Source organism: Tenrec ecaudatus, chromosome 1, assembly GCF_050624435.1.
Source record: "Tenrec ecaudatus isolate mTenEca1 chromosome 1, mTenEca1.hap1, whole genome shotgun sequence".
Taxonomy (NCBI): domain Eukaryota; kingdom Metazoa; phylum Chordata; class Mammalia; order Afrosoricida; family Tenrecidae; genus Tenrec; species Tenrec ecaudatus.
Window position 1 is genome coordinate 2,256,476 of NC_134530.1, and position 140,252 is coordinate 2,396,727.

The 140,252-nt window shown below is 44.8% G+C and overlaps 4 protein-coding genes and 2 pseudogenes across 9 annotated transcripts; 2 read left to right on the forward strand and 4 right to left on the reverse strand.

Moving 5' to 3' along the window:
• Positions 1-12,428: 12,428 nt before the first annotated feature.
• LOC142443028 (uncharacterized) lies at positions 12,429-25,281 on the reverse strand. Its single transcript, XM_075544637.1, has 5 exons — positions 25,108-25,281; positions 23,507-23,751; positions 16,384-16,507; positions 15,995-16,145; positions 12,429-15,607 (listed from the first exon to the last, which is right to left on the reverse strand). The coding sequence occupies exons 2-5, from the start codon at positions 23,507-23,509 to the stop codon at positions 13,759-13,761; spliced, it is 2,127 nt and encodes a 708-aa protein (XP_075400752.1). The 5' UTR covers positions 23,510-23,751; positions 25,108-25,281; the 3' UTR covers positions 12,429-13,758.
• A 14,182-nt stretch (positions 25,282-39,463) lies between these two features.
• Positions 39,464-66,126, reverse strand: LOC142443055 (uncharacterized). The gene is given in 6 exon segments (XM_075544677.1): positions 39,464-39,616; positions 39,618-41,448; positions 52,937-53,060; positions 54,027-54,153; positions 60,773-60,970; positions 65,976-66,126. Coding segments are annotated over 5 exon segments (2,238 nt in total). The 5' UTR covers positions 60,776-60,970; positions 65,976-66,126.
• Positions 66,127-68,979: 2,853 nt separating this feature from the next.
• LOC142438265 (U6 spliceosomal RNA) lies at positions 68,980-69,072 on the forward strand (annotated as a pseudogene).
• Positions 69,073-82,217: 13,145 nt separating this feature from the next.
• On the reverse strand, positions 82,218-100,741 carry LOC142443078 (uncharacterized). Of its 6 annotated transcripts, XM_075544682.1 has the most exons (8): positions 100,540-100,741; positions 95,933-96,066; positions 95,790-95,849; positions 95,273-95,679; positions 94,943-95,166; positions 85,944-86,070; positions 84,667-84,790; positions 82,218-84,204 (listed from the first exon to the last, which is right to left on the reverse strand). In XM_075544682.1, exons 4-8 carry the CDS (start codon positions 95,283-95,285, stop codon positions 82,773-82,775), a joined length of 1,920 nt encoding a protein of 639 aa, XP_075400797.1. In that variant the 5' UTR covers positions 95,286-95,679; positions 95,790-95,849; positions 95,933-96,066; positions 100,540-100,741; the 3' UTR covers positions 82,218-82,772. The 6 variants fall into 6 exon arrangements, with proteins under 6 accessions (XP_075400797.1, XP_075400800.1, XP_075400802.1 ...); XM_075544685.1 differs by lacking the exon at positions 95,790-95,849; XM_075544687.1 differs by lacking the exon at positions 100,540-100,741 and adding an exon at positions 99,918-100,507 and having other exon boundaries at positions 95,790-96,066.
• Positions 100,742-105,982: 5,241 nt separating this feature from the next.
• Positions 105,983-134,648, reverse strand: LOC142443066 (uncharacterized). Its single transcript, XM_075544679.1, is given in 5 exon segments — positions 105,983-115,316; positions 115,318-117,178; positions 117,649-117,796; positions 119,012-119,138; positions 134,473-134,648. Coding segments are annotated over 4 exon segments (2,505 nt in total). The 5' UTR covers positions 119,133-119,138; positions 134,473-134,648; the 3' UTR covers positions 105,983-114,941.
• On the forward strand, positions 111,770-112,297 carry LOC142443122 (large ribosomal subunit protein uL23-like; annotated as a pseudogene).
• Positions 134,649-140,252: the final 5,604 nt, after the last annotated feature.

Consider the following 140,252-nt stretch of genomic DNA (forward strand, 5'->3'; position numbering starts at 1 on the left):
CAGGTTTAAGAAACACTCAAGGTACACTTCTTTGAGTAGGACAGCCTGTTCTCAGCCTTGCCCAGAGGAACATCTCTCTCTGGCCCTGAGCCCCTTGGCCTGACAGCTGTTCTGCTTGGGCAAGTATTAAAAGCTCTGTCTCTGCCATTGAGTGCCCAGAGGGATCCCACTTTACCAGTAAACCTTGTTACAACGTGCTTTGATCTAACTCATTGTTAGAATTAATCCCACCAAGTGCACAGAGACAGCCTACTTTGTCAATGACTCCCCTGCACAGAGGCACCTGCTCATTCTGCTGTCACCTGCTGGAAATTTACTAGGACCCTTGTTCTGTCACTGCTCTTCGTCTGCTGCTGCTTCCCACCACCTCCCGGATCCAGGAGGTTTCCCAGCCCTGGGATCCTGGGTCCAGGAGACACATCGACCGTCAAGCTTTATGGTTATGAAGCCCACGTCAGCTGTGGGATTGGCTTTCTTGTAAGCCTAGTGGGATGGCAAAACTCCCTTTTGGAGTTCCAAATTCCCTTTTGGAGTTATTTGCTTGGTCTCATCCCCACAAGTTTGCCACGCGTATCACTTTGGTTAACAAAAGCACCTCCCGTCTGTACTTCCACCTGGCCATTCATTGCTGTTAGGGCCTGCCAAGTTGGTTCGGACCCATAGCGACCATCTGCACGACAGAACAAAACACTACCTGACCCCACACCATCTCTTTGAGGGCCTTTCTCTTTCACCATCCCTCCACTTTACCAAGTATCCACATCAAGTGCGGCAGGGAAGGCATGTGACCATGCGACGGGACCAGGGCGTTTGGTTTGGAACTAATTTGGTTGCTGTGCCCAGAGGACGTGGTATGGTTGCCCAGCTTTTCGTGATCCCTACATTCGATTATACCACCCCCTAGAGGACTGATTCGGAGTCCCTCTGCTCCAGAGAACTACAGGATGCCCCGGGCTTCACTGGCTCTGAAAGAAACTCGGGTTTACTTCACCACCCATCAAAGAACTCTCTTCCTCTTAGGACCCAAGGGTGTAACAATGTGTCCACGTTTTGAGAATGAAGATGGCAACAAATGTACAAATGTGCTTGACACATGGAGATGTATGTATGGATTATGATAAGAGTCATAGCAGCCCCCAATAAAATTATTTGAAAAAGAAAAGTCATAGGAGGAAGAAGCATGGGAGTGGCCTTGCTCTGAATGGAGACTCTGGAGGAGGGAGGCCTAAGGTTGTCAAACCTGCAGTCTCCAGTTGCTTTCCCAGCGCATTCCCGGAAAGGTCAAGGGAGGACTGTGCCAGGCCTGTCCTTCCTTCCCCATGTGCGCTGCAGAGGGACGGATGGAACAGAACATGGAAGAGACTCAGAGAGGTGAAAAGACCACGAGATGGGGAAGAATGGATAATGGGCACACATCCTGACTTAGGGGACAACAGGCCTTTCCCAGGTACCCATAGGCTCCTTACCTGTCTGAGACCAGCCTGAGGTCTGACCAGAGTCCCTGGCACTAGGGCTGGGAAATGAGCTAGACCAAGACCTGCAGGATTTTAAGTTCTCAGCAAAGTCAAGAGCTGAGAAGAGACAAAGTGAGAGACTGAACTCATCAAGACACTGTTGAGGCCCTGAAGCCCAAGCAAAACCCCACTGCCCCATCCCTCAATGTTCAAGAGCATGAGAAGGAGAACAAGAATTTGTTAAAGCTTCATGGCGGAGGACAAAGCCCATAAACGCAGACACTCCAGCACTGGTAGGTGCATCAGTGCTCACTGGGCTCCTTGGAGTCCCCTCTGGATCTTTGAGGTGGCATGTTCTGATGACCATCCCTGGCTTTAAGGAACAAACTGGTAAGAGGATTATGTCTTCAAGCATCGCTCGTCCTGTTGATCACGAGGGTTGGAGGATGGGGGACCAGGTTTGTCTAATTCTGTACGTGCTTATTCTGGCCCATCCAGAGAAGGTGCAACAAAACACACCGGGCACAGAGGGAGGGGGGGCCTGGCCTTTGCTGCCTTACTGGTCATCAGGTCCTGTTGCCCCACCTGTGCTCATAGGCCCATATGTCAGGCAGGGGTGTCATGGAATGACAGACAAGAATGGTTCCTGTGTCCACCAAAGGGTTGGAAAAGCAGGATGGACAACCTTGGCCTGTAGCAAATTAGTATCATGAAATATCATCAAATTAGCACAGCCCTAGAGTTAGAAAACCAAATCGTAAGAACATGCTCCGGCATATCTTAAACTGAAATAACTCAAGAAAAAAAACCAAGCCTGGAGTTGCAACAATGAAAAATTCTATGGGCAGAATGTGTTCAATGATGCAGGAAGCATCAGAAGAAGATGGAAAGAGGACATAGAGTTGCTATACCCAAAACACGCAGTTGGCATTCTACCATTTCAGGAAGTAGCATATATGAACAAGAACCAATGGTACCAAAGAAGTTCAAGCTGCAGTGAATGAATTAGCCAAAAAAAAAAAAAAAAAGCCCCAAGAATGTATGGAATACCAACTGAAATGTTTTAACAAGAAATTTGGAAGACAGCTACATGGCCCACCAATACTGGGAGAGATCCCTATTTATCCCCATTCCAAAGAAAGGTGACCCAAGAGAAGGCTTAAATTATAGGACAATGTCAATAATCTCACAGGTAAGTAAAATTTTGCAGATCATCCAACAGTGGTTCAGCAGAACATTGACAGGGAGCTGCCAGAGGTTCAGACCGAATTCAGAAGAGGATGGGGAACGAGCTATCATTGATAATGTCAGGTGGATCTTGGTTCAAAGCAGAGGATACCAGGAAGTGGTTTCCTCATGTTTCATCAACTCTGCCAAGGCTGTGCATCATAACAAACTGAAGAGCCTTCAGAAGAACGAGAATTGCAGAACACTTCATTCGGCTCATGTGGAGCTTATCCTGGACCGAGCAGAGACAGTTGTGAGAACAAGGGAGTACTGCCTGGTTTAAAATCAGGAAAGGTATGGGACAGTTCTCTCACACTACTCATTCAATCTGTATGCTGCGTAATTCACGGAGAACCTGGCTTATATGAAGAAGAGTGTGGCCTCAGGATGGGAGGAAGGCTTCTTAGCAACTTGGCAACATGCAGATGACACAACCTTGCTTGCTGAAAGTGAAGAGGACTTGACATACTTGCTGATGAAGATCAAGGATGGTAGCCTTCAGTGTGGATTACGACTCAAGGTAAAAAAAAAACCAAAAACAAGATCTTCACAGCTGGACCAGTAGGTGACATCATGATAAATGGAGAAAAGGTGGACATTGTTAAGGATATCGTCTTGCTTGGATCCATAATCGGTGTTCATTGAAGCAGCTCTCAAGAGATGCATTATTGGATAAATCTGCTGTATAAGACCTCTTTAAAGTGTTGAAAGTAGGGATGTTACTTTGAGAACTAAGGTGCACCTGATCCAACCCATATTACTTTCAGTGCATATTATTTTCATGTGCATGTGAAAGTTGGACATTGAATGAGGAAGACTGAAGCAGAACCGATGCACGTGAATGGTGGTGCTGGAGAAGAATAGTGAAAGTACCATGGAATGGACTGCCAAAAGAGCAAACATGGTCTTGGAAGAAGTCTGGCCAGAATGCACCTTGGAGGCAGGGATGGGGAGACTTTGCCTTATGTATTTCGAACATGTTGTCAGAACAGACCAGTCCCAGGAGAAAGACATCGTGCTTGGTAAAGCCGAGGCCCAGTGAAAACAGTAAGGGCCTTGACAAGATGGGTGCACGCAGTGACTGCACCCATGAGCTCAAGGAGAAGTACAATTGTGAGGGTGACGCGCGACCGGGCAGTGCTTTGTTCTGTTGGGCATCGGATGCCTGTGCCAGTATCCTGTGGAGCCACCGTAGAGGAGGGCCCCTCTCCGGTAGGCACAGTAGAGACATATCAGTGCTGCTTCTCATCCTGGCTTGTCGACATCCTGTCAGCAGATACCCTCTACTAAGCCTTCGGTACTACAGAAAACATTAATCCAATTACCCTCTCCCCCTGGTTTAATGGGGTAGTGAGTGACCGGCGTGTTCTTAGGAGCCAGTGAGACAGGGGCATTCCAGTCTCCTCTACGAGACCATAAGGAAGCTGCACTTTTCTTTCTCCGGCTCTTGGCTTCTCTTGGTAAGTCAGGAGAGGATATAGCCATGGATCCTTGTCAAGGTTATTAGGCAGCCACAGCAGCAGCACACCCAGATGATCAGGGCAACCTCTGTCTTTTAGCTTCTTAAAGACCCACACCTCCCAGGTCCCTAAACGTTAGATGCCAAATCTGCCCTGTTTCTCTCTATATATCCCTATGCCCTGTCTGGCTTACGAAGCTCAGAGTGTAGACCAAGAACACTCAGGTGGTGGGTTGATTTGGAAAAGCAGTAAGCTGAGGGGGTGAAAATGAACTTGTCTCCCCAAAGCCCATCTATCAGCAAGAACTAGCTAGCCAAGGCAATAGAGAAAAGGGGGAGCAGTGTGAAGAAGAGGCGAGAATGACCCCACTGTGGTCACCACCATGCCTAGGAGACAGGCTGATGGGGATGTAAGGGAGAAAAGGCCAGGGTGCAGGATGACCTCTGTCGAGATCGGCAAGGTTCTCTGCTAAATCTGCTCCTCCAGAACCAGAGCTCGTGCCTCAACGGGCCCCTACAAGGGAGGGGAGAAGGTGCCCAAAGGGAAACCGGAGAAAGCTCATGCTGCAACGATGGAAACAGCCCTGCCGAGAGTGGAGGCGCCAACACAGAGCAGGCCCACCAGGCTGGAGTGCTGGGGAGGCCAAGGGAAGGGTGTGCATTTTTGATAGCTGTGTACTTCTGGTGACGGTACAGTTTGAAATACTAATTTTTAAATCAAGTTTTATAAAAAGCAGAACTTTGTTTTACTTTTTTTGTTTTTACGCTGTGTTGTTAGCACACAGAACACTTCCTTGTTTTTTGTTGGGAGGGGCAAATGCCATGAAAAGGCCATCTCCGAGCTGGATCGATGTGGGAGATGACACTTTGCCCCTGCTAGTTGTGAGAGACTCCCTCTGGGTCCCCCAAGGAAGGATCCCCTGACTTCAACACACATCAGCCCCACCTGGACACAAACACCTCGTGAAAGGGAAACAGTACGGTGTGTTTCTACACCCTCCAGACCCTCCTCTTCCTCTCTGCCCTCAGCACAGATTTGCCTCCCATAACCTCAGAGACCTGTTGGGACCTGATCTCAAAAAGCTGGTTCCTAGTCTATCAGGAGATCTGGGCTTTCCAGGGACACCATCCTGTCTCGAGTACACGCAAAGGACCAAGTCCAGAAACATTTCACGGTGCCGAATACACACATTTATACAGCAAAGAGGTAACCAATCTTGCCACTACTCTAACTTAAGTCAAAGCGCACACATCAGGCAGTATAACCTAGGTGGGGCTTACCTGACAGGTGGAGAGCTCAGCGTGGCATAGTGTCCTCTTTGCGTTGAAAAAGTTCTGAAGTGCGTCTGCCACCGGTAGGGTTCACATTCAGGTAAACAACTCTGCTTGCGTCATCATGATGTAGCTAGCCTCTTCTGGTGGTTTTGGTAAATTTTCCCAGTGGGCACCTCCGCGGAGCTTGTTAACTTGTACGAACAACGTGATGAAGCATCGATCTTTGCTTACTTTCAATATGGAGTTTCTTTTGCTCAAACCACATCCTAACGGCGTCTCCAAAGAGCAGCCAGCGGTCCCTAGGTTCAGACTGTGGTCTTCAGATGGGTCATTCAGTCGTGTTCATTTCATTTTCCCAAAGTCGGGGTCGGCTCGTGAGACGTTATCCAAACTCCATGCTACATGTGAAGCATCAATCCTCACACTAAACCTTGGCTGTTCAGAGCATCAGTTGAAGACTTCAGTGAGGTTTATAGTGGCTTTCTGATGTGCGCTGTCCACTGAAGAAGAGCACTTGAAAGTTGGGTGTACACATGTCCTGCCTGAATCCATGATTGTTTATAAAAAGCATTTTAAATAAAGGTGGATACAATTTGGCTTAGGGGAAAAAGAGAGAAAGAAAGAGGTGGGTCCTTTCTAAGATCAGGCACATCCTCGATGGCTGTGGAAAGAGACATGGACAGCTAGGACCAGTTACATCACATGCAAAGCTTGGGCATTTAAGATAGGGACCAGTTGCCTTACTTGACACTCAAGCACATTCACAATCGCCCACCAACCCACACAGCCACCCCATCCGAGTTGATGTGGGAGGAGCCGTCCTGTGAGGAAGGTTTTAAAAGATCAAGAGCTTCAAGACTGTGTGTGTCTCTGGACTTTCTGGAGATGACCCCTTCTTGTCTGTAACAACGCACTACCAAAACCTTGCTTTTGCTCATAAAAGCTTACTTTGGGGGGACCGGGAGGGAGGGGGATAAATGAGGAGCTGATGCCAGGGGATTAAGTGGAGAACAAATTTTTGAGAATGATGAGGGCAATGAATGTACAAATGTGCTTTACACAATGGATGGATGTATGGATTGTGATCAGAGTTGTATGAGCCACCAATAAAATGATTTTTTAAAAAGCTTACTTTAATTTACTATCATCTGCCATCTGAATTCTTTCTGCACCAAGAGGCAAGAATAAGCATCCCAGAACCTGATACTTTTATGATCCTGTCCTTTTTTGGGGAGATGAGGAGCTCTTGGTGGTTGGGGATGAACCTTCATTCCAGGCCACATTCCTTCCATGTGTGCGGCTCAGAAACCATGGAGGCGAGGAACAGACAACAGGACTAACTACAGACGGGGTGGGGTGGGGGGAGTGGGTTAGTACAGCTGGGAGCAGAGAGGAGAAATTCTATTACTGTTTTGACTCCTGTTCTTGTGGGACACAACACTCTTCAAAGACAGAACAGTGGCATTCTGGGGAAAAAATTCTCCTGCAGATTGTTTGCACAAGTGTACATCAGTCTACAATTGATGGTTGCCTATGGGTGGGCCAACAGTACATTGATGTCCAGGCCACTCCTGGTCAGTACTGTTGTCATGGGACCCAAGGTCATCACGGGAAGCCGTGATTGAATTCCACCCTGCACTTTAGATTAATGCTTTGTCCTCTGTTCAATCCTCTAGGATTCAGCCTGGGAGGAGTTTGGGGGAGTGCTAAAACCTCTGAACTATGGTTTTACGTTCTCCCCTAAGCAAGCCCCCAAACTGAACTCACTGACATCCAGCCAGTTTCAACTCATAGCAACTCTACAGGGGGGAGCAGGAGTGCCCCGCCCCCTGCCGTCCTTACAAAAGTAGGGAGCCTATTTGCTCTCCCGTGGAGGATCCAGTGGTTTAGAAACGCTGGCCACGAGTAACCCGCAATGCCAGCAGGGGTCCTTTCCTCTCTAGGAAGAAAGACAATGTGCCCCCTTGAGCCCTTTCACACACCGAAAGAAGGGACAAGCTGGCAACTCTTGCTTTGAGAGACGTCAGTGCTGCGCTTTGGCCGAGTCCTGTAGTAATGAAAACGACGTGTCCAGGTGCTGTCTGAGAGATGTCGGGTGTGAACAGCTGTCAAAGTCTTTGAATGCACTGGGGCTTCTTAAAGACAGCCACCTTTCACTCTGAGGTGTTCATTGGCCCCTGGGAGGGGTTCCTTGGGTGGTAGCACAAGGCACCTGGGGGCAGGGCTGCAGGCCAGTGGCAGAGGTGACTCGGGGAGACACAGAGGGCGTCAAGGAGACTAGTTTGGAGCTGATTGTCCAGGGTCTAGGGCAGCGGTTCTCAACCTGTGGGTCACGACCCCTTTTGGAGTCCAACGACCCTTTCACAGGGGTCGCCTGATTAATAACAGGAGCAAAATTACAGTGATGAACTAGCAATGAAAATAATGTCATGGGGGTGGGGTGTGTCACCACAACACGAGTAAGGGATTGCGGCATGAGGAAGGTTGAGAACCACTGGTCTAGGAGAAAGCCAAGTGACCAAGCACACCTGTTTCCCATTCTAGAGACTGGGCCCAGGTGCTTCTATTACCTTCTGGTTTTTGTTCTTCTGTTTTAGTATGAAAGCTACCTGGGTGGGCACACCACACCCACCCCTCAGGGCCTGCACCCTGCAGCAGCTCAATGCTGCGCAGACCCCAAGAGAGCACCCAGACGCTCTGCTGTCCCACCAGGTCAGACTCAGCGACTCCTCTGTTGTAAGTGGCTCACTTCTGTTCTTTTTTTTTTAAACTCATTTTATTGGGAGCTCTTACAGACGCCATCACATTTCCTAGTTCAAGCACATCAAGCAGTGTCGTACAATCGCTACCAGTTTCAAAGCTCTTTCTTCTTGCTCTCCGTGATATCAGCTCCCCTTGATCCCCTCCCTCCCCCACCCCACCCCCCAGGAACCCGTATTTATCTATCATTTATCTTTGCAGCATCTTCCACCATCCACGGTTTCCTTTCACAGACAATCCTGCTGTCCACTCCCCTCGAGTGGGGTTAGACAGCCATCCATGCCATCAGCTCCCCCCGCCCCCCATCTCTTCCCGGACCCTCAGGGCTGTGTTTCTGATGTTTGGAGTTGGAAAAGGAATGTGAAGGGGCAGTTTGATCACCTGGCTGCCATCCACTGGCTAGAGGAGGTCCTTGGAAACGGCCTCAGCTGCAGCGGGGTATCCACAGCCAAGAGAAGCCAAGAGCACACATTGCTCTGCTCCCTGGCCTGCTCGGGATCTCCAGCCTGCTCACAGGTCTCCGGCATGGTCCGCACCTTTTGCTTTTTAGTTTGTTCCCTGGGGCCTTTGCTGGGGCCAGGCTCCACGTACTGCTTTGTTGTAGTTCTTGTGGCTCCGTTCTCTACCAGAGAAGACTTGCATTGTTCAGGTAGGGAACTCGGTCAACAGGCATGGCTGGGAATGCTGGAGGAAGCCAGGTGTCTTGCTCCCCCCTCTAGACATGTAACAGCCCTCAAGACGAGGGCGTTTTTCTCCTACCCACCCGGCAGGGTTTGTCCAGGCAAAGGTTTCTCTTGAAGGATGAGACCTGCCAGAGACCAGCTTGATGAAACTCTCGCTCATTTGAATGGCATCTTGGGGTGTCTAATTCAGAAGTGTCTCTGCTGGTCTCTGGTCTTCAGCAGGGTCCGAGTCCTCAATCCCTTCTCCTGTGCCAGGATAGGTACTTGGGTCAAGCCCTTGATTTTACCAGGGACTTGGGACCAGGCACGAGGTCTCCTGAAGGCTGGAGCAGTTCACTGTGGCATCCACCTGAACACCAAGCCCTAGACTCCTGTAAAGTTCCCACTGAGCAGTGTGGTCTTGGAGACCGCGTGGGCAGAACTACGGGGTGCTGCTCGGGAACTGGTTCATTCCTGTCTCTGCAAGTTTCCAGTGACCAGCTATTTCCTCAGGGGCACGTATTGTATATTTGGGTACAATGGGATGCCTGCTAAGACTGGGAATTCCTAGGCCAGAATTTCCTCTTGGAGTCTTGATTCCCAAGCACTTCCTTTGTGGATCTGTTCTGTGGAGTGCTACTGTTTGGTGTATGGGCTTCCTTATCTGTGATAGCTCACTGACATCCAGTCAATACTGACCCATAGTGACCCCGTGTTCAATCGATTGTGTCAGAACTGTGACCTGAGTAACGGCGTTGTCTGCCACCCCAATATTCCTAAAATGATCTGCCCCCAGCAGATCCCATCGTGGCGGTGACTTCATTACACTAGGTCATGTCATAAAGGATTCCTACATCTACCAACTCCCTCAGAATCCTGACCCAGCCCAGTTCACACAAAACCTCAACTCTCACATGCACGCCTTGCGTGAGCCTCGTTGTCCTAATCAAAGCCGGATCCAAAACTTGTGAAGTACTCTTCGTTTGAGATCATCTTAGTCCCGGGCTCGCTGTGATTTTGATAGGCTCAAGCACTCCCTCTGCAACTACAGGTTGGCGAGTGATTGGCAAAGAGCTGTCCTTGAAGAGAGTTACATAATAAAAGAGCAGGTGGCCAGCACAGGAAAGTCAAATCCTGTGCCTTGTCTCCAATTTTGGGACGTTCAAGATGCCACAGATGCAGGTACTGTCACAGAATTGGAACTGGCAGAAAGGCGATCAAGGGCTTAGCAGGGATGGGTGACAACCATGAGTGGGACTAGGTGACTGGTGAAGAGTAGATCACCGTAAGCGTACGTGCTCGGTATTCCTAGATGTCCACAGAATGGTCAGACTGGTTTTCCTGTTAAAACTGCTTTCTCAACCGATTACAAGGATCTACATATAACCTCCTCCCTGGGAGATGGACAGAAAAAAGTGGGTGAAGGGAGACATCAGAAAGTGTAAGACATGAAAAAATAATAATTTATAAATTATCAAGGGTTCATGAGGGAGAAGGGGAGAAAATGAGGAGCTGATATCAAGGGCTCAAGTAGAAAGAAAACGTTTTGAGAATGATGATGGCAACAAATGTACAAATGTGCTTGACACAATGGATGGATGCATGGATTGTGATGAGTTGAACAAGCCCTCAATAAAATGATTTAAGAGAAAAAAAAATGCTTTCTCAATCAGCACCCATGCAAAGGGCAGTCCAAAGATCGCATGACACACTGTGCTGGTCCGTTGCATGAGACCTCTTTAAAGTGTTAACAAACACATCACGTTGATGATAAAGATGTCCTAGATCCCAGGCGCATTATTTTCAATCACCACCTATGCATACAAAAGCCAGACAGTAAGAGCAGATATACATAGACCCGTTTGAATTACGGCGTTCCGAAGAAGACTCAATGTACCACAGACTGGCAGAAGAATGCACAAATCTATCTGGGAAACTGTATAGCCAGGTTGTTCTTTAGAGGCAGGAATGGTGAGGCTTTCTAGCCTGTGCTTTGAAACATGTTCTCAGGGGGACCAGTTCCCAGAGAGCGATGTCATCCTTGGTACAGTTGAGGGTCACAGGAAAAGAAAGAACACCCTTAATGATTAAATGATGGGGGGGGTCAGCAAGGGGCCAGAATAACACTGATTGTGAGGACGGTACAAAACAGACCCTTGCTGCTTTCTATTGTAGACTCATAGTGAGGTGGAGCAGACGCCCTGACGCCTAGAGTCAAGTCTTCCCAGATGGGAGTAATTAATTTGCTGATAAAACCTGTCTCTGGACATTTAACAAATGCATTCATTTATCCCAAGCAAAAGGCCTGTCCCCGGTAACTCCAAGACTGCATTCATCTACACCAATTCCAAATAGGACAGGTAGCTTTTCGAGGTGCCCCAGTGGTGCAGTGGAAGTGCTTGCTCTTTGAACCCACCAGCTGGTCCACGGGAGAAACTGTGGCTGCTTTCTGGGATACCAGGGGGGCAGTTTCACAGTAACTCATGATAGTATTAAACAGCAGATGGAAAGCACCTGTCCCATTTTCCATCCCACCTCTGTACAGGAGGGACAAAGCTGCTGCACCCACCTAGCCGATGAGTGGCACCTGTTGGGCAGGTTGAGCCCTGCCCTTTGATCCGCTCTTGCCCTAGAGGTAGCTGATCTCTAAAGGGTCTAAGAGTAGGTGGAGTGGCAGCACCAGGTTCAGGTCAAAGGTAAAGCAGATCCTGGTGTCAATAGGAGTTAGATGCACAGGCAGCAGAGGGACACCTTGACCTGTGCATGTCTCTTGGCGGTTCCCCCAGGTTGCACAGTACATCTTCAGGTCGGGAGGCTGGAGAGACCTGTGGCAACTGGCACTCTGGCCAGCTGGGCAATGAGTAAGCAGGGTTATGAAACTTACTGCCCCATTGTGTGCTATGGTGGGTACTCCGTGCACAACAGATGGAAGCTAGGTGATCTTGTACCAACCTCAAAATTGTTGTATCAGAATTCGAGGAAGTCATCCTATTGAGGCACTTCCTCTTTTTGGCTTAAAACTATTTGGAGATGGTACTCCTGACCTCTGCATCGGAGAAATCAGCCCCGGGTTATTGATCTGGAATCTCCTCGTGATGTTTCAGGATGTCAGAAACCTTTAGGCTTTACGGCAAGAACATAAACAAGTAGAAGATGAGCCACCACGCTGATCAATTGAAATACGGGGGACGAGTTCTTGGACCAATTCTCTCTCCTCCAACCACAGAATGACGAGGCAGGCCTGTGTGTGGAAACACGGGACCTGAGGTGATGCTTGGCTCTGAGTGGGCTGCTGCAAGGGCATATATGGGTCCATGTAGACATCCACACGGACACTGCAGAGGCCTGGTAAAGCAGAAACCATAACTGGACAAACGGTACCAGAGACAACAGGGCACGACTGAACAGTTAGTACTCTCTTCAGTACTTCACGCAGGTATTATTGTCAAGAAAATATTTTACAACGATGGCTAAGAGAAATGGCCTGAACATTGTGACGGGCTACCTACAGATGTCTGAGTTTTTATGACTTTCTTTGAAATAAAAATTTTGTTAGATTAATATCCTATAGGAGCAAAAAAAAAAAAAAAAAAAAAGCAATCCCAACAAACCCCTCAAAGCTCATGGGATTGACTGAGAGAAAACCTATCGGCCACAGAATTCCCCCTGCAGACTTCCGAGATAAAGGTGCTGTGAGCAAGGCAACAGCACCTGCCGCTTTCGCTTTTACATGAGCTGGGCTGCTAACCGCAGGGTCAACAGTTGGAAGCCGCCCGGTGGGAGGACAGGGCTTTTTACTCCCATCAAGTGACACACTCAGAATCTCACAAGGGCCGTTCTGCCCTGTCCTTCAGGTTGCTGTGTCGGCGTGGCCTCAATGGCAATGAGGAGGCAAACTGGTGGGAAGTTTGATCCTATGTTCAAATTATTGAATATAAAAAAATATCTGAAATGTGAAGCCTCACCTAACTCGCAACAAAATGTTAAAAAATTATTCATGGAAACATGGGAAAAAATACCACCAAAAACCACGCTTCACCATAACCTTAGTCTTGAGGGATATTTTTAATCAAACATAAGAAATCAAGATCGGGAGTGCCAGATTATGTCAGTCCAAAGCCACAACTGAAAGGTAGTTTGCTTTCAGTCACAGTGTTTGAGGTCTCTGAGAGGTACTGAGCAGAAAACGAGGTTTCCCTCGTCTTTTAAAATCATGGGATCAACTTCTAGTGCAACAACTGACACATTTTATAAGAATTCCCACACTGAGACGTTTCTAGGTTGCTTACACAAGATTTCAAATGTCACTGGTCACTTATCAAAAAGAGGTAGTAATTCATGAAGACTATCTCAGATGAAAGAATCCTCACCACCTTGGATAATACTGGGTGAAAGCAAACACTTACCCTTAATGCTACTTCTACTTGATTTCTATTGCATGTACTTTCGAGTTTTCAAAAAGATACAGGATGCCTGAAAGGTTTCTAACATCAGTATGTTTGGGTTTTTTTTTAAACCTAGTTAATTATTTCATATAGTTTCTTTTTTATGTATAAGAGCTTTATATTAAGTAGTAATTATATATCAGCCATATAGGGAGAACGAAGTTTCCTATTCCACACAGATACAAAGCCTCCCCCTCACCCCCATGGAGACTCTGTCTCGTGAGAAATGAGGTGGCAATAAAGACATTACCATCCTCCTTGCCTTCTTTTCTCTGTGGGACACATCATGTCTTTGAAGGAGCCAAGGGCGCCTCACATCCTTTTGCACAGAAGACTTCTCTGTACTGTGAACTGCTTTGTGTCAAGCCAGGGGTCCACTCCAACAGTATTTCCCACCTTCCTGACATTTACAAAGCTTGTCTACCATGTGCGTGACTCTAGATGTTCTGAGGTTTGAGGACCGACCGAGGGCTCTCTTACATTTCTTCCATCCGGGAGGCCTCACTCCATGGTGAATTTTTCTGTTCCATCAGTGTCGAAAGATCATTCAAGGCTCGTTCCACGTCGCACATTCCTAAAGCCTCTTCCCCTGTGTGTTTTTTCTTATGTTGCAGGAGTGCTGAAGGCCAGCTAAAAGTTTTCCCACACTCCTTACACTCGTAAGGCCTCTCCCCACTGTGTGTTTTGATGTGTTGGGCCAGGGTTGATGTATATTTAAAAGCTTTCCCACATTCCTTACATTCGTAAGGCCTCTCTCCACTGTGTTTTCGCTCATGCTGCGACAGTGCCGACAACCCACTAAAGGCTTTCCCACACTCTTTACACTCGTAAGGCCTCTCCCCACTGTGTTTCCTCTTATGTTGTGACAGTGCTGACGGCCAGCTAAAGGCTTTCCCACACTCTTTACATATGTAAGGCCGCTCTACACTGTGTGTTTTGATGTGCTGGGCCAGGGTCGCCGTGTACTTAAAGGCTTTCCCACACTCTTTGCACTCATAGAGCTTCTCCCCGCTGTGTGTTTTGATGTGTTGGGCCAGGGTCGACGTATATTTAAAGCCTTTCCCACATTCCTTGCACTCATAGGGCCTCTCTCGACTGTGCTTTATGGTGTGCTGAGCCAGTTTGGAAGAGTATTTAAAGCCTTTCCCACAGTCCTTACACTCGTAAGGCCTCTCCCCGCTGTGTTTTATCTCGTGTTGCGACAGGGCTGAAGGGCAACTGAAGGACCTCCCACACTCCTTGCACTCGTAAGGCCTCTCCCCGCTGTGGGTTTTGATGTGCTGGGCCAGGGTCGACGTATATTTAAAGACTTTCCCACAGTCTTTGCACTCGTAAGACCGCTCTCCGCTGTGTTTGCGCTCATGCAGGGATAAGACTGAAGGCCAACTGAAGGCTTTCCCACACTCTTTACACTCGTAAGGCCTCTCCCCGCTGTGTTTCCTAATATGCTGAGTCAGCTTTGAAGGATACTTAAAGCCTTTCCCACAGTCCTTGCACTGATAAGGCATCTCTCCCCGGTGCTTTATCTCGTGTTGTGATAATGCCGACAAGAGACTAAAGGCCATTCCACACTCTTTACATGTGTAAGGCCTCTCTCTCCGGTGTATTTTGATGTGTTGAGTCAGGGTCGAACTATACTTAAAGGCATTTCCACATTCTTTACACTCGTAAGGCCTCTCCCCACTGTGTTTTATATTATGCTGAGCCAGTTTGGAAGGATATTTAAAGCATTTCGCACATTCCTTACATACGTAAGGCTTCTCTTCGTTGTGTTTTATCTCATGTTGCCATAATGCTGACAAGAGACTAAAGGTTTTCCCACATTCATTACATGCATAAGGCCTCTCTCTACTGTGAAGTTTTCTGTGTTTGCTGAGTGTTGATGAACAATTAAAGGCTTTTTCACATTGCAGACATTCATAAAGCCTCCCTAGACTGTGGCTTCTCACGTGCTTTGAGTAGGGTGATGAAAAACTACAGGGCATCCCACAATCTTGATGGTTACGTTTCTCTCCATTAAGTAATTTTGAATGCGGTGTTAGATAAGAGGGACAAATACAAGTGCCCACACAATCCAGGCAAGCTTTGTGCCCAGTGTGTGATCTGGTGTGATAAATGAATGTATTATTACCACCCTCCTGAAACCCGGTGTGAGATCCGGCGTGACGAATGCATGCACTGTCACCGCCCTCCTGGAAGCCTACAGGAAGCGCTCCACCTGGATCTTGCGTGGCCACAGCAGGACTTCCACCCTGGGAGAGCAAGGCTGCACTCAGATCACCTTCGCTGGGCTTCCTTCCGTGCTGCTCTTCAAACATGTAGTTTCTGTTGAAAATAGAGCGTGATGTTAGAGTGAGGTGTTTTTTAACCATTTCACATGGAAAATGCACTTTGTCCGACGACTTTCTCCTGCTGCATGGGCTCATGATCTCAGAGGCTGCTAGCCTAATTACTGCAGTTTTGGCAAGGATAGGGGCTTTTTGCTAATACATGAAACTGAAGCATTACTCAAATACACAATATCTGATGAGCATTTATGAAAATAGTGGATTGCGAAAAGGTGAACATATACATGTAGAGCAAGTTTTACCCACACATGAGCATGCCTCTGACTCTCTCTCTCTCTCTCTCTCTCTCTCTCTCTCTCTCTCTCTCTCTCTCACACACACACACACACACACACACACACACACACACACACGAGTATGGTACCTCAAAGGCTTTCCCTGGCGGTAGTGGTGATCCTCCCTGCCATAGAATTCACACAGTTCTCCTGATTTGAACAGCCACGGTTCCTTCTCCACGACTTCCACTTTTATGCACTCACCGGAAGAGCTCGGTGCATTGCTGTCTTGCTGGGAGACTGTCGGCAGGTTCGAGTGGTGTTTCATGATGTGAACAAACAAGAAAGGAGCATGACAAGCAGTGAGGCCCGCGCGCACGGCAAGGCCGAGGCGTTTAGCATTCCGGGAGTCTGGTAAACACCAGTGTAAGGAACAGTACTATGAATTAATCCCAGGGTGATGGGCGTGGAATTAACTGAGCAAGTGTCGGACAATATATGCACATAGAGAAGACTCAGGAGAATAATGCCATCCTACCTGAGTCCAGGTTCCTGAAGGTTTCCGCCATCACGTCTCTGTAAAGTTTCCTCTGAGAAACATCCAGCAAAGCCCACTCTTCTCGAGTAAAGTCCAGAGCCACATCCTCAAAGACCACCGAGTCCTAAACATCACACACATTCTCAGTAAACAAGGTAGCGCATACCTCAGTGCGCAAAAGGATGGGTGAGGGGGACAGAAGAGAAAGAGATGATCTGCAGGAAGATTACATAAAGATCTGTGTTCTCTCTAGCTTGGACCTCAGACTTGTGATTGCTGTTTGCATAGAATGCTGGCTAACACTCTCGCACTGTGCAGATTTAACAACATTCCTAACGTGTCAGATTTATGTCTCCATTCTTGCCTTATTTCTCTGTAAGCAAAAATATTCCTAGCAGGGGTCCAGCTTACACGTGGTGGTTTTTCTGAAAAACCCTATCTCTGCTATCATTGCATCATTTCAGCTAAGTCATCTCCACATATTTTCTTTACTCTTGATAGGTTGCCTTAAAAAAAAAGGAAAAAGTATATTTTTGTGACAAGGTATAACACAAGAAAGCTCGATCTTAGAGCTAATATGAAAATGAGAAGAAAACTCAATTGAAACTCTTGCCAATCTAGGACTTTACAATAAGTTTATGTGAAGGTTGTCATACATAAACAACAGGTTTTAGATGGATTAAGAACTTTAAGGATAATCAGGAAATTTTCAAGAGAAGCCAAGAGAAGAATCAAGCACCACCAACCTCGAGAAATAAAGAGACTCTGGCTGAAGTCCAGCAGTGGTAGAAGACCCCAGCGTTACCACTACTGTGGGTAATGCAGCTAATTACTTAACCTGGCCTTTCGAGTCGTGCTGTAGGTGTTGGTACCATGGACATGGTTCTGACTCACAGTGATCTATGTCCCACAGCAGGAAACACTGTGTCCAGCGCTGTGTCTTCTTCACAACTGCTCCGTTTGAGCGGTCAAGTCACTGAACCAACCCTTCTCCGTAAGGGGCTTCCTCTATTTTTCACCAACGTTTTACTCTCTAAGCACGATGTCAATGCTCTGTCCTGAACAACACTCTACTTTCAGCGAGGTTCTGAGATGAACTCCGAGCCCATGCACTGATGACGGGGCTCACTGTGCCAACTGTTAGGTGCCACGGAGTCAGCTCCGCCTACTCCCGGGAGGAACCAGTGCCTGGTCCTGCGCCACCCTCACAACCGTCCCATGGTTAAGTCCATTGCCGCCATCGCAGTGTCAACCCATCTCCTAGTGGGCCTTCCTCTCTTTCACTGCCCTCTACTTTACCAACCACGATGTCCTTCCTCCAGGGTCTGGTGTCTCCTGACAACATGTCCGAAGTTTGTAAAACGAAGTCTCATCACCTTTCCTTCCAAGGAGTACTTTACTGGTGCATGTGCTCAAGACGGATTTGCTTAGTCAGGACACGTTACAAAGTTCTATTAGGGCTGCTACTAAATGCCCAAAGGGACCGCCACTCCAACGTAAGCTTCGATTCAAAGGCACTCAACTCCACTTCCTTTGATCAGTGAATCCAGTCCCTGACTTAAGTACCCACAGGCATCTCACTACTAGAGCCAGCAAGCCCCTCGCAAGCACTCAGCTGTGCTTGCTCTGTGGGTTGGTTCGTCCCCGGCTCTGCATCATGCCCTGGCTCCTCCTCTGCCACTCCTCGGATGCCAAAGCCGCCTCTGGATCCACGAGGCTCACTGCACAGGGATGGCAGGGTTGAGTTTGCACTTGACTTCTCTACTTGCTGGTAGGGAGACTGTTTGGCCCCTCACTCACTCTCAAGAGGCTAATTTTATCATGCACAAGATGGCAACCAAAGAGTTTCTCTAACAAGGACTCGTAATTGGACTCTATCACTCTCTCCCGCCACCTTCTCTTAGCTAGACCATCAGGTAAAGGTGTTTGGAGTTAGTTACCTAAACTCCAGCTAGAAGAGTAACATTCAAAACTGGCTGCCCTGGAAAGCCAGGCAACCCCTATTCCAGGATCAGGTCTCTCCTGACAACCTGTCCCAAGTAAGCGAGACAAAGCCAAGGCATCCTTGCTTCCATAGTAACACAAACACAGATGGAACAGGTTTTCTACTTATTGGGGATCACCCACTGAAACACCTATGACTAGGAGTGTATCTTTGTCAGATAAATAAAAACTTTGTGAACACAAGTGGACCACTGCCAGACACGGGGACCGAGATGAGCCCTTCATGCTGGAGGAGGAGTGGAGTCCGACTCCGGGTCGAGTCGACCACAGTGGCGTGGATGAAGCAGAGCGTTCAGCTTCCTGTGCTGACGGAGCGTGACTCAAAAGGGGAACAGCAGCTGCAAGTGTTTATTAATAACTGAAACATGAAGTGCACAGATATGGATTTAGGAAAACTCAGTCATCAACATGAAATGGAGCACGTAAATACTGATCTCCCAGGCACTAGTGAACTGAAATGGACTGGCACTGGCTACTTTGAACCAGGAAATATTATAGTGGGGGTTAAGAGGAGCTGACAGCCAGGAGTTCAAGGAAGAGAATGTTTTGAGACTGATTGTGCTAACACTGTACGATACTGCTTGATGTGACTGAACTACGGAATGGTATCTGTATTACCTCCCAATAAAGCGGTTTTGAAGAGAAAGTCTTCAAGTTGAAATTGACCAAACAGCAGTCAAGATGCATGGGTAATTACTGGCAGCTGCAAGGAGAAAGTTGGAAACAAAGAAACCAAAACCCAAAACCCTCTACACTCACTGCCATCGAGTGGATGCCGACTGACTGTGCGCCCTGTGGGTTTCTAAGGCTATAACTGTTTACAGGAGCAGAAAGCCCGGTTTTTCTCCCAAGAAGCTGCTGGTGGTTTTGAACTGCCGACCACGTGGATTGAAGCCCACCGCGTAACCACTATACCACGAGGGGTCCTCACAAGAGGAGGAAGCAGTAATCGCTAACCATGTGAAGCTGGAGAGCGAATGGTAACATCTTGCAAGACCAAGGCTTCTTCACAGCACCTCTCTTTCTCCTACGAACTTAGCACTTCCCAGAGGGAGTACAGAGAAATGAAGCTGACTGTTATCTACAGAAAGAAACAACTGAACAGCTCCGAATCATCAGTCAAAACAAGGCCGGGGTGCAGGTGCTTAGCCGACAATGACTGGCTCAGATGCAAGTTCAGATCGAAACGGAAGCAAATGAAAACCAGTGCACCACAGCCACAGCACGAACTCTCGTATCCGCCACCGGACACCTCGAAAACACTCGACGCATCGAGCGCTCACGGCGGAAGAGCCGATCAGCTGTGACGTGACAGTAACAGCATCTTACGTCAAGAAGCAAAAGGCACCCAAGCGGGCAGGGAAGACGGAACGATCCATGTGGGTGTCAGGAGAGGCTTTGATCCTGACCACTGAGTCGCTAAAGCAAATGGAGAACAGCATGAAGCAAAACAGCTGAAGAGAAACGTTCCCAGGGCAGGTGAGCAGGATGAACTGCTATAACGGTGTGCAAAGACCTGGAGTCGGGACACAAAACATGAAGCACACACGCAGGGATAGATCCGGCTGGAGGAGATATCAAGGAACATTCTAGTCTCGAGGTGCAATACTGAAAGGTTCCCTGAGGAAAATATTGAATGATACAGGAAGCAATACAGAATCACGGTGCCAGCAAGAACAACCTGACATTCAGCCCATTCAAGGGGTCGTATGTAACCAGGAATTGATGTGACCACTGGAGGAATTCGAGGAAAACACGGCCCTGGGAATTGACAGAATGCTTCAACAAGCTGACAAAGCCCCCACTCACTTGTGAAAAGAAGCGTGGACAAGAGTACAACCGCCTGGAAGAGAGCCCGTATGTATGCCTGTTCCAGAGAAAGGTGTCACACACCACGAGGAAATTATCAACGGTACCGTCAACATCACCCTCCGGTAAAGTTCTGTTAGAGAAAATGCAACAAGAGTTGTAGCATTATAGCAGTTGGGAGCGAGGAGAGACTGAAGCGGAATTCAGAAGAGGGTGTGGAACAAGGGCGCTCGCGGCTGACCGCTGACGAATCTTGGCTGAAAGGAGAGTATCAGAAAGATGTTTAGAACAAAGACTAATAAAGGCAATTAGCATTCAGACTTACTGCACCACACATAACGCCAATGATTTCTAAAAACAGGAATTCTATCGAGTCCACTATGTAACCCAGATGCATTTATATTTCCCAGTGATTAGAAAGCATCACCAAAACCAAGGCGTCGAGCATGACGGGATACCAATACGTGTTTCAGCAAGCTGCTGAGGCACTGCAAGCACTTCCTCACCTAAGCCGGAAATTTTGGAAGACAACACTTGGCCAAATGACTGTTTGTACCCGTTCCAGAGAAAGGTGACCTAACAGACGCTCAAATGACAACACACCATCTTTGCTATTTTGCTGAAGATCATCCAACATGGTTGCAGCAATACGCTGACAGGGAGCTGGGAGAGGTTCAAGCTGAATGCAGAAGAGGACATGGAACAAGAGACATCACTGCTTGTGTGAGATGGAGCTTGGCTCAAGGCAGAGAATTCCAGAAACATGTTTACTTGTGTTTTATTGGCTATGCAAAGGCAGTTGGCAGCGTGGATTCTAACAAAACTATGGACGGGCTTGGGAAGAGCGGGAATCACAGGCCACTTGACGGTGCTCATGCGGAACTTGTAAACTGATCAGACTGGCTAAACTACTACTTCATATACGTTAATGGAGTAGTCCACATAGGAGGAAAAATGGATAAAAAATTATTGGCAAAAGGTGTAGAAATGATGAAACATACCCTAGTTCTTAAATGCTTCCTCCTCCCACTATCATGATCCCCATTCTACCTTACAAATCTGGCTAGACCAGAGGATGTACACTGGTACAGATAGGAACTGGAAACACACGGAATCCAGGGTAGATGGTCCCTTCGGGATCAGTGGTGAGAGCGGCGATGCCAGAATGGTGGAGGGAGGGTGGGGTGGAAAGTGGGAACTGATTACAAAGATCTACATATAACCTTCTCCCTGGGAGATGGACAACAGAAAAGTAGGTGAAGGGAGACGTCGGATAGCGTAAGATATGACAAGATAATAATAATTTGTAAATGATCAAGGGTTCATGAAGGAGGGAGAAAAATGAGCTGATACCAAGGGCTCAAGTAGAAAGCAAATGTTTTGAGAATGATGAGGGCAACAAATGTACAAATGTGCTTGACACAATGATGTATGTATGGATTGTGATAAGAGTTATATACGAGCCTTCAATAAAATGATTTTAAAAAAAGGATATGGGTTTGAATAATAATAGGAATAAGTTTCTGTATTAGATTCCTTTTTAGTGAACTGAAGGACATTCCTACTGGAAAAACACATTGATTTTACTTTTGAACAAACTAGAAATCAATTTTGACACTGAATGTTCCTTAGCACATCCCATTCCAAAGTTAAAACTGTTTGAGAACTAGTCACGTCAGACCTAAGCATCAGAGAATGAAAATGAAATCCGGAGCTCCCTCACTAAACAGAGCAGCTGGGACACCATTCCCTATGTTCCCTGCTCACAGTCAGGAGAATGTTTCCACCGTGTCCAGAAGATTTAACACGTATCTCCTCTGGTACAGTGTGCTACATGCAGTAGGAGTGTCCAAGATCCTTCTCAATATGAATAAGCTTCAACAGAACCTTTTTAAAGCTTACGTTGCTTTATTTAACGCAGTCTCCATGGGCTTTTTTTTAACAGACACTTTTATGTCAACTAAAATAGGCATTCTTCCGTGACTGTGAGACTATATCCATTAAGTTAAAATTGTCTAAGCAAGAACATAACTGATCCAAAGTTGTGCTGACAAAGGAAACTGATGTAAATCCACTCCCCTCATATACTCATCTTCTCTGACGAGAAAACCGAAACTTACCACATCGAATAGATTCCTACTCAGAAACCCTATTGGATTGTGTCCGTTTGCACCTCTGGCTTTTCCGAGACTGTCACTCCCTAAGGGAGCACACAGCCTCCCTTTCTCCCAGTGAAGCAGATGATGGATCCAAACTGCTGACCTCACAGTTAGCAGGCAATGCATAATAGACTACGCCACCACAGGGCTCTTTGATTTTCTAGCCCAGCAATGACAGAGCACTTCGATGTTACATTCTAATCGGATACTATGAGGAAACCGTTTACAATTCAAACGCCACCTCTCGGCCCAGAGAGGCTGAGAATAAACAATCTGTTTCTTGTGAACCTTCAAGTGTCTGGCACAACTATCCACCAAGGGCCAACAAGGGAAGCTTTCCCAGAGCTCCCTCATGACCCAGTGGAGCTCACTCTCCTGCGGTATTCCTTCAGGGAGGACATGATCGGGACAAGCCCCAAACAGACAAGACAACCAGCTTCCTCCCCTAATAATGATCGCTCCCTCTCTGTACTGCATTACACCACGTGACGGGCAGCTCTGTAACTTTAGAACGGCACGGGGAAAACACCCGAGCCCAGGGACAGCTAAGAGCACTGCTTACAGTGAAGGGACAGGATGGATCTGGAGGACCTGTCGGGTCTGCTCAGGTTCTAGGGAGGAGAGCCTGTGATTCCACAGTCCTAATGCCCAGGGTGGGATGTGAAGGCCCATACTACCACCTCTGGGAGCCAAATAAGAAAGGGAACCCCAGGTCTGCAAGGTTTGAGAACACATACAGAATCAACAGATTCCCAATGTTATTTGGCAAATTGCCCCTTTTCTGGGTGGGGCGGGAGGGATGACTCAGCGGCCCCTAGGGATTAAAAATTTTTGTACTACGGCCCCTAATCCAGGATAAAGTATCGGTATCTGCTTTTGTGAGTACCGTTGCATCGTTCAAGCGCCATATTAAAATAAATAAATAAAACCAAAGCAAACCAGCAACAGGCAATACCGCCCACTTTGGGACACACTGGTGAGGGCCCAGTGCTAGTGGACCGTGCCTCTAGATGCCTCTCCAGACGCAGTCCCTTGGCCTCCACTCTCACGCTTTCCCCGTAGAAGAAACAGCCCAGAGCTGTGCCCCTTCCTGATCATACATAACCTCACCCGCTACCACCAAGAACTACCCATTTCTCCTTGGTACTCACCATTTCCAAGGGGGTTTCTCAACCGCTAACTGGATATCCTCTGCAAACCCTAGAAGCCAATTAAGTAGGAACGACAGCAGTGGAACCAAGGGCACTAGGCAGTCTGATGGCCGATGAACTGTGGTCCACACAGCCAGTCACAGCCTTTGAAATCCTTACTTCTGATTGTATGGACGGACAAGGTTGTTGTAATCAGTTCCCAGCTGCCTACACTGGACTGGTTCTATCTGTGGCGTGCCTGGGACCTGAAATGGGAGAAGGATGGGGTGAAGAGGGTGTTGACCAGTAAAAACTATTTTTCACAAACGGCAGTGTTTGCCCAAGAACAAACTGAATAAGGCAGAAAGGGCTAGGAAGGAAGTAATTGAAATTGTAAACACTGTTATTGAGACATGTACTATTATGTTGGGAGGATTATAACCAATGACAGGTAACAATATACATATGAATTATTGAACAGATACTGATTTTGCTCTGTAAACCTTCATCAAACACAAAAGTTTTTTTTTCAATGCTGGAATAGGGGTATTTAATTTTTTTTTAAAGTGCATTGAGTGAACAGAGTGGCAGGTTCTTGGCCTCCAGCTCTGTCCCTGGGAAGAGGACTCTCTAGTAAGCAGTGGCCCCTTGCTTGCACAAACTGGTTCAGTCACCCCCAGAGATCCTGCCTCGGGGTGTGTGACCTCCACAAACCCCCCTCCTGCATCTTGCCATTGCTCAGCCCTGTCTCACTGACCACAGACCAACTAGGGCCGGCCACACGGATTCCCTCAGGAGGAGGATGACATTTCTGCCTGTGGGGTCCACTCAACCCCAAGAGGAAGAGAGATTCACAGGTGCAGAGATAGAAACCGTGAGCTGGCGGCAATCTGGGAGATTGTTTTATTTGATTCAGAGCCTCACAGGGGCAGCAGGGTGTGGAGACAGAAAAGTTTTCTCTGAGAGGGGGTTGCTCCTGCAACGTCTTTTATACAGCTAGTGAGGTGGGCAGCTGGGGGCTACAAAGACACCCCTACTCCCACCCACATACTGGGCTTTCCTGTAGCTCATCTGGGGGCATTCACGCCGAGTCTGGCTGGGCAGTGGGGTCCTGGCCACGCACTGAGGGGTGGGGGGGAGGGCATCTTTCAAGTGGGCCCAAGGACACACAAGAGGTGGCTGCTTAGCCGCAGTGGCGTGTGTGTGTGTGTGTGTGTGTGTGTGTTCTTCAGCTCGTGTCCCTACCCTGCCTTACAACCAAAGAAAGGCGTAAAGTGCGCCCCTCCACTAAATTGTTTCCTCATGAAAATTAGGACGCACAGAATTTTCAATGTACATCCCACTTCCAAGTCCTGCTCGTTTACTTCGTGCCTTGACGGCTGTCCCCATTGCAGCTGAGAGGGAAGATCCCCCACCCCCACCCCGACCCCAGCCCCGCCCGTGCGTCCCGCCCGGGAGAAGCCCGGGAGGGCAGGGCCGCCCTGCGAGAGGGGCTGGGGCCTAAGGGACCGGCCCCGGGCGCCCACGAAGCCCAGACCCTCCATTCCGCGCCCGCTCCCAGGGGCGTGGACGCCGCTCGTCTGCAAACCGCACGCGCGCTTCGCAGGTCGCAGCGAGCTTACCTGCAAACGCCCCGAGACACGGGTGCGGCGCCGCCGGGGGCAGGGCCGGGGCTCACCGCGCGGCCACAGGGACACCTGCGACTCGGGGGCGGCTCCGCAGGACGCAGAGGCCGGGCCCGGGCAGAAGCGCCGCAGCAGCACCCTCCAACCTCGGCCGGACTCTCGAGCGCCGCGGCTCTCCCGGAAGTGGATCGGGCCGGACCCGCGCAAAGAAAGCACCGCCAGGGCCGCGCACTTCCGCTCCCGGAGACGTGCGCAGTGTCAAGTGTTGGTGCAGCGCGCCCTCTAGTGGCGACGGGCATGAAGTGCCTTCCACTGCTGCTTCAGATGGTTGCTCGTCCTGCAGCGTTGTGGCTACGCGTTGTGCTGCTAACCACTAGACCAGCTGTTCAAACCCAGCAGCCGCTAGGTGGGAGACAGATGTGGCTTTCTACCACCCCCGTAAAGTTACAGTATCAGAAATTCACAGCGGCAGTTCTGCTCTGCCCTATAGGGTCTCTGTGAGTCAGCAAATACTCGATGGCAATTAGTTACCCATTGGGGGGCTGACCACAAGGTCAGCAATTCAAAACCAACAGCTGCTCCATGGGAGAAAGATGAGACTTTCTACTCCCATGGAGGATTACAGCCTTGGGAACCAACATGGACATTTCCACCCCATCCTACAGGGTGGCTATGAGCCGGAATCAACTGGGTGCCGGAATCAACTGGGTGGGAGGGGCTGAGCTTTTATGAAAAAAGAGGCTGTGTTTGTATATGCATACCCCACATGTCTAAAGCATCATCTTTCTGAGTCAGTTTACATTAAAAAAGAAAAACGCTGGATGAAGTTGTCAGGGGGAAACTACTTTGGTTGATTGCAAGGTGTAAGCCAGTACCGCCCAACCCCCACCTCCCAGCGAAGGGAGGTGATTTGCATTTTTGCGTGTGTACATCAGTTGAGGAATTTGAGCGGACTGTAAATATATAACAGACTTCTGGAAAATGTGTTGCCGTGTGCACAGGATGATCTTGGGGGCTATCATGAAGATGCTTAAATGTAAAACCGCACTAACGACAGAACACGGTTCTCCTGGGCATTTACCTACAGAGGCTGCCCCATGAGAATTTCATGGGAAAACTTGCCTCATCCATCACACAGCTCTGAGCGTTCCCATGCAGTCGTCCCTTTGCTCCCCAAACTCAACATTTAAAGGGGACACAATTCGAGTCCCTGTTGCTGTCAGGTGCCTTCAAGTTCCAGTGGGACAGAGTGTCCAACAGGTGACCACCCACTGTCGGCAGACCAATCGGGAGGACACACGCGACCCTACTGGCCAGTCACTGCTGGACAAGACTGGCACCAGAAATATTCTCCAATAAATTTAAAGAATAATAACCCTGGACTTCCCCTTGACCCCTAACCCTCTAAAAGCCTGGAGAACAAAGAACTCGGGGCTGATTTCCTTTGGACGCTGGGTCCCTGCTGCGTTGGGCAGTGGAGGGAGGGAAGCCCTAGTTCGAGCTAGAAAAATAAACTCTTTTTGCCGTTTTTGCATCTCAACTGGTCGTGATTATTCCGTGCGCCCAAGGTGAGCTCGCATTCCATTCCCTAACCCAACAAAGGAAAATTCACACTGCTGAATATCCCATCACAATCATGTGGTCGTTCCTTTTAGCCTTCTTTGTAAAACAGCATTTTCTTCAAGGTTCTGAGTTACTGTATGTGTAGTGCTGTACCAAACTTTTTATGATTTTTTAAATCTTTGTCCACACGTGTGAGCTCTGCATTACTTATAGTGTCTGTGAAAATATTGGTGTGAGGAATAGGTTTTACATGAAAGGATAGCTCATATCAAGGGTTTGCATCAATCCAAAGATAAGAGTTTGTTGCAATATATTTTCAGTCAAGCATAGCTTCAGATCATGCATTTTGATACAAGGTCTTGCTTTTGATAATTCTATGATTTAAGGAGAGCCAATTGCTCCAGGAACTAGGCCCACATTTGTTCACTGGGCCAGAACTAGTGACTTGTCTACCTACATACTTGCTGTAAAGCCTCAGGGATCCTGACTTGCTGTAACTTCACAAGGGGGAGAGAGCATCAAAATCAAGAGCCCAAAGCTGATTTCCCTGATGCAAATGTCAGGAATAACGTCTCTCTCCAATTTTTTTCCCAACCAATCTGACACCAACTGGACAGCAATTTTTATTCCCTGTGGAAGGCACGAATTATAGCCATATCAGCAAAGACCATACTTGGTTACAATTAGGGAACTAATAGGTTACAATTCATGTTTAAAACACTCAGGATACAGTGCTTTGAGCCCCTCGGGAGGTCTCTCTGAACCTTGTTCTGATCTCTATGCTGTTTAAAGGAATGTTACAAACCTTTTATTTTGACAAGTACCAAGAGGGAGGGAGGGACCCTGCTTAAACTTTAAGCTTTGGCCAGGTACACCCAGCTCTATTGCTGCAGATCAGTAAACAGCATCAAGAGGTACACAGCGACACCCTGCTTCACCAGTAAACATTGTGACCAGAGGGGATCATCGCTTGTGTTCCTTTCTGTTATAGTTTATTGTGCCAGCCTGGCCGATAAACACAAGTAGGATTAACTGAAGGGCAGAGGGATAAATGGCTCGGTGAGCCTCACCTTGGTTGTTCTGTGCCTCAGTTTAAAGGGGTACACTACCTGTGGGATGCCTAGCCTGTGGACTGTGTCGCTGTAGGTTGAGGTCCCTTTAAGCCCACACGATTGGAATGTTCATCTCTGGAGCTGGGGACTGACAGTTGATGACAGTTGGGGACCTGCCTTGCTGTTTGCTGCCTGGATATATATAGCCCAGCTCTCTCTATAGAAGGGGACTAGCAACTGGCAGCTCTCAAGCCTTAAAGGACTACCAGTGTCTCACTGCTTTATAATTTAACTGTTAATTTCTTGTATTATCTATCTGTATATTATTTAATGGTTTATTTCTTGAATTATATATATATCTTTATAAATATATTTATATATAATTACTAGCAATCTGGTTTGTCTCTCTAGAGAACCCTGTCCAATACACTTTCTTAGGCTACATGTGATATTTATTGTGAGATGCCATCGAGTCAGAGCCGACCCAGAGCAACCCGCTGCACAACAGAACATTGCACGGTCCAGCACCATCCTCACTATTGTTGCTATGCCCCAGCCCATTGTGGCAGCTTCTGTGTCATTATATCTTAGGCAGCATTTATTAGTTATTGTGTCATTTTCATTGATTGTTTTATTGGAGGAAGGCTTATTACTCTGACATGAAAATTTTTATTTTATAATTTATGACTTACTAGTCAATATTTGGCAATACTTGTTATTAATAGTCTCAGTAAAAATTGTTGTTCGTTGCCATTGGGTTGGCTCTGACCCAGAGACCCTATGCACAACAGAAGAAAACACTTCACAATCCTTGCTTCTGCTTTTTGACATAATGATTGTTATGACATATTTTTGACATAATGATTGATAGAAATGATTATTGGGAAGTATGAAAATAGAGAGCTTGCAAGCCTACTTGTCTTCAGCCCTAAAATTGGAGATTTAAATGGGGTTAGGACACACCTGGAAAGAAGATTCTGAAAAGATAAGCCCCACCCAGTGTGTTGAGTTCTCAGAACATTTGATGGTGAAGAGACTTGCCAACAGGGCTATTGACAGACTGAAGTAAAAAAAGATACTCTTTGTATTTTTAAATTTTGAACTAGTGGTTTGCTCCAGAAGCTGAAAAAAATTGGAAGGTACTCTTCAGTCTAGGGCTGAATATTAAAGGGAGCCTGTGAGCAGGCTGAAATGCTTGCTAGGTGACCACCTGGATTCACTTGTTGAGTGGAATCGAGAGAAACGCAGCAATAAAGAGATGGGTTGAGTCTGGCCACTGACACACATGGACCTGGTTCACAGGGCGTAGAGGAGATGAGAGCAGGTTCTGAAGTTCACGACCTAGTACAAGGGGGCCAGGATTGTTGAGAATTTTTGACAGTGCCCATGGTCTAAAGGCATGGCAAACAATGGGCACCCTGGTGAGGCTGAGTGAGGCAGCCTACATTGAGTTGACCAAAATCGCACCAGATGAAGAGAAGATTGTTGAGCCTGTGAACTGGTGCATATTGTTGCTGAGTTGATGGATGGCCTGTCCTGCTATGACTTTGCTTACGGATGCACACTTCACCAGGTCCCAACTGGAAAGATTCTTCACATTAAAGAATATGATTATTTTTTCAGAGGACTGTGTTGATTTAAGTGGGCAGTATAGAAACTAGATACCCAAAATGGGAGAAATAAAGTCATGAAGTGGCCGGCTTACAAACTTTCATAAGTGGGGGAATATGTTCATAGGATTATGGTGTAGATGTTCACAAAAGTGTAGAATTGTTTTATTCACTTATAGAATGCTCTGTTTAAAGGACGGTGGCATTTTAAAATAGTATGCATTTTAGTTTTATCCTGTTAGGTACAGATAAGATTTCATTATTTGTTTAAAATTATCTATGGCTAAAGAGCTGTGTAAAAGTGTCAAGTTGACAAGGGTTTGTCTGTGGCAGTTACATAATCAATCAACTTGACAGAAGAGGTGGAGTCTAGCCTGTCAATCAGGTCATAGCAAATTATGCCCCTTTGTGGGCATGGCTTTCTCCTGAGGATTCTAGGAATTTCTATTTTTCTCCTGGATGTGGGACACACACACTCTCTCTGCTTTGTCTTCCTGCTGACAAGCCACATGGAGCTGTACTGATGCAGCCAGAGCCCTGGAGCTGGAGGAGCCACGTGGAGACCTATGCCAGCCTTGAGATGTTTCCACCACCACTGGATCCACGGGACTTTCCACCCACTGGCTTGTGATTTCCTGCATTCAGCATCATTGCATGGCTGTGATTCTAAAGAGGAAGTTATAGATTGGTATAGACATATGGGCTAATATTGTACTTATAGACTTGCTCTGGACTAGGCTGAGATGTTTTCTTAATATACAATTGCTCTTGGATATAAAGTTCTCTCTTACACACATACATATGTCTCTAGACTTGTTTCCCTGGTCAAACCGGACTAACATAAAGACATAGTCAATGCTCATGGAAGTAACAATCGAGAGATTCAAAGACGCGTTGCATTAGGCAAATCTGCTCAAGAACTCTTTTAAAGTATTGAAAAGCAAGGTTGTTACATTGAGGACTAAGGTGTGCCTTACTCAAGTCATGGTATATTGAATTGTCCCTTATACAAGTGCGAGTTGAACACTGAATACGACAGAGTGCAGAAGAATCGGTGCATTTGAATTGTGGTGCTGGGAAAGACTACTGAAAGTGCATGGACTGTCTTGAAAGAGTATGACCAGAGTGCTCCTTAAAGTCGTGGATGACAAAAAAAAAAAAAAAAGTAAGTCGTGGATGACAAGGCATAGTTCAGGAGCCCTGGTGGCGCAGTGGTTACACATTGGACTACTAACTACAAGGTCAGCAGTTTGAAACCACCAGCTGCTCCACAGGAGAAAGACAGGAATTACCACTCCCATAAGGAGTTACAGTCTTGGAAACCCACAGGACTACTTCTACCCTGTTCAATAGGGTTGATATTAGTTGGTACTGACTCGATGGCAGTAATTTTGTTTTCCAAACAAGCTCATCAAACTACAGGGTAAAACCAAAGAAAATATGTTTGAAAATATGTTGAGAAAATTTCAAAATGCAGATAAAAGAGGAAAACAGAATGCAGCATAAGGAATACCCCAAAATTGTGGGATAGTAATAACGGTGGGTCACCCTCGCATTGAGGACCCCAAAAAGGAAAGTAGCAGACATAAACACAAGAAATATATGAGGTAATAAGAATGTGAAATTTGGAACATTACTGAGTCATAGTAAACTTAAGTTTGTAGAAGTTCATGGAATCCCATATATGCTACATCTAGTGGTATCATAGTCAAAGAGCACAAAAAATGATGAGGAAATAGTGAAAGTTAAGAGGGAGTGGACTACCAAGCCCCGAGGATGATATTCCTACTCAGAGAAGCCAATACCCAGACAAGACCACATGGCTGGCCCCACTATTAGACACAATGGCCCTCACTGACCCATAACGCTATGGGGGACAACACTGGAGACACATGGGAATTGTGCCATCACACCAGGGTAAAACACGAAGGGCACGCAACAGAGCAGCAAAGGCAGCAAAGTAATGAAATGCCAAAATAGACCTTGGGGCCAGGACATGGCACACCATCAGACTCAACCAGAAAACACTCCTAAAGGTCAACAAACTATAGGCTTTTCTTTTTTGTTGTTGTTGTTTTGCTTTGCTTTGACTTGTTTTTGTACTTATTATTGTGGGACCTTGTGACAATATGACTCGACAGACAACTAAAAAGGCAATTAAACTGCATGGAACCTGGATGACTGTTGGAATAGGCAAATAAGGTTTACTGAACCCCTAAAAGTTAGATTGCTCCTTAGAGACACGGATGGGGAAACTTCATCTCATGCGTGGAGACATGTCAGGCGAGACCAATCCCTGGAGAAGGAGATCATGCTTTGTAAACTAGAAGCTTTCCACATAACCCGGCAGTGCTTTGTTCTAGATGTGCATAGGGTCACTATAGGTCAGAACAGTCAATAGGAGGAGATATGGGCACTTTGCCATCCTGTTGGATCTAAGAACCCCAGAAATGAAGATTGAACCTCACCACCATTAAGAAGGAAGAGCCAGACCTAGAGCACATCTTTAGACTCGGGTTTCCTAGAACCAGGAGAACAAGACAACGTTGACACTGCAGACAATGCAAAGGAAGGCAGTTACAGTGGGCATGCCAACTCCCCAAAGAACCAAGTATCTTCGGGCAGGAGTCCTGCTAGTAGCTTAGGGGGTCTCTGAGAATAAACCTGCAGGCTAAAGAGCTCTGAAACATGTTGGAGAATGGTGAAAGTCAGGCTAAAGGCCACGCATGCTTGTAGGCATGACTGAGGAGCTTTCTTTATTGAAGAACTGTATTCTAAGATGTTCCCCATAATAAAGTATAAACTATTGCTGTTATTAGCTGCCGCCAGCTCATAGTGACCCCATGCACAACAGAAATACTGCCAGTTCTGTGACATCCTCACAAATGTCCCCAGGCCTGAGCCCACTGCCGCAGACACTGTATCTCATTGAAGGCCTTCCTTTTTAGCTGCCCCTCCGCTTTACCAAGCACGATGTCCTTGTCAAGGGACTGCTCTCTCCTGACATGTCCAAAGCATTAGAAAGCATTTATTTTAGACGAAGTCTTGCCATCCTTGTTTCTAAGGAACATTCTGGCTCTACTTCTTCCAAAAGAGACGTTTGTCCTTTGAGCAGTCCATGGCACTTTTCAATTTTCTTCAGTCAGCACAATTCAAATGCGCGGATTCTTCTTCGGGCTTCCTTATTCAATGTCCCACTTTCACGTTTATCAGGTAATTGAAAATATACCACATATTGGTATTTGTAAAGATATACTTTATTCCTCCAAGTAACATTCCTACAATCCAATACTTTAAGTTTTGTGCAGATTTACCTAATACAACATTGTCTTTTGATCTCTTGACTACTGCTTCCATAAGCATTGATTGCAAATACAAGGCAAAATCCTTGACAACTTCAATCATTTCTCCATTTACCATGCTATTACCTATTGGTCTAGTTGTGAGGGTTTTGTTCTTCTTTACAATGAGGTGCAATCCATATTGAAGGTTGTGAGCCTTGATCTTCATAAGCAAGGTTTGTGTCTCCTCACTTTCAACAAACAAGGTTGTGTCCTCTGCATTTCTCTGCTTATTTATAAGCTTTCCTCCAATCCTGCTGATGCATTCTTTTTTATAATCAAATTTATCTGATGCTCTGCTCTGCTTGCAGATTGAACAAATATGGTGAAAAGATATAACCCTAATGCACACCTTTTCTGATTTAAAACCTTGCAGTATTTCCATGTTCTGTTCACACAGCTGCTTCATGATCCATGCATAATTTCCGCATGAGCACAATGAAGTGTTCTTGAATTTCCAATCTTCTCAAGGTTATCCAGTTTATGATCCATGTAGTCAAATGTCTTAGCATGATCAGTAAAATACAAGGAAACATCTTCTAGTATTTTCTACCTTGAGCCAAAATCCGTCTGACATCAACAGCAATATCCTTTGTTTCACGTCTTCTTATGAATGTGACCTATCTTCTGGAAGCTCCCTGTCAATGTACTGCTACAACCACTGTTGATGATCTTCAGTACAATTTTACTTGCACGTGAGATCAATGATATTGTTCCACAGCTTGAGCATTCTGTCATTTCACCTTTCTTTGGAAAGGGCACAGATATGGATCTCTTCCAGTTAGGTGGTCAAGTAGCTGTCCTCTAAATTTCTTGGCATAGACAGTGCTTCCAGGGTTTCATCAGCCTCTTGAAACATTTCAATTGGTATTCCAACAATGTTTGTGATTTCCCTAATAAACCCTCCTAACTATCAGCACAGACTGTGAGCATTACACCAATTTCTCACATCAAGCAGAGAAGTGCAGTGCGGTGCGGGGAATGTACTTTGAATTAAAAAAACGTAGAAGGTATGCTTGACACATTTCTTATGAGCAAAATTTTAGCCTAATGATCATCATTCTATGTCTTACCCTTGTGTAGAGGAGGTACTATACTGCAGCACTATTTTAAAAAATATTAGGGGCTCATACAACTTTTATCATAATCCATACATACATCAATTGTGTAAAGCGCAACATTTGCTCTCCACTTAAGCCCCTGGCACCAGCTCATTTTCCCCTCCCTCCCCACATCCCTCATTAACCCTTAATAATTTGTAAATTATTTTGTCATATCTTATATTGTCTGATGTCTTCCTTCACCCACTTTTCTGTTGTCCGTCCCCCAGGGAGGTTATATGTAGATGCTTGTAAGTTGGTTCCCCTTTCCACCCAACCCTCCTGGTATCACCTCTCACCACTGGGCCTGAAGGGATCATCTGCCCTGGATTCCCTATTTCCAGTTCCTATCTGTACCAGTGTATACCTTCTGGTCTAGCCAGATTTGTAAGGTAGAATTGGGATCATGATAGTGGGGGGGGGGGGAGGTAGCATTTAGGAACTAGAGGAAAACTGTATGTTTTATCATTGCTACACTGCACCCTGACTGGCTCATCTCCTCCCGGCGACCCTTCTGTAAGGGGATTTACAGTTGCCTATAGATGGGCTTTGGGTCTCCACTCTGCACTCCCCCATTCACAATTATGATTTTTTGTTCTGATGATGCCTGATCCCTTTGACACCTCATCATCACACAGGCTGGTGGGCTTCTTCCATGTGGGCTTTGTTGCTTCTCAGCTAGATGGCCGTTTGTTTACCTTAAAGCCTTTAAGACCCCAGATGCTATTTTGATAGCCGGGTACCATCAGCTTTCTTCACCACATTTACTTATGCACCTACTTTGTCTTCAGTGATTGTGTCAGGAAGCTGAGCATCATAGAATGCTAGTTTAATAGAACCAAGTATTCTTGTATTGAGGGAGTACTTGAGTGGAGGGCCAATGTCCATCTGTGTAGCACTATTTTTACAGGAAACATTCTCCTTGATTGCTGGTGGAGGTGATAAATAATATAGTGGTGGTGGAGAGGTTTGACCAGCAGTTCCTCAAAAACAAAAATTCATACCACAATATGACCCAGCAATTCCAATCATAGGCAAATACCCCTATGTAATAAAAGCAGAAAACCACAAACAGAAATCTGTACACCAATATTCATCAGAGCCCTGTTCTTTCATTTTAAGTTTTATTGACATAAAATCCACATACTATACAGCTCAGTGGCATGAATATATTACAATATTTTGAAATCACCACAATCCATATTAGAACATTTCTTTCATCTTGGTACTCATTACTTCTCATTCACTCCCAATACCTGCTGCCATAACCCTAAGAAACTATTACTCTTGCCACTATCTTTATAGATTTGCCTATCATGTATTTCATAAAATTAAAAGCATACAAAAAACCACCCCACCAATATCGAAATAAAACACCGACAGACCCTAATCCAAAGGAAAGCAGACAATAAACTAGAATTAAAAATGGAACAGAAAGGAAAACACACGGTTAGATTTTAACATAATTCTATCTACATTAACTCACTTTCCAATGCACTGTCTGATGATCAGGCTATTTACAACCTTGGCAGTGGACCAAGGGAAGTCAATGAAAGCTTAATTCCTGTGAGGATTCTGCAATCAGATTTTGGTTATTTGCATCTTTCTGCAAGCCAGTTGCTCAGAATTTAAGCTCTAACACAATTTCATCCTCTGATCTTGGATATTGTTACTTACAACTCTTTGAACACACATCGTGAGCATTCATATACTACTAGAGGCATTTTAAAGCAGACTTAAGTCCACCAATTGGAATTCATTAATACATATATTACTGAACTCATTATTATATATAAGCTACTTCTTTTGTTATTTAATTTTCTGGGCTAAAGTAATGGAAGTGAATTTTTATACATCTAACTATTCTAATGAGGACAATTCTACATTCAAAAGTTGGTCTCATTTTTTGTCTTATTATGGCTTTTACTGTATTCGTATGCGATATCCATGGTGTCATCTCATAATCTGACTGGTCTATAATTTTTAATATTTTAAAGTGTCCAATGTATTCTTGAGGTGGTCTCTTAACGTAGGTGGGATATACTCAAGGACTTGCTTTAATTTACTTCATCCCCAATATGAGCACTTAACCTGTTCTACAGAGGCCTTGTGTGTTGTATTTGGCGATATTGAGTTGGCTTTTTGTACAGAGGTAGCTGATTTGAATTCCTGCGTATTCCATTGGGCAGGGTTCACATAAATATAGTCATTTGTGTTGTTCAGTATTGTTTCCAAGTAAGTAGTCATGAGTGCTGAAAATCGCATCATGTGACCTGGAACACCATCTTGATCACCAACCTATATTTCCAAACTACCAATTCTTTGTTTCCAACTTTTACAATCCAATGGCCACTAATTATCAATGTATCTTGTCAATATGCATGATCAATCTCAGACTACAAAAGTTGGTAAAAAGATTAATTTCCTCATCTTTGGAATAGAGGTTGAGCAAGTTTGAATATGTCTATTAATTGAACTTGTAGGCATGTGGATACTAGACTATAAATAATAGTGTTTTCTTTCTTCTACCTAAAGATACACCGTGCAATGTACCTTTTTGATGACAGATGTGATGTCATTCCTCTTCAGTCACAGCACAGATCATATATTGTCTGATTTGAATTGCCAGTGCCTGGTTATTTCCGTACATTAAAGCCTTAAACATAGATCTGAATGTGTTCCATTTAATTTAGGATAAATTATAATCTTCATTGGTTTGTATTTCATACATTCCGAATTCTGATAACAAAGATTAAACTCTATGAATTTGGTCAGGTGCATTGCACGAGAAACCCATGAGGACAAGGCAGTTATTGTTACTCTTTGCATCCCTTAACCATTGTCCTTCCAAGGTACATCGGTAGGCTCCCTGTTAGGAACCTGCTCTCTGCCATGTCACTTGTCAGTTTTTTGTACCGTGGTGGCTTGCATATTGCTATGTTTTTGGAAGTTATATCACTGATGTTTCAAATACAGACAGGGTAACCAAATGTGAACAGAAATCAGCAAAGATGAGTAGTGTCACATTCCTGATGAAAAAGGACATTTCAAGAGGTATCTTGAAGTACAAGGCTGTCTGTAAAAGGGTAATACCCATACACAGAAAGTGTTATCTAATGAACATAAATATTATTCAACTTTAGGCAGCAACCACTAAAACTAGTGATAAGGACATTGTGTATTATTGACTATTCAATGGCATACAACTGGGGGAGCTGGACTATATGAAGAAGAACACGGTACCACTGTTGGAAGCAGGATTCCTAACAGCCTGAAATACGCAGACAGTAAGCATTGCTTGTTTGCTTAAAGCAAGGATTTGAAACAATTGCTAATGAAAATTATGCCTGCAGTATTAAAGACAAATAGTAACCCGATGGAAAGTAAACAACCATCACAACTGGGAAAATAAACAAATGGGTAGGAGTGAGCTTGTGAGGGATTTCATTTTTAACATACATGGATACATCAATCAAGAAATCAAATCACTGCATTGGGCAAAGCTACTGCACAAGACTTCTTTCAAGTGTCAAAGAGCAACGATGTCCTTTGAGGACTCTGAGTGCCGGAAACAAGCCATCGAGCTTCCAGTCATCTCAGATGAATGTGCACATAGATAAACATGTATTTGAAAACTGCAAAACGTTTGTGTTGACTCTAACAGCCTGAGAATTAAGTACCTAAAAGCTATTTTATAGAAATAGTCTGCGGAAAGAAAGTCCTTGGAGGTCACTGCAATGTAGTGCAAAATTCAAATTATGATTTGATACTGACTTGGTGACGTGAGAATAAAACAAACTCAAGGTACTGGAAATTTAAAGATTTAAATAGTTGTCTTCACATTTTTTAATTCTAAAAATGGGTGCACTCCTTACATTCCTTAAAATTAAAAAACAAAACCAGGTTTTAAAAGCCTAATCGGGATCATAAGGCTATTACTTCCCATTACCATTACCTACTACGATGTCTTCCAATCTAATCTTGCTTGATGAAAAGAATGAGCGCGAGCATGACTGGTGGAGAATGAATGGCTCAGGAGCAGCCTTTCACGCTGATCTCTCGGGGGCATTAGTGTTCCCATGAACTTTTCATAATGCATCCATTTCACCATTCACCAACCTCATATTCAATATCAATTTGATGTTTGCTGTTTCAGTTTCAGAATTTGTCATATAGTTATTTTAAAGATGGGATTTTACTTTTAATAGTGCCTCTAACTATATCATCATATTGAGGAAGGTAATCACACGTTAGAATGACTTCATTTTGCTACAATAAAATTTGGAACTCAAACATCTTTGTTCAATACAATATTTTCCATATATTTGTGTAGAAGACTCCCATATTTTAGTTCAACATTAGTGGATTTGTTTTAGTCTTTGGAAGGAGCTAAGTGGCACAAACCAAGCAGTGTTTTCAAGTGTATGGTTACCTTTTGGCAGTTTTTTTACTCTCCGTGGCTGTGTTGAGTAAGAAAGAATTTAAAAAGCAGCTTTGTCTAATCTTAACAAGCATGCCCTGGATGACAGAAGGTAAAGACTTTCCCACATTTTTACGTTCATAAAATAAAGCCTTCCTGCAATATGAGTCTTTATATCAAGAGAGGGGAGAAGGACAATTAACGGTTTTGAGATATACAGCTCTAATTCATTCATAGATTCTCCATTGTGAATTCCTGTTACATGAGTGACAAAGGACCACTGAATGTTGTCACATATTTCTTACACTCACAGGGACCCTCTCCACTGTGAGATCCCACCTAAGTGCTCAAGGGTCAGGAACATTTGAAGTCTTTGCACCTTACTGACATTTATAAAGACTCTTTCATGGGATTACGACTTTTATGTCGAGGGAGAGTTCAGGCTTCACAAAAGGTCTTCCCACCCTCCTACATTAATGGGGCCTCTCTCCTCTGTGAGTTCTTATATGAGTGTTCAGGTTTGAGGAGCAACTAAAGGCCTTCCCACATTCCTTACATTCATAGGGCCTCTCTCCACTGTGAGTTTTTATGTGAGTGCTGAGATTTGAGGAAGAAGTAAAGGCTTTCCCACATTCCTGGCATTCATAGGGCCTCTCTCCACTGTGAGTCCTTATATGCTTGGTAAGGGTTGAAGGATCACTAAAGGCTTTCCCACATTCCTTACACTCATAGGGCCTCTCTCCACTGTGAGTCCTTATATGTTTAGTGAGTGTGGAGGAATCACTAAATGCTTTCCCACACTCCTGGCATTTATACGGTCTCTCTCCACTGTGATTTCTTCTTATGTGTACAGTGAGATTTGAGGCTTGACTAAACGCTTTCCCACATTCTTTACATTGATAAGGCCGTTCTCCACTGTGAGTTCTTATGTGAGTGGTGAGATATGTGGAACACTTAAAGGCTTTTCCACACTGCTTACATTCATAAAGCCTCTTTGCCATATGAGTTCTTCTTATATGTCTAGAGAGATTTAAGGTTGCACTAAAGATCTTTCCACAATGCTTACATTCAAAAGACCTCTCTCCACCATGAGTTCTTATATGAGTGGTGAGGTGTGTGGAACATTTAAAGGTTTGCCCACACTGCTTGCATTCATAAAGCCTGTCTTCTATGTGTGTATTTCTTATATGTTTAGTGAGATTTGATGCTTCACTAAAGGCTTTTCCACATTCTTTACATTCGTAAGGCTTTTCACCACTGTGAGTTTTTATATGTGTGCGGAGGTTTGAGGAATAAGCAAAGGCTCTCCCACATTCCTTACATTCATAAGGCCTTTCTCCACTGTGACTTCGTATATGTTTAGCTAGGGTTGAGGAATCACTAAATGCTCTCTCGCATTCCTTACATTCATATGGCTTCTCTCCACTGTGAGTTCTTATATGTTTAGTGAGGGTGGAAGAATCACTAAATGCTTTCCCACATTCCTTACATGCATACGGCCTCTCTCCACTGTGATGCCTTCTTACATGTGAGGTCAGATTTGAGGCTTGAGCAAAGGCTTTCCCACATTCTTTACATTCATAGGGCCTCTCTCCACTATGGGTTCTAATATGAGTGATGAGGTAAGTAGAACACTTAAAAGCCTTCCCACATTCCTTACATTCATAGGGCCTTTCACCACTGTGAGTTTTTGAATGGGTGCTCAGATTTGAGGAATATTTAAATGCTTTCCCACATTGCTTACATTCATACAGTTTCTGTTTACTGTGACTTCTTATATGTCTAGTGAGAAATGAGGCTTCAGTAAAGACCTTCCCACATTCCTTACATTCATAGGGCCTCTCTCCACTGTGGGTTTTTATGTGAATACTGAGGCGTGAAGAACAATTAAAGGCTTTCCCACATTGCTTACATTCGTAAGGCCTGTCTTCTACGTCAGTGCTTGTTTGTCTAGTGAATTTTGAGGTTTCACTAGCGGCCTTTCCACATTCCTTACACTTACAAAGTTTTTCTCCACTGTGAGTTTTCATATGAGTAGTGAGTGTTGAGGAACAAGTAAAAGCTTTCCCACATTCTTTACATTCATAAGGCCTCTCTAGACTGTGAGTTCTAATATGCCTGGTGAGGGCTGAGGAATCACTAAATGCTTTCCCACATTCTTGACATTCATAGGGCCTCTCTCCACTGTGAGTTCTTATATGTCTAGTGAGGGTGGAGGAGTCACTAAATGATTTCCCACATTCCTTACATTCATAGGGCCTCTCTCCACTGTGAGTTCTTATATGTCTTGAGAGAGTAGAGGAATCACTAAAGGCTTTCCCACATTCCTGGCATGTATAGGGCCTTTCGCCACTGTGAATTCTTCTTATATGTGTAGTGAGATAGGAGCTTCGACTGAAGGACTTCCCACATTCTTTACATTCAAAGGGCCTCTCACCACTGTGAGTTCTTATATGAGTGGTGAGGGTTGAGGAGCATTTAAAGGTTTTCCCACATTCCTTACATTCACAGAAACTTTTTCCAATGTGAGTTCTTATGTCTTTAATAGAGAAATCACTAGCATTATGACTACTTTCATTACATTCATAGGGCATTTCTCTATGTCTACTGAGGGTAGGGGAACAAACAGTGGCTTTCCTATACTCCTTACATTTATAAGGGATGTCAGCACTGTTCCCTGTTTTCTGTACACGGAAGGCTGAGGAATAGCTTACAGGATTCTCAAATAACTTAAAGTCAGTATCTACATATCTTCTATCAACATTTTTATGTGAACCGAGGGTCAATGACCTATATGTGTTACTACATTCTTCATTTGTATGACCATTCAAATGTGCTTCAAATAATGAGAAGCAGAAACATTTGCCACATCTAGGACATTCATAGAGTTTCTTGCTATTGTGTGATATCACAGGAGTCTTAAAAATAGAGGTATCATTGAAGTCTTTCCCATAGGTCTGACACTTATCGAGTATATTCTCATTAAGTGTTCTCAGAGGACTGGTTGGGTGGGAGAGGCAACTGAAGGTTTCCCCACATTCTTTATATTGATAAGCATTGCATCCACTGTCAGATGTGCTACCTTTCTTATGTGATGGGTGATCCACGGAGGTTTTTCCACATTGAAAATATTCAAAAGGATCCACTCTTGAAGGATTTCTTTTAAGAAAAGTAACATTTGGAGTCTGCTTGGTGATTTCTCCACACTGATTGCCTTCATTACTTTCACAGAAGTTCTCTAATGTATTACTTCTGTTAAAAACAGATTGACAAGCTTTTAGAAATTAACATATTTTGCCATTACCCCAAACAATTAAGTACAAAAGTATCTTATGTTAAATCATGTAGTAGAAAGACTATTACTACTGTAACTGTTTCTAAAGCATGCAACTTTCTCACCATTAACACCAAGTTAACAATGTTTTACACATTTAATATTGGACTAACATTTAAGAAAATACTGAACAGAAAATTGATTGTGGTGGTTATTATACTCAATATGGCTATATGATTGAATTGTACATATGAATAAATACATATTAATGTGAATAAAACTCTTAAAAATATGCTGCACCTCTCTATACGTTTCTATTAAGTATTTCAAATCAGTTCTAGTCAATAGACACCCTATTATGCACAATATAAGGAACTGTCTAGTCCTGCACTATCCTCACAATTGTTCCTGTGTGTGAATTCATTGCTGCAGACACTGTCCATTCATAAAGCTGTGCGTCTTCCACTTTACTGATAATGAGATTGTCTAGAGACTGGTCTCTGTTGACAATATTTCTAAAGTCTGTTAGATGAAGTCTTTCCATCCTTGCCTCCAAGGAGCACTCTGATCGTACTTCTCCCAAGGCACATTGGTAGGTCCATTCAGCAGTCCACGGTATTTTTAAATATTCTTCTCCAGCGCCACAATTCAAATGCAGTTTCTTTATTCAAGCTCCACCTTTCACATCCATATGAGGTGATGGAAATACTATGGCGTGGGTTAGGTTCACTTTAGTCCTCAGAGTAACATCCTTGCTTAAATCTAAGGGGATTTAAATGTAAGGGGAAAGAGGTTCTGTCCCTTTGGGGAAGTGGAGTCCAACCTAAGACTGCTTTTCAGAGGTTGCAGAGAAAAGGATTCACGTAGGGTTGCCCCATGCTAAATTGTACTCACAATCCCAAACTGAATTTGTATTTCCAACCAAGACTAAACCTGGCCCATTATGCCAGATTCTCTGGCCAGGAAGATGTAGCCTGCCACAAAGTAACCAAGCTAAGTGTCTGTGGAACATTACTTTAAAAGCCCTGTTTATGAGGAATGCTTTCATTTTCTTGAGTATCGGCACTGCTAGGACTTGGCAAGTTGTCAGAAAATTCGGAGTGCTTTCCAACTACTGCTCTTTTTCTCGTTCATTTCCTGATCTTGCATTCTACTCACCAATAATTATCAGTGCATCTTATTACATGCTCTATCAACTTCCAACTAAAGTTGCTGGCAGAGTTCTTCAATTTCTTCATCACTAGATTTTGAGGCTGCTGCACAAATTTGCATAATTGTATTGATTAGATTAGCATGAAGGCAAATAGATATAATCCCATCACGACAGCATTGTACCTAATGATTCCTTTTGTAATGTCCTTTTAGACAATGAAGGCTATGCCAGTCCTCTTGAAAGTACCGTATATACTCGAGTATAAGCTGACCTGAATATCTGCTGAGGCACCTAATTTTACCACAAAAACTGCATTAAAAATGTGCTGGAAAAATTTGGCTTATACTTGAGTACATATGGTACCATGTTTTCCCAGCATAGCAAATTATATAATTTTCTGATTCAAATTGGCTAATACCACTGCATAACAGCTCAACAATGACTAGGATATTGATCTTTATGATTACCATTTCATTTCTGACCACTTCTAATTTTCCTAGATTCGTATTTTGCACATTCCAAGTTCCAATCCTTAGCTCATATTGTAGTCATTCCACCTTACTCTTAGTGCCGCATCAGCAAATGAAGATCTTGAAGTCCACTCCCACAAGGTTTCCCCAACTCACATCACTATGGTTGATTCCACTCTGAGAAAGCACCTCCTCCTGAGTCTCACGTTCTAAGTACCCTACTTGGGGGCCCATCCTCCAGCACTACTTCCTACATGCTCTCCTTCTATTCTTCAGGCCTTCAAAATGTGACAATTTTTTTGAAGCTATACAGTAGGTTTTCAGCGACTCTTTGCTCTAACAGGAGGAAACAAGTCCTTCTTTGTTGTCTGTTCTTAGTCTGGATGGGTTCACTTTGGGCGAGCCTGCTGGCATTAGAAATGCCAGTATGCAACCACACACTGGCGAAATATGGGTGAGTGTATTTAAACTCCCTATCTTTCCACGACCTTTCAGTGTCCTCTTCAAAATCATAGTGCTAAGTCAGACACCTCAGCAGCTTGGGCACAGGGGCACTTAGTGGGGGATGCCTTCCTGATCTGCCACTCCACTTATCTTGGGTCTGATGGACTCACTGAGGATGCTTTCTGAATTTGTTAAACGTTTCGGGAGGTCAAATTTCACTCACCCGGCTGCCTTGTATGCAGTCTAAACCACCCCAAAGTTCACCTTTGGATTGCCTAATAGCAAACCTAGAACTGCTGGGTCTTAAGTCAATTACTGAACAAGAAAGTGATACTTTTATGCAACAACATCTGACTACAGAACAGAGTGGACAATAACTCAAATGGCCAAAAGGTGGCATTTTCCATGCAAAAATCCTCCAAGACCTACATTTCTGCCAGCTTAACAGGTTTTTAGAAATGTCCTACTTACAGACTTTCTCTTTCATTCCCAACCATATCTACATCAAGATTTCCCTACCTTTCAATCCCTGCAAATTCCAGAAAAAAATTCCGTTCCTAGACAAGGAATCCACCTTTAACCATTCTGATCACACTCCACTGCCTGCAGCCCTGCCTATCCTCACTGACCTCCATCGCACCAGCCTTCTACCCCCCCTTACAACCCCTTCCTGCCTCATCTGAAACTCCTCCAGCTCCTCCCACCACCTCCCTGTGGACAGTACTCTGCTGACTTCTTTAATTTTCTAGTCTCCTCCCACTTTTCCCTCTCACCAACTCCCCTCCCACTGACACCATCTTCTGAGCAATCTGACACTGCTCCTCTACTGCCTTTGTCTCTGCCCCTTGCCCGTTCATGTTCAACCATTTCCAAACGAAAGGCTGCTTTATTTACCCTCTAATTCCACTTTCAGATCCTGTTCTCATTTGTCCTCTCTGAGAGGTCTCGGAACCTGAAGGATTATTTAAAATACATATCCCTCTCTCTTTTTCTGACTTACCTGATCACAATAAAAGCCTGGTCCAGACACTATCTCTCCCTCAGTCATATGCTCTTACCTGGCAGGATGTATAATTCTCACAAGCACTTAACCCCCTGAAGACAGGGAGAGTCTGGATAGCAGCACTAAGAGAGGCGATGAAATTCATGCCCTAAACCGGGATCAGCCAAAGCTGTTCGCTCCCCGACTAGAGTCTAACTGGAACTATCAGCTGGGCCTCGGGGGCTGCACTCTCCAGGATGACGTGATCACTCATCTCCTGGAGGGTTTACAGAAAAACAGCCAATACGCAGTCAATACGGACAAAATTAGAGAAATCTTTCAGGACCCAAAGAAAATCCTGCCCAATTTTTCCATGCCTTTTAGATGCTTTACTTAAATCTACCAGAGTTGAACCTTCGACACCAGCTGGGACTACTTTACTTCATTCACACTTCATTTCAGTCAGTTCCTGACATAAAGAGAAATTGGAGCATGGCCCTCTGACTCCACAGCGAGACCTTCTCAACACAGCATTCAAAGTTTTTTGTTTTTTTAATTAAAAGATCATTTTATTGGGGGCTTCTTAACAATCCATACATCAAGTGTATGAAGCATATTTGTATACATGTCACCATCATTATTTTTTAAACATTTATTTCTATAGAGCCCTTGGTATCAGCTCCCCCACCTGCCCCCTTGGGACCCCTTAATAACTTTTTGTTACATTCCTGTCTTACACTGACTGCTATCCCTCCTCCCCCCACCCCCGTTTCTGTGGTTCGTTTCCCTGGTGGGGTTTGTGTGTGGATGTGTGTTGATCATCACAATCAGTTTCCCTTTCCTCCCCACCTCTCCCCATCTTCCCCCTACCCTTCCTGGTATCGCTACTACCATTTCTGTTCCTGGACTCCTTGTGTTGTGAGCTCTTCTCTCTATCTGTACACGTGTGCATGCTCTAGCCTAGCCCACAATGTAGGACTGGGACCATAATAGTGGGGGGGGGGGGTGAGGAGCCTCAAGGAACCAGAAGAATATTGTGTGCTTCATCAGTGCAATGAGGTGCCTTGGTTGACTAATCCCTTCCTTGTGATCCCTTCTGTGAAGGGATGTCCCATTGTCTACAGATGGATTTTGGGTCTCTGCTCCGACCCCCCTTGTTCTCAACCATAGGGTTTATTTGTGTTATGGGTCTTCTGATGCCTGTTGGCAGCTCATGATCGCACAGGCTAGTGTGCTTCTTCCATGTGGGTTTGTTTCTCTGCTAGATGGCCACTTGTTTCACTTCAAGCCTTGAAGACCCCAGATGCTCTATCTTTTTAATAGCTGGGCACCATCAGCTTTATTCACATTTGTTTACGCACCCATTTTAACTTCAGCAATTGTTCTGGGAGGATGAGCATCACAGAATGCCGGTTTGTTAGAACAAAGTGTTCCTGCATGAGCAGAAGCCCAAAGTCCATCCACTACTTCAGGGTATTGCCATATAAATATCTGTACATAGGGCAATACCTCTATTTTTATGAGTTAATGTATTTACATCTGTAAACACCTAGCTTCTATCTCTATCCATAGTTCTGCTTCCTAGGTCTTTCCTCTGTTTCCTTTTACCTTCCTCCAGCCCCACCATCATGCTCACCCTTTTTCTGCCTCTTACTAACTCCTCTCAGCTACATTGCCAATGCTCCAACACCTCCAGGATCTCATCCTCTTTATTGTTGATTTTAACTCCTTAGTTGTTCCCCAGTCTATGGTGTTGTTTACTCAATGCCCCTTTCCCGCCTCTTACTCCCAAGTCCCTCTGAAACCATCAGTCCTGTTGCTTTCTCGAGCTTGCTTCCCATGCATGTCTTATATAAGAAGGCAAACCAGCAATGACAGAGAACAAACAAAAAGAAAACAAAAGACTGGATAAAAAAGAGGAAAAAATAAGGCAATAGTAACTAGTAATGTTAAAACATTTTCAGTAATAGGAACAGGCAACACCAGACAAATGGCAGAGAGTTGGAGCTAAAGATCAAATGCTGGCTAACGCGCTTCAGGTTAACAGTGTGGATCCACGTCTACATATACTGGGCCACAGGTGGGCAAACCACCCAGCGCCGGCCGCAGATGACCCCCAGGCAGGACACTGGGCACAAGAATGCCCTAATCCTCATCCTCCACCCAAGCCTTGCCCACATTGCAGGCAAGGAGGACACTGGGGAACTGACTGCCCTCTTCTACAAAGAGCGGAAAGGACAGTCTCTCCCATCCCCCTCTAGAGCAACGCGCTCACTACGCTTCGTTGTCAGGGCTGCTAGGATTGGCGATGGAGGAATGAGGTGCCCAGGGCCGACGTCCCTAAGGAGACCACCACCTCCAGCCCAGAGTAATGATCATCATCTCAGATAAGCCTACTTCTTACCTTGTAGACATGGGCGCCGCTTATCCAACACTACCTGAACATTCAGGACAGACTTCTTTTAGGAGCTTACTGTTTTAGGAGTCTCAGGCATAGTTTCACAACCCCTCATTACGCAACTGATGTTTTGTCGGTTTGTACAATTCTCACATCCCAAAATGCCCCATTCCCTTACTGGGCAGAGATATTCTTTCTAAATCCAAAATAGTGATCATCTGCATTTGCCAGGGGCCTCCCAGGCTTCAAACTTACTGCTTCTCTTGCAAGCCGTGCCAGACACTGTCTCCTTCCCCCCAGAATACACCCAGTGTCCCAACACCCCCACCAATCTTCTCCTTCACCACCTCCTCTGGTGAACCCTTGCACTTGGATGCCACCCAACCTTCTCTTGTTAGACATCACCAGCCCATTTGTGTCAGTTTAAAAGACCCCTCGAAATTTCCTAATGTTCCCCCAAGGTCCTGTAGCTCTCTGACACTTAAAGGGCCGTAAACCAATAATCTCCTAACTCCTCAAGGCAGGCCAGGTAAGGCCCACTCACTCTCCCTACAACACACCCATTTTACTGGTTATTAACCCAATGGCTTGTTCAAGATCTAAGAGCCATCAACTCTGCTGTCTTGCTAATGCAAACTGTTGTTCCCAAGTCTTATACTGCGCCCCACTATGCCACCCAACACAGCTCACTATACTCAGTATTCTTTACCACCCCTCTCGAGGAAATATCCAAAGACCTTCGCCCCTTCACCTGGATGGATCCTGACACACTCCATTCTCAACAACTATGCTGGGAGGGCCTCCCCCAAGGATTCCTCAATAGCAGTCATTTGTTTAGTCAAGCCCAGTGACCAACCTCCTTTCCTCCAGCTCTCCCCTCCACTGTGTGGATGACCTCTTGCTATGTGGCCTCCCCATTCCAGATTCACATCACACCAACGTTCTCCAAAACTTCCTAGCAGATATAGGGTACCTACCGAGTGTCCCCCACCAAGACCCAGCTTTCTCTCCCCTGTGTCATCTATCTGGGAGTCCAACTCACAAAACACTCCAAAGAGATTACAGTGGGCAAGAAGTAGCTTCTTATTCAACTTCCAACTCCTTCTTCAAAAGATGAAATACGCTCCATTCTAGGCCTTGCAGGCTATCTCAGGCTATGGGTTCCTAATCCATTAGCGAAACCTCTGTAGGAAATGGTAAAGGGGATCTCACTGAACCTCCAGACCCAGCAATATCTATTGAAAAGCCATACAGAACTCTTCAATCTGCCCTGCTTTCAGCTCCTGCACTACCTCTCCCTAATCTAACCTCCCTTTCACTCCATATGCAAATGAAACTCGTCATGGCCGAAAAGTAGGACCTCCTTCGCTCCAGTAGCCTATTTAACTAAACAGGTAGATCCAACCATCAGGGGTGGTACCCATCCATGCCTACGGGTCCTGATAGCAGCTGCTCTCTTTGCCCACGAAAGTACAAAAATTACCTTTGGCCCAAACACTTGCACTAAATCCTCCCATCATCTGAAAGACCCACCATGCTATGTCAGCCCTTCCACCTTCTTGTCTACAGCCATTTCATTTCACTTTTATTGAAAACTCAAATTTTACATTCCAGCCCTGCTCACCACTAAATCCAGCTACACTACTTCCCATTTCTTCATCACTCCAGCACGCCTGTACTGAAGCCCTTGCTCTCTGGTACTCTACCACCTCACATCTCTGTCTCACCCCTACCCAACCCAGGTCACAGGTGGCAGTTCACAGGGCGTACCCCAGGCTGGCTGTGCCCCAGTCAGCCCCTCGGGGACCGTCGAGGCACCCCCTCTCCCCAGGAACACTGCCTCTCACGAGGCAGAGCCCCAATCTTAGCCCGGCAAAAAGGCAAGCATTTCTAGATTCTACGTATTCTTCTCATAGTTCACTTTCTCATGCCGCTATCGGTGGAAGAGAGGGTACATGGCAACCAAAGGAGGCCAATTCCTGATGGCAACCTGGCACGGCAGCTTCCCAGGCTGCTCTCCTCCCACAGCAGGCACTTATCCTTCACCGCCAGGGACATCCCCATTCCACCGAGCCCACAGCAGTGGGAACAACAGGGCAGACACGGAAGCCAATGAAGCTGCCCTACACACCCCATCGGCTCTACAACCAACAGCCATCCCCCTGTCCACCCAACTACAGCCTTACAGCAAAAAACGAGAGCTTCTTTCTAAAGCAGCTCAATTCAGAGACGGAGAGATCATGATAGAAGGCCGATGTATCTTACCAGACAGACAGGGACTGTCCATTTTAACTAATGTACATAATACTCTGTATGTGTGGCACCGTCCTCTTTTGCAACTAATAAAATCTACGCTTGCTCACCCTCACCTATCCAAAATGCGCCAACAGATCACACGAAGATGTACTCAGGGAGTGATTCATCACCGCTCATGTACCACCCGCCCCCAGACAAGGGGGCATGTTCTTGGACAAGACTGCCAAATCTATTTCACCCCCGCCCCCCCATGAAAAGGTCAAATACCCGCTCACAATGGTTGACACTTTGTCAGCATGGTAGCACTTCCTTCTACCTCAGAAGGGGCAAAACAAGTCACCCAGGTGCTCCTAGATAAAATCATTCCTTGTTGTGGCCAACCAGCATCCTGACAATCAGACTGTGGTCCAGCCTTCAGCTCACAGCTCAGCTCACAGCTCAGGCCTCAACACACAATGGAATCAACACAAACATTGGCGCCCTCACTCATCAAATCTCACTCACCTTAAGTCTCACCCAGACAGTCTCTGAACTTCACGGCCCCTGGACTCAGCTCTTCCCTCTTGCCCTAATGCGTATGAGCCACCCCTTACAAACCTCTCCTCCTCAGCCCAGTTGGCAGACCCTTCCTTGTGGGAAACTTCTCTTCATCACTTCCGTTAGGAGACTGTGCACCCTGTTAAGGCATCTTCTGGGCACAAGCAAACAACCACCTCAATCTTACCCTGTTGGAGAGATACAGTTTTCAGTTCCTCTGGGAAAAGTATTAAAATCAAGACAACCAGGTCCCCTAGCACCTAACTGGGAAGGGCCACACACAGTCCTTCTACCTTCCCCACAGCAGGAAAGCTGTCAGGGAAACCCTCCTGGTTTCACCTTTCAATGATCAAAGCTTTCCTCCCAAATCTCTTCCTCCTCCTCCTCCTCCAATCCATCTAATAAGGAGATTAACCAACCCACCGATTGCTACTCCTCTCAGGGAAGGACCAACGAAGGTTAATTTATCTTGCAGAGTCTCTCAGCTTCCTGAAGAGGCGGATGCTCACAGCTCACTGCCTGGCTCTATCCCCCTGACAACACCCCTGAAGCCATCTTCCAGTGGATTGGAGACCCCTGGTTCCATCTCCGCCACCCGCAGAGACCCTGCTGTGTCAGCTTGTCCAAGGGCTCATTGTCCTAGGAGTCTCGGGAGATCCTCTTAGTGTAGTATGTCTCCTCGAGGGGCCTGCTCAGGGGGTTCCTTTCCAGCATCTGTTTAGGAGCCGTTTCTCCAAAAGACTGGAGCTAAAGTAAAATATGTCTACTTTTACATGCATACTGGGCTATTATTCTACTCTGCAGTGTTCTCGCATGCTTACGTTAGTAAGTGGACAACAGAGGCCCTTCTGCCCCTGTAACTGCTCTCTCTCTCTCTCTCTCGCTCTCTCTCTCTCTCTCACACACACACACACACACACACACACACACACACACACCACCTCCACAGACCTGGGACCAGGTGTCCCTTAAATATTATTATATCTTCTCTGAGGAACGGGTAAAACCTGCACGGTTATATGGATGCCTGGAAGAAAATACCGAATTTTGTACAGGCAAAATAACCGAATTTTGGGTGGGGACGAAACCAACTGGATGTCCTGCAACGTTTGGTCAATATATCTGTTGGTTCTGCAAGCCTCCCATGCCAATAACCCAAACTGGCATCAAAAGGATCAAAGAGCAAAATGAAATCCCGACTCCACACAGACCAATAGATCTAGCCAGACTCAGAAAAATAGCACAACAAGCTGACTCCCAGACTCTCCTTAACACCACCCACCAACTTCTTAGCCAAACAATGCTCACCACTCTGCGTTGGTTAGGTCTTCTTCTCCAACAAAGAAAATATTTCGCATCCCCAAATCCATCTTCATGGGTAACACCTAACATAATCAAGGCAAGCAAGGCATCCCCTATCATAGGACCTGAAGTCTTCCTCATTCCTATTCAGGACACTGTCTGCCTCCTGGCCCCGGAAGGGTTATAATCCATCGACAATGTCTCTACCAACTCCTGTAGTGAAATACTAAGACTCATTGTGCCTCACCTGGAATGTTTTCCTTATGTGATAATATTTATCTACACATGTTTACAGGCTGGATGGGCAGGATTATGCATCCCAAAGTTTCACATTTCAGACATAACTGTTTGGGCCGGGCCGGACTGGGCAGCCCCAACTCCTCTCCAGCTCCTAAGGAATACGTCACCTCAAAGCCCCCATTCGCAGCCTCTGGGAGGATGGATGGCCTATTGAACTATGCAACTCCTGCCCCAGCACTTCAAAGAGCTTACCTCCTTGGGTTTGTGTAGCCCCTTCCCCAGCACCCCAGCAAGCAATGTATCTTCCCAGGCCGGTTTGTAGAGCCCCTTTCCCAGCACTCCAGAGGTTTCAAACAACGGGATGACTTCCCACGGGTCGCGTCCTGACTCAAGGCCCTGCAGCTGCAAGCAATCAAAATTCTCCCTTCTTTCTGTCAATGATCCGAGGGCCTCGCCGACAAGCTTTGACTTTCCTGACCTAAGTCGTTGGGTCGTGGACATCCCCCAGGGGTTTCTCGTCACCTCAATAAAGCCTCTCTTTACTTTTCTCTCTCGGCTGAGCTCTATCTTTGAGCAGGCATTATTAGGCAAAAGATCCAACAACTAAAGGAGCACGTCCAACCCTGTCTAAAGGAGGTAGGAGAAGGGCTCTTGGAAGCCCAGCCCATGGACCCTGCTACTCCTGGGCTTTCTCAGTGCAATATGTGCACTCCTGTTTCAGACCTGGACTGTGTTGCTGTTTTCAGAACCTTCTCAGGAATGTGTGCATGCTTGACCAATCAAGCCTACCCAGAGCTGGGTATGGCTGCGTTCCACCCACCAAGGCGCTCACCAGGCCATGCTGAGACAGGACAAGGTAGGTTTCCATGAGCCCTGTCCGGCAGGAAGCAATTACAGAAGATGAGACTTTGGCCCTAGGCCCTGTTATCAAAGCAAGCATAAAGGGTCCCACCAGCTGTAAAGCAGCACACAGCCTTGCAAGCATCGCTTTCCTGGAATCCTCAACTCCTTCTTGCCCTCAGCAAAGGAACTTCCTGTGCCTGTCATTAACGTTTACCCCCACCATTCAAGCTTCGCAGTCAATAGCACACCACCGGAGGGGATGTGAGCACTTGGCTTTCTTTGTCTCCGCTCTTGCTCTGCTCTTGTGCTGCGGGCGATTCCTCTCTTCTTCCCTATTTCACCTACTCTCTCCTTCAACTTCCCGCCTTGCTGCTGCTCCCTTATCGGTTTTTCTGCTCCTTCCCCATCTGTCTTTTTTTCCATTTTCCCTCCCCTCTGGAAAATCTGCAAGACTCTCCTTTCTCAATCATTGATACTCCAGTTCCACTCCAGTCTCTAAAGTTCTTTCAAATGTTTTGTACTGTCACAATACACAACTCTGTTACATGTTGAAACAATGTTACATACGGTTACAACAAATAGCAGTTTGGAACATATGCAAGGATATGTTACAACAAAACCTAAACTTGCCAGACTTAAGCATATCTTCACACTCATTGCTACCTGGAGGGTACTGTTGTAACAGCTGTTTCAACCCATCTCATTGCAGGTCTTCATTTTTACTGACATGCTTCTGAACCTATCCGTGGATATAAGTGTATGCACACGTACGTGTACAAAGACAATGGTCTAACGCATCAGGACTTTTTCTGAACAGCTTACTCTTGTATGAGCAACACACCTCGAAGGTCTCCTTTGGATTTCATGAGGATCTTCTCTGCCATGTGACTCACAGGCTCCTATCACGGAAGGCCAAGTGTCACTCTTCATCAACTGCAGTGCTACCTGTTCAGTGAATGACTTCTCTGCAGGAGGAAGGTTTCCAGGAACAAATGCAATCATCCCGATTGAGGTTCACAATATGAAACAAGGAGACATTAGGCAAAAAAATTAAAACATTTAGCAACATTTTTCTCTTTCAGCTGTTTTATAATGTTTAAAAGTAAGTTTACTAGAAAATAAAACCACAAAGATGGATAGTGACAGTGAAAATGAAATGAAATTGGGAAAGTAAAGTAGAAAGAATTCAAACTGTATTGAAACTGGTATTGCAAGATAGTAGAATTTTCCCCACAATCTTTTGGAAGTCTACTTATACACACTTAAGATTAAAAGTGGGGGGAAGTCTCCATAATCACAGGTGTGAAGATTGCTAGTCAGAAAAGCTCAGGTGCCTGGAGATGTTTTAGATGAGTCATGCAAACAGAGTTCCCGCGTGCACCGTCACCCTGCACAGCACTGGTGCTTTTCTGGTTCTTCCCACCTGACCAGGGATGGGTCTTACCTCCACTGTCCTGGCTCTGCTGGGAGAACTCACGAGTACTTTGTCATGGAAACATGCACACATGCACGGTAATGCGGGAACACAGCACAGTAATAAGCATTTCCCTAACAACGAGCCAATGATGTACTGTCTAGTATCTCTGAAAACAGATAGGTGGGAGGCCTTTTGCAGAAAAGTAACCCTGTAAATGTTGTAATAAACACCATCACACACTTTACAATTTCCCAAACCACTGATCTGCTAGTGCCCAAATGGTCATGGAAGCCAATGTTTACAGTTACGCTATTTAAAGAATGTAAGGACTTTTACTTACAAGAGAAATGGAACCATGTTTTAAAAATGTCGAGAGCTTTACGTTCCCGGGCGAGCCAGAGTACGGGAGCTCCGCAGGCCGAGAGGCCGGGCATGTTTCACTTAATCATACATTCCTAATGCACAGCACAAGTAAAATATTTTCATTAACTTAAAAAAAAGATGCTACTCTTACCCACTGTTTCCAGGTTTCTGAAGGTTTCCATCATCACATCTCTGTAGAGTTTTCTCTGAGCGAGATCCAGCAAAGCCCACTCCTCCTGACTAAAGACCACCGCCACATCCTCAATGTCCATTGAGCCCTAAAACATCACAAACATTTTGGCAAGTAAAGTACGAAGTACTCCAGTGTACACAGCACAAAGGGTGTAGTTGACAGTCCTGGACACTAGCGATTCATGGGTTTGTCACAAAACCCTGCTGTACAGAGGCGTACTTTTAGGTCATACCCATCAGCCTTCGCCCGTCATCAACTATGTTCTCCTACTCAGGCATTTCATCTTGTCTCACAGGATTACATCAATCTAAAATCATGCCGATGGGAAGTGACCACGACCACACGTGGTCTTAGCCACGCTCATGATGGTCTAGAACTGTCAGAGGGAGTAGCCAACTAGAGAATCGGCTCATTCAAGCCGTCACTTCCTCGTGAATGAAAAATGACACTTATTCCGTGAGATCCACCGGACACTCAACAAAGCACAACAGGTTCACAACTAGCAGACACAGCAGAGCAGAAGTTAGTCTTGCTCCTCACAAGAACGAGAGAACAGGGGTCTGTACAAACCCATCGGCAATGCTCATCTGGTCAAAGATGTCTTAACAACTCTGGAAAACTGGGGTTGGTGATAAGAGAAACAGAAACACGTGAGAACACTGGTAATTACGTACGTGCCTGTTAGATTGCCGGTGAAGTCTAGGCGACAAGAGCGACAGAGGCCGCCCTCAAACCCTCCTCCACCGGCAGCTCTGGGGAGCCACACACCATGGCCTGCTGAGACCTGTCCCATGCAATGCTGTCGCCTGTCACAGTGACCTGTCCACAGGCCCAGCGCCCCAGCTTCCGCATGAGCAGAGAAACAACGGGTGTACAGACACAGCTCTTTCAAAGCGGAGAAAGGCCTCTTGCCAAGGAGCAGGTGAAGTAAGCCGTGTCATCTCTGAATCCTAATCTGAGACGTCACAGAAAACTTTTGCTCATGCCAAGATCCTAAAATCTTCAATTCTGTAACTATAATTTCGTCAAAGTGTTCCAAAAAGTTTGTGAACATACCAGAAAATTTAGCCTGGTCCTGCTTCTTGGGCATCTCTAATAAGCAGTTATTATGTCAAACCACTCATCTGAATAAAGTAACAAATAAGCTAATCACATGCATAATGTTGACCACATGGATTATTGATAAGCCAGAATCAGAATGCACATCACCATGCCCTTAAAGCATAGATTCCTGACAACAAAGTTTCTGTCCGTATGGAAACTGTATGATTAGTCTCCAATAACACTAGGAATGGTAAGAGCTTTTCAGGATACTGGGGAGAGAAGACAAAGGAACCTTGTAATTAAATTCATAAAATCTGGAGCCACTTCTCCTGGAGACAAAACCATACATCTCGAGGGAAAATTTCTTCCATTCAGTTTGTTCACTGTGCCTCCATCTACTTATTATTTTTTTCCATATATTATTAAAATCCATGTAGGTAATCCTGACCGTTGGCCTGCTCCAAGCTGGAACAGCAGCTACCGCAGTGCAAGAAACCACAAGTTCCTGATGAATATGGCCTGGAAGCACTCTGTGGATTAACTGTACATGTAAACACATTCTCAGGAGTAATGCTGATTTCAAACAGACGTGCAATTTCCAATGGCCCATCATAGGAACAGCAGTCTCTACGGCACTGAGACCAGAGGACTAGATGGAGCCCGTGGACTATCAACTGCTAGAAAAGGGATCCCATCAGAATAGAGTGCGTGAAAAATGTACAACAAAATTAAAAGTTCCCAAGTCCTCCTTCGAGTACTGAAAAGTACAGACGTAACCTGGAAGACTAAGGTGCGCCTGGTCCAAGCCACGGTATTTGTAATTGCTTCACTTGCAGGTGGAAGTTGGGTACTTAATAAAGAAGACCAAAGAATCAATGCCTTTGAATTGTGGCGGTGCTGGAGAAGAATGGTAAAAGTACCATCGGACTGCCAAAAGGTCACACAGATCTGAAGTGGAAGAGGCCAGGACGGCAAGATCTTGGCTTCCATTCTTTGGACATACTGTCAGCAGGGCCCAGGTCCTGGTCACTCGCGTTTGGTGAGAGGGGCAGCGAAAGGCCCTCAGAGAGATGGGCTGACAGAGACGCTGGAACAAGGAGCGCAAGCCTAGGAACAACTGTGAGGGGGAGGCAGGGCCAGCCAGTGCTTCACTCTGTTGTGCAGAGGGTCACTATGGGTCAGAGCAGACCACATGGCAGCTAACAACACACACACGTCAAGTAGGATGTTCTTTAGCAGATGGAGCACAGCAAATGGCTAATGAGCACATAAAACAAGCACATTTACATTTAGTAACTTAGAACATCGATCAAAATAATCATTTTAGAAAACATTAGCTAGTGAAACAGATTGTTTAAAAGCAGATCATGCCTTCATCATTAAAACTCGGGAAGCAGAACGTAATGATTTTGCAAACACTCATACATTTCACGTGCTCAATGACTTCAACAAGTCCTAACGTAGAGGCACAGGACTCAGAAGGCTCCACTGACCTTCCGTGGAGGTCAAGTAAAGGGAAAGTACACTGCTCTTGCCCAGAAAATAAAAGATTACTAAAAAACAAAGCAACAAAAAACCAACTCCATGAACATGGAGTAAATCCTGAGCCAGAGCCACCCCCTGCAGGGTGTCTAAGCCAGTGGACCGCTGCAAGGACGGTCCCTCTCGGCTTCTCTCCTGGAACAGCAGCTAGGTTTGAACCACCGACCTTAAAAGATCATTCAAGCAGAAGCCTAAACACACACATTTGGGAAGCTTGTAAAATAAAAGCAACCTAAGTACTACAGAGAGAGTAAAATGAAACTAAAGACCACAGTAACAAAGCAAATACAAATGAAGACTTCCGATTTCTGATAGAGAGGGAACTTCTCCTACCCATCTTTACAGGAAAAAAATCAGAACATAATAAACTCGGACCTGTGACATCACAGGGTACACTGATGGCACAATTGGAGGAACACGCAGGCATTAATAATCATAGGAGATCGTGTAGATAAGCTTCAGCGTTAAATACCCAGGGGAGGACGGTGCTCCAGAGAGCACAGACCTTGGACATGAACTCGCCTTTTGGCTCGGTTCTAAGCCAAGCGACAGCAGGCCTACAGTGGGACAGAGAAAGTAAAGTGGTGGGCTTTCCAGCACATTAGCGTTTCCAAAATGGCGACACAAAGGAAAAGGATGGAAACATGAAGCAGAGCGGTGGACAATTACTAAAGGCAGGTCATCCACGCACTGAGAATACTGCAAATGAAACACAGTGTAGCCAAGCACGGGAACTAGTTGAGAGTGATATTTAAAAATTTTAAATTCCTTTTTATTATGTTTCCTTCTTATTTGTGGAGAGTACACACGAGTACTATACGTAGCGCACAGCCCATCACAGCAGAACCATGAGAGCACACCACTGATCCCCGCCCCGCCCCGCCTCCTGGTCCTGTTACCTTCTCTCCCTCCCTCCCCTTCTTCCTCCCTTCTGCCCCCAACCCAGTCAGTCTTCTCTCTTAAATGAAGACCACTTTAATTTTGTTCCTTTTATAATAATGGTATGAAATATTTATCTTTAAGAGATTTAATTAATTTTGCTGAACATAATGACTTCTAACTTCAGTATGCTGTCTCCCTTCATCCACATTTTCGGCTGTTCATCACCCTGGGGGAGGGGGGTTGTTATAAGGTCAATCATTGCGATCGGTTCCCCCCTTTGGATTTTTCCTATAGATAATGACCATGTACATTTCACTATGATTGTTGGTCACCTAGATGCTATCTTCAATAAATTGTCAATTTATGTCCTATGCCCATTTCTGATTGCGTTGTTTGTGTTTTCAGTAAGATACAGATTTTTGAAACTAGCCTTAATAGGATATGCGATTTCAAATAAGAAGTTCCCAATCTGTGGGTTACCTTGCTGTTCTTTGGATGAGGTCTTTTGATGTACACAAATGTCCTATTTCTTAGAAGGTCTCCGCTCTCTATTTTGTCCTCTGTGGTACGGGCCGTTCCCATTATGCTTGGTAGGGCGGCTATGCCTTGTATTAGGGTCTTTACGTTGGTCTTTATTTTGTACTTATGATCTTTATGGTTCTGGAGTTTAAATTTCAGCCTTGAATCCATCTTGAGTTCACTGAGTTCGTTTATCCCACAGAAATAAGAGACAGAACTCCAACAGACAATGCTCTCCCCTGTCCACCGAGCACAGGTCACAACAGCAAGGAGCTGGAAGGGGCCCAAGTGCCCACCAGTGGAGGGTGGGTAACGAAAGTCCCTCCTAGGCTGAACCAGATGGGCTCAGTGTGGAAACCCCACCGAGTGAACGGGGCTTCACCTCCAACTGAGCCGGGAGAGACTTCAGGCACTGGCAGCAGCCCTTGGACTTCCTGCTGGAACACCCTCAAGAGCCAGACGACTTTCATCCCAAGGTCACAGAGCTAGTAGCCCTCGGCTTTCACTGGCCTACCACACAGTTACTGCTCTAATGTTCTGCCTCTGCCAATGAGCATTCTTCAAAGTTTGGCCCTAATACCAGCCTCTACTGTCTGTAGAAATAGTGTCCAGTCTCCTAAGCACTTAATTTGTGCAAGTCAACAATTCATGTATTGTAACCTGAAAAGCTGAATAATTTCCTTTCCTCAACAATGTTTTAAATTCTGCTCCTTTGCCTACGTTAATGCCATTATGAACAGAATCACCTTATGCCCCAAGGGGATGATTCACAGCGCTCTACAACATAAAATGGCAATGATGTTTCTAAAGTGAACCAGAGACATATAGAAACCATAACATACAACTGGATTTGGGGGACTCACGCTTAATTCCAGCCCTAATCTAGCAACAATGAATTCGTATGGTGTGGCCCTTCATAAGAACTGCCCTCATGAAGAGATGGGTGAAGACACGATCCTGAAGCAAAGCGTGAGAGAAGCGGATGACGCCATGCTAGCAGAAAGACCAGCGTCTGGAGTCTCAGAGGGCTGTCTTAACGTAAGGCAGCCATTGGAACGCAGTGTCCATTAAGAAGCACATCTGGCTGTGTGGTTCAAGGACTGTAAATTCTAAAATCCCAATCTGAAGGAGGGAAGAAGTTTACATTCTGCCATTCTGCCATGCCCCTAGGTGGGGGGCAAATGGGGACAAGAAAGAACATGCTCTGAAGCTGACTGTGGTGATGACCACAAAGCAGCTGGATGATTAGATTGCGTAACGTGTGCGTTACACTTAAAGGAGCGCTCGTGAGATGACAGCTAGACATCGGGCTGTTACTTGCAAGGTCAGCAGTTTGAAACCAATTTAAAAAAACAGAAGGGAGGAGATGAGCCAGTCAGGGTGCTGTACAGCACTGATGAAACACACAGCTTCCCTCTAGCTCTTTAATGCTTCCTCCCCACCCACACCCCACTATCATGATCCCAATTCAACCTTACAAATCCGGCTAGACCAGAGGATGGACACTGGGACAGATAAGAGCTGGAAACACAGGGAATCCAGGACAGATAAACCCCTCAGGACCAATCATGAGATTAGAGATACCAGGAGGGTAAAGGAAAGGTGGGGGCAAAAGGGAGAACCGATCACAATGATCTATAACTCCCTCCCTGGGGGACAGACAACAGAAAAGTGGGTGAAGGGAGACATCGAACAGTGTAAAACATGAAAAAGTAATAATAATAATTTATAAATGATCAAGGGTCTATGAGGGAGGGAGGGAGGGGAAAAAATGAAGAGCTAATACAAAGGCTCAAGTAGAAACAAAATGTTTTGAGAATGATGGCAACAAATATACAAATGTGCTTGACACAATGGATGCATGAATGGATTGTGATACGTTGTACGAGTCCCCAATAAAATGAATTTTTAAAAATAGTAGGAAAAAGTAGTTTGAACTAGCTTGAAGTTGTCTGAAGTCTTCTGAAGTAACTTGAAACTATTAAGAGAAGGGAGAGAGAGTAGATCAACGAGCATGTTGTGGAGAAACTCTCCAATCAAGGCGGGGACTCACGTACCACTGGCCTGATGTGGCACAGGGCCTGGGACTACACAGAGTGACGGGAGGGACTGACTACGCTGATGGAAGCAGCGCTGGTAGCAGTGAGTTCAGGTGTTGAGCAGCTAACGGCTGATTCATCAGTTCGCCCACACCATCTACAGAAGGCAGATGGGGCCGTCTTCTCTGAGGAGACACTTACATTCTCAGAAGTTCCCGTGCAGGGCCCCTTGGAGCCCTCCTCCTCTGTGCCTGACAATGCGAGTCACAGGGTTTTCAGTGGCTACTCTGGCCAAAGCGGACAGCCCATTCCTTCTTCATATTTAGGCTGAAGCTGAAGAAAATTAAAACAAGTCCACGAGAGCCAAAATACGCTGGAGTATTACCCCATCTGAATTTCTAGACCATCTCAAGAACAGATTTGTTGCACTGAACACGAAGGACAGAGGCCTGACGAGCTGTGAAAGGACATCAAGACCATCCATCACTCACCAAGAGAGCGTAAGTCATTTAAAAGGCCGGAAAGAAAAGAACAAGGTGGATGTCAGAGACTCAAACTGCTCTTCATCAAGACGTAGCAAAGGCAAATGAAAGAAACGATGGCACCGACAGCTGGACAGGCAAGGCCAAGGGCAGCGGGAGAAGACAAAGTCAGACGTTACAATGAAACGGAACTCACCATCTTCCCTGCTCCACCTCCCGGAAGTCTGGGGAACCGGCCTGCAAGCCCGGCAGCCGCGCAGCACAGGGACGGCAGCAGACGGACAGGCCTTGTCCACACACGAGTCAGAGCAGCGGGAAGCCTTGCCTGTGCCTGACGGTGTGCAGGGTGGTCGGGTCCAGGACCCCCGCTGAGCTCCCTGCACCCACCGGAGACCTGGAATGGAGAGGGGTGGGGAAGAGACGGTGCCGAGTAAGGAGAGAGAGAGGGGTGTCTAGCTTGCTCCACCCTGAGCATGTTGGCGGCGCCAGGTTCCGGAGCACAGCACACACCTGCGATCTTCACGCAGCTCCGCGTCTTCTTTATGGCAACGTGATGGAGGCCCTGACTGATCCCGCGGCAGGAGAAGCAGCCAGGCCTGGGGCAGCGTGAACGTGAACCTCCTTCCCATCTGTCCTGCAGAGTGGCTGGTGGTTTCGAACTCCAACTATAGCAGTCGGCAGCCCAATGCACAACCACTACAGAGCCCTGGTTGCTCACTTCATTTACAACTCTGTGATATGTGATTGGTAGTTTTCCTGTCGGGTTAGACATTAGCATTCCTTTCTTACCCTTGTGTATTTTTGCATTGTTCTCAAAGCATGGCACCACCAGCCAATCAGCACGTAAGTCAGGGAATCGTATGCTCTCTCTGAGAATCTACCAACCTCCTCAGCTGCCATCTCTCTCCACCCTTCACTCATCCAAGCTGACTCCGACTCATCCATGGCTCAATATAAATGTTCTCTTTCCAACATGGTCTTTACTCAAGGGTCTTACCTGCAAACATTAACTCTCAATTTTTAATTCACATCCTAATTTCTACATTTAATATTTCCAACATAAACTATGATTTCCCCATTATGTAGAACCTCTAGTTTACACCAGAATTGCTGAATCACTATCGTGGATTTCACATTGATGTGCAAGTCTGAGATGCATCCACTGGTCTATGCCTGTCACTCGGAACTGAGCAGCCACCAACATATCTGTGAACCATCTCCAGCGACATGATATCCCGCACTACCTTGCTGGCCCGCAATGAATCTCCCGGTTTAGGCCTCTGTACAGTGCTCCTTCACTTCACTTGATCATAACAAGCTCCTGACTCAAGTCAGTCTATCAAGGTCATCATTTCCAAAATCCATTTGTGGCACAAGGATGGGTAAGGCCTGTCGGTGGCTTTCTGCTGGCCTCCAACGAGCCATCAGCACCGTTCTATATGACCCGCTGTTGTTGCCTCCTCCAGCCTGGCTCCCGGAAACACCCCCTCCCAACACCCAACACAAACACGTTTTCCTTTCTCTGCTTCAAGTATCTCTTTCATCAAGGAATTAATGGTACTGGATTCTCTGCTGCCACAGAGAATCCCATCTTTCCCAACTGAGAGGGTCTTCCGCTGCCACCCATTCCACATGCTATCGACCCTGCACAGCCATGCATTCTGCTAAATAAAACCAGCCTTCGGAATCTCCAGTAGTCTTCCCTTTCAAGCAATGGCTCAAAATGCCATTCAGGAAACAGGGTAACTTTCTTGTGGGGTTGGAGGTTGGGAATCTATTGAGAAGTGGCTGCCACAGTGGCAGGTAGACTAGATTCTCGGGTGTCCCTAACCGAGTGGGACCTCAGTGCTTCGTGAAAATCAACAGCAGCACTCCATGTAAACGTGCTGCACTCACATCATGGAGTCTAAGTCAGCCTAACGTGGGCCAGCCTCTTTCAGAACCCTGCAAGATGTTTAAATGCAGAAAGAAATGGAAGCTACTGAGGGAGACAGGAAGGGCGCTCAGGTGGGGCCATAGGAAGTGAGACCTAAACAGTAAAAAGACTTACAAATGCCAAGGGCTAAAAAGCTTTTCCCGCATTAGAAAACACCTGTGCAAAGGCTGCAAGGGAAATCCCATCTCTGAAAATGTTCTTTATGAATTTTTGAACAGCATATCTAACATAGGACGTTATAAATTTAAGTCAAGAAGCTAAATATAAACTGGACCCATAGATCTTGAAAGCCAAAGTAAAATACGCGGGCTTTCTTTTACGTGTGATTTGGTAGCCTACTCTATTCACACTGAGGCACTACGCCTCCTCCTGCTGAGTGGAGATTACACCTAGCTGAGGTGAGGGACACAGAGCAAGTTCAGAGGCTGCTTCCAGAAGGTCCCCTCTCAGAGCAGCTTGCCTTAGTGCTCCTGGCCCAGTGAATGGATGCTGAAGCCACCCACTGCTGGCAGAGCCACATGAAAACGGAATTAACCGCTTAGGGGAGAATCTCAAAAGCTCTGTGTTGGGCATGTTGGGCACAGAGTCACAGTCTACAGTGGGAAGAGTTTCAGGCGGAGTCCAGTTGGAAGTCAAGAGCCCGCATCTCATCCTGTAGGCTGTTAATAGCCACCTGCCCAGGAAGAATCACCCGAGATCTCTGAAACAGACTCCAATCCCACTTTTGAAAGGAAGAGCACACCTGGCATGGATTAGGCAGTTCAAAATGCCATCTGCTATCATGGTTGTAACCTGTTTAACTGCAGGTGGCCTACGGCCCATCATCGCTTCCCTTACTGTCGTTAAGCCTAGCTTAGTGTAGCTTTTCCCTGCCCCATTTCAGCCCTTATGGAATTCTTGTTGTTAGGCAGAAGCAATGGAATGTACAGTTCATGTGAGACTCCTCCCTTACTTACCTCGCTTGATTGGTAGTGGCCAAAAAGCTAACTCTTGCTACCTGATTAGTCAATAGACATCGTGTGTCTGTCCTAACCACTGTTATCATTGGTCCAATATACATGATCTGCCAGCTATACACAAGGCATTTCCCCAGGGGTGTCTGTCCCTTATCCAGCTGCAGCCATGGTCTTTCCTGCTGGCCAACAGAGCAATGCTTATATTTTGTGGAGGATGTGTCTGCAGCACCCCCAAGTCAAGTCCTCTCAGGGACCAACTGGCCACTTCAAAAGACCGTACCAACACGTCCATTTGTTGGTTCCAATTACCTTCTGATGCAGAAAGGTGGTTCTTCTGATGGACATCAACATCACCTACTCTAGCGGTTCTCAACCTGTGGGTCAGACCCCTTTGGGGGTCGAACAACCCTTTCACAGGGGTCGCCTGATTTTAACAGTAACAAAATAACAGTTATGAAGTGGCAACGAAAATCATTTTATGGTTGGGGGGGTCACCACACATGAGGAACTGTATGAAAGGATCGTGTCATTAAGAAGGTTGAGAACCACTGTCCTACGCTGATGTGCCCCTGTAGTTCCCAAAGTGCTTTTCCCAGGTCCTTGCCCCACCCAGCTGTTCCCGTAACAGCCCAGTTCCTCCGTGACCACTTGCCTGACCATGTAGCCAGGCCATTGGCTACGGATCAGGAAAAATCCAATTCTTCCACGACAGCCAGGAAAAAACCAGCAGGAAGTTCTGCCCATTGAGGTGTCCTGTTCTTACCTTCTTCACATACGCTCTTTCTGTCCACTGGTCTCACTGCAGCATCTTGTTCCTGCTACCTGATTAGTCAGTAGACAGCCTGGGACTGTCCTAACCTTACTCTGCTGTATGTTTGCTCAGGGTCAAGTGCATTCCTTGATTAGCCTGCAACACAAGTTAATCTAAACTCTCTGTATGTGTTTCCTCTGGGTACGAATTCTAAAGGAAAGCATACGTAATCTCTTTGTATTCAGACAACTGCCTCCATGACAACCACCATTGCTACAGTCGGCCCATTCCTAGCACCTCTCCCCCCCCCCACGCGGAGTTAAGTGAAAGGGAGAACACTGGTTAGTGATAACATCGTGTTGTCTCAGAGGCAATTCTTAGGTTGTGAACTAGAAAACTCAGCACTTTTGAATAAAGGTTTAAATTTTGACAACAAAATATAATAAGAGTTGCTTGGCTAATTTTTGGTCACAAACAAATGAATTAAGAAAAGCTTCTATTAGATGGTTGGCTATGAATAATGACAATAACTGATCTCAGAAACTAGTTACAAAGGCTCTCGGTCACAGTTTATTAGCTTTCTGGCAGGACAGCGGTTCTCAACCTGTGGGTCAAGAACCCTTTGGGGTCAAATGACCCTTTCACAGGGATCACCAATTCATAACTATAGCAAAATTACCGTTATGAAGTAGCAACAAAAATAATTTTATAGCTGGGGGGTCGCCACAACGAGGAACTGTACTACCGGGTCACGGTATTACGAAGGTTGAGAACCGCTGGGGAGGACCAGAAGCCATTACTGATGGACGTTTACCAGTTAGGGATCTCACGAGCGTGTGAAGATTCCCCCAAGTCAACTTGCAAAACTTCTCTAAGTGGTCTGGGGAAGTTTAGAGAAAGCTACCTTTGATACGCTTTTTATATCTTTCTCATGAAGAAGAAATCGTTCTTTCTGTGGCCCACATCCTTCCTTACAAAAGAGCTGCGTTAAAATTTCCTTCTCATCCCTACTCCTTTGCGAGGGGCCTCTGAGCAAGTCAGATAACCTAGACAACAGGAGACGCCTCTATTTAGTGTCAGGGGGCAGTTGGAAAAAGCAGCCGCTTAATCCAATCAATTCAACTCAATCATGCAGACGTGGTCACAAAAGGCATTAGGAATTTTTCCTTTACAACGTGTACTTTCTAGAAGGCCCCAAACAGTCCCTACCTCACGGTGCTGTTCTGTGACTAAAATGCACTGTGGAATATAAAACGTTCGCAAAGGGCCAAGCCCTTTCTTAAATAGCTTCAAAAACTCTAAGTAAACACAGGCTGGGGGGGAGCTTGGGCCTGTTTGGGTGTTCCTGGGGGGGGGGGGAGGTGATTGCTGCCTGTGGGTAAGAGATGCGTGTACCTGTGGGTGGGTTTGTGCGTTTGTGGGAACGCTGTGGGGAGAAGGGGGCAGAGAGAGAGAGACTGTGTGTGTGTGTGCGTGGAGAGAGAGAGAGAGAGAGAGAGAGAGAGAGAGAGAGAGAGAGAGAGAGAGAGAGAGAGAGAGAGAGAGAGATAGAACAGAAGGTCCGCTTGGGGAAGCGAGGTGGGGGGTGGGGGTGGCGGTGGCCAGTGAGGGGGTCGGTCCGTTTGTGAGTTTTCCGAGGAGGCGGGTCGGCCCGAAACTGGACAGCAAGAAAGGAGACAAAGCGGCGGGGGCGGCGGCGCGCGGGCCGGGCGTCCAGGCGGCCGGGAGCCTGCCCGTCTCACGCGCCGGGTCGTACCTGAGAACGAGCGCAGGGACGTGGAACCCCCAGGCCGCGGGGCCGATGGACGCGGGGAGGGCGGGCGGGGCTCGCAGGCGCCCGGGCAGCTGGCTGGGCCGGCCGGGAACAAAGGACGACGGTCTCGGACCGAGAGCAGGGCTGCCAAACCGAGGACGGACCCGAAAGAAGGAGGCACACTTCCGCTTCCGGTCTGTGGGACGGGCGGTGCTTCAGGAAGAGGGTTCCGTGCGCGAAACCAACGAGTCCTGGTTCCGGTCCGTCGCCTCAAAAGTTTCCCCCTGACAGTCGGGACATTGCCCCAGCTCTCCGAATGTCCTTTCTAAACAGCAGCACACGTTTTCTTTAACGCGGCAATGAACTGAAATACGGCCTTTAGTAATGAGAGATACCCAGGGAGCGGGGCAAAGAAAATTGTCATTTGCATATTTGTCCATTTGGAAAAATAACAAATTGTTGCCATGTTTTTTCAAGAAATATTTTTTTGCTGCTCGTATATTTCCACCTTTAGAATTGTTCAAGACTCGAAATGGAGAGCACATGTTTTGAGAATGATGAGGGCAATGAAAGTACAAATGTGCTTGACACAGTTGATGTATGTATGGATTGTGATAAGAGTTGTATGAACCCCTAATAAAATGATTTAAAAAATAAAAACATTTTAAAACAGAATTATTCACGTCTCTAGTTGGGCTTCTATTTTATGGTTTGTTCTTGCTTGCATATCCGGTATCTTTCCCTGGAAGTAGGGCACAAATTGTGTAAACACAGTCAGATCTCTCCAGGTGCTAAAGACGTGGACCAGGTGATTTGAAGAAAATCGATAGCAGCAGAACTAAGCCAGATTAGAAGACAGAGGCTTGGGTTTCCTGGTCCACCGGGAAAGCAAAGCTGATTGTCACTTTACAAAAATCTTAACCTATACAGGAAGTTCACAATTCAATGTGTGATCAAAGGAGAGATGGAAACCAACGATAAACTGAGGAAGGGGGATAAGTGATGCTACACTGAAAGCCCTGCCATTGAGGATATGAAACAAAATTTGTATGAATGGTTAAATGTATAACTGCTGACCTGTTTTGTAAAGCTGCTCCAAATTCACAATAAAAGAATGTTTTAAGTGACAATGGTAGAAGACCTGACAAACTGTGTGATGACATCAAGAACATAATACATGAAGAAAGCAAGTGACCAATAAGAAAACAGTAACTATAGAAAAGGTCAAAATTGATGACATTAGAGACTCTGAAACTTGCTCTCTATTGCAGAGTAGCTAATGTATATGAAAGAAAGGATGAAATAAAAGAGCTGAACAGGAAATTCCTGAGGGCAGCTTGAGAAGAGAAAGTGAAGTATTACATTGAAACATCAAAGGTGTGGAGTTAGAAAACAAACAAAAAATCAAGTTGCAATATTGAAAGGCCCTAGGAGCAAAAATCTTAAACAATACAGGAAGCACCAACACAGGATGGAAGGAATCAGAAAGAAATCATCAATATTCAACCGAAGCAAGAGAGAGCATATTATCAACAACCAATGGCACTGAAGGAAGTACACGTTGCATGTGGAGGTGTCAGCCCAAACTAGGCTCTAGGAAACACCAATTGAAATGCTTCAACAAGCAGATGGACTTCTGAAAGCACTCATCAGTCCACGGCAAGTTGGAAAACAACACATAGACCAACCTACTGGAAGAGTCCGATATTTGAAACTCATTCTAAATAAAAGTGGCTCCAAAGAAGGTGGAGATTATCTAACAATATCATTCATGTCACATGCAACACAATGTTGCTGAAATCCATCCAACTGTTGTAGAAATACATTGACAAGGAGTTTCCCAAAAGTCAAGGCTGACTCATATGCAAAGGCATTTGACTATATGAGCCACAATGCATGATGGATAGACTTGAGAAGACTGTAGGAGAAGAGGTATATTTGGACAGTAGTGCTGGAGAAGAATATTGAAAGTCCCATGGACTGCTAAAAGGACACACTGATCTGTATTGGAAGAAGTAAAGGCAAAGCGCTCCTTAGAGGCAAAGATGGCAAGACTTCATCTCGCATTTTCTGGACATACTGTCAAGAGAGACCAGTCCCTGGAGAGGACATCATGTTTGCTGAAGTGGCAGAGCGGCAACAAGATGGGTTGACACCGTGGCTGCATCAATGGGCTCAGACATAGCAACAATTGTGAGGATGGTGCAGGACCATGCAGTGCTTCATTCTGTTGTGCACAGGCTGCTATGGGTTGGAGCCGTCTCAATGGCACCGAACAACAATAGCCTTGGGAAGAATGGGAACACTTCGTTGTGCTTATGCGGAGCTTGAACGTGGATCAAACATAGTTGTGCGAACACAACAAGGGAACGCTGCATGGTTTAAAATCAAGAAAGTTGCGGCTCAGTTTGTACCTTCCCCTCTGGATTATATGAAGAAGAATGGGTATCAGGATGGGTGGCAGGCTTATTCCAACCCGCAATATGCAGATGACACAACCTTGCTTGCTGACAGTGGGGAGCTCTTGAGGCACTTGCTCATGAAGATGAAGATACAGGAGTACAGCCTTAAATATTCACATAAAAGAAGGGGAAAAAGCCATCACTACTGGACCAATAGGTAACATCACGATAAATGAGAGCGAGAAAAGATGGAAATTGTCAAGGAATTCATCTTGCTGGGAACTACAGTGAATTCCTACGGAGCAGCAGTCAGGAGACCAAATGACCTGCTGCATCGCGTGAGTCGGCTGCACAAGGCCTCTTCAAAGCGCTGCAAAGCCAGGAAGTAACGTTGAGGACTAAGGTGCGCCTGACTCAAGCCTGTTATTCTCCACGGCATCCTGTGCCTGTGGCAGCTGCACATTGAAGATGGAAGTCTGAAGGATTGCTATGTTGGCATTGACACTACTGATAAGTGCTGGCAAGGGAGATCGACAGTAGCAGGGACTGCTGAAAGAACAAGCAAATCTAACTAGGAAGAAGCAGAGCAAGACTGCTCCTCAGGGGCTCGCTTCGGCAGCACATACATAAAATTGGAACGATACAGAGATTAGCATGGCCCCTGTGCCAGGATGACGTGACAAGGGTCCCATGTTTTTAAAGGAAAACTTGTGTTATTTTTAAAAACCCATTTTAAGTTCTCCCATAATTTTTCTGTTCTTATGAGGGAAAAAGTAAAACCTGTTTAATTTTATTTGATTTGTATGACACTGCTTTCAGCAAGCAAATGTTAAATGTGTAAGAGGTGACTAGTCTTACACATTGACTGTGTACGAGTGTTTGTGTTTCTCTTTAAGTTTTCCCGAAGACCACTTCCTATTTGCTTCTTCCCAGTAAAGTGAGGCAAGCCACACTCAGATCTTCCACAAACATCTAGCATCTAAAATGCAGAGATGACTCATTCTACTTATATACACGAGCTAGACAGAAGGGTGGTTGGGTTTTCTGCTGCTCTGTAAGATTGCAGAGTGTCTTCAAACGGAAAGCTCCAAAATGTTCACAGGTGAAGAACCTGAGATCAGATGCTTCCTTGGAAGTTCACTCAGTAAATCCCAAAACAAAGGATCATGCTGGCCAATATGTTGCCTTTCTGACAGTTCCTTGGGACCTTCAAGAGCCTCCCCTTTCCCCCGCCCCCATTAACACCATTTGAAGTGTGTGTGAAACAACTACAGAATACTAAATAAAAAATTTGGCCAAAACCTCCCCCCAAATATGCTCCTTGGACAAAAACGAGCAACCGAATCCATGTGAAGGGGTGGAGATGTAGTGGAGACCTGAAACCCACCTGCCAATTAATTGGACAGCCCCTCTCAGAAGGGCCCCACAAAGGGGATGATAAACTCAGGATGCAGTGTAACACTGAGGAAGCACATAAATATCCTGTAGTTCTTTAATATTTCTTCCCCTTACTTTATTTTATTTTAAAATCATTTTATTGGGGGCTCGTACAGTTCTTATCACAATCCATCCAGCCATCCATTGTGTCAAGCACATTTGTACATTTCTTGCCATCATTCTCAAAACATCTTTCTTCTTGAGCCTTTAGTATCAGCTCATTTTCCCCTCCCTCTTCTACCCTCTCTCCCTCATGAACCCTTTATCACTTATAAATTATTTTTTCTTGTCTTACACTATCCCATGTCTCCCTTCACCCACTTTTCTGTTGTCTGTCCCCCAGGGAGGGGGTTATCTGCAGATCATTGTGATCGGTTCACCCTTTCTCCCCCGCCTTCCCCTTCCCCTCCTGGTATCGCCACTTTCATTATTGGTCCTGAGGGGTTTACCTGTCCTGGATTCCCTGTATTTCCAGCTCTTATCTGTACCAGTGTACACGCTCTGGTATAGCTGGATTTTTAAGGTAGACTTGGGGTCATGATAGTGGGGGGGGCATTAAAGAACTAGAGGAATGTTGTATGTTTCATCAGTGCTATACTGAACCCTGACTGGCTTGTCTCCTCTCCATGACCCTTCTGTAAGGGGATGTCCAGTTGCCTACCGATGGGCTTTGTGTCTGCCCCCCTCATTCACAATGATATGATATTTTGTTCTTTGATACCTGATCCCTTCGACACCTCTTGAACACACAGGCTGATGTGCTTCTTCCATGTGGGCTTTGTTGCTTCTGAGCTAGATGACCGCTTGTTTATCTTCAAGCCTTTAAGACTCCAGACGCTACATCTTTTGATAGCAGAGCACCATCAGCTTTCTTCACCACATTTGCTTGTTCACCCACTCTGTCTTCAGCCGTCATGCTGTTTTCCCTTTACTGTTATTTTTTTTAAACCTTGTTAATCATGTTAGACTTGTGTATGTACATTGGTACAATTAAGATCGTTTGATACGTGAAAGGATAGATAACGCTTCAGGAGTAACAGCCCCCTGAGGGAATGGGAAGTGGGGGTGGGGAGGGAGACACTGACGGCACTGATGACAGCATAACCCCTCTTGAGGGGAGTGAACAACAGAACTGTATGTAAATGGATATATTGGATGGTGTAAGATGCGGAAAAAAATAAAAATAAACAGGGGTCCCTGGGGAAGGGGATGAAGGGGAGCTGAGAGGAGTTCAAGAATAAAGAAAGTTCTGAAACAGACTCTGGTGTCCAGTGTACAATACTGCCTGATGCGATTGAATTATGACATGTTATGATATCTGTAAGAGATCCCAATAAAATTATTTTTAAAAAACAAAAAGAATGCTCCTTAGAAGCAAGGGTGGCAGGACTTCGAATCACATACTTCAGATTATTAACACAGGAGCTTCAAAAATGGGCTCAAACAGAACAATTGTGAGGATGGTACAAGATGGCCCAGTGTTTCATTCTGCTCTGCTGAGGGTAACCGTGGTCAGATCTGATGCAGGGTACCTACCAGTACCACCCCTTAGAGGTGCGGGGACGGCACACTATTCACATCATGCAATGCGGCTTAGTTTGTGACTTATCTCTGAGGCCAGCAAAGATCCCAAGGATCTGTTGGTCATCAAAAGTTACAATTACTGCTTTTGAAAATGTTTTATTGTGAATTAGGTCAAGGTCCACAGAGCACATCACCAGTCTTGCAATCAACAATCATTAAAACTCTCACGGTCGTGCCCTGCTTCCGTCGTCTCCGCTCCCATTTCTCTCTGGATGGATATTGTTTCTCCCTTCTTCTAAATAACATCTGGCCATCGCGAGCATATCTACAAGATTTTATGAGACTAATTTCTCCACAGCGGACCGCCGATTCCTTCTCGGGAGCCTCTTCTGGGTCTGGAAGATCTGCTGAAACCTGTCTGCTTTGGGTCAGCCTGCTATTAGTTGAATTACTAGTCATACATGAGGGTACCCCAAAACAAAACCCAGATTTTTTCCCCCAAAGCTATGCACTTAATTTTTTTACAAAACAACCTTATCACCTTCAAAATACTCTCCAATACATAATACATTTGTCAAACCTGTGATTCCATTCTTGCTCGCTTAGCGGGGAAATATGTGTACTCGTCCCAGTGGAGCCTTTTCCGTTTGTTTATTTTGGGGGGTACCCCTTCGTAGAGCTTCCAGGAGCAGAGCACGAAACATGTTGCCACAGTACGACAAAGTAACAGACAAGCAGTAGCCAGAAGAGAAGCCTCTCCATTTGGAAGGCGCTCAAAATATGACTGAGAAAGAGCCACCGGCACAAAGGAGAGTCGACCGGAATGATGTGGAGGGAATGGAGGGAGTGGTGCTGGAGGGAAGAAAGCCCTTGCAGTCCATCCATCCGCTGCACGGTGTCTCTTGAATCTGTCCAGCCTACAGCTCACCTGATCCAAACCACGGCAGAATCAATCACCTCAAATTCGCCTGAATACTAGACATTAAATGAGGAAGACCGTAGACGAAGGGATGCATGTGAAGGACGGTGTTGGAGAAGTGACCATACCAGACACTGCCAAAGAGCAAACAAATCCTGCTTAGAAGAACAACAGCCAGAATGCTCCTGTGAAGCAAGGATGGTGAGACGTCCTCTGATGGACGTTAGTCAGGCTATCCACACCTAACAACATCCTTAGCATATCTCAAGCTTGAAGAACTGATGGAAAAAATTAAAGCCTTGAGTTGCAATATTGAAGAGTCTAGGGTCAAAATATTTATCAGTGCTGGATGTACAAAAGAAATTGAAGGAATATACAAACTTACTTTAGCTAAGACAACTGGTTGACATTCAACTATTTCAAGAGGAAGCATTTGATCAAGAGCCAAGAGATTCGGAAGGAAGAACTCTGACCTGCATTGAAGGCACTAGCAACGCACAAAACCCCAAGCATGATGGAACACCAACTTAAACGTTCCAACAGCTGAGGAAACACTGGAAGCTCTCACTCATCCATGTAAAAAAACATTGGAAGACATGTACCTGACCAACTTACTGGAGGAGATGCATACTTGAGTCCATTGCAAAGATAAGTGACCCAACAGAAGGTGGAACTTATTAAACAATATCACTAATAACACATTTAATAGAGTTTTTCCGAAGATCATTCAACAAGAGTTGCAGCAGTCCATCCACAAAGACAGGACGAATTTCCAATGGGATTCCATAAGGACATGGAATGAGTGATATCATTGCTAACATCAGATGGACATTGGTTGGCTGAAAGCAAAGAACATAGCAAGATGCTTACTTGTGTTTGACTGTCATTGAGAAGAATAGGAATACCAACTAGAGCACTTGTTGTGCTCATGTGGAACCTGTACACTTCCCCAGAGACAGTCATGTACACAGAACGCGGGAATGCTAATGCTGAGGGGTTGAATATCAGGAAATGTGTGTAGCAGAGTTGTATCCTCTCACTATGTTTATTCAATCTATATGCAAAGCAGCTAGTCCGCGAAGCTCAACTCTTTATAAGTTAGCATCAGGATTGGAGGAATTTTTATTAGCCGCCTCTTATATGCTATGTCATGGAACCCTGGTAGTACAGTGGCTATGCATTGGTGTACTAACTGAAGGTCAGTAGTTTGAAACCACATGGCGCTGCACACGAGGAAAAACTGGGCTTTCTACTCCCAGAGAGAGTTACAGTGTAGGAAATGTATAGGAGCAGGTCTACCCTGTCTTACAGGGTTGCTATGAATTGGCATTGACTTAACGGCAGTGAGTTTTGAGTTATATGCAGATGCAACCACGTGTTTGTCAGTTTGTCACAGAGTGGGCCATATGTGTGGCTGTGATGTTGGAACCTATGTGACTGGTATTTCAGATGACAGCAGAGTCGCCCAAAGTCAACAGTGGAGCTTCCAGGCTAAGAATACAAATAGGAGAAGGAATCACCTGCCCACTGCTGACGAAGTAGCCACCGAAAACCTTATGCACAACCTCGAAACACGGCCAGATAACGAAGGCCTAGGGAAGGGAAGCAACGCATAGTTGAAGACGCGCCAAGGATGGGTCTTTTTGTGTGGGAGCTACTCAAAATATGACTGAGGAGGAGCCCCTTTGTAAAGTAGAGAAAACTATGGTATGTGCATGTTGTACAACCCGTGGGAGTGGGGCCCGTAGGGTTTCCCTTTGCTGGTGGGGCATAACACAAGGTGGGAAGAATCAACTTCAAAACAACCGACTAGTAATCAGAACTTGGAATGTACAAAGTATGAATCTAGGGAAATCAGAAGTTGTCAAAACTGAAATAGAAAACATAAAGATCTATATCCTAGGCTTAGTGAGCTAATGCAGACTGGTACTGGCCATTTTAAACCAGAAAATCATGGTTGATGAGGCTAGGTATAACACAATCAAGAGAGACTGCATTGCATCAATGTCAGAAGGACTTTTCAAGATCTATCTGAAAGTACAATACTGTCTGCGATAGGATTTTATCCATCCATATACAAGGAAATGAAATCAATACAACTGTTTTTCAGATTTATTTACCAACCAGAAAATCTGGTGATGGAGAAACTGAAGAATTCTACTAATGCCATTAGTCAGAAATCGATCAAACATGCATTCAAGATGAATCGATAATTATTGGCTATTGGAATGCAGAAACTGGAAACAAAGAGGAAGGAATAGTAGTTGGAAAATACGGACTTGGTGATAGAAATTAATCTAGGGATTGCATGATAGAATTGTGCAGGACCTAACTCTTGTTCATAGAATATACTTTTTCAAGAACACAAATGATAGTTATACACAAGGACTTCTCCAGATGGAATACACAGAAATCAGATTGACTACATCTGTGGGAAGACACTTTGGAGAAGGCCAATATGAGATAAAACAAGGCCAGTTGCTGACTGTAAAACAGACCATCAATTGCTCATTTGTACAAGCTGAAGGTGAAGATGATTAAAAGAGGTCCATGAGAACCAACACATGACCTTGACTCTATCCCACCTGAATTTTGACAATATCACGAGAATCGATTTGACTCATTAAACACTGTTTATGAGCTGTGGAAGGACATCAATAGCATCATTCTTGAAGAAACCAGAGGGCCATCAAAAAGACAAGAAAGTCCCTATTCTACCTTACAAATCTGGCTAGACAAGAGGATGTACACTGGCACAGATAGGAACTGGAAACACAGGGAATCCAGGACAGATGATCCCTTCAGGACCAGTGGTGAGAGTGGCGATACCAGGAGGGTAGAGGGAAGGTGGGGTAGAAAGGGGGAACCAATGACAAGGATCTACATATAACCTCCTCTGTGGGGGATGGACAATAGAAAAATGGGTGAAGCGAGACGTCAGACATTGTAAGATATGACAAAATAATAATTTATAAATTATCAAGAGTTCATGAGGGAGGGAGAAATGAGGAGGGAGGGGGAAAATGAGCTGATGCCAAGGGTTCAAGTAGAAAGCAAATGTTTTGAGAATGAGGATGGCAACAAATGTACAAATGTGCTTGACACAGTGGATGTATGTATGGATTGTGATAGGAGTTGTATGAGCCCCCAATAAAGTGATTTTTTTAAAAAGACAACCTGTGATATGCAGATGACACCGTATTTTCTCAAAGCGAGGAAGACTTGAGGCACCTGATGAAATCAAGGACTGCAGCCATCAGTATGGCTTACTCAATGTAAGGAAGACCCAAATTCTCACAACTGGTCCAACAGTTAATGTCATGATAAATGGAGAGCAGATTGAAGTTGTCAAGGATTTTGCCTTTCTTGGATCCACAATCAATGCTCATGGAAATAGTGGTAAAGAGATCAAGTGATGTTTTGAAACCAAAAAGTTGGAGAAGTCCACAAGACCTCTCCAGAGTATTGAAAAGCAAAAAGTTTACTTTGAGGACTAAGGTGTGCCTGACCCATGCCATGGTATTTTCCATAGCATCCTATGCATGTGAAAGTTGGACACTGGATAAGAAAGAACAAAGAAGCAGGGATGTGTTTGAATTGTAGTGCGGGCAAAGAATATTGAAAGTAGCATGGACTGCTGAAAGGACAAACCAATCTGTCCTGGAAGAAGTATGGCCAGAGTGCTCCTTACAGGCACGGATGATGGGACTTTGCCTTACTTACTTTGGACTATCAGGAGATCAGGAGAGGCTAGCCCATGAAGAAGAACATCAAGCTTGTTAGCATGGAGGGACAGTGAGAAAAAGGATGGCCATGACAAGACGGGCTGACTTAATGGTTTCAACAGCAGGCTCAATCATAGGAACAATTGTGAGCCTGGCACAGGCTGTGCAGTGTTACGTTCAGTTGTGTGCAGGGTCAGAGCTGACCAACTATGGGGATGCTCTTGCATTTACTTTTTTTGCCCATGCTGAGTAACTCTCATGTAACACCTGCTAACATGACCTCAAAATCTGGAGCGGCAAAAGTGACACATCTGTCATGATTTTTTGTGTGAAATAGGCTTTCGTGTGTCTGAAGTGATGGAAAGATACAAAAATTTCCCCCAAAATTTGTTATTTGCCCTCAAAGGGAATCTATTTTGTCAGTCTAATTGACCTGAACCAGGTAACCCCCAACTCCGACCTATCAAGGCTTCCTGCCTCACAAACGTGGGTGAATGAAGAAGAAAAGAGGTACATGTATTGTAATAGCCTGGGGGAAAGGTTCACTTCAAGATGAGGACATAGTCATTGAACTATGTCAGGCAAACCTTTTGTCCATAGTTTACCACTATACTGGCTTTATATAAGAACAGAATTACAACAGAAATAACTGAAATTCTCATATTTGAAGTATAAGTTATCCCAGAAATCAAAGCACTATCATGCCAATTATTATCTTTAAAGATCTCATCAAATGGCAGGGCAGAGCCCCCAAAAAACCTAGTTGGTTTAAAACTATGTTTAAAAATTTTAAAGAAATTATAAATAAAAGAGAAAAAAGAATGCAGAACATGGAATATCCATGAATTATGGCACCTTCCAGAGGTTTCAGGCTACATTCAGAAGAGGACGTGGAACTAGGGACATCACTGCTGACTTCAGATGGATGTTGGTGGAGAGCAGACACTCTCAGAAAGATGTTTACTTGTGCTTTATTGGCTACGATAAAGCACTCGAGTGTGTGAACTATAACTATGGACAGCCTTGAGAAGAGTGGGATCCCAGTACATTGTGCTCACATCGAACCTAGGACATACTGCATGGTTTAAAACCAGGAAAAGTGGTGTCGAGGCTGCATCCTCTTATCACACGCATTCAATGTGTATGTCGAACAAATCATCAGGACAGTTGGATTACCTGACGGAGAATTAGAAGGTGGTTTATTAACAACCTGTGATATGCAGATGACACAATCTTGGTTGCTAAATGGAGGAAGACTTTGAAGCACTTTGCCGATGAAGACCAAGGATTGTAACCTTCAGTATGGATTACAACTCAATGTACAGAAACCCCTGGATCACAACCGGATCAACAGATAACATCATGCTAAATGGACAAAAAGATTAAAGTTGTCAAAGATCTGTGTTGCTTGGATCCACAATTGGGGATGTATAGTAACTGCAACTTAAAGGTGGTTGCTTAAAATAGCTCTTACCAGGCACAGTCTTGTGATGTCCAAAAAGCGACGGAGAGGGAAGCTGTGAAAATAAAGGAGCCCCGATGGAACTGTGGGTCAGAGGTTTCCAACACACCAGCTGCTCCACGGGGAACATGAGGATATGTCTCTTGCTCCTATAAAGATCTACATTCCCACCAATGCTACACAGGGTCCCTGAGTCAGAATTGACTTGATGGCAGTGAATTACGCTAGTAAGGTTATTGCAGCCCACAATGGGGTTGGGCAAGACAGTAACAGTACACACAAGCTGCATGCAAACTTGGCTGGTGTTGGAATAGGCAGATAGCGTTTACTGAACCCTGAAGAGCTGATATGGCCAACTTTGCATCCTGCAGGACTTAAAAGGAAGCCAATCCAAGGAGCAAAGAATGAATCCCACCATCGCCAAGAAAAAAGAGCCAGAAGTAAAGCACATCCTACACCCAGGGGACCGAGAGAATTGTGATGCTGGAGAGGACAATCAGGAGCAGCAGAATCAGGAGACCAGCAAGAAACAATGTCACAGTATTCGCAATCCACAGAGCAAAGCAGCTATAATGAGCATGCCAAGCCACGACACATGGGAGTCTGGTGCCTCCAGGCAGTTCTGCTGGAAGAATGGAGTGTCTCTGAGTGCCTATCTGCAGAGCTCAAGAACCTTGTAAACCTTGCTGGAGCATGGAAAAAGTCAGGCTGAAGGCCAGAGATGATGGTAAGCATGACTGAGGAGCTTTCCTCATTGCATTTTGAGCTGTTTCTGATAATGGATTGTAATCGATTCCTCTATTAAAACCCCCAGCACCGTGAAGATGGCCTATGTGACCATTGCACAAATTTATCAAATCCAGCAGAGTACAGTGTGGTGGGGAGGGGGCTGGTATCTGAACTGAAAAGTGGCTGGTGAGCAAAGGTACCTCATAAGTGACCTGGGTGGTGAGCTTCATTGTATCTCCTACCCTTGTGGTGTGCGAGGAGGTGCAGCACTCCGGTGCCATTTTAATGGGAACCCTCCTGTATTGCTGGTGGGCGTGAAAAATGGCACAGCAGCTGTGGAAATGCTTCCCAGTAGCTCTTCACAAAACAAAATCCTGCCCGCAGAACCACAGTACGGCTCAGCAACCCCAATGATAAGCAAATAACCCGAAGAATTAAAAGCAGAATATCAAACAGAAATCTGTTCATCACTATTCATCACAGCCCTGTTCGTTTTGTGAGCTTTATTGCCATCTAGTCCACACAGCATATAATTCAGCGACTTCACTATATTACAGAAACCATCGTCACAATCAATTTTAGAATATTTTTTCCATTGTTACACTCATTAGTTCCCAGTTTCCACCACTCATCTGTCAGTAGAATGCACTATGATATGTTCTGGGCGGCTGTGATGCTCAAGGCCACGTCACTGGGATCTCAAATACCTACAGGGTCCCCCAAGGCAAATAGGTTTAGCAGAGGTTCCAGACCAAGAACAGGCTACAAAGAAGGAATAGGCTGTTCACGTCAGAGGAATCAGTCACGGCGACCCCCTAACGACAGCATCAAAACATTGTCAATTACTGAAAATCTCACGACAGAAGCATTGTCCCAACATTGTCATTGATAGACCCAGATGACGAGCCCCTCCGATTGAAAGGTATTCCAAACACGAATGAGGATGGGCAGCCTTCTCAAAGCAGACTTGGCCATGACGATATGAAATAAAGCCTGAGAGTAAAGCCCTTAGGACCGTCACTGCTTTATACGGCAGGACTCTAATGGGCAGAAACAGCGGTGTCAGTTAACTGGAACATGGAATATACAAAGTAAAAATTGAGGATATTGGCCGTTGTTGAAAATTAAATGGAGTACATAAAACGTGATACTCTAGGCATTAGGAGCTGAACTAGATTGGTATTGGGCATTTTGAATCAGAAACCATACACCCATACACTCCCCCCTCCAGGGGGAAGAACAACAGAAACCACGGGGGGAGGGAGATAGTGGTTGATGTGAGCTAGGAAAACAATAACAATTTATCATCTATCAAGGGGGCACGAGGGTGGGGGGGGGGAAAGAGGAGCTAATACCAAAGGCTCAGTAGAAATTGTCTAGAAAAGAATGATGGCAACATATGTACACATATGCCTGATACAACTGATGTATGGATTGTAAGAAGAGTTGTAAGAGCCCCCAATAAAATGATTTTTTAGTATAAATAAATATATTCATGGAAAGATCCATCAGGAAATCGAGTGAGGCACTACAGTGGGCAAACCAGCTGCAAAAGAATTCTTTAAAGTGTTGAAGGGCACAGATGTAGTGTGAGGATGCAATGTGCCTGACTCAATCTATATTAATACAAATGTGATTCTACATGTTTATTTATATTATAGATAATACACAACAACATATTAATTCTGTTACAATAGCCTGAGAATTCACTACCTTTAAAGCAATTTTAGAAATAACCCTTTGAAGGTCACTACAAAACAGTGCAAAATTCAAATTATGGGTTGCTATTACCTTGGTGACAGCTAAAAAGAACAAGAGAACTCTGGGATATTTATATGTATAAATGGGATGCTGGGAACATATACATATAAATGAAGTTAAAAAAATTTTTAATGGGTGCACAACATATATTAAAAATTGGAAACAAAAAAACAAGATAAAAAGAGCCAAATCAGGTCTTTAAGTCCCCCACCCAATTTAATGATTTCCTACTAAAATTTCATTAGAACTAATCTTGTTTCACGCCAAAAATAAACAGGCACATTGTTGTGATGAAAAATGATTCTGATGTAACTGTTTCAGACACTTTTCCACTCTAGAGTTGGCTGCTACAAGTCTTTGAAGAAATGCTCCCAGATCTTGGTTCCATTTGTGAAAAATGTCCAGTGAAAGCTTAGCCTGTCATTTGCAACTGCTGTCAGTGCAACAATTTCAGCACCATTAACCAGAAAGTTACATCAAATGCAATTAATCAGCCAATTTTCAAAGCTAAATGAATCGAGATATCTATAATGCTGTCTATTGGTTATTTCTGCTGCTAATCAACAGCCCTCTTTAATTAGGGTATGGAGAAGATTATTCCCTTGAAAACTGATGTGACGATCACTAAAGACAAATGTGTACATAAACAAATGTGGTGAAGAAAGCTGATGGTACCCGGCTATCAAAAGATACAGTATCTGGTGTCTTAAAGGCTTGAAGATAAAACAAGCGGCCATGTAGCTCAGAAACAACAAAGCCCACATTAAGAATCACGCCAACCTGTGTGATCACGAAGTGGTGAAGGGATCAGGTATCAAAGAACAAAATAATCATATCATTGTGAATGAGGGGGAGTAAGGGGTGTAGACCCAAAACCCATCTGTAGGCAACTGGACATCCCCTTACAGAAGGGTCACGGGGAGGAGACGAACCAGTCAGGGTGCAGTGTAGCAACAATGAAACATATAACTTTCCTCTAGTCTTAAATGCTTCCTCTCCCCTGCCTCACTATCATGATCCCAATTCTACCTTATAAATTTGGCTAGACCAGAGGATGTACACTGGTACAGACAGGAACTGAAACACAGGGAATACCGGACATATGATCCCTTCAGGACCAGTGGTGAAAGTGGTAATACTGGGAGGGTAGGGGGAGGTGGGTTTGAAAGGGAGAACCGATTATAAGGACCTACATATCACCCCCTCCCTGGAGGACGGACAACAGACAAGTGGGTGAAGGGAGACCGTCGGACAGTGTAAGATATGACAAAATGATAATTTTTAAGTTATCAAGGGTTCGTGAGGGAGGAGGAAGGGAAGGGAAAACTGAGGAGTTGATACCAAGGGCTCAAGTAGAAAGCAAATGTATTGAGAATGATGAGGGCAACAAATGTGCAAATGTGCTTGACACAATGGATTTATGGATGGGTTGTGATAAGAGTTGTGCTCGTCCCCATTAAATGATTTTTTTTAAAAGAAAGAAAACGGATGTAATGTTTTGCTACTGTTTCCCCGAAAATAAGATAGTGTCTTATATTAATTTTTGCTCCCAAAGATGGGCTAGGTCTTATTTTCAGGGGATGTCTTATTTTTCCATGAAGAATACAGTACACATTTATTGTTTTATTAAAAGAGATCTCACACTTCTTGTCTGCTCCAGCTGCGTTGTGGCCAACAGTGAGCTGTACAGTGGCACCGGCTGCTACAGTCCAGAGTCCAGAGTTACGGTAGCTTCAGGGACCCTTATTTTGTGGGAGGTCTTATTTTTGGGGCGATGCCTTCTATTACAGCGAGAGGCAAAACTGTAAGTAGGTCTTATTTTGGGGGGATGTGTTATTTTCAGGTAAACAGGATATGTGTGCTCCATCTACAACACTGCCTTGTACACCGTCTTAATCCATTGAGAATGTTTACCCATTTGTAAAATGCTGATTTCTTCGGGACATTAATCTGGTAAACTTTACATAAATCATCTGTTTCAATATTCCTGTACCTAATATTGACGATAAACTTGATGTTTAATCTTCTTTCAGTTTTTGAATTCATGTTTGTCCTACAAAATTCTTTTAAAGTTGGTATCTTAATTTTTCTTAACAGTTTCATTTGTACTTTATCCACATGCCACACAACTCAATCACATTCTTCTACTTTTATAATTCACTGTCAGTGATTATACTCTTCCTGCTGTACAGCCACTACTGATACCTTTTCCAAATTATTCTACCACCACTGACATGCATCTTATTTTTCATAGTGCCTCCAGGTATATCTTATTCAGACATCTGATCACGAGTTAGAATTTTATTGTGCTACAATAAACATTTTAGAATCCACACATTTTTTAATATCACATTTTCCATACATTTTTGGGGGAAGAATTCCTCACATTAGATTTTTTTTTAGTCTTTGGAAGAGCTTAAGTGCCAAAGAACAAGCGTGTTTTCTGCTGATATGATTACTTTTTGAGTTTTTGTTCCTCTCCTTGGTTCCTTCGAAGTCTTAGATAAGACTGAACCTCTGAACAATTTCAACAAAGCCCAAGGGAAAGGCTTCCTCACGTTTTTATATTCATACAGCCATTCTCTACTGTGGGTCCTAATACGTCTATTGAAGTGTAAGGCCCTAATACATTCAAAGAACCTCTCTTCAGTGTGAATTCTGACGTTCCGTGGCATCTCTCACCCTCATAGGTCCTCCTCCCTGTGAGTTATTATCTAACTGCTCTGGAGTGAGGGGAATGGAGTCTTTGGAACATTTGTGCTGATAGATGTGGTAACTACTATTATGTCTAGTTAGATCAGAGGCTTCACAGGAGACCCTCCCCCCAGACTCCTTGCATTACTAGGACTTCTCTCCTCGGGGAGAGAAGTGTATGTGAGTGTGGACGTTTGAGGTACCACAGGCCTTCCCACTTTGCTTACACTCCTCAAGTCTCTCCTCTAGGTGAGCACTTCTGAGATGTCTCGTGAGATTTGAGGCTTCACTAAAGGCCTTCCCACATGCCTTACAGTCATACGGCCTCTCTCCACTGTGCGTTCTTAAGTGCGTGCGAAGATTTGAAGAACAACTAAAGGCTTTCCCACATTCCTTACACTCATAGGGCTTCTCTCCACTGTGGGTTCTGATATGTTTCGTGAGGGTGGAGGGATCACTGAACGATTTCCCACACTCCTTACATTCATAGGGCCTCTCTCCACTGTGAGTTTTCAAGTGAGTGCTGAGGTTTGAGGAAGAAGTAAAGGCTTTTCCACATTCCTTACATTCATAGGGCCTCTCTCCACTGTGGGTTCTGATATGTTTAGTGAGCGCTGAAGGATCACTAAAGGCTTTACCACATTCCTTACATTCATAGGGCTTCTCTCCACTGTGAGTCCTTATATGTTTAGTGAGAGTAGAGGAATCGCTAAATGCTTTCCCACATTCCTGACACTTATAGGGCCTCTCTCCACTGTGATTTCTTCTTATGTGGATAGTGAGATTTGAGCCTTGATTAAAGGCTTTTCCACATTCCTTACACTCATAGGGCCGTTCTCCACTGTGAGTTCTTATGTGAGTGGTGAGGTATGTGGAACACTTAAAGGCTTTCCCACACTGCTTACATTCATAAAGCCTCTGTTCCATGTGAGTTCTTCTGATATGGCGAGTGAGATTTAAGACTTCACTAAAGGCCTTCCCACAATGCTTACATACAAAGGGTCTCTCTCCACCAGGAGCTCTTATACGAGTGGTGAGGTGTGAGGAATAACTACAGGCTTTCCCAGATTCCTTACCTTTATAAAAGTTCTTGTGTGAAATGACTGATAATAGGCTGTAGGTTTTACTACATTCTTTAGGTTCGTTCCTATGACCTCTCACATGTGCCTCATATGATGAAAAACAGAAACATTTACCACATTTGGGACATTCATAAAGTTTCTTACTACTGAGTGATGTCACAGGAGCCTTAAACACAGAGATATCATTGAAGTCCGTCCCATAGGCCCTATATGTTTGGAGCAGGTTTCCATGAGGAGTTCTTACAGGAGTGGCTAGGGCGGGACACCTGAAGGCTTCTCCGCAATCCTTACATTGACAAATATTGCTCCCAGTGCCAGATGTGCTGCCTTCTTTATGCGATGGGTGATCTGTGGAGGATTTTCCACACTGGAAACATTCCAACGGATTTACTCCTGGAGGATGTCTGTTAAGCACAGTAAGGTTTGGAATCTGGCTGATGATTTCCCCACATTGATTGCCTTCTTTACTTTCAGAGAGGTTTTCTATTGCATCACGTCTGTTAGAAATAGAAGACATGCTTTTAGGAATTAGTTTTCATGTTTTATCACTACAAACACGGTAAATGCATGTGTTACATATATGAAATCATGCACTGGCACTGTTTTTCTGAAATATGTGACCATCTGATAATTGACACCAGGTGAACTATGTTTCAAATACTTGCTACAGCACTCACGTTTGAGACAATTTTGAATCCTTCCACACATACATTTACAATATCTTACATAGGTTATAATCCATGGAACCTTTTAAATACCAGGGCTTTTCAGAATAACCCCTCATACCACAAAATGAAAACTTGCCTGGATCTAAAATATCTTCACAGTCATTGCTATCTTACAGGTTACCTTCATACTTGCTGTTTCAATTCATCCGAGTGAAGGTCTTCTTACAATGTTATACCAGACACATTGGAAATTGTTCTGAGCAGTTTTATTATCTTGTATGAGTAACTCACCTCAAACATCCTCTTTGGATTTTATGCTCATCCTCAATCATGGAGGACCAAGTGTTATTCTTCATGAATTGCAGCATAATATGATCAATGAGTGACTTTTCTGCATCAGGAAGGTTTCCAGAGACTGATGTAATCATCCAAGTCGAGATTCATAATATGAAACAAAAAGAAAAGGCATTATTAGGGGGAAATGACTGCTGGACATAAGCAAAATTTACTAGGAAAGAAAATAGCGGGGGGAAAAACCTAGGAGAGCAAAGTAGAAAGAATGAGCTGGTCCTGCAGTTGTTACAAGTTGAGTTACTAATCACAAGGTCATAGTTCCAAACCAGCAGCCGCTCTGAGAGGGAAAGATGAGGCTATCTGCTCCCCTAAAGTTAGTCTCAGAAACCCACATGGTTACTTCCACCCTGTCCGGCAGGGTCACTACACTGGAAAGGACTGGATGGTAATGAGTTTGGGGTTTGTTAAGGACAAGGACAATGACCACAATATAAGGGATGTAAAGAGTTCTCAGAAATTGGAATGAAAAGACAGGAATTTCCCCACAATTTTTCACATGTCCTCTTGTACATATTTAACATTAAAAGAAGAAAAAATCTCTATGATCATTGGTATGCAATGATTGCTAACGTCAGCAAAGTAAGCTCAGTTATCTCTGAAGTTGTGTCGGCAACTCAAAACACTCTTTTTAGAAGAGTCAAGCAAACCCAACATGCACGGTGGGTATTCTGAAACTCGATTTCCTGGTGCTTCCCAACACACTGACCCTGGATGATTCTCATGTCCACCAATCTTGCTTCTCTGGAAAAACAAATGAGTGCAGCAGACATGGTGCTAATGGAAAACTCATGAGGGCAAACTGCAGAGGACAAACATTTCCCGAACACTGACCAAATAATTTACTGTCTAGGACCTCTGAAAAGGGACAGGTGTGAAGTCATTTGCAGGAAAATAATCCTGTGACTATAATAGTAAAGAGAGTCACAATAAGTTCCAATTCTACAAATGTATTAGTGCTGCAAAGCATTGAAGCTAATGCTTACGCGGTTATGGTGTTTAGAGAGAATGAGGACTTTAACAAATACACGGGAAATGAGACCACTTTTAAGCATCGACAGCTTTATGTTCCTGGGGAAGCCGGGATACGTGAGCTCCACAGACCAAGAGGGCATGTCTGTTTCATTTAATAATGCATTCCCATTTTACAACACAAATGCTAACAAGTAAAATATTTTCATTTACTTTGGAAGAAATGAAAAAGATGCTACTCTTACCCACTGTTTCCAGGTTTTTGAAGGTTTCCATCATCACATCTCTGTAGAGTTTCCTCTGAGTGAAATCCAGCAAAGCCCACTCTTCCTGGCTAAAGACCACTGCCACATCCTCAATGACCATTGAACCCTAAAGTATCGCAAACATTTGGATAAGTAACATGTTGAGAAGGAAAGCAAAGTACTACAATGTATAGATGAACAAAGGGTGAGTTGGATAAGTCTAAGGTACTAGAAATCCACCGATTTGTCACAAGGTTCTGTGTTCTACGTAAGTATCATAACCATCAGCTTCAGTCCTCCACGAACTATATTCACTTCCTCACGGGTTGCACTTTGTCTGAGACTTACAACACCCAAAATAACCAAATGTAGTCTATTCTCCTCTCAATATGCTCATAAAATCATCAAGAATAAGTAGTCTATTTGCTCTAAAAATCATCAAGCATAACAGAGGTTAGAAATGCTCTCATTCAAGCTTCTCTGTGAAAGAAAAATTACTCAGTCAGTAAGATAGCCAGACAACTAAACAAAATATACAGCATAAAATGAAGGCAAGAGGAAGTATTCACAAGTGGCAGAAACAGCACAATACATTGTTTACTTTTGCCTCCACAGGAATGAGAAAACCAGGAGTCCATACAACACACTGGAAACCCTGAGCTAGTCATTTTCTTCACAACACTAGGGGAAGAGAAGGTAGCAGATGCATCTGCTGATGAATTTTATATTTCAATTACCTAGTTTTTTAAAAAACATTTTATTAGGGGCTCATACAACTCTTATCACAATCCATACATATACATACATCAATTGCATAAAGCACATCTGTACATTCTTTGCCCTAATCATTTTCAAAGCATAAGGGAGGGGGGAGCGAGGAGGGAGGGGGAAAAAAAGAGTACCTGATGCAAAGGGTTTAAGTGGAGAGCAAATTACCTAGTTTTAAAAAATGAACTTTCCCATCTTCCTCTTCACTTTCACACAGAGACACAATGGTAAGTACAGTTTATAGGAGCTCAGGTGTGAAACACATGAGAACCCAGATCTTTTTACAATCGCCAATCCAAGACCTGATACAACTTCACAGCAACTATTACTGACTGCTCCCAGAACAAACAGAAGCCCACATACCCTCACAAAGTTCCATGTTCTTACAGGACAAAGAGCACTGTCTATTCAAAAGGAAGAATTACAATATTCCTGTATTTGTTGGCTAAGAGAAGGTTCCCATTTTTAATGGCTGTAAAACATGGTAAACATAATCAATGTCACCAAATTAAAAGTATGAATATTTTTAAACTAACAGTTGTTTTGTTATATGCACTTCCAACTATAAAGAGAAAATTCGTCTTTAAGTAAGTTAAAGTATAGATGGTTTGCTTGTTAAGTTGCCAGTGAACCTAGGAAACAGACTTACTAAAAAGTTCTTACATTTTCAGCTCCTGGAAGGCACCTAATCTGGTGTCAATTTAAGGATTAAGAGTGTCGGGGTGGAGTCTAGGCTGTCAATCTGGAGATAGCCAATGAGACTTCTGTGTGTGCATGGCCTTCTCCTGAGAATTCTGGGAAATCTGGTACTTCCTCCTTGGAGGCAGAAGACACCCCCCTCTCTCTGCTACTCCCTGGGTACCTTGCAGAAGACAAGCCACATGGACACAATCAGACCTTGGAAGCCAGAGAAGCCACAGAGAGACCCCTGCCAGTGCTGAGATGTTCCCAATGAAACTATATCCAAAGACTTTCTACCCATGGGCCTGTGAGCTTCTGCATTCGACGTCATTGCATGTGTTTCGTGAGTCTGAAGAGAACTTTATAAATTGATATCAGAAATATGGGCTAATATCAGACTCATGCACTTGATCTGTCCTGGGCTGGGATGTTTTCTCGATGTTCAATTGCTCTTGTATATTAATCTCTTTCTTATACATATGTGTGTGTCCATGGATTTGTTTCCCTAGTCCACCCAGACTCACACAGTGACTATCTGAAACTTGACATGACACTCCCTGATCTATGAGAGTGATTTCTGAAAAATAGCCTCACTGGCTTCCTTACAAGGTCAGAGTAAAGGCTGCTAGGGTAAACAATGGGTAAAAAACACAGCAGCTCGAAATGGGGACGATGGCTCTTGCCAGGGAGCAAGTGGAGGGAGCCATATCATCCCTAATGAACCCTCACTTGATAAATGTATGCTGGCATGAATGTCATAGCATCTTCAGTACTGCAGCAACAAGTTCTGAAAAGTCTGACAAAGTGTTTTAACAAACTGGATTATTTCTATGTGATGATGCTAATAAGCAGATACTATTTCAAACAACTCATCTTTGAGTAAAGTTGGAAACAATCAATCATGTGCATGGCTAAGGCAGGATCTAACTACAGATCAATTTGCCTTTGAAGTTCCTGGTGATGATGTTTCTTTTTTTTTTTTTTGTCCTTTTTGTTTTGTTTTGAAATCGTTTTATTGGGGGCTCATACAACTCTTATCACAATCCATACATCCATCGTGTGTCAAGCACATCTGTACATTTGTTGCCATCATCATTCTCAAGACATTTGCTTTCTACTTGAGCCCTTGGTCTCAGCTCCTCATTTTCCCCCTCCCTCCCTGCTTCCAACCCTTGATAATTTATAAATTATTATTTTGTCATATCTTACACTGTCTGATGTCTCCCTTTACCCACTTTTCTGTTGTCCGTCCCCCAGGGAGGAGGGTCACATGTAGGTCCTTGTAATCAGTTCCCCCTTTCCAACCCACCTTCCTTTTACCCTCCCAGTATCGCCACTCACACCACTGGTGCTGAAGGGATCGTCCGCCCTGGGTTCCCTTGTTTTCAGTTTCTACCTGTACCAGTGTGCATCCTCTGGTCTAGCCAGACTTGCAAGGTAGAATTGGGCTCATAAAAGTGGGGTGGTGGTGGTGGTGAGAGGAAGCATTTAGGAACTAGAGGAAAGTTGTATTTTTCATCGTTGTTACATCACACCTTGACTGGCTGGTCTCCTCCCGAGACCCTTCTGTAAAGGGATGTCCAGTGGTCTACAAATGGGCTTTGGTTCTCCACTCCGCACTACCCCTCTCATTGACTGTGGTAAGATATTTTTTGTTCTGATTATGCCTGATACCTGATCCCTTCTACACCTCATGATCGCATGGGCTGGCGTGCTTCTTCCATGTGGGCTTTGTTGCTTCTGGGCTAGATGGCCACTTGTTTATCTTCAAGCCTTTAAGCCTCTATCTTTTAATAGCCAGGCACCATCAGCTTTCTTTGCCACATTTGCTTATGTACCCGTTTGTCTTCGGCAATTGTATTGGGGAGGTGAGCATCATAGAATGCCAATTTAATAGAAGAATGTATTCTTGCATTGAGGGAATACTTGAGTGGAGGTCCAATGTCCATCTGCTACCTTAATACTAAACCTATAAATATATGCACATAAATATAGTTCCCCATCCTCATATATAAATATATTTGTATATGTACATGTCTTTATCTAGACCTCTAGAAATGCCCTTTGCCTCCCAGCTCTTTTCTCTATTTCCCTAGACTTTCCTCCTGTACCACTCTCATGCTCAGTCCCCACCAGGGTTTCAGCAGTTCCTCTTGGTTATATTACCTTTGATCATGTCCTACCAGGCCTTCCACACCCTCCTCACCACCAATTTGGATCAGTTGTTGTTCCCTTGTCCCTGGGTTTGTTAACACCACTTCCTTTCCCCCCACCCCCCCCTCCCATGTCCCCCCGGAACTGTCGGTCCTGTTGTTTTCTCCTCCAGATTGTTCATCCAGTCTATCTTATTTAGACAGACATGCAGAGATAATAACATGCACAAAAACAAGACAGAGCAAAACCAAGCAACAATATAAAACAACAACAAACATAACTACAAGAAAGATAAGCTTGTAGTTAGTTCAAGGATTGTTTGTTGGCCTTTAGGAGTGTTTTCCAGTCCAGTCTGTTGGGGCACCACGCCCTGGCCCCAAAGTCCACCTTCACCATTCCCTGGAGACCTCGCTGCTCCATTCCCTTGCTGTTCTGTTGCACCCCCTTAGTGTTTGCCTCGGTGTGGCGGGATCAGATTGGGTGCAATTCCCACACTGTGTCTCTGGTGTTGACCCCTGTAGGCTTAGGGGTCAGTGAGGGGCGTCATGTCTCATAGTGGGGCCGGCCATGTGGTCCTCTTTGTGGACTGGCTGCTCTAATCGGGAATATCGTCCTCAAGGCCTGGTGGGCCAGATGTGCTCCACTCTCTCCTCCTCCCCCTTCATCTGCTCCCGTGTGCTCCAATCAGACCTGTCCCTCTCCCAGAGCTGCAGATTCAATGCTGTTCTTTGAAATCAATTCTTCTGGGGGGAGATAATGTATCTTCACATAGGGATACAGTGCTGCTCTTCTGGCTATTAGTCTACAATAATGCCGTGGATGCTCTAGAGCTTTTCTGGATACTAGGGAGAGGAGGCAAAGGAAACATCTCATTCAATTCAGAAAATCTGTAGTTAGTTCTCCTGGTAAATCCGTGTGTTTCAGAGAAAACTTCTCCCCTTCAGAAAATTCACTGTGCCTACATCTATTCATTAAAATTCATGTAGGTCACACTGACAGGCAGCCTGTCCCGTGTTGGTAGAGCAGACACAGCAGTGAAAAGAAGCGCCTGATGAGCATGGACTGGGAGCACGTTGAGAGGGAACAGTACAGTCAGACACACACACACGCACACACACACACGCACGCACACGCACACCACACACACACACACACACACACACACACACACACACACACCACACACGAGGCTGCGCTGTCCAGAGAATCAAAACCAGCGACCCTCCTAGACGTATGAAACAGGGCATTATGTCGAGAAGTGATCTTCTCTCAAGAAGGCCTCCCAGGCCAGTTCAACGTGATCACATGGGTCATGTGCTTGCTGGAGCCCTCTGCAGACTCGGTAGCTGCAAGCCCAGAAAGGTGACAGGAGATGCACGAGATCCCAGGACAGTGGGTGCAGAGCTGCACGGACCCAAGGGTCGTGGAAACATGGCAGGGTCCCAGGAGCCCTCGAGTGGGAGGCCCACATGAGACACGGACAGCGACCCAGCAAGCAGGACACAGGGCCAAAGAGAGAGGAGAGGGGTCCCCAAGTTTCTCCCTCCAGGAGGTTTTCATCACACTGTGTCCTGACTGACAGGTTGGGCTTCACTCACCCCACCCCACCCACAAGTGCCAGTCGACATAAAATCTACTTGCCACACACAGGCAGCTAAAAAGCATTGCTAATTCAAATGGACTTGCAACTGCCAATGGACCAAAGGAACAGCCGTGTGCATGACAGGGAGACCAGAGCATCAGATGGTGCCCAGCCAAGATGAACAACTGCTGGGGAAGGGATCACACGAGAAAGTCCTGAACAGAGTGGGTGAAAATACAGAAAATCATTTACAGTCAAAAGGAGAGAAGGCTTACTGGTCAAAAGAGACACTCGTGGAACCCTGCCCACGATGGCCCCTGCTCATCTTTCAGGTCTGGAAATGAACTCACACTCAGGTTTCATTTTTCAGAAAAACAAAGGCAGGTCTATAAGGGAATCAATAACACTAGTGAAGTACACAAACCTTAAGTGTGGACCACGTGAGATCAAATGGACCACGTTTATCCCAAAACAAAGTCCAGAAAAATTGGGTAAAGAAGAAAAGTGGACATAGAAAACACAGGAAGAACATGGGATACGTGATATTGCATTGTGGGGAATGTTATCCAACACATGATACAAAATGTAGACGAATTGGTGAATGGAAATAACAGCAATCAGAAGTGTATAGATATAGTTGAAGGACATGTTGAGAAATAGAACTTGTATCCATTGATCATTTAAAAAAATAAAGGTTTCTATGATTTTTAAATAATAATCTTTGCCTTACATTCTTATATATTGTGCCTATACACACACATACACACACATCTTGCGTTTGTATTTGGTATAAGCACAGTGTGCTTTCAGCAATACTGACATTTTCACACTATGTACTTGAGGTAACAATGAGAAAGTTAGACAATTAATGACATACGAAACCATAGATTGTAGAAGTTCAGAGAACATAACAAAAGATAAATACCAAAAAATCTACATCTAAAAATCTTCAAAAAGCACAAATAAGAAGAGAGAACAGGGGTGTGTGGAATCACCTTCCTACTGAAGAACACGATTAAGAATTGTGGCAAACTTTTCATAAGAAACCATGCAAGCACGAAAGTACAAATTAAAATATGGAAGTTGAGTGACAAATTAAAAATGTTTATTTAATGAATTTGCGTCCAAAAGGGAAGCGTGAGAAAGCACGACAACATGAAAAGAAGGGTGTGAAGGGCTGTGGTTTCCAGGCAGTAAATTCCTTAGCATGGCAATGATGGAGGCACATGGCCTTGTGGCTTCTACAACACAATTGGGGCAGGGGGCACCCTGGTGGCACTGGGGGTTAGGTATTGTGCTTCTAACTGCCTGTTAGGTGGTTCAAACACACCAGTTATTCCCCAAGGACTGTCTTCTCCCGTAAAGATTTACATTCTCAGAAACCCCAGTTAAGAGTCACGGTGCTTTAAAGGAAGATAATCCCAGAAGCAAATATACTTTGCTTCCAAATGAGGAGAGGCAGAAGCAGAGCACATCCTCTAGACTTCAGATCCCTTCGTAAAGAATCTCCCAGACCCGGGACACAGAGCTGCAGCACTGCAGACGGTGAGAAACAGTAGCAGCGGAACCAGGAGCATGAAACAAGGCAGACGATACCCAGTGCCCAACGCAGCACAGGCTAACGGGCATGCCAGCCAACAGAACAAGAGCATCCAGCCCCTTCGGCAGGAGACCTGCTGGTGGACAGGGGCAGGTCAGAGTCCACCTCCGTGGGCTAACGAGTTTGCACCTCTTGCTTGAGCATGGGAATGTGAGGTTGAAGGCCAGATGAATTATTGTCCACAGACATGCTGAGAACCTAGCCTGGTGGAAGAACTGCATTCTGAGCCTTTCCTAATTCTGAATTGGAACCTGATATTTCTCTATTAAATCTCCGTAACTCAGAGCATGGTTTCGTGACCATTGCAATAACTCATCGAACCCATCAACGAATGAAGAGTGTGCTGGGTCAGAATGGAGTCAGACTGATAAGAAGGTGAGAGGGTGCAGGGGGGTTTGAGGTGCACCTCAGAAGCAGATGTCTGGGGCTGATGATCTATCTTGATTCTCTCGCTGACTCTTGTGAAGTAGGAGGAGGTGCAGTGCTCCGCTGCCATTTTAGAAGGGATTCTCTGCCACTGCGGGTGGCGGTGCAAAACAGTACAGCTGATGTGAAAGCGTCTGCCCAGCAGCTCCTCAAAAAAAGTTGCCTATAGAACCCAGTATGCCCCGGCACTTCAAAGCCTAGGCAAACACCCGGAAGAATTCAAATTCAAACATCAAACACAAATACATACCTCCACATTCACTGCAGTATTTTTCTTCTCCTTTTTATTTTTTATTTTTATATATTTTTTCTTCTGCTTAAAAATTTTTTTTATTATTCTGCTTTGAATCAAATCTTTATTGGGTAAATGCTATACAACATTTTTAACACTTAAAAATAAACTAAAAAAATTAGGTACTATGACCACCTGATTGCTCTCGATTCTTTTATCTTGATAATTATTACTTTTAAAAACTCTAAAGTTTAATTAGAAATCTTGGTTACACACTGCAAGTGGCAGTTCACTCGGATTGGGAGTGATCTAGTTAGAAGCGAGGCTGAGAGGGAATCCTGCGGTCGTCTCAATAAGAACAAGACCCAGGGCCCCGTCAGGTCCAGGCCTGAGGCTCCAGGCCAGAGAGCAAAGCAGCACCTCGGTTAAACCTCCCTTTAAGGGTCACAATGTGGCAGTAATTGAATGCACATCAATGGATGAACTGAATATTGCTTTTTCTAGAAAGAGAAATATAATCCTGATAGATGCTGGAAAATAGAGAAACTTCCAGAACATTATGTCAAGTGAAATGACTAAGACAACCTCCCTGCCACCATGGCGAGCGGCCTGGCAGCACAGTGTGGACGCCCGGCCAGTTTCCAGCAGGGGAAGTCCCATCTTTCCCCCGTGGAGCGCCTGATGGCTTCACACTGCAGACCTTGCAGCTCAGAACCCAACTAGTAAGCACTAGGCCATCAGGACTCCCGGTGAGGCGCAAGACGACAAGCCCATGTCTCTGAAACAGGCAGATGTGGAGTGTAACCTGGTCGAAAGCACCAACGCACAGCAGCACAACGGTCAAGGGTCTCCCTGGTTACCAAGCCTGGGGAATGGACACGCCTGCAGCTCGTATCTGACTGGTGTGACGACTGGGGAAAGGTCGTGACAACAGACGATGTAACAAATGTCACCACACTATCCTTAGTACCATTTCTAAGGCACTGTCAAATCACTGCGAGGCCTGGGCCCTGCGTCCACCGAACGTTGGGACTCTGAGTAGCCAAAGCTGTGGGACTGCGCCTGTGGATGAGCAGCATTCTTCTGGGGAGCCTGTAAGTAGGTTTGAAGCACCAGCACATTTTGGGTACTACTCAAGGGTTTAACTCTTGTTACCACACATTAAACTACACAAGCAAAATTTGTTGGCCAAATATGTCATTGTATATGTATATTTTTATAACGATGAAGAGATTGTTTTTTAAAAGGATAAAACATAATAAACCAGGATATTTTCCAACACAAAAAAATATGGAGGAAATTAGTGACACCAGAAATAGAACTTCCTTGCAAGAAATGGTAACAGAAGTTCCGAGGAGAGAAAACTATACGGATCAAACACTCATCTACATAAGAAAGGGGAGAGTATGAAAGAATAAGTAAATTCCATACAAAATCTTTTTCTCCTTCTGAAATGATCTAAAATGAAGACTTTGCTCAAAATTACAGTAGCAAAATCCTATGGTCTCTGCTCACTCATATAGGGTCAAAAGACCCCAGTTCTCTTCAGAACTCACCATCTTCCCTGCTCCACCTCCCGGAAGTCTGGGGAACCGGCCTGCAAGCCCGGCAGCCGCGCAGCACAGGGACGGCAGTGGACGCAGGCGCCCAGCGGACGCAGTAGATGGACAGGCCTTGTCCACACACGAGTCAGAGCAGCGGGAAGCCTTGCCTGTGTCTGACGATCTGCAGGGTGGTAGGGTCCAGGACCCCCGCTGGGATCCCTGCACCCACCGGAGACCTGGAATGGAGGAGACAGTGCCGAGTAAGGAGAGAGAGAGAGAGGTGTCTAGCTTGCTCCACCCTGAGCATGTTGGCAGCTCCAGGTTCCGGAGCGCAGCACACACCTGCGATCTTCATGCAGCTCCGCGTCTTCTTTATGACAACGCGATGGAGGCCCTGACTGATCCCGTGGCAGGAGAAGCAGCCAGGCCTGGGGCAGCGGGGAAATGTGAACCTGATTCCCCTCAGGTAGTGAGGGGTGCAATGATGAAGCTGCGGGCTCACCTATATAACTTTGTTCCACAAAGAGCAACAATCATAGACATTGGGATGAACTTACCAAGGTTCATTCGTTTGTACTTACGTGCCTTAAAACCCTTCTGGTGTACTTTCCAAAATGATGTGAAATGAACATTTACAGCCCTGTGATATGTGATTGGTAGTTTTCTTGTTGAGTTGGAAATTATCATTCCTTTCTTATCACCAAAGAGTTTTCTTCTCAAGCATGGCGCCAGCAGAAGCTAAGCTGTGTCTATTTTACAAATCAGCCAATCAGCAAACCTGTCATGGAATCGTTAAGCCATCCCTGAGCTCCCACCTACTGCCTCAGCTCCCACTACTTTGCACCACCCTGACTCTCACCCTCTCATCTGTCTCAGTGTAAATGCTTCCTCCTTTGCCATCTTTACACAAGGCTCCTGCCTGCAAACAGAAACCTCTTTTTAATATGGTCTCTCCAACAGAACTCTCAAAATTTAATTCACATCCTAAATTTCGATACTTACATCATGAGCTCCTTCATTACGTGGAACCTCCAGAACTGCTGATCAGAGAGCAAGCACATGTAACAAGATGCGGGTTGTTCGCACTGATGTTCAGACAGGTGAGGCGGTCACTGATAGAGCCATACACACGTAGCCTGGAAGCCAAGGAAGGAGCGCTCGTCCTGTCAACAGGCCCCGGTGGACTCTGCACCTTCACGCCGTCTTCCTGACCTACAGCCAACCTCCGGGTCTACGCCTCCTCATAGCTTTCTGCCACATGTCAATAACAACCTCCTGCCTCAAGTCATTCGATCAGGGTTGTCATTTCCAAAATCCGTTTGCAGCCCAGACACTGCTTAATGCCTGTCCCTGGCTGTCCCCTGGCCTCCAAAGAGCCATCAGCATCCTTCTAAATGACCTGCTGCCACTGCTGCCTCCAACCTGGCTCACAAACGCACCTCCATCGCCACCACCACCCAAACACGTGTTGCTTTCTCTGCTTCAAGTATCTCTGACTTTCATCAAAGGATTAATATTAGATTCTCTGCTGCCTCAGGGACTCATATTTTCCCCAACTGAAACGGCCTTCCATTGCCACCATACCACAAAATATCAACCCCGCAGAACTGTGCATTCAGCTACATAAAACAACTTTTCTGAATCCTCACTCAGTAATGTTGCCTTTCAAGCAGTCTCACCTGACTCATAATGACCCTACAAGAGAGAGACTAACTTCCTCCTGAGTTTTTGAGGCTGGAAATCTATCGAACCCGACTGGCTATGGGGCTAGAATCTACCAAGTGTCCTTTTAGCAGACCAAAGCTTAGCCCAGTGCGTCACTAGTGCTCCTTCAGAGGCAAATCAAGTCATGAAAAGCAAAAGGCAAAGGTCACATTCCATCTAAACTGCTTGTAGTCACGTCACAGAGGTCAATGTCAAGCTAAACTGGACTGACCTCTTGCTGAAACCTGAGAGACACTTCGCAACACAGAGAGGAGAACAAGTCACTGAGGGGCAGGAGGGGCATTCAGAAGAGGTGGCACTTGAAGTTAGACCTGGATTAAAAGACTGCCTGGGCTTCTAGTGACAAAAGGTTCTTCTCTGATTAGAAAAAACACATGGAACAAAGGCTGAAAGGGGAAACCTCATCTTTGAAAATGTTTCTTTTTTTAATCTCTGAAGAGCTTATTTATCTAACATGAAACCGAATCAACTCACTGCCATGAGTTGATGCTAACTCATGGCCGCCCCATCTGACAGAGGACAACTGGCTCTGTGGGTTTCTGAGACTGCCATTCTTCCTGGGAGGACGGGTGTGACAAATGTAAGTCAGAAAGCTAGACATAAGCTGGACCCCATAGGTGTTTTTTCTTTTTAAAAATCATTTTATTGGGGGCTCTTACAACATTCCATACATCAATTGATCAAGCATATTTGTACATTTTGCCATCATCATTTCCAAAACATTTTCTACTTGAGCCCTTGGTATAAGCTCCTCTTTTTCCCCTCCCTCCCCTACTCTCCCACCTTTGTGTATCCTTGATCAATTATATATTGTTATTTTGTATCTTACACTGCCCATTGTCTCCCTTCACCCACATTTCTGTTTTTCGCCCCCTTGGGAGGTGGCTATATATCCAATCTTGTGATGGGTTCCCCCTTTCTCACCCTGCCCCCTCCCTGACCATCCCCCCACCCTCATGATATCACTCCTCCCATGACGATGCCTGAGGGGTGACCCCGTAGGTCTTGAAAGCCAAAGTAAAATACACAGGTTTTCTTCTACGTGTGATTTGATAGCCTACTCTATTCACACTGAGGCACTACGCCTCCTCCTGCTGAGTGGAGATTACACCTAGCTGAGGTGAGGGACACAGAGCAAGTTCAGAGGCTGCTTCCAGAAGGTCCCCTCTCAGAGCAGCTTGCCTTAGTGCTCCTGGCCCAGTGAATGGATGCTGAAGCCACCCACTGGCTGGCAGAGCCACGTGAAAATGGAATTAACCGCTCAGGGGAGAATCTCAAAAGCTCTGTGTTGGGCATGTTGGGCACATAGTCACAGTCTACAGTGGGAAGGGTTTCAGGCGGAGTCCAGTTGGAACCCAGGAGCCCGCATCTCATCCTGTAGGCTGTTAACAGCGACCTGCCCAGGAAGAATCACCCGAGATCTCTGAAACAGACTCCAATCCCACTTCTGAAAGGAAGAGCACACCTGGCATGGATTAGGCATTTCACAATGCCATCTGCTATCGTGGTTGTAACCTGTTTAACTGCAGGTGGCCTACGGCCCATCATCGTTTCCCTCACTGTCGTCAAGCCCAACTTAGTGTAGCTTTTCCCTGCTCCCATTTCAGCCCTTATGGAATTAATTCTTGTTGTTATTCAGAGGCAAACGTGTTTAATGTACCCACAGATAATGGTGAGAATCCTCTCATTTACCGCAACTGACTGTGAATGGCTAACAGTAGTTCATTTCTATTAGTTGGTTAGCCAAAAGACATCTTGAGACTGTCCTACCCTTGTTGTTGTTGTTGTTTTCCGCAGGGCCAACAACTGCATACCTTGATTATCCTGAAACACGAGGTAATGTTAGAATGTATGTGCTCTCCGAATCGAGGAGTTCTACAGTAAAACCCATGGAATCTCCATCTCTTCTGAGAACACCTGCCTGTGCTGCTGACATCCCCGAGGTCATTCACCTGATAAGAAACCTGCCCCTTTCCCCCCCATCCCCCCCACCCCCGCTAGCTTGGAGTCAGCTTCTCCGTGGGAAGAACACTTGTCAGACCTAACAGGATGTCGTCTCAGGGGTAAAGTTTCGATTCTGAACTAGCAAAATCCAGTACTTCGGAGTACAGACTTACATTTGACAAGGGCTTCGGAGTCTGTGTTTGACTAATTTCTGGTAGGGGTCACAAGCAGGACGGTGAGAATGGGCTTCGGCTGCATCACTCCTTATCAATTAATTGACCTCAGAAACTAATATCAGGGGTGTCGATCAAGTTTATAGCTTGCAGGTAGGACTGTAAGCCACCACCGGTGATGTTGACACAGTTCCAGTCAGGTCTTGGTTACGGTGTCTCCTTTCCCCCACATGACTAATCAAAACTTTTAAGTGGTCTGGGAAAGTTTAAACTCTGAGTCTCTTTTCACACCTTTCTCCTGCGGCCCAAATCCTTACATAAGAGCCACGTCAAAATTTTCTTGATGAGTCAACCAGGATGCACTGTAGCACCAATGAAACACAGTAGTCCTCTGGTTCCCTGAGGTTTCCTCAGCAGCCACTATCATGACCCCAGTCCTACCTTTCAATTCTGGCTAGCCGGGCTAGACTGGAGCATGCACACAGGTACAGATAAGAGCTCATGACACACGGAATCAAGGTCAGATAATCAACTCAGGTACAGAAATGGGAGTAGCAATACCAGGAGGGTAGGTGGAAGGTGGGAAGTGGCAAGGGGAAGAAACTATGGGGGAAAGGAGACAACAGTCTGTGTAAGATATGAAAATAATAATTTATAACTTACTAAGGGGTCACGAGGGTGGGAGGAGGGAGGGAAGGTAAAAAGAGGAGCTGATCCCAAGGGCTCAAGTAAAAAGTGTTTAGAAAATAATGATGGCAACATGTGTACAAATATGCTTTATAAAATTGATGTATGGATTGTTATAAGAGCTGTAAGAACCCCCAAGAAAATGATCTTTAAAAACAAGTTTTAAAATGGAGTGGTGATGATTGTACAACTCATTTTAATATGAATGAGCTGACGGGTCATATGATATGTGAATTAAATGCCAATAAAGCTTAATAAATAAACAAAAAAACTTAATAATTTTTTTTTAATTTCCTTCCTCGCATGGATGTCCTCCACATCCTGACTTGAGAGAGGAGAGTGGCCTTCTCAGTTTGGGCGCTGCTAGCAAGTCTGATACCCAGACCATAGGACACGGGTCCGGAGAACCTTTTGGGGAGTGGGAGGTAAAGAACAAGCTTAATTCACCAAACACTGACCCATCATGAAGGGATTCAACTCAATCAAGCAGGTTTGCTCCCAATAGGCTGTGAATTTCTCCTGGACCACTTGGACTTTCTACGACGCTCCTAGCTCACAGTGCTGCGTGGTGAATGAAAGGCAGGGTGGCATATCCAGCACTTCCTGGGGCCTGGGCCCTCCGGGACGGGCATGGCCATGGCCGCACCCCGGGCTCGGGCATTGGAAGTTGTGAGGACAGGGCCGGGCCGGGCGGTGTTCAGTTGTGCTGTGCACAGAGGGGTGTTATGGGGTGGAACCCACTGGACGGCACCTAGCGACAAGGGCAGTCCACCTGCAATAGCTTCCGAGGCGTTAAGTACACGCCCCGGCGAAGGATGAAGACTTCGGTGTCCCAGAGGGTGAGGGGGTGAGGGTGAGGGTGTGGCGGGGGCCTGACGGATGAATGGAGCGTGCTTTCCGTTCTGCGCTGGCGTTTTTGTTCTGTGTGAGGGACGCGGTGGCAGCAGGCCGAAGGGCGGCGACTAGACAAGGAGACAAAGGGCGCCCGGCGCGCGGGGTCGGGGCGTCTGGGGGCGCCGGCCCTGCCTGTCTCCCCCAGGCCCCCTGGGACGCCCTCTGCCCGCGAGCGCGCGCTCTTACCTGGGGACGCCCCGAGCGCGCGGCTGCACCCACCTCGGCGCCCCGCGACGGCTGCGCCCGGGCCCGGGGTCTCCCGGGGAGGGGGCGCCCGAGGCTCGTCCCCGAGGGAGAGGGACCAGTGAGCAAGAGAGAGGACAGAGGGGCGGCGGCGCCCTGACCGCGGGCGGGTGGGCGCGGAGGGACGGAACCGCGAGCGTGGACGGTGCCCGCCCGGACAGAAGCAGAGGAGGCACACGGCACTTCCGGTTCGGCACTTCCGGCCCGGCGCGCTACTTGCGCAGCGGGAAGGGTCCGGGCTGCACTCCTTGCTCGCCGCCGCCGCCGGGTCTCAGGGCTGCTCCTCCATCGCCCTTCGCTCCTCTGCAGAGAAGTAGCGTTTCTTTAGCGTAATGATGAGCTGGAATGCGGACTCCAGTCATCAAAAGAAAGTTGCTCCTTTGTCTATTCGGTGTATATATACTGACCTTTGAAAATTAAGGAGATTTATTGGCTCAATTAAAGTGAAGCCCAGAGGCAGAGCATGTTCCTCTGTTGGTGCTTTATTTTCTCTTTTAATCATTTTATTGGGACTCGTACAACTCTTATCACAATACATACTTCCATTCCATTATCTCATGCACATTTGTACATATGGTTCCATCATCATGCGCAAAACACTTGCTTTCTACTTGAGCCCTTGGTATCAACTCATTTTCCCCCTCCCTCCCCCCCTGAACCCTTGATAATTTAAAAATTATTATTTTGTCATATTTTACACTGTCCAATGTCCCCCTTCACCCAGGGAGGAGGTTATATGTAGATGCTTGTAATCAGTTCCCCCTTTCTCCCCTACCTTCCTTCCACCCTCCCGGTACCACCACTCTCACCACTGGTCCTGAAGGGGTCATCTGTCCTGGATTCTCTGTGGTTCCAGTTCCTATCTGTACCAATGTACATCCTCTGGTCTAGCCGGATTTGTAAGGTAGAATTAGGAACTAGAGGGAAATTGTATGGGTTATCCTTGCTACACTACACCCTGACTGGCCCCTCCCTGTGACCCTTCTATAAGGGGATGTCCAGTTGCCTACAGATGGGCTTTGCGTCTCCACTCCACACACCCAGTCATTCACAATAATGATTGTTCTTTGATACCTGATCCCTTCAACACCTCGTGGCCACACAAGCTGGTGTGCTTCTTCCATGTGGGCTTTGTTGCTTCATAGCAGTCTTTTTCTTTTTTAAAAGCATGTTCTTTAGAATCACCTTCTTTCCTGCTCATAAGTATTCCCCATCTTGAGTACTGCTGAGCTGTCTTGTTTGGCTTCTGTTTTACGGGTTGCCATCTCCCACACCGGCAGGTATCCGACCCTAGGAGTGTGAACCAAACTGTGCCAACCCAATCTGGTCATCTCCAAGGACCGTGGCCTGGAGGTTTGACAGGGCATAGTTGTGGGTGTCCTGCCCACGGAGTAGGTAACGCTGAGAGCCATATGATGTCTAAAGGGCAGCCAGCATTCACTCAATGGCACAGCTTTGAAGGGTTATGGAGGGAGGATGGGGACTAGACATCGCATGGAGGGGGCGGGATGAGCGGTGCTGCCTTGAGTAGATTGCAATGAATTAGATGGAACAAAATGTGTATCAACAGTTGAAGTTACTGAACAGATGATCTGCTTTGTAAACTTTCACCCAATAAACAATCAAAAAAAATTTAAACGTAGTTGGGGGAGCATTTTAAAAATAAATTATCAAGGGTTCCCCTGGTAGAATTCACTTCAGTGGACAGCACTGAAGCTGCAGCTCAGGGAGAGGGACATGTCTGATCAGAGCACACAGGAGCAAATGAAGGGGGAGGGAGAGAGTACAGCACATCCTGGCCCACCAAGCCTTGAGGACCATATTCCTGCTCAGAGCAGCCAATGAACAGAGGACCACAGGGTCAGCCCCACTATGAGATGTGACATCCCTCACTGACCCATAGCACCACGTGGGGGACAACACTGGAGACACAGTGTGGGAACTTTAGCCAACCTGACCCCACCATGCCGAGGCAAAACACTAAGGACGTGCAACAGAACAGCAAGTGGGTGAAGGGAGACATCGTACAGTGTAAGATATGACAAAATAATAATGATTTATAAATTATCAAGGGTTCATGAGGGAGGAGGAAATGGGGAGGGAGGGGGAAAATGAGCTGATACAAAGGGCTCAAGTTGAAAGAAAATGTTTTGAGAATGACGATGGCAACAAATGTGATGTACACAATGTGCTTGTACATGATGGATGTACAATGATGATGTACAAATGTGCTTGACACAATGGATGGATGGATGGATGGATTATGATAAGAGTTGTACGAGACCCCAATAAAATAATTTAAAAAAATTATCAAGGATGTATAAGGGAGGGAGGGTGGGGGAAGGGAAACGAGGAGCTGATATCAAGGGCTCAAGTAGAAAGAAAATGTTTTTTAAATGATGATGGCAACATATGTACAAATATGCTTGACACAATGGATGGACGGCTCGTGACAAGAGCAGGAAGAACGCACAATAAATTTTTTTAAGTAAGTGCAAGTAAACAAACAAAAGAACACCTTTGTCAGGCACTTAGCCAAGTCATGCTATGAACTTCAGTTTCTAGTGATTAATAATTTATGACCCATCTTTGGAGTCAGCAAATACCCTGATGATATTTTCCCCCCAAAGTTGCAGTAATTTCTTTTTAAAAACAAAACAAAACAAAAAAAACCCCCAAAAGTTTGTGATTTGGGAGAAAGATGGAGCTTTCTACTCCTCAAAAGAATTATAGTCTGGGAAACCCACAGGGGCAGTTCTACCCTGTGGTAGGGTGCTATCAGTCAGCTTTGAGTCAATAGCAGTAAGTTATTTTCTTATTTTTTATTGTGAATTAGGCCAAGGTTTACAGAGCAGATTATCAGCTTAACATTCATAAACTCACCATCGCTCCCATTGCCTTACCCAGTTTCTATCATCCCCTGCCCAGTTCTCTCAGGTTGGCTGTTATTTTCTCATTCATCCACATAGCGCCATTCTGTCCTCGGCATGCCGTGGAGCCCTGGTGGTGTGGCAGCCGAGATCAGCCGTAGAAAACTATTGGTCACCCCCCAGGACAAAGTTACAGTATCAGAAACCCACATGGGCAGTTATTCCCTGTCCTACAGAGTCCCTGTGAATCAGAATTAACTGCATGGCAATGAGTTTGGGTTATCTTTAGCATCCGCCACTCATCAATCACTGTGTCATACTCTGGTGGCTTGTGTGTTGCTGTCACTCTGGACACTTTGTCACTGGTATTTGAAATATCCGCAGGTAACTGAAAGTGAAAAGGCTTCAGCAGAGCGGCCGGACTAAGAGCAGACTACAGAGTTGGAATAGGCTGTTCACGTCAGAGGAATTAACCACTGCAAGCCTCAGGGACAGCGGCGGGACATTGTCAGATATTGTGCAAGAGGTTGAGACCCTCCGGTCAGAAGACGCTCCAACTGTGATTGCGTTACAGCAGCCTTTTCAAAGCGGTGTCCACCACGCTGAAGGTGATCCATCTGCGGCTCTGTGCTAACTTTGGGCGTGCCTAACGCAAGTGAATGCTTACAGAGGCGAGCTAGCATTAGCTACGCCGACACTGGATTCTCATCCCAGCAGCGGAATCACACAGAGCGATTCTACTCTGCTCTAGAGAGTCGCTTACAGTCAGAATTGACTATATGGCAGGGAGGTTTGGAGCTCCTGGACCAAGGGTTCTCAACCTGGGGGTCGCAACCCCTTTGGGGGGGCGGTCAAACAACCCTTTCACAAGGGTTACCAAAAACTATCGGAAAACACATAAATATTTTATAATATACAATTACATATTGTTTTGTGATTAATCAGTTTTAATTGTTCAATTTGTAACAATGAAAATACCTCCTGCATATCAAATATTTACATTACGATTCATAACAGTAGCAAAATGAGTTATGAAGTAGCATAAGTAGCATGAAGCACAAAAATATTTCATGGTAGGCGGTCACCACATGAAGAACTATATGAAAGGGTCGCGGCATCAGGAAGGTTGAGAACCACTGTCCTAGACTGTGACTTTTCCTTCCCTTCCTGGTTTGATGGTTAGTCTTTCTGTGCCAGTGGGGCACCCATAAGAACATATAGGCAGAGTCTGGCCTAGCATTCGGTCACAGGTGTGAGGTTGATTTGGCGATGAAAAGAAAGCAAAGGTAGAAAACAGCTTCAGAAGTTTACTGCAGAGCTCGGGGAGGGAAGGGCGAGCAGAGAAAGGGACGGGAACATCCTGAGCTCCGGGGTAAGGTTCACAGGGTGGGATGGGGGCGGTCCAAGTTGGGGCCCGGTGAAGTCACACTGTCCAGGCGAAAGGTGGAGAATTTTATAACCCAGGGTGGGGGTGAGGTGGGGTCCGGGGAGGAGGGTGTAGCTGGGGAATTTTCCACTGCAACTTTGTTGTCTGCAGGTCAGGAGCTGAGCAAAATGGTCAAAGTTGTTTTAACAGTCTTCTGCACCTGAAGGCCACCGAAGGGGGGAGAGAAGGGGGTCTGGCCTCTCGTCATGTCCTAGGAAGCTTTTCACCAGCTGTCTCCTAGCCCACCTGCCAACTCTGGCTTCTGCCCGACAATAGGCTGGTGATGTCTCCTTGGGGGTGTGAACTAGCTATCAGACGACCCGGTGATTGCCTGGCTGCACCTGTTTCTCTTCTTACCTGGACCCATTGCACTACCTGATGCGGCCACCTTATTTTGCCATGGTGCATCACCTGTGCCACCCAGACTGGCTGCATCACATCCTCATGCTGTGCTGCCTGCTCCACAGGGACACGCTGTGAGTTGCATCACTAAGGGACCCACTATGCTTCACTAGACCACCTCACCCTGCGACCTCCTGATAGTCCTGAGGTGGAAAGACCTTCAGCACGTCAGCGGACTCAAAAGTGTGACAGATCAGACGGGATTTCTCTCACTCCCTCTGCTTTCCTGGCATAAGCTCCTTTCTGAAGATAAACTTCTCTACTTACATGCATTTATAAGAATTCTGGTTTCCTGCTCTGGACAACTCAGCCTGGTAGCCATCAAAATCTATCAATGTGAGAGTAGAGGTAAGGTGAGGGAGAAAGGGGGAACAGATTACAAGAATCTACATATAACCTCTTCCCTTGGGGATGGACAGTGGAGAATTAGGTGAAGGGAGACGTCAGACGGTGTGAGATATGACAAAATAATAATTTATAAATTATCAAGGGTTCATAGGAGAGTGGGGAGCAGGGAGGGAGGGGGAAAATGAGCTGATACCAAGGGCTCAAATAGGAAGCAAATGTTTTGAGAATGATGAGGGAAACAAATGTACAAAAGTGCTTGACATAGTTAATGTATGCATGGATTGTGATACGAGTTGTGTAAGCCCCCAATAAAAAGATTTCATTATTTTAAAAAATCTATCAATGTCTTTTAGTGTAATGTTTTTGATATTAGTGGTCTCATACAAGTTTCATTTGATGAATTTGAATCAGAATAATGACCTCCAAGATAATGCTTTGATATTTTCAGATTCATGATTCGTTAAAGATCTTGTATAGTACTTGTGTGCGAGCCAGTGTTTATTTTGCTACAGGGAATAGTGCTGTGATGAACGTGAGTGTGCATGTATCTGTTCACGTATGGCTCTTCTTCAGGCTTTGGACCAAGTAAAAAGATTGTTGGGTCATCGGCATTCCCATTTCCGATTGGGTGAGGAAGCACCACACTACTTTCCGCAGTAACCTACGACTTGACATTCCGAGGAGTGGTGTATAATGATCCCAAACCTTTCTCATCACCTCCACAATTGTTTCCTCTTGTCAAAGACGTCGCTATCTGTGCTGGGGAGAGGTGGTGTGCCATTGTTGTTTGGATTTGCATTTCTGGTAGGACTGTTGATGGTGACAATCTCTTCATGTTTGTTGCCTGCATGAATGTCTTCTTTGGTGAATGTCCTGTTCATCTCTTGCACATTTTATATTGGTTACTTGTCTTTTTCTTGCCGTGGTGTTGAAATTTTCTATGTTAGCGAATAGTGCCTTGCCCAATATGTCACTAAGAAGAATATTGGCAAACTTTTAAAAGGAACATTATGTGTTCTTAGAGAACATTATGTTCTCTAGAATGTTTGCCTCATTCCCCCACATTAAAGCTATTGATACTTCATTAAGTGAATGTCATCAATTGATTCACTTATTTTTTTCACATAGAATTTTCTGTATTTTGGAAAGAGAGGTAGGGAAAAAGGTTGATGTGAAGAAATTGTTGACTTTTCATGCAATCAGAAAGGCAGTTTTTAAAGTTCCACATGATTTCAGATTCATGACTAAACCCGACAACAGAGTTAAGACTTGGCTCTTAGACTTCTCCAGCCATACACAGCAACTGCTTCTGATTTTAGACACCCATATGTTTTATTCCTTCTTGATTGTGGATCATTTAAAATGTTTAATAACACTGCTTGGTTTGCTTCTTCTGTATGATCAATGGCTCCTTTATATGGCTGTTTGCTTTTAAACAAACTTTAATACAATATCCTTTTCAAAAGCAAGGCAATACTTTAAGTTTTCACCACACTTTAAAAAACATTTTTTTCGCACTTCTGTATAGCACCAAGTCTTCAGTGAATCCTGTAGGAGCAGGCTGGATGGAGTAGGGCCATATTATAGGAACTACATGGTTGGTATGTTACTGAAAAGTTATCAAGTGAGGATTCAAATCTACCAGTGAAATACGCTTCATTAACATACTGGCTGCTTCATTTATTACATGTTGTTTTCCAGACTTAAGTACTGGCAGGGATTTCTTGTACAATACATGACTGCCCGGATTATGATGACGTGTGCTGGCAGCATCATCTCTTATTTTCCATAGTGGCAAATGCATTTTTAACAGCGTATATGAAATCATAGTTCTGTATCAAGGAAAGGTCCTTACAAAGGAGTAGCCTAGGGGGGACATTGAAGTGGCTTAAGACACGTTAGCCCATCCTGTTAAAAGCAGTTTCAAATAACATTGCCCAGGCATAAACCACAAAGACCAACTGGACCATCATGGTAAAGAAAAGGTTGAAATTGTCCAGGAGACTAGAAGGAAGAAAACAGCATCCACTCCTGAGGGTTAGTCACAGAAAGCCTTCTGTCACCAGAACATTACCAGGCACGCCGCCAACAGAGGAGCCACTCAGGTGGGAAGGCATTTAAAACAAGACCCGGCAAGAGCTGCTTGGGCAAAGTGGAATCAACCTTTAAGACCTGATGAAGCTTTTGACTTGCTGATGGGACATACTAAAAATTAACTGAAAACATCGATTGATAATTAGAACATGGAATGTATAAAGTATGAATCTAATGAAATGGAATGCATAAAGATCAATACCCTAGCTGTAAGTAAGCTGAAATGGACTGGTATTGACCATTTTGAGTCAGAAAATTATATAGTTTACTATGATGGGTATGACGAATTCAACAGGACTGGCGTCAGATTCATCATCTAAAGGTGCTGAGGTGATCATGTATTACCTATACAATTATAGATAAGTCTAATCGATGCAACTATTATTCACACCCAACAACCACTAAATCTAGTGATATAATAGACAAACTATGTCGGCTTATTGGCATAGTGGCTATGGGTTAGGCTGTGATCGCCAAGGTCCACAATCCCGAACCAGCTGATCTGTGGGAGGAAGAAGGGGCTTTCTACTCCCATAAAGAGTGACAGTCGGAGAAACCCACAGGAGCAGTTCGACCCTGTCCTATAGGGTCACGATGATTTGGTATCGACTCCCTAGCAGTGAGGTTTTTTTCTTTAATCTGAAAGTGTTCATACATGTCATTAATGGCAATTGGAATTCAATTGTTGGAAATGAAGTGATTAAAACGACAGTGGAGATTCTATCATAGAATTTTGAATATCCAACAAGTTCTTCCTTAAAAATATTTTTTTTCAACATACTCATTATACATATGAACTTTGCCAGATGGAGTATACACGAATCAAATTGACTGTACTTGTGGGAAGACAATAGAAAGATGAACTAGCATCAACCCAAACAAGGCCAATGACCAAATGTGGAACATCCCATCCATCAATGGCCTGTACATAAGTTCAAATTGAAGCTGAAAAAAAATTTTTAAAGAAAAAAAATTAAATGTCCATGAGACCTGCTGAATTTTGACAACGTATCAAATAGGTTTGATAAACTTAATAATGACTGAAGACCAGACATATCATACAAACTGAGGAAACAAAACATTTATGCTGATGTTTATAATAGCTGGAGAATTAACTACTTTAAAACTATTTTTATTAACTAAAAACCCTATCAGTGGGTGCCCACCTCCCTGATATGATCCATGAAGCCAAACGTGTGCATAAGCAAATGTGGTGAAGAAAGCAGATGGTGCCCAGCTATCAAAAGATATAGCGTCTGGGGTCTTAAAGGCTTGAAGATAAACAAGTGGCCATATAGCTCAGAAGCAACAAAGCCCACATGGAAGAAACACACCAGCTTGTGTGACCATGAACTGTCGAAGGGATCAGGTATCAAGCATCAAGAAACATAAAATCATATCACTGAAAATGTGGGTGAGTGTAGAGTGTAGACTCAAAGCCCAAGGGTAGCCAACCAGACACCCCTTGCTGAGGGGTTGTGGAGAGGAGATGAACCAGGCAGGGTGCAGGGTAGCAACGATGAAACATATAACTTTCCTCTAGTTCTTAAATACTTCCTTCTCCCACTATCATGATCTCAATACTACCTTGCAGATCTGGCTAGACAAGAGGATGTACATAGGTACAGATAACAACTGGAAACACAGGGAACCCAGGACAGATGACTCCTCCAGAACCAATGATGAGAGTGGCGATGCCTGGAGGGTGGAGAGGATGTAGGGTAGAAAGGGGGAACTGATTACAGGAATCTACATATAGTCTCTTCCCTAGGGGAGGGACAGCAGAGAAGAGGACAGGGGGAGACATCAAACAGTGTAATATATGACAAAATAATATATGAATGATGAAGGGCTCATTAGGTAGGGGGAAAATGAGCAGCAGATATTAAGGGCTCAAGTAGAAGGCAAATGTTTTGAGAATGATGATGGCAACAAATGTACATATGTTCTGGACACAATGGATGATGTATAGATTATGATAAGAATTGTACAAGCCCCAATAAAATAATTTTAAAAAGAACTATTTTTAAAGATAGTCCTTTGGGGTCATTACAAGACAGTGCCAAAATTAAAACTGTGAGTTGGTAGTGATTGGTGACAACTAAAAACAGCGTGTAAATGCACTTATTTTACATTACTCAGGTCAACACACATTTTGGTGGCTGATGTGTTAGATTTGTTTCTGGGTCTATATGACCTGATTCCCCCAAATGGCACCCGTTTCCCATTATCAGCTGTAGTTTTTGGGAGTCAGAAGATAAGTCACAGACCACTATTCACTCTGCTTGCCTATAAAGAATCACGATATTTTAACCTAGAGTTTAAATTATTATTTAAGTATAAAAGGAACCTCTTAAAAATTAAAGGAAAAGTAAAGGGAGAGAGGGACCAGACCTTAACTTGGTGCACCAAACCTTGAGGCCAACACACCGGCATGAGGCTAACACAGAGGCTTGCAGGCCCCAATCCCAGCTATGTCAACCCCCTGCACACCGAAGAATGCACTACAGAGGGCAGCACGGAAGATACACCCCGGGGAGAGTGGCAGGTCTGCATAGACCACACAGGAGCAACCTTAGAGGGAGAGAAAGAACCGCATCCTGGCCCACCAAAGCCTTGAGGACATTCCTGCTCAGAGCAGCCAATGCACAGAAAGGATGGTAGGGCTGGCCCCATCATGAGACATGATGTCCCCTCACTGACCCACAACACTACAGGAGACAGCAGTGTGGGAATTATGCCCCATCTGACACCACCAGCCCCCTTCCTGCACTGGGGCGAAACATGAAAGGAGTACAACAAAGCAGCAAGGGGAGCAAAGCGAAGTTCCCTAGGAATCCCGAAAATAGACTTCTGACTTGGGGTCAGGGCATGGCACCTCATCAGATCCAATCTGAAAAGATTCATAAGGGTCATCAGGCAGGCTTGGAACTGTTGGTAAGTGTTTTTCTTTTTCTCTTTTTTTCCTTCTATGTCTAGCTCCATAAAATAGGAAGGATAAGCAATCCGGAGGAGAAAACAATAATGGCTCCGGGGGGGCATGGGAGAGAAGGCAGCGGAAAGGAGAGAAGAGCCAACTGACGCAGGGACAAGGGAACAACAAGAGATCTAAAATCACTGACAGGGAGGGCACAGGATGCCTGGTGGGGTTCGATCCAGTGCAGTGTAGCTGAGAGGAAGTACAGAGAGCCGAATGAAGGTCGAAGAGGCGGGAAGTAAAATGAAACAGAGGAAAGAATCAGGAGGTAAAAACATCTATTAAGGTATAATGTACCTATATTTATGTTAAGTATCAAGGTAGCAGACAGACATTGGTTCTCTACTCAAGCGCTCCCTCAACACAAGAACTCTGTTCTAATAACTCGGCATTCTGTGACGCTCACCTTCCCAACCCAATCACTGAAGGCAAAGTGGATGCATAAGCTAATGTGACGAAAACTGATGGTGCCCTCTTATTAAAAGATATAGCATCTGGGGTCTTAAAGGCTTGAAGTTAAACAAGTGACTATCTAGCAAGGAGGCAACAAAGCCCACATGGAAGTATACCAGCCTGTGTGACCATAAGGTGTCAATGGGATCAGGCATTGGAAAAGCGAATTATATTGATTTGAACAAGGAGGGTTAGAGTGGAGACCCAGGACCCATCTGTAGACAATTGGATGCCCCCTCACTGAAGGGTCCCAAGGAAAGAACTAGCCAGTCAGGGTACAGTATAACACCATTGAAACATACAACTTTCCTCTAGGTCTTTAATGCTTCCTCCGCCACTATCATGACCCAGTTCTACCTTACAAATCCAGCTAGACCAGAGCATGTGCACTGGTACAGAGAAGAGCCCTCAACACAAGCAATCCAGGGAAGATAAACTCCTCAAGAACAGTAGTGGGAGTAGCAATGTGGGGAGACTGAAGGCAGTGATCAATGTATAACACACACACACACCCAGGGGGATGAACAACAGCAATGTGTGTGAAGGGAGACAGAGAATGGTGTAAGATATGACGATAACAATCATGTGACCCTTTTCACGAAGATGGCACCGAAGGCAAAGAAGGAAGCTCCTGCCCCTCCCAAAACGGAAGCCAAAGCAAAGGCTTTAAAAGCCAAGAAGGCCGTGCTGAAAGGCATCCACAGCCACACAAAAAAGAGAAGATTAGCACGTCACCCACCTTCCGGCAGCCCAAGGCCTTGAGACTAAGAAGGCAGCCCAAATACCCTCGGAAGAGCGCCCCCAGGAGAAATAAGCTGGGCCATTATGCCATCATCAAGTTCCCCTTGACTACAGAGTCTGCCATGAAGATCGAAGATAACAACACACTTGTGTTCATTGTGGATGTCAAAGCCAACAAACACCAGATCAAACGGGCTGTGAAGAAGCTCTATGACATTGACGTAGCCAAGGTCAACACCTTGATCGGGCCTGATGGGGAGAAGAAGGCATATGTTCGACTGGCTCCTGACTATGATGCTTTAGATGTTGCCAACAAAATTGGAATCATCTAAAGTTAGCCCAGCTGGCTAATGCTAAATATAAACTTTTTCAATATAAAAACAAAAAAAATCATGTATAATTCATCAAGGGCTCATGAGGATGGGAGGGTAAGAGGAGGTAAAAGAGCTGATACCAAGGGCTCAAGTAGAAAGAAAATGCTTTGAAAATGATGATGGCAACATATGCACAAATATAATTGATACAATTGATGTATGAATTGTTATAAGAAGTTTAAGAGCACTGAGGTAGTTACATAATCTGTTGTCAGTTTGAGACTTAAGAGTGAAAGGGTGGAGTTTAGCCTGTCAATCAGGTTGCAGCTTGATGACCTCATTTGGAGCCGCTAAGGAGATAACTTGCTGGAGGCAGGACACACACACACACTAGAGGCCGGGAACTGAAGGAGCCACGTGGAGACCCCTGCCAGCATTGAGATGTTTCCACTGCCACTGGATCCACAAGAGATTCAATGCATGGGCCTATGATCTTCCTTCCCGGGTCAGATAACTCAATTCATTCTGATCAAAACGTTCACTGTGTGAATTTGTCTTGGAAATCACTTTCATTGCCTCCACTTTATTTTTTAACTTGTGGGCTATCAGATATGCAAGGCTCATCCTCTCAGAGCTGTGGTAGTTTATGGAAAGGTGGAACACGTACAATATCCAAGCGTGGAACAGGACTCTTGGCTGAGGGTGTGCAGGGTAAGACCACTTGTCAGGATTATTTTGATCAATGCCAGTGAAAGTAACAATATAATTATAATTAATATAAATAACAGTCATCAAAATGCATTTTTTGCTCCCTCCAAACCACTGGTACTCTAAATTGCAAGGAGCTTCTCTATTTGTCCACGTGCAAGTGATCCCCACAAGCTTTGCACACAACATGCGGAGCCCATGGCTGATCTCCCCCTCACCTTATCTTGAACCCAAGCTTGAACCCAAAATAACCCACTTGATACACAACACTTGTGGGCAATGAAAACACATAAATTTCCCATTCAAATGAGAAAACTTGTTGAGACATCCTGATTCTGCAGAAGAGATCTTGTAAAAACACGGACTACAATTTTAGAAGTTCAATATCTAAGAAATTAGGGCTGAAGTTTACCTAATGTAACTTTCTGATTAAGCACCCCAAGCAACCACAGAACTGGCCTAAAACCTGGTTGGGTTGTGTCATTAATTGAAGACAAATGGGTTATACCACATATACTTCTGAAAAATAGAATGAAAAGAGCTAAATCAGGACTGTAAGGTTACATGTTGCCTACTTAATGATTTCCCAGGAAATTCCATCACATGTAAGCTTCTTTGATGAGAGGAATTAACTATCGCATTGTTGTGGTAGATAAAGAATCTGGCAAAGTTTTTCCAGTCTTTTTTCTGCTAAAGAGGCAGCTTTCTCAAAGCACTCTCTTTATAAGCTGCTGTTATTGATCATGGTCCTTCCTGAAGGTCAGAGAGCAATCGGTCTGGAGCATGCCAAGAAACTGTCACCATGACGATCGCTCTGGAGCAGTTTGCTGCTGCTTCCATGGGGGCTCTTCTACATCACAGCGGTGACTGATTTGTGTGTGCAATGTTTTCAGGACCACACTGATGCAATCATGTTTCATCCATCACCTGTTATAATTCTTGGAAGAAAAAACTTCTGGATTTCTATTTGTTTAAGATTTCCAATGAAAGCACAGCTATTTTCTACAATTAACTTGCTACAATTTTAGCACATAATGAGCCGTAAGTTAGCTCAAGTTTGAATTTTCGGGCAATTTTGAAAGCTCAACAAATTGAGATGTCTATGGTGATGCCTATTGTTTCTGCTGTTGAACAACATTGTTTCCATGAGAACTGATGTGAATGTCCTCTTACTGTGCATTCTATCCCCAACCTTAAAATAAGTTATCTCTTTCTAAACTGCTGACCTATTTGAGGCATTACTCCCATAAACATTTTGTAAAGCACCATTTTCACCATTAATTAACCCAACCATCACCATAAACCTGGTGTTTATGCCTGCTTCATTCTTAGAATTCATGCTTATGTTTTTTTAATGCCGATCTTGCTTTTCATAGGCCTCCTACTATCACCCCATTCAGACATATTACAAGTTATTATGACTTTATTGTCACATAAAAATTTGGCATCCATGCATCACTTTTCAATGTACTGTTTTCCATACGTTTTTTAAAGACCCCACATATTAGTTGAACAGGACTGCATTCATTCAGTCATTGGAAAGGGGCTAGAAAGCACAAAACAAGTAGAGCTTTCTAATAATAGGGTTACTGTTTGAGACAATTGTTGTTCCTCGCCTTGGCTCTGTTGAAGTAATAGGAAAAATTTAAACCGTGACCAATATGAAAAAAAAACAAACACCAAACCATCCTGGATGACAACAGGAAAAGGCTTTCCCACATTTTCACATTCATGAAGCCTCTATTCAATGTGAATTCTTATAGATCTATTAAGATATAAGGACCCGTTTAAAGCATTCTCAAATCCCTGACATTCACAGGGTTTTCTCCACTGTAAACTGTTATGTCAAGTGAGGGCAGAACAACTAAGGTCCTCATTCCACGTACTCAGAGGGCTCCCACCCACTGCTTTCATCTAAGTACTAAGGGGGTTGGAGCATTTAAAGTTTTTTCCTCATTGCTAATGTTCATAAACCTCTCTTCTGTGAAACTAGTTTAGAGTTGCAGTGAGGCTCAACTAAGAGCTTTCAATATTTTTATGTTCAAAGGGCCTCTCTCCACTGTGTGTTCTGACATGTTTAGTGAGGGTTGAGGAATAACTAAAAGTTTTCCCACATTCTTTACATTTATATGGCCTCTCACCACTGTGAGTTCTGATATGTTTAGTGAGGGTGGAAGGATCACTAAAGGCTTTCCCACATTCCTTACATTCAAATGGCCTCTCTCCACTGTGAGTCCGTATATGTTTCGTGAGAGTTGAGTGATGACTGAAGGCTTTCCCGCACTCTTTACATTCATAGGGCCTCTCTCCACTGTGAGTTCTGAAATGACTAGTGAGTGCTGAGGTATCAATGAAGGCTTTCCCACATTCCTTACATTTGTAGGGCCTCTCTTCATTATGAATTTTGAAATGTCTAGTGAGGGCTGAAGAATCAATAAAGGCTTTCCCACATTGCTTACATTTATAGGGTCTCTCTTCATTGTGAATTCTTATGTGTGTAGTGAGGTAGGAGCCTCGACTAAAGGTTTTCCCACAATCTTTACATTCATAGGGCCTCTCTCCACTGTGAGTTCTGATGTGAGTGGTGAGGGCTGAAGAACATTTAAAGGCATTCCCACACTGCTTGCATTCATATGGTCTCTCTCCACTGTGAGTACTTCTTATGTGTCTAGTGAGCTTTGAGACTTTAATAAAATCTTTTCCACATTCCTTACATTTATAGGGCCTTTCTATACTGTGAGTTCTTATGTGAGTAGTGAGGTGTGTGGAGTATTTAAAAGTTTTCCCACATTGCTTACATTCATACGGCCTCTCTTGACTGTGAGTTTTCATATGAATCCTCAGGGTTGAAAAAAAACTAAAGGCCTTCCCACATTCCTTACATTCATAGGGCCTTTCTCCACTGTGACTTCTTATATGTTTAGTCAGGTTTGAGGAATCACTAAATATTTTCCCACATTCCTGACATTTATAGGGCTTTTCTCCATTGTGAAACCGTCTTATGTGTGTAGTGAGGTACGCAGCTCTACTAAGGGCTTTCCCACATTCTTTACATTCATAGGGCCTGTCCCCACTGTGAGTTCTTATATGAATGGTGAGGGTTGACGAACATTTAAAGGTTTTCCCACATTGCTTACATTCATATGGCCTCTCTCCACTGTGAGTTCTTCTGTGAATCCTTAGGGTTGAGGACAAACTAAAGGCTTTACCACATTCTTTACATTCATACGGCCTCTCGCCACTGTGGATTCTTTTATGTTTAGTGAGGGTTGAAGAATCACTAAAGGCTTTCCCACATTCTTTACATTCATAGGGTCTCTCTCCACTGTGATTTCTTCTTATATGTGAAGTGAGGCTTGAGGCTTGACCAAAGGCTTTCCCACATTCTTTACATTCATAGGGCCTCTCTCCACTGTGGGTTCTTGTATGAGTGGTGAGGTGTGTGGAACACTTAAAGGCTTTCCCACATTCCTTACATTCATAGGGCCTTTTCCCACTGTGAGTTTTCATGTGAGTGCTGAGGTATGTGGAACATTTAAAGGCTTTCCCACATTCCTTACATTGATACAGTTTCTCTTCAATGTGAGTACTTACATGTCGAGTGAGCTTAGAAGCTTCACTAAAGGTCTTGCCACATTCCTTACATTCATGGGCACTTTCTCCACTGTGAACTCTCGAATAACTGCTGAGATATGAGGGGCTATGAAACGTTCCACATTCCTTACATTCAGGCGGCACAAATCTCCTATGAATTTTTTTATCTATTTTGAGGGATAACGGACTACAGGCTTTACTGCATTCTTTACATTCATTCAGATGGCCTCTCACTTGTGCCTCAAATGATGAAAACCATAAATATCTCCCACATCTGTGACATTCATACAGTTTCTCACTACTGAGTGATGCCACAGGAGCCTTATATAGAGAGCTATCATTGAAATCCTTCCCAGAGGCTTTATGTTTATGGAGTGTGGTTCCGTTAAGAGTTCCTACAGGAAAGGTTAAGTGAGAGGGACAACTGAAGTCTTCTCCATATTCCTTATATTGACAGATACTGCACCCAGTGTCAGAGGTGCTACCTTTCTTAAATGAAGGGTGATCCATGGAGGTTTTTCCACACTGAAAGGATTCAAAAGGATTCACTTCTGGAGGATTTCTTTTAAGCACAGTAAGATTTGGAATCTGGCGGATGATTTCCCCACATGGATTGCTTTCTTTACTTTCACAGAGATTTTCTACTATATTCCTTCTGTTAAAAACAGAAAACATGGTCTTAGGAATTAGTTTATACTAATTTTATCATTAAAAAAAACTCATATGCACATAGTATCGTAGGTCACACAGGTGAAATCATGTAGCAGAAAAAGTGTTACTACTGTCACTGCTTTTCTGAAATATCTGACCATCAAATGCTTGATTTTTTAGACTGACATTTAAGAAAACTCTCTATCCTTCTATAAATACACTTACATTACATATGTTACAACTCATTTGATCGTGTACACTGCCAGTACTTATGACAATAACCCTACATACAACCAAATGAAAATGTACCTGGTTTTCAGATACAATCAAGATTGTTGCTATCTTGAGGCTACTGTTGTAGTTGCTGTTTCAGTCTGTCTCGCTGAAGATTTTATTTTAATGGCATACCAAATATAATAGTGTAACACATTAGAACTTTATCTAAACAGTTTTGCTCTTATATGAATGACTCGCCTCAAAGATACTCTTTGGATCTTATGCTGATCTTCACTGGCATGTGATTCAGAGATTCCGATCAGTGAGGACAAAGTGTTATTCCTCATGAACTGCAGCATTGTAGAAACAGCGTGTGACTCTTCTACAGCAGGAAGGTTTCCAGAAACTGATGCACTCAATCGAGGTTCAAAATATAAACAAAAAGAAGAAAAAGCAAAGGCATTATTAAAGGATACATGATTTATGGGCACTATGACACATTTACGCTCTCAACAGTTCTGCAGTGTTTAGAACTAAATTTACTAAGAAAGAAATCCATGGCTAGTAAAAGTTGACAGTGAGAAATACAAATAAAATTAGGCAACAGAAATGGAAAAAGGGAGTCCTGCTGCTGTAGTTGTTATGAGTTGGGCTACTAATTGCAAGATCAGCGGTTCAAGACCACCAGCCACGTCAAATGGAGAAGATGAGGTTTGTGATCCTGTAAACAGTTACAGTGTTGGAATCCCACACGGGCAGTTGTACCTTATCTTATGGGGTCATTCTGAGTCAGAATCAACTCAATGGCAGTGAGTTTGGAGTTTGGAAAGTAGAAAGAAATTGAACACAATGAAAGGGAGGTATGCCATGTTTTCAGAAACTGGAACGGAAAGATCAAAGAATTTTCCCAGACTTTTGGATGTCCTCTTGTACACACTTACAATTAAAAAGAGGGGGGAAAGCCTCCATGATCAGAAATATGATAGTTAAAGTCAGAAAAGTAAGCTCAGTTATCTATGTTGTCTCATCAGCTCAAAACACTATTTTTAAGAGTCATGCAAATATAATCCCAACATGCAAGGCAGCTCTTCAAAACCTGTTGATTTTCTGGTGTATCCCATCACACTGACCCTGGGTAGCTCTTACCTCCACTTTCTTTGCTTCCCTGGTAAAACCAAATTGAGCAATGTTGGCCCCTAGTGTCCATTGAAAAATGCATACCACAAGGGAAGACTATACAGAGAATGGATATTTGCTTTAATACTGGGCCCATAACTTATTGTCTAGGATCTCTGAAAAGGGATAGGTGTGAATTCATTTGCAGGAAAATAAACACACTCAACACTTTATACGTTCCTACACCACAAATCTGAGTTCCAAATGACCATTGATGCTAGTGCTTACAGTTACAGTATTTAGAGAGCATGAGGACTTTTACTTCCTCGAGAAATGAAGTCTTTTAAAAATATATGCAGCTTTGTGTTTCTGAGGAAGCCAAGACACATGAGCTCCACAGACTGAAGCCGCACCTATTTCACTTAATAGTGTATTCCTGTTTTACAGGCCAGTACTAATGCATAAAATATTTTCATTAAGTTAAAACAAAGGATGCCACTTTTACCTATTGTTTCCAGGTTTTTAAAGGTTTCTATCATCACATCTCTGTAGAGTTTCTTCTGAGCAAGGTCCAGCAAAGCCCACTCTTCCTGGCTAAAGACCACCGCCACATCCTCAATGATCATTGAGCCCTAAAATATCACAGACATTTTGATAAATTAAGCAACATTTTGAAAAGGAAAGCAAAATATCCCAGTGTTTAGAAAAACAAAGGGCGAGGTTGAAAGCTCTGGGGCAGTAAAAGTGTCATAAGTTTTGTCATGAGATTCTGTGTTCTACATAAGTATAATCTAGGTTATAAACATCAGCATCAGTCCATCAGTATGTTCACTTTCTCACTGATTATATTTTACCTAAGACTTACACACCCTAATTCAACATCTACAGAGTTTCACTGAAACCAAATGGGTGGTCTTTCTTATTCAGCTTTCAATAAAGTCAAAACAGAACACATAGCAGAAATTAAAGAAATGACTTCATTTAAACCATTACTTTTTTATGACTGAAACATTACATATATTCCATAAGATCCAGCACAGACAACTCAATAAAACTAGGCCAAATGAATTATCCACAACTGGCAAACACAGCAAAATGGCCGTTTGCTTTCACTCATCACAGGAATGAGAGAACAAGGGTTCTATACAAACCCAATGGAAAATGAGTTGGTTACAGTTTCCTTAACACCTCTGGTTTTTGCAGCTAAAATTAGGCCAGGGGCTGAATGTGGAACAAACTATCAACTGTTCATAAGTAAGTTCAAGTAAAAGCCAAATAAAATTAAAATAAGTCCACAAAAGCCAACATGCAGCCTTGAGTTTATCCCACCTAAATTCTGTGACCATCTCAAGAACAGATTTGATGTATTGGACACTCACAATAGAAGATCCGATGGACTGTGAGAGGACATCAAGAACAACCTTCATGAAGAAAGAAAAGAAGTCATTAAAAGACACACAAAAAAACCCAAAGAAAAGATCATCATGGATCTCAGAAGAGATTCTGAGACTTGCTCTTAATTGTAGAGTACCTAAAGCAAAGGGAAGAAATGGTGAAGTAATTGAAGAAATGAACAGAAATTTTCAAAGGGCAGCAGGGGAAAACAAAGTCAAAAAATGAAACGTGCAAAGACCTAGAGTTAGAAAGAATGTCTTGAATTGAAAGAACTCAAGAGACAATTCAAGCCTTAAGTTGCAATTCAGTATTGATCGTATGATGCAGGAAGCATCCCAAGAAAATGGAATGAACATGGCGTCACTATACCAAAAAGCTCTCGTGTACATTCCACCAGTTCAGAAGGGAGCATCTGAGCCCAAACCAATGGTGCTGAAGGGAGAAGTTCAAGCTGAACTGAAAGCATTCGGCAAAAAGTCAAGGCTCCATTAATTGAGTGAATGCCAACGGAAATGTTTCCACAAGAGGATTAAGTATTGGAAGCACTCACTTGTCTGTGCACTCAGTGTAAAGAAAGATCACCCCAACAGAACGCTCAAATTATAGAACAGTATCATTTGTTTCATATGAAAGTAAGATGAAAAGATTTTGTTAAAGATCATCCAACAAAACAAATTAAAAAAAAGATCATCCAACTGGTTTAGGGAGATTCAGAAGAGGGCATGGAACAAGGGTATCACTGCTGATGACAGAGGGAGCTTGGCTCAAAGAAAAGGATTCCAGAAAGGGGTTGACTTGTGCTTTATTGACTGTGAGTTCTTAACAAACTGTGGATCACCTAGGAAATAATGGCAATTCCACAACACTTCACTGTGCTCATGTGGTACTTTTACATGGATCAAGAGGCAGTTGTGTGCACATGACAAAGGAGTACTGTATGGTTTAAAATCAGGGAAGGTGTGAATCACGATTAAATCTTCTCACCATACTTATTCAATCTGTCTGTGGAGCAAATCACCAGAGAAGTTGGATTACAGGATGAAAATTATGGCATCAGGATTGGAGGAAGGCTCTTTAATAATCTACAATATGCACACAACACAAACGTGCTTGATAAAAGCTAGGACACCTTGAAGCACTTGCTGAGGAAGATCAAGGCTGCAGCCTTCCGTATGGAAGAAAACCAAAGTCCCTCATCAGGAGAAAGTGAGAAAAAGTTGAAACGGTGCAGGATTGTGGTGCTTGAGAGGAATGTTGAAAGTTATCAAAGACTGCCAAACAGATAAGCCCATCTGTGTTGGAAGTACAGCCAGCACTCCTTAGAGACAGGGGGGACAAGAATTCATCTTACATACTTTGGACATGTGGTCAGGAAAGACCAGTCCCTGGAGGACACCATGCGTGGCAAAGTGAAAGGGCAGTGAAAGAGAGGCAGGCCCTCGAGGAGACGGACACCGTGGCTGCGACGATGGGCGCGGGAATAGGAACAATTGTGCGGCTGGCACGAGACTGCAGAGCTTTGTTCTGTTGTGCAGAGGGTCATTCTGGGTCAGAACCGACCCAATGTCACCTACCAATAGCGAGGAGACGAGGAGGCGACAGACCTACCTGCTAATTTAAAAATATATATCCTTTTGGAGAATTATGAATTTTTATATTTAAACTACCTAGTTTTTAAAAACTCAAATTATTTCATCCTCTTCCTTGTCACTTTCATAAAGAGATGCCTTGGCGAGTAAAGTTAATAAGAGCTCATGTGGGAAACCACACGAGAACCCACTCGTCACAATTCTTAAACCCCAAGACCCAGGACCACTGTACAGTGGTTACTATGGACTGCCCACAACGAACACACACTCTCGCAGAAAGGAAGTCTCATGTTCAAACCCAACAGAGCACTGCCTCTTCCGAAGGAAGAGTTTCAACATCTTGTTCTGCTGATTGAGAGGTGAAGATCCACACTTTAAAGCGACTGCAGACATGGTAATGTAATCAGCGTCACCAAGTAAAGATTACGAACATTTTTCAGTGAGCAACTACTCTTATGCAGACTTCTTACTGTAAGGAGGAAATCAGTTTTAAAATAAGCTAACATATACATGGCTTGCTTTCAAATGTCCAGTGACCCTAGGAGACAGACACGCACACAAAAAGCCCTAGAGAAGCGTCATGCCAAGTGCTTACAGGTCCAGCTCCTGGAGGGCGCACAAGTTGGACTGGCCGGGCCTGACAAGGGACACCCCGCTCTGTGAGCCTGACTGCTGCAGCCTCCTTCTTCACTCAGTGCAAGCCTGCGAAAGTGAGCAGTGGATTCGGGAAGGGAGATCATGCCTCTGGCCAAGAGACAGGTGAAGTGAGCTGTGTCATCTCTAATCGGATGGTGTCCGGATCTGATAGGGTCACAGCAAAACTCTCGCTGGCATGAAGATCCGAAACTCTTCACGACTGCACCTGCGATTTCTGAGAAGTCATAATAAAAGTTTCTGAATACACTGGCTCACTTGTATGTGATGACTCTGATTAGCAGGTGTTATTTCAAACTCAGTTCTGAGTAAAGTTGGAAAAAACTAATCAATCAATGTGAAATGTTGACCAGGCAGGCTACTGCTAAGCCAGGGTCATACTGCAGATAATCTGCCCATGAAGTCTAAATTCAGGACCATGATTCTGCTCATGAGGGTACACAGTGTTCTTATTCTGGCTGTTCTTCTACAATAACATCATGGGGGAATCTATAGCTTCTCAGGAGACAGAGGAAACATTCCATTCAATTCAGAAAATCCAGAGCAGCTTCTCCTGGTAAATCCATGTGTCTCAGAGAAAACTTCTTCCCTTCAGAAAACTAACCGTGTGCCTACATCTGCTTATTAAAATTAATATGGTATACACTGATAGGCAGTGTGCTCAAAGTTGGTAAAGCAGTAAAAACAAAAAATACCTGAAGTGTCTAATGAATACAGGCTGTAAGTACTTTTTTGGGGGGTAAGTACTTTGAATGTGAACAGTAAATGTATACACACACACACACACACACACACACAGTGCTAGGCCAGGTTGTCCAGAGACAAAACCAGTGACACTCATATGTACAAGCAACAGTTTTATATGTCAAGAAGTCACCTCGTGTCAAGAAGGCATCCCAACCTAGTCCGACGGAAGTCTGCAGTCCCGATGCTGTCCTGTGCTCGTGTCAGACTGACACAGCGAGTGGCAGGCTGATGGCACAAAAGAAAGAGGCATCCTGGAAGGTCCTGGCCAGGGGCACAGGGACCTATGACTGCAAAGTCAGTGGAAACATGGCAGGACGCTGACAGCTTACAGGCTCGCACGGCCACCTGTGGGATCTCAAATCTTCCTCATGTGGTGGTGACCCCCCCAATCATAAAGTTATTTTCGTTGCTACTTCATAACTGTAATTTGGCTACTGTTATGAATCAGGCAAGCCCTGTGGAAGGGTCGCTCAACCCCCAAAGGGGTCACGACCCACAGCTTGAGAACAGCTGCCCTAGAGGCAGACCAAGTGCCAGCAAAGCACTGCTAATTCAAATGGACATGTAACTTCAATGGCCCCCCGGGTCAACAGTCTCCTTCACACAGAGGCCAGAGGAACTAGAAAATGGGATCACATTAGAAAATCCTGAATAGAGTGGGTAAAAATACAGACCAAAAATTATAATCATAACGAGGGAAAAAGCTTACTGGTCAGAGAGAAACTAGTGGAACCCTGCAAAGTGAACAACCAGCATGTAACCCAAGCAGATTTACACTGAGTAACGTAGCGCCTGGGATGCAATGATATTAGCAACAGAACCAAGTTTGCTAAAACGAATGACCACGCTTTCAATACTGAAAACTGGGAAGGAGAAGCTGATGATTTGGCAGACACTCATACCCACTTTACGTGCTCAGTGACTCCAACAAGCCTACTGCACAGACACAGGCCTTAAAGGGCTCCACTGCCTTCATGTCTGGAAAAGGGAAACACACTGCTTCTGCTCAAGAAAATGTAAGCTTTCTCACAAGGTAAAACAAAACCAAACACCCAAGTGCATGGCCTCCGAGCAGACGCTGAGTCACAGAGGCCCTCCACAGGGTTTCTGAGACAGCGGGCTCTCATAAGGGCGGTGGTCGCCTGGTCCTCGTGCACAGCAGACGCGGAATTGGAAAGTGGCCCTACTGTAGCAGCAGCATCAACACAGGCATTTGGGGTCAAATAAAAGCGACCTGGAAGCTACAAAGAGAGCAGAGTGAAAATAAAAATCACAGGAATGAAGTAAACACAAATGGAGACTTCCAATTTCTGATGTGTAGTGAACATGGAACCCCTCGTTCCCATTTTCTGTAGAAAACCTGAGCACACGCAACTCTGAACACGGACATCAGCGGGCACGGTGCGGTCAGCTGCCATCGAATCAGTTGCGACCAGAGCGACCATATGTGCCCTAGAATCAAACACGGCCCGTCCTGCGCCTCCCTCACAACTGCTCTTAGGTGGGAGCCCATTGTGGCTGCCACGGTGCTGATCCCTCTTGTCCGGGGCCCGCCACTTCTTCACCCCTGACGTCCTCTCTAGGGAGGTCTCTCCCAACACGTTCAAAGTACATGAGCTGGTCTCTCCATCCCTGCCTCTAAGGAGCACTCTGGCTGTCCTTCTGCCCAGACAGATGTGTCTGTCCTTCTGGCAGTCCACGGGAATTCCAGTATGGTCCACCAGCACCACAGTTTAAATACATCAATTATTCTTTGGTCTTTAAGATTCCATGTCCAACTTCCACATGCACACGAGGCAACTGAAAAAGACCATGGTATGAAGCATACGGGGCCTTAAATAAAACATGTTTGAAAGTCTACCAAAACCTGCCTTCAACGGTGACCATTACGGAGGCAGATTTGAACTCAAAATGTCAAAACAAGACACGCTATTCATTTGAGGTATAAGTTGTAGCTATATCAATAAAAGAAAAATAAGAGATGCCCACCAACTGAGGCTCTTAAATCACTCAGAAAAAATTCTCCTTATTAGCAGTCAAAATCAATGAGCTAAACATTTACTAGAAGGCCAAACTAAAAAATGAAGTCAATGTATGATGAATTTTAAATCATGTATTAATTTACTATAATCCTGACTTTTTAAAACACATGCCTTAAAGCTGTGTTTTCGTTTTGTTTTTCCAGTTAAATGTATTACGTGTAGTTGAAGAACCATTACATCAGTGCAGTGACAGTATCCCAGTCAACTCCTCTTCTCCCGGGTATAAGGTTCTCTCTTTTTTCTCACCCACCCTCCTTCGGCTCCTCCCCCCGCTCCCCAAGGACTTCATCTCGCTCGGATCCACAGTCCATGGTCATGGAAGCAGAGTCAAGAGACCGAAAGATGAGCTGCATGAGGTAAATCTCCTGCACGAGGCCTCTTTAGAGAACTGAAAGCAAGGGTGTTACTTTGAGGGCTACGGTGCGTCTCACCGCAGCCAGGGTATTTTCTTCTTTTAAAAAACAATTTATTGGGGCTCATACAACTCTTACCACAATCCATACATATACATACATCAATTGGATAAAGCACATCCATACATTCCCTGCCCCAATCATTCTCAAGGCATTTGCTCTCCACTTAAGCCCCTTGCATCAGGTCCTCTTTTTTTTCCCCCTCCCTCCGAAGCCAGGGTATTTTCAATTGTCCCATATGCACGTGAAAGTTGACAAAGAATAAAGAAGACCAAAAAAGAAAATGTGTTTGAATCGTGCTGGTGAAGAACAGTGAAGGCATCATGGACAGCTAAAAAGACAAACCAATCTGCATTGGAAGAACTATGTCCAGGCTAATCCACAGAGGAAATTACAGTGAGACGTTGTCTCATGTACTTTGGACCTGTCAGAAGAGACCAGTCCCTGGAGAAGGACACCGTGCTTGGGAAAGTAGCGGGCAGTGGAAATGAGGAAGGCCTTTAATGAAATGGACGGGCACAGTAGCTGCACAATGGGCTCAAGCATCGGAACAACTGTGAGGATGTCATGGGAGCGGCCAATGCTTCGTGCTGCTGTGCAGGTGGTTGCCATGGGTGGAACTGACCAGAGCATGTGGTTACCATGGGTGCAACTGACCAGAGGACACCAAACAACATCCATCTGAAGCAAAAATCAGTGAAAAGTTCAGAAAAGTACTGACACAGACGAAAGCAAACAGTGGAGAAGTGAATAGAACCGAACGAAGGACACCTACCAAAATGCGACATGCAGGGTATCACATTCAAACAGCACACACTAGAAGAGGAAATATTCAACGCCAGAGGGCACGTGGAATCAACTTCCTACTGAGGAACAAGATTAAGCACTGAGGTCTAGGCCCAAAGCTTCAGGCCAGAGAGAGCAGGGCGCCTGAGTTAAATGTGGACGGAATTAAATGTCCATCCACAGATGCATGGATGAACATACAATGGAATACTGCTTGACTATAAAGAAAAATGAAGTCCTGACAGATGCTAGAAAATAAGCAGATCTGAGAACCTTATTCTGAATAAATAAGTCAGTCCCCAAAGGCAAATGCTTTATGTTCCCCTCCTATGAAACCGGCCGGATTTATCCATGATTACCAGGAATGTGGAAGTGCACGGACAGGGTTCACAGAGGGTTGTGTTCACAGTGGTGACTGGTAGGAGTATAGAAACCAGCAATGAAAACAGCTGCACAAGAGATGTAGTAACTGTCGCTGTATTATCGTTCCTATTTTTAAGTTACTGTTGAATCCATCGACAGGCATGCTAACCTGTGAGTGTGCAGTACAACGGCCACATGCAATTTCCAAAGCTACAACCCTGTGCGTGCAGGCCGCCAAGCACCCTTCAGAGGTGCCTGTGAATAGTTTCCAACCACAACATCAGGCGCTTAACTCTTTTCACCACACATTAAACGACACAAGCATAACTTGTTGAATAGCCCAATGTTTTGCTGTTATGTGTCTATTTTTCTGACTGTTAAGAGAGAATATTTCTTTAAAGGTTGAAGCAGAAATCAAAGATGATTCACAAACACACAAACAGATATGGAGGAAATTGATGACATAGGAAGTACAATTGCCTTGAAAGAAATGGTAAAAGAAGATATTCAGAGACAAGAAAAATGCTATTGATCAGAAAATCAGACCTACAAAAGGGAAAGCATTAAAGAATAAAGTTAATCTCTTTATCTTTCTTCTTAATTGATCTAAAGTTAACACTGTTCAAAATTATAGCAGTAACACTCTATTATACACTTTCACCCACCTATGGTAAAAAGAGCCTGGTTCGCTGCAGAACTCACCATATTGCCTTGCTCCAGCTTTCAGAAGTCAAGGGAATGTTACTTCTAAGCCCAAGAAGCCATACAGCACAGGGAGGGGAGTGGAGACAGATGAACAAGGCTTCCTTCACACACCAGTGTTTACGGGTGTGCAAGATGCTTGGTCCAGCTCCCCAGTTGCCTGGGACTACTTCTCACTGCACCCCACCGGAGACCTGGAATGGAGAGGGGTTGGGGAGGAGACAGTGCGGAGTAAGGAGAGAGAGAGTGGTGTCTAGCTTGCTCCACCCTGAGCATGTTGGCGGCTCCAGGTTCCGGAGCGCAGCACACACCTGCGATCTTCACGCAGCTCCTCATCTTCTTTATGGCAACGCGATGGAGGCCCTGACGGATCCCACGGCAGAAGAAGCAGCCAGGCCTGGGGCAGCGGGGAAACGCGAATCTGATTCTCTCCAGGTAGCCAGGGATGTAATGTTGAAGTGGTGGGCTCACCTGTGTAACTTTGTCCTACATAGCCCTTTTTCTCAATGAACTTATTACAGTTTCTTTCATTTGTAATTATATCTTTTTATAATTTTAATTTTATTTTCCCCCTTTTTAAATTAGGGGCTCATACAACTCTGATCACAATCCATACATACATCAGTTATGTAAAGCACATTTGTACATTCATTGCCCTCATCATTCACAAAACATTTGCTCTCCACCTAAGCCCCTGGCATCAGCTCATTTTTCCCCTCCCTTCCCACTCCCTCATGAACCCTTGATAATTTATAAATTATTATTTTGTCATATCTTGCACTGTCTGACGTCTGCCTTCACCCACTTTTCTGTTGTCCGTCCCCCTGGGAGGAGGTTATATGTAGATCCTTGTAATCTGTTCCCCCTTTCCAACCCACCCTACCTCCACCTTCCCAGTATTGCCACTCACAGCGCTGGTCCTGAAGGGATCATCCACCCTGGATTCCCTGTGTTTCCAGTTTCTATCTGTACCAGTGTACATCCTCTGGTCTAGCCAGATTTGTAAGGTAGAATTGGGATCATGATAGTTGGGGGGGGGGGGGAGGAAGCATTTAGGAACTAGAGGAAAGTTGTATGTTTCATCGTTGCTACATTGCACCCTGACTGGCTCGTCTCGTCCGAGACCCTTCTGCAAGGGGATGTCCAGTGGCCTACAGATGGGCTTTGGGTCTCCACTCGCACTCCCCCATCATTCACAATGATATGATTTTTCATTCTGATGATGCCTGATACCTGGTCCCTTAGACACCTCGTGATTGCACAGGCTGGTGTGCTTCTTCCACGTGGGCTTTGTTGCTTCTGAGCTAGATGGCCGCTTGTTCACCTTCAATCCTTTAAGACCCCAGACACTATCTCTTTTGATAGCCGGGCACCATCAGCTTTCTTCGCCACATTTGCTTATGCACCGTTTGTCTTCAACGATTGTGTCAGGAAGTAAAATTCTTTAAATCCTTTCTGATATACTTTTCAAAACTACTTTCATTAACCCTTTCTGATAAACTTTTCAAAATGACTTTCATGTAATACTGTATAGTACTGTATCATATGACTCCACCCTGTGTCTGTCAGTTTGCAAATGCCAGCAGAGCTTCCAGACTAATAAAAGACTACAAAGAAGAAAAGGCTGTCTACACTTCAGATGAATTAGCCACTGAAAACCTGATGGACAGAACTGTACCATTGCCAGCTACTGAGAACCTTAGGAAAGGAAGCAAAGTATTATCAGAAATAGTTCCAGAAGATGAGCCGCTCAGGGTGGGAGGCACTCACGACTGAGCAAGCGCTGCTGTATCACTTGGCTGACATGGATAAAGTCAAGCCTTTGGCATTTTCACTGGCTCATGGGCATGAATCAAAACGAGGGAAAAAACACAACAGCAAACTGAAATTAATAATTGGATCTCTGCACAAAATATGAATCTAAGAAATTGGAAGTTGTCAAAAATGAAATGGAATGCATTAACAAAGTCAACATTCTAGGCATTAGTGTGCTGCAATGAACTGAAATTGGCCATTTGGGGTCAGAAAACCATGATTTACTGCTGGGGATGACACGATCAAGAGGAATCAGGCTGCCTCCATTATCAAAAAGGACAAATCAAGATCGATCTTGAAGTACAATGCTATCTGTGATCACAGTATATCTATGCATGTTCAAGGAAACCCAATCAAGACATCTATTCGTCAAATTTATGAACTAACCTCTCTTAAGGTCATGATGGAAAAACTGAAGAATTCTACTAACCCTTTCAGTCTGAAACTGATCAAACTTGCCATCAGGATACGTTAATTATTGGACATTGGAATGCAAAACTTGGGAACCAAGTGTTGAAAAGCAGGGATGTTACTTTAAGGACTGTGGTGCGCCTGATCCAGCCAGGGCATTTTTCAATCGCCCCATACACAAGTGAAAGCTGGGCAATGAATACAGAAGACGAATTGTTGGATTTGAATTACGGTGAAGAATATTCAAAGTACCACAGAACCAACAAATCTGTCTCAGAAAAAATAGAGCGAGAATGCTCCTTAGAGGCAAGGATGGCAAGACTTTTTCTCATTCTTATCAGGAGAGACCAGTCCCTGGAGAAGGACATGATGCTTGGTATAGTAGTAGGCAATGAAAAAGAGGATGAGTTCTAAATGACCCGCTGCTGTTGCCTCCTCCAACTTGGCTCACGTTAACACCCCCCTCCCAACACCCAACACAAACACGTTTTCCTTTCTCTGCTTCAAGTATCTCTGACTGTGTCAAGGAATTATGATATTGGATTTTCTGCTGCCTCAGGGATTCACAAGTCTCCCAACTGAGAGGGTCTTTCACTGCCACCCAAACCACAAGATATCAACCCTGTAACATGGTGCATTCAGTTAAATAAAATTAATTTTCTGAATCTTCACTTCCATAATTTTTCAAGTAGTCTCACCTGATACACAATGACCCCAAAGGACAGAGTATAACTTCCTTATGGGTTTTTGGAGTTGGAAATCTACTGAGAAGGGACTTCATCTCTATCCTCTAGACTGACCGTGCAGCAAAATGACCAAGCTTCAATTTAGAAGCTCAATGCTTAACCCAGTGTGACACCAGAGTTCCTTCAAAAGGAAATAAAGTTGTGAAAAGCAAAGGTAGCATTCCATCAACATGTGCTTACATTCGTATAATAAAGGCCAATGTCTCAGTGACCAAGGGCGATACAGGGGACAGCACCGGAGACACAGTGTGGGAAATGCACCTGACCTGATCCCACCACACCGAGGCAAAGCACTGGGGGAGTGCAGTGCAGCGGAACAGCAAGGGAATGGAGTGGCAAGGTCCCCAGGGAATGCTGAAAGTGGACTCTGGGGCCAGGGCGTGGTACCCCAACAGACTGGACTGGAAAACACTCCTAAGGGCCAACAAACGATCCTTGAACTAACTACAAGCTTTTCTTTCTTGATGTGTTTTGTTTTGTTCTTTGTCAGTGGTTTGTTGTTGTTGTTTTGTTGTCTGGTTGTATACTGTTGCTTTGTTTTCCTCTGTCTTGTTTTCATGCATGTTATTGTCTCCACAGGTCTGTCTAAATAAGACAGGCTGGATGAACTATCTGGAGGAAAAACGGGACCAACAGTTCCGGGGGGACTTGGGATAGGGGAAGGTGGGGAGAGGTAAGGAAGTGGTGTTAACAAACAAAGGGACAAGGGAACAACATGGGACCCAAAATGATAGTGAGGGTGGGGTGGCAGGCCTGGTAGGGAATGATCAAGGGTAAGGTTACATAAAGAAGAGGTATAGCTGTAACCCAGGTGGGGACAAAGCATGGTAGTAGGACAGGAGGAAAGTCAAGGGAAATAGAGGAAAGAGCTAGGAGTCAAAGGGCATTTATGGAGGTCTAGACAAAGACATGAACATGCAAATACATATAGGAGGATGGGGAAATAGATCTATGTGTCTATATTTATAGGTTTAGTATTAAGGTGGCGGAACAACATTGGGCCTCTACTCAAGCACTCCCTCAATGCATGAATACTTTCTTTTATTAAATTGGCACTCTACGATGCTCACCCTCCCGACACAACTGCTGAAGCCAAAGCAGGTGAACAAGTAAATGTGGTGAAGAAAGCTGATGGTACCCGGCTATCAAGAGAGATAGTGTCTGGGGTCTTAAAGGCTTAAAGATAAACAAGTGGCCATCTAGTTCAGAAGCAACAAAGCCCACATGGAAGAATACACCAGCCTGTGTGATCACGTGGTCCCGAAGGGATCAGTTATCAGGCATCAAAGAACAAAAAATCATATCATTGGCTGCACACCTCCATGATACGATCGCCGAAGACAAACGGGTGCATAAGGAAATGTGGCGAAGAAAGCTGATGGTGCCCAGCTATCAAAAGAGATAGTGTCTGGGGTCTTAAAGGATTGAAGGTAAACAAGCGGCCATCTAGCTCAGAAGCAACAAAGCCCATGTGGAAGAAGCACAGGAGCCTGTGCGATCATGAGGTGCGAAAGGGACCAGGTATAAGGCATCATGCAAAATATATATATATATATATATATATATATATATATATATATATATATATATATATATATATATATACACCATAGTGAATGAAGGGGGAAGTGCAGTGTGGAGACCCAAAGCCCATTTGTCGGCCATTGGAGATCCCCTCATAGAGGGGTTTAGGAGAGGAGATGGGTTAATTAGGGTGCGAGGTAGTACCGATGAAGAACACAGCTTTCCCCCAGATCCTGGATGCTTCCTTCCCCCAACTACCATGATCCGAATTCTACCTTGCAGGACTGGATAGGGCAGAGGTTGTACACTGGTGCATATGGGGGCTGGAGGCACAGGGAATCCAGGGTGGATGATACCTTCAGGACCAGGGGTGTGAGGGGCGATACTGGGAGAGTAGAAGGCGAGTGGGCTGGAAAGGGGGAACTGATTACAAGGATCCACATGTGACCTCCTCCCTGGGAGACGGACGGCAGAGAAGGGGGGGAAGGGAGACTCCAGATAGGGCAAGATATGACAAAATAACAATCTATAAATTATCAAGGGATCATGAGGGAGGGGGGAGCAGGGAGGGAGGGGGGAAAAAGAGGACCTGATGCAAAGGGCTTAAAGTGGAGAGCAAATGCTTTGAAAATGATTAGGGCAAAGAATGTATGGATGTGCTTTATACATTTGATGTATGTATATGTATGGATTTTGATAAGAGTTGTATGAACCCCTAATAAAATGTAAAAAAATAAAATAAAATAAAGGCCAATGTCAACCTAAATTGACCTCTCCTGAAACCTGTAAGGTATTTAAACAAAAAGGAGAGGATGTATGCTCAGAGTGAGATCTGAAGTGAGACGTTAATTCATAAGACTTACCAAATTCTTATAGTTAAAAACTGCTCTCTAATTAGACAACATCTAGTGTAAAGCTCACGTTGGGCAATATTCTCATCTTGGAAAATACTGATTTCTTCTTGAATCTTTTGAATTCTTTATTAAAGAATTATAAATTTAAATCAGGTAGCTACATGTAAGCTGGACAACATAACTACTTAGGAGTTAAAATTAAATATATCCATTTTCTTCTACATGTGATTGTGACAGCTTATGCTGTAGTAATATACCTCTTGCTGCTGAGTGGAGATTACACCTAGCTGAGGTGAGGGACACAGAGCAAGTTCAGAGGCTGCTTCCAGAAGGTCCCCTCTCAGAGCAGCTTGCCTTAGTGCTCCTGGCCCAGTGAATGGATGCTGAAGCCACCTACTGATTGGCAGAGTCACGTGAAAACGGAATTAACCGCTCAGAGGAGAATCTCCAAAGCTCTGTGTTGGGCATGTTGGACACACAGTCACAGTCTACAGTGGGAAGGGTTTCATACGGAACCCAGTTGGAACCCAAGAGCCCGCATCTCATCATGTAGGCTGTTAACAGCGACCTGCCCATGAAGAATCACCCGAGATCTCTGAAACAGACTCCAATCCCACTTCTGAAAGGAAGAGCACACCTGGCATGGATTAGGCATTTCACAATGCCATCTGCTATCGTGGTTGTAACCTGTTTAACTGCAGGTGGCCTACGACCCATCATCATTTCCCTTACTGTCGTCAAGCCCAACTTAGTGTAGCTTTTCCCTGCCCCCATTTCAGTTCCTATGGAATCCTTGTTATTCAGAAGCAAATATGTTCAATGTGGATGAACAGATAACAGTGAGAATCCCATCTCCTCTGCCTCATCTGGTTGTTAGTGGCCCAAGCTAATTCCCTATGATTAGTTAAAAGACATCTTGAGGCTGTCCTGACTTTATTATTCTGTCTATTTGCTCAGGGTCCACAATGGCACACCTTGGTTATCCTGAAACACAAGGTAGAGTAAAACTTCTGTACGAGTTATCCCAGCATACGAATTCTAAGGCAGAGCGCATATCAGCTCAACTTATTCAAAGGACAACTGGGCTCCACCACCACACCCCGAGTTGGTGCTGTGTCCCTGCTCAGATCACCTTTCAACAGACTTCTTTTTCCCCTCTAACCTGGAGTTTGTGAATTGTCTCTGCTTCTCCATGAGAGGAACACTTGTTAGACATTACCTGGTTTTATCTCAGGGGAAGACCTTACTCGAGTCTGACCTGGGAAATTTTAGTACTTCTGAATGAAGACTTAAATTTGACAAGAAATAATGGAGTTGTTTGTTTGCCTAATTTCTGGTAGAGGTCACAAATAGGATGGGCTAGAATGGGCCTGTACTGGAAGAGTTGCTGTAAGTTAACCGACTGAAGGAACTTGTAAGTGGTCTGGGGAAGCTCTGGTAAGGCTAGCTTTCAGACCCTTTGAAGCAATTCTCTTACTACATCTTCCTTATGAAGAAATGTCCCTGTGGGTTCCTAAAACACCCGATCCGCCCTAGCGCACGGAGTGGTATTGGGAATAAAAGGCCGGTGGAATGAAAACCACCATGGACAGGGCCCAGTCCATGGGAAACAGCTTCAAAAACCGGTCAGTATACACACCGGCATTAGGGTGGTGCACGCCCACTGAGGTCTCCCCGTGGGTGAAGGTGTGATGATTGGGTGAATGGGTGTGTGCGTGCGGGAGGTGTATTTATGTCCGTCTGGCTGGCTGTTCTGGACTCGGCGGAAGACCAGGCCGAAGGATGGGCCCGGGATGGACAGCGACACGCGGAGACAAAGGGGCGCCCGGCGCGCGGGGTCGGGGCGTCTGGGGGCGCCGGCCCTGCCCGTCTCCCGCCCCCCTAGCCCCCGGGGACGCCCTCTGCCCGCGAGCACGCGCTCTTACCTGGAGACGCCCCGAGCGGGCGGCTGCACCCACCTCGGCGCCCCGCGGCGCTGCGCCCGGGCCCGGGGTCTCCCGGGGAGGGGGCTCCCAGGATGCGGGGGGCGTGGTGAACGGGCTAGGAGTATGCGGCTCAGAGGACTGGATGGAGCGGCCGAACTTTACCGGCCGGCGGACAGGACCAGAGAACGCTCACTTCCGCTTCCGGCGTCCTCGGTGCGCTGGCGGAAAGCTTCCGTGCGTGCACGAAAAGGGCTGTAACTTTAGTTTGCGGCACTAGGTAGTTCCGCCTTTGTTTGGGATCTGACCTTTCCCTCCTCCCCTGCGTCCCTCACTTTCCAGTTCCTTGGGAGAATCCACCCTCTGAGGTTGTCCTACGCCTCACCTGGAACCGTTTTAAATAATCTCTACTTATGACAGCATTCGGATATAAATGAGCTAATGTGTCCAAACATTTTTGGAAAACCTTTCAAAAACTGTAGTTGTTAAAGACAGGGAATATTTTATCGTTATTTTGTACAGTAACAGAACAAACATCTGTCTTGGAAGACAGTACAGTCAGAATGTCCCTTAAAGGAAAAGGACCATGAGAGTTCATCTTACATACTTTTGGACATGTTAGGAGGGGCCAGTCCCTGGAGAAGGGCATCATGTTTGGCAAAGTGGCCGGGCAGTGGATAATTAAAAGGTCCTCATCGAGATGGACGGACAGTGTGGCTGCAACAATAGGTTCGAACATAAGAACAATTGTGAAGGCCGAGCAGGACTGGGCAGTGCTTCATTCTGTTGTGTGCAGGGTCTGTTCTGTGGAGCACAGGGTCGCTATGACTTGGAAGCAGCTGGATGGCATCTAATAAAAATGCTCTCACATGTCCGTGTTTTCACCCCTATTGTTTTCAGTACTATGTTTTCTTGTCAATTGGACCATCATGATGACTGATGGAAGAAGGCAACCAGACAATGGAGAAATAAGGTCTTCGGTTGTTGGCAACTGTGATGGAAAGTTGCCCCAGAAAGTGCCAGGGGCTGGGCATGCCTGCTGGGTGATCAGAACCAATTGGAACTGAGGTTGATCCCTTTCTTCCCCCTTTTCAAGCTAATTGTTCCCTTTGGCTTAGAGTAGATTTTCATTGTGGGATTTGTTTTGTAACTTGTGGCTGCAAATCCCAGTGTTTAGGTTTGAGGGCTAGTGCGGACGACTGGCAGTAAAGATCTATGGGCCATAGATGGGCCCTGGAGTCAGATGCAGGGTGGGCAAGCATCCTCCCATGTCCTGCTCATGGCCTGCCCACAGGCTGCTGTTGTTAGGTGATTATCAAGGGGGTTTCTAGGCAGCAATCACTGGACGCCATTGGAGGAGCAATTCCCAGGAAGGCCTCGGCCAATACACTGGATCCAGGCCTGCCCCACCAGCACCCCACCCCTCCCCTTCCCTACAGTAATTTCATCACATAACTTTCGTGTCCATTCCGACTCATAGCAACCCCTGTGGGTCTCCAAGAGGATAATTTTACCGGAGTACCATCTAGTCATTTTCTCACGAAGCTCCACAGCTGGTGGTTCTGAATTGTAGACCTTGAAATTATCCCAACACATAACCACTATACCACCAGGGGTCGCAATATAAAAACCCATGCTTGCTAGGGTATAGTGGGCAGTGTGGATCAAACCCTAACACTGCTGTCTGCCCCAGGGTAGCAGTACTGTACCTCCATAACTGACTTCCTCTAAATAATAAAGTCCATGCCTCCCAGAGTGACCACTGATATGTTATCTGGGCTCTTAGCACTTTGTAATTGGGAAGTACTGTCATTGCTGGTGTAGGTCTGCGCATTGGGTAGTGATCTGAATGGCTGACAGTTCAAAACCACCAGCCGCCCTGAGGGAGAAAGAGTGGGCTTTCTACTCCTGTAAACAGTTACAGTCTCAGAAACTTACAGTGGGTCACTACGGGTCAGCATTGATTTGGTGATAGTCATGGAAACGAGTCCCTACTTAAGATGTCTCTCCACAGGATTGGACTGCTAAGTGAATGGCCCGCACATCTGCTCAGTGGGAAAAAGGTAAAGATTTTTGTAAAGATTTGCACCCTCAGAAACCCTATATATAGGGTGGGAATTGACTCAATGGTGATGGCTTTGGATAGTTAGTTCAAGTCCAATAGTTTGAAAAGTGTAACACTGAAGTAGGAACACTGGTGATGCAACCACCAACTGTTCAGAGACAGAAAGGGCGGAGGTCTGGTTTTGGAAAGATTACAGGCTTGCAAGCCCTGCAGTGCAGTTCTTACATGGTCACTATGAGTCAGAATCAACTCAACAACAAAGAGTTTTGCTTAACATCGTAGGGAAACATTAATGCCACCACTTGTCTGTCAGTTTGTCGTACTGTGGTGGCATCTGTGGTACTGTGATGCTATAAGCTGTCACTGATATTTCAAATGCCAGCAGGGTTAGCCAAGGTGAACGGGTTTCAGCAGAGCTTCCAGGGTATGAAGAAGAAATAGGCTGTCCTGATGAATTAAGCACAGAAAACCTGTTGTCAGAATTGAAACACTGTCAGATAGTGAAAACCTCATGAAAAGAAGCAGAATATTGTCAGAAAAAGCTCCAGAAGAGAAGCCCCTCAGCTAGGAAGGCACTCAAAATTAGACTGAGGAAGAACTGCCTTCTCAAAGGAGAGTCAACTATAATGACATGATAGAGGAAAGTTTGCGGAAGTCAAGTCCTTGGGTTCTTCATTTACCGATGGGGCAGAACTCAAAATGAGAAGGAACTGCTGCAGATATCAATTAATAAGCAGAACTTGAAATGTACACAGTATAAACGTAGGAAATTTGGAAATGATAAAAAGAAACAGACCGCATGAAAATCGGCATTTAATTTTTATGCCAAAAATAGGCAACCGAGATGAAATGGACTGATATGGGCCATTTTGAATTGGAAACTCATAGTTTACTATTCTAGGAACGAAATGATCAAGAGGAATGATGCTGCATTCATCATCAAAAAGGACATTTCCAGATTGATCTTGACATCAAATGGGAAGTGGACACCCTCTTTAATAAATGGTGAAGTAAGACCCTTACCTCACTCCATGCAAAAGAACAAATTCACGGTGGATGACAGACTTCAAGATAAAACCCTAAACTATTAGGATCATCAACGAGAAAACTGGGACAAACCTAAGGACCGTGGTGCAGGGAATACACAGGCTACAAGAAATAGGAAAGATACACACAAAGAAAGCTAAAACAGACAAGTGGGATATCCTACAGATAACATTGCTCATTGAAAGACTACATCGAGAGTAGTAAGAGCACACAGGCAATGACATATCACACAAAGGGCTTATCACTCAAAACTCTGCAAGTCTATAATAAGGAAACATGAATTGCCCACTGAGGAGGTGGGCAAAAACCTGAGCAGAAGATTCACAAATAAGGGGAATCCGTATGGCCAATAAACATAAAGAAAATGCTCCAATCATTAGCCATCCAGGAAATGCAAATTAAAACAATTATGAGATACTACCTAACACCCTCAAAAGAGAGCCCAATTCAAAAACTCAGAAAGGAACAAATGTTGGAGGGTTCGAGGGGGTGTAGTAATACGGGAATTCTCATCCATCGCTGATAGTCTTTAGACGCATACAGTTACGGTGGAAAGCAATTTAGTAATTACCTAAAACAAATGGAAATTGAGTTACCTTACAACCCAGCATTCCTACTACTGGGTATATACCCAGAAGAAACAGACTGTGGTGAGACGTCTGAGCTCCAATGTTCACAGCGGCACAGTTCACAATCACAAAGAATTGGAAACAACCTAAATTTCCATCAATAGACGAATGGTATATACACACCGTGGAGTATCATGCATCTTAAAAAGCAGCAATGAAAACATGAAACATATAGTCTCATGGAAAGCATTGGCGAAAATGATGCTGGGTGAAGTTAGCCAAGCACAAAAGGACAAGTACAACATGAGTCCACCGAGTAAGTTCAAACAGCACAACAGGTGTAGAGGAAAATGAACATACCACACAGTCTCCGGGCTAAGGACCAGGTACTCAGCAGGGGTCAGACCAAGCCCAAGGATGCACATGGCATCAAAAATTAAAAGGTTTTAAAAAATGAAAAGAAAAAGGTGCAGATAGCACCAGGACTGAAAGACCTCTTTCTCTCCTCCTTCATGCCTTTAAGCCCCACAGAGGGAGGAGGGAAGAAAAAAGTTGGCATTGGGGGAGCAAGGCATTAACCCACCCATAGTGAGAGTATTGTTTAGATCTCCACCGGAAGGGGTGTGTGGGGGGGGGCGGGGGGAATCAGACCTCATTCTGGTGCACCAATCCTTGAGGGCAACATACCAGTCCAGGGATTGCTGCCAGCTGGTCCCATTCACAGGGGAACAAACTAAGAGGGAAAAAGAGAGAGTAGACCACATTCTGGCACACCAAGCCCTGAGGATAATGTTCTTGTTCGAGCAGCTAGTTCACAGAGAGGATGGCAGAGCTGGTCCCAGCTCAAGACATGATATCCATTCGTCTATTGATGGAAATTTAGGTTGTTTCCAATTCTTTGTGATTGTGAACTGTGCCGCTGTGAACATTGGAGCTCAGATGTCTCACCACAGTCCGTTTCTTCTGGGTATATACCCAGTAGTAGGAATCACAGTGCTATTGAGGACAGCACTGGAGATACAGTTCAGGGAGTGCTGCCAGTCTGACCTCCACATATGGGGGCAAAGTAAGTGGGGACTACAACAGATCAGCAATGGGAACAAAGCCAAGAAGTCCCAGAGGAATCCCGATTCAAGGGGTAGCACTTGGCACCTCATCTGAACTGGTTGGAGGATATTCACAAAGGTTAGCAGTAAGACATGAAACTATTTATATGTTTGCTTGTTTTGATGTCTATCAATACAAGATAGACAAAACAAGCAATCTCAAGAAGACAGCAACAGGACCAATGGTTCTGGGTGGGGGGAGGACATGCGAGAGGGATTATACGGCAAGAGGAATGATGAGCCAATACATGGAGCAACAAAAGGTCTAAAATTGATGAAGAGGAGGGTATAGGGTGCCTGATTATGTTTAATTAATTGAGATGTACCCAAGAGAAATTACTGAGAGATAAACGATAGGTGAAAATGACAGTGAGGCAGAAGGAAAGAATAGAAGAAGCAGGGAAGTAAAAATTATGTAAATATATGTATAAATATGGCTATGCATATATGTAAATATATGATAGATGTATTTATCTGTAAATACAATAAGGAAGCAAGTGGATTTGGGGTCTCTACTTAAATCTTATCTCAGTATAAGAACAGTTTGTTATAATAATGTGGCAATATATGATACTCACCTTCCCGATATGATTGCTTAAAGCAAAAAAGAGTGTATAAGCAAATGTGGTGAAGAAAGCTGATGATGTCCAGCTATTAAAAGACAGAACATCTGGGGTCTTACAGGCCTGAAGTCAAACAAGTGGACATCTACCAGGGAAGCAACAAAGCCTACATGGAAGAAGCACACCAGCCGGTGTGATCATGAGGTGTCGATGGGTATAGCTATCAGAAGTTCAAAAACAAGTAAACTGACATGAAGAAGCACAGGCAACGTGGAGACTTGATGCCCACCTGCAAGACAAGTGGACAGTCCCTCAAAGAAGGGACGATATATCCAGAGTGCAGAAGAGCACTGATGAAACACAACACTATCGTCTAGTTCTTTAAAATCTCCTCCTCCCATTATGATGCCCTTAGTTTTACCTCTCTAATCGC

Excerpts from the sequence above, each read along its gene's own strand:
- LOC142443028 (XM_075544637.1), bottom strand. Across the intron at positions 16,146-16,383 it reads CTTCAGGAACCTGGACTCAG|TCTCCCAGCAAGACAGCAAT; the intron begins GTAGGATGGCAT and ends ACCTGCCGACAG. Across the intron at positions 15,608-15,994 it reads CGCCAGGGAAAGCCTTTGAG|AAACTACATGTTTGAAGAGC; the intron begins GTACCATACTCG and ends TATTTTCAACAG.
- LOC142443078 (XM_075544685.1), bottom strand. Across the intron at positions 86,071-94,942 it reads GAGGTGGAGCAGGGAAGATG|GGTTCAATGGTCATTGAGGA; the intron begins GTGAGTTCTGAA and ends GCGATACTTTAG. Across the intron at positions 84,791-85,943 it reads CAAAAACCTGGAAACAGTGG|TCTCTGGAAACCTTCCTGAT; the intron begins GTAAGAGTAGCA and ends TGATTACATCAG.